Here is a 113,075-nt window from a genome sequence, read left to right on the forward strand (position 1 = left end):
GAAAGCAATTTTTATCGCTCACAAGTTTATGAGCCAGAGCGGCGCCTAGGCGCGGAGTCGGCAGCATACAAAGTTTAGGGGACTAGGCCCAGTTTTAGTGCACACGCGACTGCGCCCCACAGCGCAGAGATCCACAGCGCAGAGAGGCCCTAGTCGGGAGGGCGGCTCTTCTGCCTACTTATCTCCGCGCCTCTCTTCACTGTAGATATAAGGCTGCCGGGACATCTACCCGCTCCAGACCCGCTGGGGCCCTGGGGAGAGAGGGTGGGGGCGCAGAAGGAGGGGCACCTGGCTGAAGCTGAAGCCCTGCGCCGGGGGCGGGTCCGAGTCAGGGGGCCCGGATTGGGAGCCAGTGCTGGGGCCCTGGTGACTGCCGAGCCAAGCGCAGCTGGTGGCGGGACCACCATAACCCAGAGGGCCATGAACTCCGAACGCCAGCCCCGAATACCCTTCAGCATCGCAGACATTCTAGGCCCTCGCATGGTCCCCCGAGCACCCACTGCGCCACAGCTTCCAGAATCCTGCCCGGATCCGACGTCGCCGCTGTGCGCCCTGGAGGAGCTGACCAGTAAAACTTTCCGCGGACTTGACGGGCGCGCTTCACAGCCCTTTGAAGGTATAACGCGGGCAAGGTCTTGGACCCCAACTTGGCTGTCTCTTCATTTCTCTTTTCCTGGTTCTTGGTTTCAAACCTTCGTCTCATCCCGGCCGGGTCACCCTAATCGGCGCTTGCCCTCAGTCCGTGCGTCAGGATTCGAATCCCCGGCTTCCGCCTCTCCTCCGTTAGTTCCCCAGACTTTGTGGCTGCTCCAGGAAGCCACCAGCAAAAGGCCAGGCTTCCAGAATTGAGCGACCCGTTGGTCGGTTCGCAGTAGGCGGGGTAATCTCGACAGAGAAAGGCCGGAGAGTAGGAGACAAAAGGCTCGAGTCGCAGGCTGTAAACTAATGAGCCAGGGCTTGGACGAGGCAGAAGCGCGGGGAGGCGACACTTGGGTCTCTCCAGGAGACCAAGCTCTGCTCCAAGTCACTCTCTTCATGAGGGGGAGCAAAGAGCCAAAGGTCTTTGGCTTGGCGTTGGGGGCGGGACACCGCACTCCGACTTTCCTCGCTTTCTGTACGCCCATTATCAAACTTTGGGGCTCTCATAGAAGGCGTTGGTATCACTGAAAAAGTAAGTGTAAGCTGAGTGCCCTACACGACTCAGAAGTCTAAGGAAGGGCACTATCTAGGTCCTGTTACCTTCACCAGCCCGGGACAGGCACCACTGCTCTGACCTACCTCTGGTGTCACCCCAAATCTGCTAGCCCGCACAACCAGGGGCTACAAAAGGCCTCCAAGCTGTACTTCAGGCGGCCTGATCCTACACCAGAATTTCTCGGGCCTGTCCCACCCTCCTTCCAGCCCCCTTCCTCCCTCACAAGCCCTCAGTGTTCAGCCTCTGGTAACTCCAGTGGCATGCTGCGCTATGCTCCCCACACCCCTCCTCAACCTGACCTCCGCAGTTTTTGGTAAGTACCGCGGTACTGGTCCCCATCTTTCCTGGCTCCCTCTCTTTCGCCCACCTACTGGACTGATCTCACTCCCAGCTTTTCCTCCAAGGATACAACCTAATTCCCGCCGGCCTGAGACTGATCCCCGCCCTATCCCTGCAGGCAGGGCCGCTCCAGACGCCTTGGGCCCAGCCCCTGCCGGCCGCAGACGACGCAAGTCACGGACAGCCTTCACTACGCAGCAGGTGCTGGAGCTGGAGAGGCGGTTCGTCTTCCAAAAGTATTTGGCACCTTCAGAGCGCGACGGACTGGCTGCGCGACTCGGCCTGGCCAACGCACAGGTTGTTACTTGGTTTCAAAACCGCCGTGCCAAGCTTAAGCGCGATGTGGAGGAGATGCGCGCCGACGTGGCCTCGCTACGCACATTGTCCCCAGGAGTCTTGTGCAGCCTGGCGCTGCCTCACGATTCTCAAAGCCCTGGCCCCAACTCCAGCCCCTACCCTGTTGGGCCTAACTCCGGGTCCCACCTATCAGACGAAGAAATACAGGTGGATGATTAAAGGCAAACCGGATAACAGCCCTGAACTCTGGAGCCCCGGACTCCTCCCTTCCGCACTCTTTGTCCTGTCTGGGTTCCCGGGTGGAGGCAGGAGGTCCACCTGGGCCTGTCTGGCCCACAATCCAGGCGCCCATCTTTCCCATTGTTGAGAATAAAGTCGAGGCTTTGCTGCAAGATGCCTCAGTCCCGGCGCCCAGAGCCAATAACAGCAAAATCTGCTGGTTATTGGGGAAATATGGTGCGGACTCCGTGTATAGCGCTTGAAACTTGATGTTTCCTTTAACTCAGGTGGCAACCCTATCGGGTAGGTGTGTGATTAGGCCCATTTTACAAAAGAAGAATCCTGAGGTCAGGATTCGCTCTTCAGAGCTGATGCTTGTCATTCTGCCTAGGAGACACTGGGTGGGAAGAAGAAAGTGGGTAGGACTTGGGCTGTGGCTTGGGCCAGCACACTCCCCACCATGCTCCTGCAGGCTACCTTTGGTGGTAGGACTCTAGGAGGCCTCTCTGTTCTGCAGAGGGAGGCTGGCACCTCCTGTGCCAGAAATGTTCTTAGCACCACCAGGTCTCAAGAGGGTGGCAAAGCCTGGCCCCAGGCAGAACTTGGAGTAGCCAGGCTTGCAGGGTGGGAAATCCAGTCTAGCTGCAATACTGACATTGTGTGTGTGTGTGTATATATATAGTTGAGATTATTTATTTATATGTAGTGCTGAGGATGGAACCCAGTGCCTCACACATGCTAGGCGAGTGCTCCCTGGGTTACAATCCCAGCCCACTGCTGACATTGGTGTGCTGGGGATTGAACCCAGGGCCTTGTGCATGTGAGGCAAGTACTCTACCAATTGAACTATATCCCCAGCCCCCAATGCTGACATTTTTGACACTCATTTATTCTGTTGGCTATTAAGCACTATTAAGCAGGATGATGGGGGAAGGGAGGAGAAAACTCTATTAGCTGCAGGGTTTCCCCACCCTTGGCCATCCCAGCCAAACTTCAGGAGACCATGCTTAGGCTCTTTCCAGCTTTCCCTCTTTTCCTCAGTCGACTGGACCTCCTCAGATCCTCCCTGTGCTTAACGGAGGTAGCCAGGGTGTTAGGCCTCAGTTGCAGGTGGAAGGCCAACAAGTTTTTCCAGGAAGGGTAAATAGGCTGGAAGGCAGGAGGAGACCTGGCATTTTCAGAAATAACTATCCCTCATTGAGCCATTCCAAGTGCTTTGCGTGGATTAATCCTCACAATGACCTCAGGGACAGAGGTTTTTGTTTTCATTTTAAGGATAAAGAGACTGAACCACAGAAGCTTAAGGAAGCTTGGCCAGGTCATGCAGTTTGTAAATGATCAGGTGGAGCTAACTAACCTTTGTGCTTGTCTGACTCAGGAGCACATGCTTTCAGCAACTACAGCTACTGTCCCTGTAAAGAGGACAAGGTCTAATGGGAAGAAGCAAAGAACTTACAAAAACAGGAGAGGAGAAAGGGCCAAAGTTGGGAATGTAGGCATTGTACCTTAGAACATGGTTCCAGGAGGTTCTAGAGAGACCCGAGAGCAATGTTTAGGGTAGGCTAATATGGCTATATGTGTATGATGGATCAGACTGATAGAGACTGGAAGAAAGCAGTACATCTCTGGCCACTGCAGAAGGTAAGAAGATAGAGAATTCAGGGCTAGACTTATGGGCTAGGATGAGGAGGTGGTCACAGAAGAGGAATCAGTATGATTGCCCCAGTGACCAAGGACCGTAGGAGTTAGTGACAACCTTACAAACCTGTACAACTGGGGGGGGGGATGGCATCAAGGACAGAAAAAATGACCACTGCTATATTGCTAAGAAACATTCTCTGCAGCTGTGTCGTCCCCTCAATATATACACAACACACATACCACCCCTGGTTCCCCTTCCTCCCTTATTCCTTTCATCACTTTCTAAAGACTGTCCCTCTGGAAACTTTCTAGCCCATGACCAACCCTTCTTGGTTTGCCCAGCACTTTCCCAGTCTTCACACTGCAAGACCCATACCCAGAAAAACCAGCATGGTTGGTTATCCACTTTCCAGTCCTGACTACTTTGGAATTTAGGCTGCTGAGTCAGAACACTATCAATCAGGAGTGGTGTGTATAGGGCACAGTGGGGAAATGTGTCAGGGTCCTGTGGCTCTTGGCTTAAAGATTCAAGTCTTTAAAAGGTTAAGAGAGCTGGGAAGAAACATTTGCAAACAAAAGCAAGAAGCTAGCCCAGTTTAAAGGTTAAAATCCCACACAGTAGTGGGTGACCATGCTTTGAGGGGCTGGGAATCTTAGAAGTACCTAGATCTCCCTTCCCAACCCAAAACAGGAAAGCTAGATGGACAGACTTCTTAAGGCATCACTGCAATATAATTACCCTTTAAACAAAAACAACTACCCTTCCCCACACCCCACCACCACCTGCCAACTCCTGAGGGAAAAGCCAAGGAATCCCAAGGCAAATAAGGTTTCTTAATTCCAGCAATGCCAGTGCTGCCACCTCTTCTACTCAAGCCTTGGATAACAAAACTCAGACCTGTCCCACCAAAATGGCCTCTGGATGGATGTCTGCTCTCTAAGCCCTAGAACAGTGTGCATCACAATCATCTGGCAGGCATATTGAATCACAAATTGCTGGCCCCCACTCCTATGGTTTCCAGTTTGATTTGGAAGGCCTAGCTTGGGGTCTGCAAATTTGTATTTGCCACAAGTTCTTGAATAATACTGATGCTGCTGGTCCAAAGACCACACTTGGAGACCCACAGTCCTAGGAACTCTGGGTTTTATGAATTTAGGCAGTGATTCACTTCTACTCCTCCCTTTTCACTGTAGGAATCACAAATATATAGGATAGTTATAAGCAAAAATAGTTTATTTAGCATCCTGTATATACTAGGCACTTTGTGGTATTTTCTTATTCTCTGTTAATCCTCACAGCAGCCCTGTGAGGTAGGAATTGCCTGTTTTATAGATGAGGGAACTGAGGCTTAACTATTTGGAGATTTGCCCAAAGTGACCCACATAGTAATGGTAGACTTCAACCTGCTACACAGTATTTAAGGGGCTTAAATCACAAACAAAAAATTTTAGGAAGTCTTGTATAAGAGTGAAATTTCAATACCTCCTATCTCCAAGTTGAACAAGACTAAATGATTCCTCTGGGGAAGACATTTGGAAAAGAGGGCTAAAAGTGACCCCCCCATCCCACTGCAGATCCACACCTAAATGAGCTAAGTGTCCTAGGCAGGGTCAGTACGGAATCAGCCAAAGGAATCTGCCAGGATCTTAGAGAAGCCAAAAGAAAATCATATTTCTTACACAGGAAGTAGAGAATTATAGCCATCTTTGGGGCAGGGACCTTTGATGGGGAAACTCTCGGGGAAAGGCTAATTGCAATGCCTAGTGCTGGGTGGAAAAAGTGCCCAAGGTAGCAGCAGCCTGGGAACCATGTAATAGGAGAGTCGGCAGTAGGGAATGTGGAGATGTGTGGGCCCCGCAAGTTCCAGAAATCAGACAGTAAGGGACATTTTGAATGCAAACCTTAAAGAATAGGAGTAGGAGGATGTGGGTTTAAGACCATCAGACAAAGCAGAGGTCAGAGTGTGCATAGCAATGTAGACAGGAAATGACACAAGGGACTGAAGTAAACTGGGTGTTGTAGCTAAAAAGATAGGGCAAGAGCTGGGGTGAGGAGGACGTAAATGTCATTAAGCTAAACTGTGGGACTCAAATCTTATTCATTACTCTGACCTCATTCCTGAGCACAAAGTTCTAGCTGGTGAATGAAGCCAAGAAGCAGAGCAAGCCCCAGATGCATCCTTATTGACTCTTATGTAGTCTAAAGACCGGAACTTCTATATAGTTCCTATCTTGGGCAATGGTGGATTTTGTTTTTCCTACCACCCCTAGAAGAAGCCATCTGCTTAAGAACCAAAGAAAGGATGTTTCAGTTGATATGGGACTCCCTTCTCTCATTGGAAGGTCTTCAGTGGCAAGAACAACTGCCAGCATTGTCCTCAACTACAGCTTTTGAGTACAGCATCTCAAAACATGCAGTGAATTGTCCCCACAGTATCCCCAATCCCTTGGGATGTCCACATGGCCTTGCCATATGAGGGACAGGTCTTCTTTCATCTAGCCTGAGGCAGATGCTGGGACCAAAATCCCAGGATGTCCCAGTTCTTTGAAGGGTCCTGGAGATGAAGAGAGTGGGGTCTTCTACTCTGAGTCTGAGGGAAAGGCCAATTGGAGTGGCTCAGGTGATATGGAGGATAATGCAAGGGTGGAGCCAGACCAGGGGACCTTGGAACAGTGCTTGGAGGATGACTGAGGGAGAGTAGGCCTGAGGCTCCTGGCTCAGAATGGGCAGATTGCTGGGGGGCCCTGGTCAATCCAGGTGGCACACAAATTCTCCCTTGCTGATGATCCTGCTGAGAAGGAAGAGAGAGAGGAATATAACCCCACCATCCTGTGTCCCTTGCCCTATGAGATGCAAGGTAGCACTGCTTGGTGCTGTGGTCCCAACCAGTTATACCTGGCCTGAGAGTGAGCCTACCTCCCTTACCAGAGCGAGCTGCAGAAGGCAAGAGCGTAGTTCCTGGGCTGCATCCAACTGAGAACCCCCTCTCAGAGTCTCCTGGAACACAGCAGCAGCCTCCCTAAAGCGCTTTGGTCCCAGAGAGATTAGAAAAGGCAAAATTTAGGTGTCAGGGGTCCCAAGAATTTAAAACTGATTCCGTCCTCAAGCTGTCCCCACCTCCTAGTATTGCAACCAGAAGCTTCTCCAGAAAAGGTCAATATAAACTTATTCCCTACCTCATCCCACCCAAATCTCTCCTTTGTTTCCAGCCTCAGTTCTATTACCTGTAGTCCCATCAAGGCCTTGCCCAGGCGGAAGAGGCCCCGGGGCCATCCAGGCTGCAGGGTAAGGGCCACCTGGGCATCAGCCAGGGCCCACACTGGCTGACCCAGCCGCTCATGGCAGAAGGAGCGATTTCCAAATAACCTGATAAACAGAAAAAGTGGACAAAGGTCCAGGTCCTCAACACCCTTCCTTACCCTGATGTCCCAGCACAGTGGCCAAGCTCCTACCTACCGGTGGTCCCGGGGATTGAGCTTTAAGGCCTGGGTGAAGAGGTCCACAGCCTCATGGTAGAAACCACTTTGAGCAAAGCTGGTACCCAACTCTAGGGAAGAGAGAAAGTAGGAAGGTTCCAATGGGGGTACCACCAGAGGTTGGGGTAAGAAGAAAGAGAAAAGATCTTACTTGCCAATTCCTGGCTCTGCTGTAAGGCAGCTGCCACCAGTCCTGTAGATGCCTAGGGATGGGAAGCAAAGTAAAGCAAACTTCAATGCCTCAGTCTCCCAAATCTTTCTCCTCTATTAAGTTATACTATAATCAGCATGTAATAAAAGTACCAGTCCTATTTTCCTACAGAGTAAACTACCCAGGGTCAGAGTGACAGTGATAAAGACTGACCCCAGGTCTCTTGGCCCTAAAGCCAGAGAACTCCTAGTGGATAGTCCCTTCAACCCTGAGATCTTGTGCCTTTCCAGAACATTTTGGTTCCCCTGCCCACCTCACCTGCACTTTACAACTCTGTCTGGGCCTCTCCTCTTTTGAAGGGTTCCTTTCCTCTTGGCTCATCTTCTCCTGGGTGCCCTGGCCCCTGATACGGAACTCCTGGCTCACTCCCTTCTCTCGGTGAGCACTGGGGGCCCAATCCCCAACCTTGCGCAAAGCCAGAGACACAAAAGTGCTAGATAGATCCAGTGGGTCCTGTGGGCAAAAGGAAAAGTTAGGGGCACAAAAAAAGACAAATAATGTATATAGAAGCTAAAGAGTTGATCTCATAGAAGTAGAGAATACAATAATGGTTACTAGAGCCTGTGAAGGGTGTTCAGGAAAGGGGATGGAAAGAAGATGGTTAATAGGAACAGGGTACAGCTGGAGAGCAGGAATAACTTCTAATGCTCTATACAGCACAGTAAGATAACTGTGGTTGATAACAATTAATAGAATATTTCCAAACAGCTAATAGAGAGGATTTTGAATGTCCCCAACACAAAGAAATGATAAATATCCAAGGCAATAGATATGCCAATCATGCTGATCTGATCATTATATATCACATACCTTTACTGAAATGTCACTATACCCCAAAAATATATACAATGAATATGTGTCAATTAAAAATAAAAATATTCTTAAAAATAAATTTTTAAATTTTTAAAAGGAAAGTTAAGGACAGGGTGAGGATGAAGTAAATCCTGGAATAGCGGAGAAGAGGGTGAGAAGAGTTTAAGAGGATAGAAAGGGGCCCTCACCTCTTCCTCACCACACTGTCCTTGAGCCGGTTTCCCGGGGCTGGCTGAGGGGCTCTCATCCCTGTCTGAGGTAGCCTTCACCTGGATGAAAGGTGTGCAAGTTCAGAGTTGGGATCATCTTGCGTCTCCTGCCTTCTCAGCCCCCAGCTTCCTGGCCCTTGCTGCTCTGTGCAACTGCCTGCAGAACTCACCTTGGACTCCCCACCATCCTGCTCCAACCGCTCCTGTCGTTTCCGTTCCTTTTGACGCTGTAATGATGATGATGATGATGTACCTTTACCGTACATCACACACTAGACTAAGCTTTGCATATACTATCTCATTTAATCCTTGCAACTCTATGAGGTATTATTATTATCCTCATTTTATAGGTTAAAAGAAGACAAAAGAGTCACTAGCCAGAGACGTCACTGTAAGGAGGAGGTAGATTCCACTAGGGCAGTACTGTGCCATTCGAATTGCTTTGCCAGATGGCCTCCAGGAGACCTTCCAGTCCCTGGGCCCCTTAGGTCCACCTGATGAAGGAATCCACTGCAGGACACCTTAAGCTCCTTCCTATTCTCACAAAGTTTGCTTCTTTCCCTTCCCTAATTCCCTCCGGGTTCCCTTTTTCCACCCTGCAGACACCTTCTTCTTGCGTCGTTTCTTCTCTGCTTTTTGTTTCATGCGCTCCTCCTCAGCCACCAGCTCCTCGGCCAGGCGGTTGGCTTCCTGAAGGAGGAAGGGCAAGTGACAAAAAAAGAGAAAGAAACAGGGAAAATGAGAGAGAATGCGAAAGGGAGGCAAGCTGTGTGGAAAGGCCTTAAAAGGTACAAATTAGGGGAGCATCCAGGGGTGGAAATACATGTATTGAAAGGACCATAAAGCCCCTTCTTGACAATCTCACCTCTTCCGTCACCTGGAGTTTCTGGGGCAGGGCCACCTGAAGCAGGCTATCTGAGTCACTGGGGAAGGATGCAGAGGCAGAGGGACTTTGAGAACAGGGTTCAGCCCCTTGCGGAGGGTATAGGAAGGACTTTTGGAAACCACAGTAGGTGCCCAGTCCCTCAGCCCCCTTGCCCCTGACACTCTGTCCAGTCGTGTTTCCTTCATCACAGAAATGGTCCAAGGGGTAATCTGTTAGCAAGGAAAAAGAGACAGGAAAGAAAGAGGAACATGAGAGAGGGGCACACCCGAGGGCCAGCCCACCCCAGGGTTCCAGCCTTGATCCCAGGTCTGGGCCTGCACTCCCCACCATGATGCCATTGCTGCAACTGCCTGCTGCTCCCATCCACATGGATCCGGTGCAGGCCCTGGGGATCACTCTCCACAAGCTGGCGAAGAAAATCCACTACGTCCTGGGAGGGGGAGGGGAGGGGAGGCTGGTGTTGGGGGAAGTTCTGGGAGAGAGCAAAGGGTTGGCTGGCTTGAACTCTACTGTGGCAGCCACAAACCAACCACCCAACATAAAGAATCCTTTTGGCTCTGACCTCTCTCCCATTCACACCTGGAAAATGTGCTGCTCCTGGCTCTCATGATGCATCACCTCGCCTTGCTATTCTCCTGCATTCCCTGGGGCTGAGCGTGGCCTTCAGCCCAACCTTCTTCACCATCCAGTGTCTTCTTCCTCTGACCTGCCACTATGCCAGCTACACTAATGTCCCTGGAATTGAGCCTGTTTACCTGTCTTCCCTCTGTGTCCCATCATACCCTTGAATGTGAATAGCTATCAGGACACCCAACCCAAAACTACCTCATGCCAAAACATATATGCATGGCAGCTCCCAGCTGGCCTCTCCTGCTTCTCATCTGCTTCTCTCCAAAACAAAGCTCTCAGAGATATCTCTCCTGCTCCAAAACTTCCAGTATCCCACATTGTCAGGACCGTAGGAAGGACTGAATCTAGGGCCTTGGTCTAGGATTTGGAGCCTTCCAAAGCTTGCTGGCTGAGCTTTCCAACCTTCCCTTGCAATCTTCCCTGCTTAGCTGCCATCCTCCCTTGGCCACCAGGCTCCCTCTATCCTTAGGGCCTCCAGTCCTTGCTGGCTCTGATCTTCTTGTCACATCTTGTCTCATCTTGAAGGGGCAGTTCAAATTCCATCTCCCCTCAAAGCCTTTTCAGATCCTTTCATCTTCAATTTTTCTGCCCTCTCTCAACCAAATTGTACCCACATAGTCTTTTATACAATTTAGAACCTTATTTTTCATTGATTTATATTGCAAGTTGGTGTGGCAGCACATAACTGGAAAAACAGCTATGCTAGAGCGGAGCTACTTGCATTGCATTATTGATTCTGTCACTGCCTGGATATTTCATTTTGTAGAATTCATTTGAGTTTATTGTACTCTTTTTCATTGACGAAATGAGGAAACACTCTTTGAGGCTTGACCCACACACTTTTTTTTTTTTAAATTGATGCTGAGGATTAAACCCAGGATCTCACTTGTTCTACCACTGAGTTCAGTGCTCCCATCCATGATTATGATAACAGTTTGATACCCCCAGTCCCCACCCCCTATGATTCTGATAATAGTCACTCCCTTAGTGATTGTAAGCTTCAGAGGATAGGAATTATCATATTACTAAGTAGCCTATGGCCACACATGATCTGGCCCCCTAGTATCTTTATAAATTTCCTACTTTTTGGACACCCTCCTCCAGTCACAGTAATATCCTTTGAAGTTCCTACAACACACCAACTGATATCCCATCTCAGTGCTTTTGGATTTGTTATTTCCTCAGTCTGGAATGGTCTTTCCCCAGTGAATGGCTCACTCCTTTGTTCCCTTTCCATCTCTGCTTAAATGTCACCTTCTTAGGAAGGCTTCTGATGGCTCCTTGTAAAAACAGACATCTCTTTTCTCCACTCAGTGCTCCCCATCCTTCTTCTTGCTGTTTTGCCCCACTTCTTATATGTGACATACTATGCTATTTATTTATTGACTGGCTACCTCTACTAGACACTTCTTTTTAAAAACTTTTTTAGTTGTTGAGGGACCTTTATTTATTTATATGCAGTGCTGAGAACTGAACCCAGTACCTCACACATGCTAGGCAAGCGCTCTACTAGATACGTCTAACTCAATCAATGAATAGAAAATTTTTTTGTCTGCTTGGTTTACTGCTGTCTTCCCATCACCTACCACACTGTTTGGTGCATAACTGGTGGTCAGTGAGTGTGTGCTGAGTAAGCAAAGAGATCACTGAGTAGGCTATTCCAATGGAGAAAATCCAGTGACTATGTCAGAAAAGCCTTGTGTGACCCAGTGGTGAATCTGGGCTTTATCTTGTCAGTAATGGGAATGGACCTGATCTGGGCAGTGAACTGTTCACAGAGCTGAAGAAGAAGATGGATCTAAGGGTGTAATGTTTATTTAGCAGGCCATTACAACTGCCCAGGCCAGACAGAATGAGCCCTTGAAACTAAAAATTGAAAAAAATTTCAATTTTCCTGCAGTGGGAGCAGGAATGTAAATGAGGCGAGGGTTTGTTTCAAAAGACATTTCAGAAGTAGATTTTAGTGACTGCCTAAATGTGAGGTAAAGGAAAGTGGGAGTACAAAACTATTCTCAGATTTCTGGATTAAGCAACGGAGTCAGAAGCTCCTGTTATGAACCAAAATTGGGGTTAGAGAAAAGCAAACAGCAGGGGCAAGGTGGCATAGTAATCCCAGTGACTGCAGAGGCTGAGGCAGGAGGATTGCCAGTTCAAGGTCAGCCTCAGCAATTTACAGAGACCCTCAACAACTTAGCAAGACCCTGTCTGAAAATAAAATAAATAAATAAAAAGGTCTGGGGATGTAGTTCCAACACCGTTGAGTTCAATTCCCAGTAGCTACAACCCCCCCCCCCGCAAAGAAAAAAAAAAAAGAAAAGAAAAAAACTGATCCTATCCTTCTCTTAGTAACCTACTTAAGGACATCCAAACCTTTGGCCTTTCCACTCACTCTTTGCTGTATCTCCAACCGTCCACTACGATCTGACCTTAGTGACGTTCTCTCAGCTTTTCCTTGCTTTAGTGTCTTTGCTCGCACTGTCCTGTCTGTCTACAGTATCTTTCTCAGGCACTCATATCCAAGCCTCAACTCAGGAACCCTGGTCTTCTCAGTTCTGCCAACTTCGATCATTCATTACAGTAGGATTATCCGCCCCATTCCTGCCCAAGATCCTCAAGAGCAGCGTTGGAAGCTACTCCTCCCCAAAGCTCCCAGAGCCGGGTGCAGCGCCAGCACAGAGTGGGTGTAAGCACAGCTGATTGAAAGTAGGCGTAAACTAGAGGACCTACGCGCGTTCGCGTGCGCGCGCGCTCAGGCATAGGGGCAGGTGGCAGTATTTTTTACCTCTTTTCCGCTGTCCTCTGGTACGAATTCCTTGTAGAGTTTGGGGACTGCAGCGACCCCCAGCGGGCATCCAGGACGCACAGGGCAGTCTACAGGAAAGGAAGGCAGTGCCGCTTCAAGGGAGCTCGGGATTGTTGGACCAGCGTCCTCCACCCTCCTCCTGAAGCATAAAATCCTACCAAAGCCGTCCAGACCACAATAGATTCAAGTGGGGCTGCCTCTGCGCTCCTGGGCCCCCTGTGGTCGTGTCACACCCCACTCACCTAGCTTGATCCGCCCCACAGTCTTTGGAATCGGCGCCATCTCCCGTCAACAGTGACACGAAAGTGAAACACAGTCTAGAATTTGATACCGGGCAAAGGGCGGGGTAAGATAGAATAGGCGCCATCTTTATTAGGGGCAGAGGCCGTCGATTACGGAGCGCGAGAGAGTACAGTCTCCGCGGGTCCGGGATGAGAGTTGGTTCATGGTAGGAGGCGGAGTCCGAACACCGCGGACGTTGGGCGGAGCTCGGAAGTGAGAAACGTTAGATTCGTTTCCGACTCGCAGCCCATGGCTCAGGCTTCTCGCTCGGATGGCCTTCTGCCTCCGCTAGCTACTTTGCCCCAGCTGTGGGCGCAACCCGCGGACTCTGGGGAGAAGCTATGGGAGGGGAATCGGGCTGGCGCCAGCCGCGGGGAGGATCATGGCAGGCAAGGGCTACCCGTTCCCGGGAGCATTCCCTGTCTGGATGCACGGCCCGGCGGAACTCCGGGAGGGCAGCAGTCCTGGCTGGCCTCGGCCGACTCGGATGAGGAGCACGAGGCTGGCGCTGCGGACTGGAGGCGGGAGCCTGCAGCTGGCGGCCCGATACCGCTGGCGCTGCAGCGTCTCCGGGCTGTGTTGTTGCGGTTGCACCGCGAGCGAGAGCAACTCCTCCTGGCCCGGGATTGCGCCCGCCACCTACAGGCGGCCGTGCACCTCTTAAAGACCCTGAGTCCCCGCACGCACGACAGCGGAATCCGCCCCTTCCCGGAGCTGTGTCGTAACTTTCATCTACACCCACCTCGAGAGGCGGTTCAGAGAATCGGCCTACGGGACATTCCTGAGCCGCTACTCCTAGCACGCCCCATCGGACTAGCGGCCCGCTGCCTGGATGCTGCCATTGAGATGCAGCTTCGTTCCCTGGGTCGGGCGCCCGCCAGCCTAAGCCTGACGTCCCAACTCGCTGAACTGTTGTTGGAGCTTCCTGTCTATCACAAACTGCAGAGAAAATCCATGGGCCACCTCCCAAGGGCAGCGTGCCCTTTCTCCCCTACCCGTGTGCTCCATCTCCTGACCTGGGAGCGGGGTTGCCAGGTGGCAGGTCGGCTGGATGAGGCATTCTGGGGATTGGACTTCCGGGACCAGCTCCGAGAGCGATGCCATGAGGAGCGTGAGCTGTTGCCAGGGCTGCTGGGCCTCATAGGGAGTTCAGCCAACAGTGAACTGGGGCTTGGAGGGGCTGGAGCCCTGTGGAGCCAATATTGGACCCTGCTGTGGGCAGCCTGTGCTCAGAGTTTGGACCTAAATCTGGGACCCTGGAGGGACCCCAGGATAGCAGCACAACAGCTGAGTCAGGCACTGGGTCAGGGTGAGTGATGGGCCTGGACCATGTTTTGGGAGAGCTGGGGTATCTTCTCCCTACTCTGCTCATTCATCTACTGGTCTGACAACAGAAGCAGGCAGTTTAGAATGAAACCCCCAGGGTTCTAACTATGGCTTCAGGGCTTTCAAGGCAAAGTCTTGCTTTTCACTCCTCTTGAGTCTTGGAGAATCCATCATTGAGTGGGTAGGGTTGTGGGATGGGTGGCCTTGTTTTCAGGCTCTAGAGTAATTTCTCCCACTAGCATCCCTGCCTCAGGAGTGTGAGAAGGAACTGGCTTCTTTGTGTCACAGCCTACTTCATCAGTCTCTTATCTGGAGCTGGGACCAAGGTGAGAAAAGAGGGATACTGGGGCAACTCAAGTCCCAGGTTGCCACTCCCCCATCAGACTATATCTTCTTTTCCTCAGGTTTTTGCCAGGCCTTGGGATCAACCCTTAGGGATCAGAACAGCCCTGCCTCACTCTCTCATACTACTCAACTGTTGCAGCAGCTCTTTCCACCACTCTTGGATGCTCTCCAAGAACTGAGGTCAGGATTGATCCATTGCCGCCTTCCAGGTGAGAGGAAGGCCTGGAGACAGGGAAACAGAACAGTTGAGGATATCCTTTTTCCTTCAGTCTGTTCTGAAGTCTGTCTTATCCCAAAGATGCTCCATGTCCCCTAAGATACTCTGCTGCTCCCTTTCTAGGTCCTGCACCTGCCGCCCTGGGACTCTGTACCTTACAGACTACCTTGCTCTGGTTCTTGAACAGAGCTCAGCAGAACCTGGCAGCTTGGATCCCAGGTTCCTTCCTGCTCCTGATCCAAAAGGACCTACCTGTGAGTGTTTAGGGAGTGGGGAGGGGAGCAGCCTGGGCTGGGCTGTGCTCTCACTCCCTGTTTTCTATCCAAAGCCTCTTTTGCATGAGGCAGAAGCTCTGTCCAGCCTGGCCTTAGAGGAAAGCTTAGCCCTGGAGGTAGAGCAGCAGCTGGGCTTGGAGATACAGAAGCTCACTACACAGATGCAGGTGAGGAGAACAGGGTCCCTGACAGTAGAAGTTTAAGAGCCTATTCTGTAACATCTTGGGGGGTACAGTGGACAGAATGGGCAGAGTGGATCATTTCAGTAACTTGGAATATCTACTAAACTAACCTGTTATTGATTTATTGATTATTTTAGTTTTCTCTTACTATGGAAAATTTAAACATATACAAATATAGAGAGAAGAGTATAATGGATCTCCCATGTTTCTACCACCAATAAGGGCTTTAACAATGATCAACTCATGGTCAATTTTATTTCATTTATATACCTCCCACCCTCTCTAATTATGTCAGACTCTCATTTTTTGATGTTAACAGCCACTGACCATCATTGCCTAAACTCATTATTTCATTAGAGGTTGCAAAGGGGTGCTATTCCAATTTTATTTATTTATTCATTCATTTCTTCCTCATTTATTAGATCACTTTTATAAAGACAAACATGTCCTCATTAATGATTTGGTTACCCTGAAGGATGTGTATGTGTGTATGTGTGTGCGTGTGTGTGTGTGTTTTTCTGTTTGTTTGTTTTAGTATTGGGGGGTTGAATCCAGGGGTACTTTACCACTGAGCTGTATCCCCTGCTTTTTTTTTTTTTAATATTTATTTTTTAGTTTTAGGTGAACACAGTATCTTTATTTTATTTTTTTGTGGTATTGAGAATCGAACCCAGTGCCTCACACATGCTAGGCGAGCATGCTACCACTTGAGCCACATCCCCAGCCCCTATCCCCTGCTTTTTAAATTTTTCATTTATTTATTTATTTTTGGTATCAGGGATTAAACCTTGGGGCACTTAACCACTGAGCCACATCCTAATCCTTTTTAATATTTTTTTAAATATTTTTTTTTAGTTGTAGACAGACATATGCTATTATTTTATTTATTTATTTTTATGTGATGCTAAGGATCAAACCCAGTGGCTCACATGTGCAGGCAAGTGCTCTACCATTAAGCCACCACCCCAGTCCCCCTTTTAATATTTTAGAGACAGGGCCTCACTAAGTTGCTGAAGCTGGCTTTAAATTCACAATCTTCCTGCCTCAGCCTTCTGAGCTACTGGGAGTATAGGCCACCATGCCCAGCCCACTCTTTTTATTTTTGAGACAGGGTTTCACTAAGTTGCTTAGGTTCTTATTAAGTTGCTGAGGCTGGCCTCAAACTTGGAATCCTGCCTGAGCCTCCCCAAACACTGGGATTATAGGCATGTGCCACTATACCCACTGAGATATAATTTGCAGAGAAAAATCAGGATAAATGATTGTACCTTTCCCCTTTGTTACCAGTGTTCAATACAATGTTTCTTCTTTCTTTAAAAGCTTAATTTGTATTTTTATTAAAGTAATGCACATCCATAGTATTAAAAAAGTGAAATAGGGCTAGGGATATAGCTTAGTGGTTGAGTGCTTGCCTAGCATGTGTGAGGTCCTGAGTTTAATCCCCAGCACCAAAAAGAAAAAAAAGTGAAAAATGAAATAGAATATTTTTAAAAATATTTTTTTGGTTGTTGATGGACCTTTAATTAATTAATTAATTTATATGTGGTGCTTAGAATGGAACCCAGTGCCTCACACATACTAGGTGAGCACTCTACCACTGAGCCACAACCCCAGCCCATAGAATATTGTATAAGGCTTCTCATGAAAAAAATAATGCGTTATTTGTCCTCATCATTGATTCCTACTTCAGAATGGTAACCTTTGTCCATGCTTAACTGTTTCTTCTAGGATTTCTTTTATATTAATCAATAAAACCATTGTTCTTCTATTTTATTTTTGCCCCATTCTATATATTATCTATTCCTACTGTGGAAGATGTCTGTCTTTTGTTTTCTCTTTCTGCTCAATTTTCTCCTCTTTGCCTTGAATAGGGGCATGGCTGTGGACAGAGTTCATATTAACCCTCTACTCCTTTCTTCTGCATTTCTGCTTACCTAGTGTCTTGGTGCTATAAACTCCCATAGTTCTTCTGGCTCTTAAGAGTTCTAGTCCATCTGAGCATGGTGGCAAATGCCTGTAATCCCAAAGGCCTCAGGAGGCTGCAGCAGTAGAATTATACGTTCAAAGCCAGGCTTAGCAATTTAGCAAGGCTATAAGCAACCTAGTGAGACCTTGTGAGTCCTTGTCTCAAAATTAAAAATAAAAAGGACTGGGGATGTGGCTCAGTGGTTAAGAGCCCTTGGGTTCAATACCTGGTACCAAAAGAAAAAAAAAAAAAAGAGTTCTAGTCCAATATCTGCATTTGCATTTCTATCTAAAATACCGCTGTCTCCTTAAACTCATTATGTCCCAGAGCAGGCTCATTATGAGTAGGGCAGATAGTGATAGTCATGGGAGGCCTGAGGAAGGAAGACCATGGTGGGCATGTGTTTTATAGAAAGTTCCATGGGCCTATGACACAAGTTGGTGGCTGAGCAGTCTCAGAAAAGCAGCAGGGGTTACTGGAGGAAACAGTTCATAGATCCTTGGCAGTAGTAGAGTTGGTCTGACCAGAGCAGAGGCTGTGTGTGCTATGTGTATGCAAGTGTGCATGCGTGCACACATGTGTAAGCCTGCTGTATATACATGTTATGTGTTGGGGAGCGGGTGTGGGGCTGGAGGAGTAAGCAGGTTAGCATCAAATTATGTGGAGGGCACTGAATGAATCTAAGGTTTATCTCATGAGTGATGGGGAGCCACTGTAACAGGAGAAGAGGAACAGTGAAAATGATGAAAGAAGTTTGTTCTAGCCATAGTGGCTGCATAGAAGGGAGGTGGGGAGACATGATATGATATGAGAAAGGTTCAGCTCTTGGATGAGGTTAAGAACAGAGCAAAAGGAACAAGAGACAATGTGTTCACCATGTGGACCAAACACTGCAGAGCACTGTATGCCTCACTTCTCTGCCTGGTGACTATACTGCTAGGCATCTCCTCTGGGTGCCCCAGCATATACAGCGCTGGGATGACAGAGAATCAGGTGTTATGAGTTTTCTCCTTAGATGAACTGTAATGTCCCAAAAGGGGCAAGGGTGATCTCATACTGTGTATCTTGTATCTCTTCAGAATTTTGAGTGTGGAGGTTTCTAACAAATGTCCAGTGATGACAGGACAATTACCTTGATATTCAAGAGAAGGGGAAATCTAGTTTGTTGGAGAAGAAAGAAAGAGTTTAGAGTTGTACAGATTATTGTCAGATGTGCCTGGAAATCTGACAATAATGTCCAACTCTAAACTCTTTCTTTGGGTCACATTGGCCCTTCCCCATCCCCTATTACTTTCTTCTCTTTAGGTTCCCTGGCATCTGCATTATTTTTACAGAGAAACTGCCATATACTGCATTTTTTGGGATACCTGTCTTCCAAAATGGGCTATAAAACAGAGACCTTCTTTATTGCTATCTTCTCTTCCTCCAAAACTACAACCTACCAAACAAGCCACAAAAACAAAACAAAAAAACAGTACATAAGTCATTTCTTGTTTTGTGGGCTATGTTACTCTGGAGAAATGGTATCAAAAATACTGATCATGGGCTAGGGATAGCTCAGTTGGTAGAGTTCTTGCCTTGCATGTACAAGGCCATGGGTTCAATCCCCAGCACCAAAAAAAAAAAAAAAGAAAGAAAGAAAGAGATCCCTCTCTCTGGCATGTGCTTGCAAACACTGGTGGTAATAAGGTGTCTTCTCTTTTTTTCCCCTAGAGTTACTACAGAATAAAATTAACTTCAAAGACTTTCTATTCACTGAATAAAGCTGAAAGCAGAGTATTCCTAGGGCAGTTGTTCATAATTTGTGTCATGGACTCCTGGAAAACTTAATGAAAGCTATAGATCTTTCCTTGGAAATGCCACAATCATGCATACAATCTTAGGAGTTTATGGACACCAAGTTGAATACCTCAGATTGATTGACTAAATTGCAGTACTGGGATTGAACCAAGATGGGCTTTACCACTGAGCTGTATCCTCAGCCCTTTTAATTTTGAGACAGGGTCTCAGTAAATTGCCCAGGCTGGTCTTGAACTAGCAATTCTTTTGCCTCAGCATCCTGAATAGCTGGGATGATAGGCATGCAACACCACAGCCAGTTAACACCTCAGATTTAAAGAAACATCATAATTTGAGAAGTCCCTAACAGATAAGCCTCTTTTACTTTTTTTTTTTTTAATCTGTGCAGCTCCTGCCTGAAGAGTCACTAAGTCTCTTTTTCCAAGAATGTCATAAACAAGCCACACAGGGCTTCAAGCTCTACATGCCACGTGGTCGGTACTGGAGGCTTCGTCTCTGTCCTGGTAACTTTTTATCCCAGCTTCTATTTCTAGGGTCCCTGGGGGTAACAGTATCCCAACCTCTCCAAATACTGTTTCCACACCACTACCTCCATCCTTGTCTTGACTTTCTATGCCCTCCTTCCTGAAATCCTACATTTTTTCACAAACATTCCACAGTCTCATATCCTGTCCTTTCTCTTCTCTCACTCCAGAACTTCCCCATGTTCCTAGTGAGTATGCTGGTTTGGTAGTCCGAACTGTACTGGAGCCTGTATTGCAAGGATTGCAGGGATTATCACCCCAAGCCCAGGCCCTTGCCTTGGGTCAGGCACTGACAGCCATCCTAGGTGCTTGGCTCGACCACATCCTCACCCATGGGATCCGGTTCAGGTGGGGAGAAAAAACTGTGGTAGGAGGAATGGAACTGGGAAAAGGGAGGGCTTAGGAGGCATAGAGCAGTTTGGAGAGGCACAAAGGTCAGGTGGTCACATTGTACCTGGACATTTAGCCTGCAGGGAGCACTGCAGCTCAGACAAGACTTTGGAGTGGTCAGGGAGTTGCTTGAAGAAGAGCAGTGGGGCCTGTCCCTGGAGCTTCGGCAGACTCTGTTCATGCTCAGCATCTTCCAGCAGCTAGATGGAGCCCTGCTGTGTCTACTACAGCAGCCCCTGCCCAAGACTAGAGTCCACTGGAGGCCTCCCTGTTGCTGTGAGTCACTCCCCACCCCCAACCAGAGGTTCTCTTAGCCCCTCCCTAACTGTTTTAAGTGACCCACAGCCCAGACTCACCATTGATCTGCTTTAGTATCTTTTTACAAGCCACCTGCCTTCCACTTCTTTCTTGCCAGGTGTTTGTAATGAAGTCCAGGCCACAGAATGGCCCAGCAGCACCCTCAACAACCTGGAGAGCTTGGAGCCTCCTCTTCGGTCTGGAGCACCCCCAGCCCAGACCAATCAGCTGCTAAGCACCCTAAGGGGAGGAGGACCTAGCCCTGAGGCTTACCTGGTGGGAAATCAGCAGGCTTGGCTTGCCCTAAGGCTGAACCAGCACCCCCGTTGGCAACTGCCCTTTCTTTCGTGCCTGGGGACCAGTCCTGAAATCTAAGGACCAGGAGCTCCCCATCTCTGATTAGAAAAGCCCAGATATTTGGAACTGCATATTAAAGAAGCCTAGAATTGGGAACTTGGGAGAGAGCATACATTAAGCTACACAGAGCTTGGAATCAGAAGCTATGAATCCAAGATCACTCCAGTGCCCGCAATCAAGAGTGAAGGGCAAAACCAGAAGCTGAAACCTGAAGGTCAGCACCCTTGGAAGGGTCAGGCCTAGTTCCCCCTCAGTGAAGACATTGTAGGGCTGGAAGTGGGAGGAGGATTAGGGGTTGAATCTCAGAGTACAAGGAAAGGGAAAGCAATAGAAAACATGCTAGAAGCTGTGCCCTCTTAAATCCCAGAAACACGAATAAAACAGTTTATTCATGGGGAATCTCAAAGGTGGAATACGTATTTCTACCTATGGATCAATCCCAAGGATGGTTTTATCCTGTACTATATTTATTTTCAGTCATTTAAGAATACTGGGTTGTAGGGCTTTCCTATTTAAAGCTTTGGTTATTCAGTTACCTGAAGTGGGTAACCTCCGGTAAGTAGATAATCCCTGCAGTGGTAGAGTCCTCTCCTTGGAAGGAGACAGAATATAAAATGGTGTCAATCTAGATCTTGTACATAAGGATACGGAAGGGGAAATGCTGCAAAAGACAGATGTATTTTTGTACAAAGGGGTTTTGCACTATTGTCTTCACTGTGGAACAAAAGGACTATTAACGATAGGTAGTAATTAGTGGCCGCTTGCTTTGGGTCCCTCGGTACTCGGTGCCGAAGCCATCCCCACCACCTCCCTGCCTTACTCTCTGGCCGCGGAGCTGGGGCAGCAGTTTGGAGCCTGAACTGGCTGCAGGCGATCAGAAATCAACTTTGCTGAGACTGCGGACCACGCAACCTTTCAGCGGCATCACTTCCGCCAGAGCGAGTCCTTCCGGGGCGAAGGTCACCATGGCGGCGGCCTTGGCTCGGCTCGGGCTGAGATCCGTCAAGCAGGTTCGGGTTCAGTTTTGCCCCTTCGAGAAAAACGTGGAGTCGACGAGGTGAGAAGAATGTTGGTGGGGAGGGGATGCTTCTTCTTCCCGCCACTAGCCCTCTCCGCCCGGCACTCATGCCGTTTTTCCCACCGTAGGACCTTTCTCCAAGCGGTGAGCAGCGAGAAGGTCCGCGCCACCAATCTCAACTGCACGGTTATTGCAGACGTGAGGCATGACGGCTCCGAGCCCTGCGTGGACGTGCTGTTCGGTGGGCTTCGTGTGGGAGACAGGCTAGAGGGGGAGGCAGGAAATCCTCAGCCCCACACTGCGTTGCCCAGTGCCTGACTCGTTTGTTTGAATCCTCCCCAGGAGACGGGCATCGCCTGATAATGCGTGGCGCTCAACTCACCGCTCAGGAAATGTTCATCGCTTTCGCTTCCCACGTTCGGGCCAGGAACCCAGCGGGGAGCCGGGACAAACCTGGCGCTGGTACTGAACGGTGACATCGCGAAAGAAACCAACAAGCAGATTTTGACTTGGGACAAGGACACTTAAGCGCGACTTCATCATTCAAATCACTATCTGGAGGGCCACGGAGCAGGGTGGGATGGGAGAGCTTTGCCACTACAATGGTTGGGGGGGCAAGAGAAGATAGGGGTGAGAAGAGGTTTAAATGAACTTGAATTTTTTTCTTTCTTACCCTCACTCACAGCTTAACCCTTTTTAATATGGCTTCTTACATCACTCAAAATACCGTTTGTTCTTGTTTACCAAACGTGCTATTTCCTCAATCTTCAGCTCTCTATCTCATTAGCTTTTGTCACTCTTAATTCACCTTCTCGTGGTACCCCTGCCCCTCTTGGATTTTTCTTGCTTCTTAAACATAAAGGCATACTGCCCTCATCTTTTTTTTCTTCTTTGTGTTCTTCCTAGGGCAACCCATCCCCTGTCATAACTTGAACTATCCTCTCTGGAGTAAAACCCTACGTTTCTGTTTCATTCAAATCCCAATTACTGCACTTTATTCAGGTTACTTACTACCAGCTTCTTCCAATTGCCATCAACATTCTTTGTCTAAAACAGTATTAATTCCAGGAGGTGGAACAGACCTGTAACCCCAGTGATTCTGGAGGCTGAGGCAGGAGGATCACAAGTTCTAGGCCAGCCTCAGCAATTTAGTGAGACCCTTCTCAAAAAAAAAAATACAAAGGACTAGGATGCAGCTTAATGGTAGAGTGCCCCTGGGTTCAATCTCTAGTACCAGAAATAAATAATTAAAAAGTTCTTGATGGTTGGGGTTGTGGCTCAGTGGTAGAGGGCTAGCCTAGCATGTGTGAGGCACTGGGTTCAATCCTCAGTACCACATACAAATAAAAGTCATTGTGTCCATATACAACTAAAAAATATTTTTTAAAAAAGCTCTTGAGGGGCTGGGGTTGTGGCTCAGTGGTAGAACACTCGCCTAGCATATGTGAAATAAATAAAACAAAGGTATTGTGTCCAGCTACAACTAAAAAATATTAAAGAAAAAAGGTCTTGTATCACTATTGCATTCTCCTGCCTGGTCTATATTAATCACTTTTGTGGCTAATTTGATTCTCCCAAAGCACATGACTGCTTAGTGCTCACCACTACCTTCAGTAAAGAGTACCTGAAGTAGTTTTTCATACTGGATTAACCCCCATTAGTGTGCATAATGAAATCAATTTAGGGAATTACATCAGTCTTTTTTTTTTTTTAAAGTGGAATAAAATTTTTAAATGTATGTCACATAGATTGGGAAGTTTTCTTTTAGGAAATTTTAGTTTTAAGCATATAATCATATATGATGTGTGTCTGTGAATGTGTGTGTGTTTGCATGTACTAGGTTGCAATATAGATGATTTGGGTGAGGGGGGGTCTCTCTTTGTTTATTTTTTGGTACCAGGGAATGAACCCAGGGACTCTTAACCCCTGAGCCACAGCCTCAGCTCCCTGCCCACACTTTTTTCCTCAGTCCCCCCCCCCTTTTTTTTTTTTTCTGGAGACAGAATCCTGCTAAGTTATTTAGGGCCTTGCTAAATTGCTGAGGCTGGCCTGGAACTTCTGATCCTCATGCCTCAGCCTCCTGACTTGATGGGATTACAGGCATGTGCCACCATGCCAGCTTGGGTGCAGTGTGGATGATTTCTTACTGTGGTTGTAGGGGGGAAAAAACTGGAAGCCCCTGTCCTAGAGAAGAACTTCAGAATGCTCAGCTAGGCAATCAAAGATCTTAAGACATTGGCTTCTATGTAATTTGTCATATGCATTTCACATAAGCCTCCTTCAATGTTACCATAGCTTTTCCCTGTCTAAAAAAGTGTCTCCCCACTCTCCACCCCATTTAAAAAAGAAAACCACCTGGAAGCAGTATAGTGTATAACCAGATTGCCTGGGGTTGAAATATCACTTCTGCTTTAAGTAGCTGTGTGGCTTGAGACAAATTATTTAATCCATCAGTGCCTGTTTCCTCTTGTCAAATAAGGATAATAGTAGATGGCTCTACTATTGTAATACATAATAAATGGCTCTCCATGGGTTCTGTACACTTGAATTCAGCCACACTCAGACTGAAAAAATTACAGAAAAAAAGACTGCATTTGTACTGAACATGTGCAGACTTTCCCCCTTGTTATTCCCTAAGTAATACAGCATAACAGTTATCTATATATAGCATTTACATTGTATAGGTATCAATGAGCTAGAGATTGATTTAAACTATACAGGAGGGTATATGTAGATTATATGCAAATATCTTGACATTTTATGTAAGGGATTTGAGCAGGGGCCTTTTTGTATAAGGGACTTTCAGGGGTCCTGGAATCAGTCAACTGATAGGATGAATGTCTGCCTCAGACAACTGACAGCATTAAGTGAGTTAACATCTGTAAAGTGCCTACAAGGTTGATGGGAGAATAATAAGTGCTATTATCTAAGAACTTATTCTAAAGTGGAAATCACACTGACAACCTGATTTGGTTCCCCAGCTCCATGATTAATTGTTAACATCTACCTTGCACTTATAAAGGTGATCAGTTCTGGGATACAAAATGAATAAATGAAATTTAGATATGTAATACGTACTACAATAGAGACAAGGACCAAGTACAATGGGGTAGTGCAAACAGGGCTGAGCATTAAGTTTGGTTAGAGGGTGATTGTTGAGTAAGAAATCTACCAATAGGGAGTGGGGCCAGAAGTCAGATTATAGTGAAATATAAGTGAGCATGTTACATAAAGCATAAAGTTTTATGCAATAAGTTTCTGTGGAAAGTATGATAATAGGTAGAGAGAGCATAAGAATATAGAATAGTCTGGGTGTAGCAGAGTGGAACAGGATGTGCATAGTATGGAAAATCCCCAGCACACACCCCTCACCCCCCTGCCCCTCGCCTGCAAAAAAAAAAAAAAAAAAGAATAGGGCTTTCATTTAAAATGGGGTGGACTTATGTATGAAAATAGCTTTTATGTTGCACTATTGGTGAGAAGCAAATTACTGAATCCAAGTTGCATTTCTGAGCTAGTTGACTCTAAGTTGCATTTCTGCACTACCATAAAAGGTAATGCTGATGCTTCTAGGTCAACCTGAGGTGCAGATACTACCTCCTTCCTGCAGCCTTTGCTGACATAGACCAAAGCCACCCTCTCCCTAAGCTTCTCTGCTTCCAGGATTGTTCCAAAGAAAGTGCCTTCTGTAAATACAGGTACCACTATTGTGGTCTTTCTAGGGCTCATCTAAATAAAATAGTAATAGATTATTGGGCTGGAGATGTAGTTCAGTGGTAGAGCACTTGCCTAGTGCATGTACCAGATCTTGGATTCAATTCCCAGCACCAGTGGGGAGATGGGGTGGGAGGTAAGTGCGGACTAGAATTATAGGCCGAGTATACAGGATCTCTTACATATACATATGTCTCTTAAATATACATATGTCTGGTTCCAGACCTAGCTGGACCCAGATCCCAGGCTTCCTCTTGAGTCCACTTTCTCCACTCCTCGAGGACAGAAGGTACTGGCTGTGGGTCAGGTGATCCAGCTTGATTCAAGTACACCTACCTGGGTCCAAAGCTAGCCACTTCCCAGCTCTGTGGCCTAGGCCAAGCTGTAAAGTTGTATTTCCTAGGCCGTGGCTTTCCGTCACCTGATTGGGGCGGGGCAGTTATCAGTAAAACACTCAGGCTGGCTTCTCTGGTTAATATATAACAACTTAAAAAAGGGGTGGGGGGCTCAAAGTAAGATTGGTTTTCTCTACTAAAACCGCTTACTCCGTGAGCGCTCCGCGTAAGCGCAGACCCAGTGAGCCGTCCCTTCCCAGTGCCGACCGGGTTGATCCACCCCTTCGCCAGGCTGGCGACAGCGGTTCCGGGCTTAGGGGGGATTTGACCTGACGTGGCGGGGCGGGACTTCCGGCGCGAGAAGGACCCGAAGCCAGAGGCGCGGGCCCACTGGTGCTGACAGGACCACAGTTGCTGGGGCGCCAGGCGAGAGCCGGAGCAGGAGAGGCAGGACCCGGGCGCCACTGCAGCCTGTCTGCTCTCGGGCAACGTCCTCGGTACTAGGATGGCTCGAGGCGAGCGGCGACGTCGCGCAGCGCCCGCTGAAGGAGCCCGGGCAGTAGAGAGGGAAGCTCGGGTCGGCTCGGGGCGACGGGACGGCCGGGGCGGCAGGGCCCGTGGCGCCGCCGGGGGAGCGGCCCTAGCTGTGGTGGTTCTGGCTCTGGCTCTCGCCCTGTCGGGGCGCTGGGTGCTGGCGTGGTACCGTGCACAGCGGGCGGTCACGCTACACTCTGCACCCCCAGCGCTGTCCTCCGACTCCTCCAGCCCAGCGGTGGCCCCTGACCTCTTCTGGGGTACCTACCGTCCTCACGTCTACTTCGGCATGAAGACTCGCAGCCCGAAACCCCTCCTCACCGGTAACTGGGCCCCGGGGTGGGCAGACAGGCACACTCTTAATCTGGGTGTCCCAGCTTCCCGCCAGAGCAAGGGTGGGGCGGAGTGGAGCAGGAGTTAAGAAGGAGGATGACCCTCAAGTTCTCAGAAACCCACAGGAACAGGTCCTCCCGCTCTCTCTTTGACTTACTTGGCCATTCTACCCCCAGGACTGATGTGGGCGCAGCAGGGCGCCACCCCAGGGACCCCTAAGCTCAGGCACACGTGTGAGCAGGGAGACGGCGTGGGTCCCTATGGCTGGGAGTTCCACGACGGCCTCTCCTTCGGGCGGCAACACATCCAGGATGGGGCCTTAAGGCTCACTACTGAGTTCGTCAAGAGGCCTGGGGGTCAACACGGAGGGGACTGGAGCTGGAGAGTGACTGTAGAGCCTCAGGTCAGGGCCTCAGGATACCCTTTCCTCAGCCCAGACTCCCTCAGTCCTTCCCTTGCTGCCAGCAAATGCAGTCTGAAGTGGGGGTTAATAGCCATGAGTCTGGCTTACTGGTTCGAAATCTGTCTTAAATTCGAACTTCTCTGTATGACTGTGTATCACCCCAAAGCCTTGTTGGTAAAGCAAAGATAATAGTAACACGGAACTCACAAGATTGTAAGAATTAAAATAATCTGTGTAGAGTTCTTAGCAGAGGACACAGCACAAGTATTCCATTATTTCCCAGAGAACTCTGTAAGGCTCTTTAGATCATCCCACTGGGTATATCTATTTAGCCTCAGTGACTCAGCATTGCCAAACACATATTGTTTACCATGTTACTCCTGCCTAAAATGCCTTTCCCTCTCTAAGGCTGATTCTCAAGAAAAACTGCCAATTTAATGCTATTTTTCCCCCCTGTTCTTGGTCACCCAGGCTTTAGGTACCTCTGCCCTCCCTTTGGTCTCCCTTTTCTTCTATGTGGTAACAGATGGCCAGGAAGTCCTACTCCCAGAGGTTGGGGCAAAGGGGCAGTTGAAGTTCATCAGTGGGCACACCAGTGAACTTGGTGACTTCCGCTTTACACTTTTGCCACCAACCAATCCAGGGGACACTGCCCCCAAGTATGGCAGGTAATTCAGGGAAGAGTGTGGAGTGGTTGTAGGGGTGGTTTGGATGCTAACTTAACCTGATTCGCTTCTCTCTACTTTCCTTCCACTAGTTACTTCTAGTCTCACCAATGTCCATATTCCCTGCATTAAAACCTCTTATCGTGATTCCTGATCACCTCATATTTCCCTTTATAATTTTCACCACCTCTTCCTAAATACTATTTTTTTAATATTTTTATTAGTTACTGATGAACCTTTTATTTATTTGTGTGTGTGTGTTTTTTTTTTTTAATATGTGGTGCTGGGAATCGCACCCATTGCTTTTCACACATGCTAGGCAAGCACTCCACCACAGAGCCACAACCCCAGCCCCCTGAATATATTTTCTATTTCTCTTCTTGTCTTCAAGCTACAATGTCTTCTGGTCCTCCAACCCAGGACTGCCGCTGCTGACAGAGATGGTGAAGAGTCGCTTAAATAGCTGGTTTCAGCATCAGCCCCCAGGGGATTCTCCTGAACGCTATCTCGGCTTGCCAAGATCTCTGAAGTGGGAGGACAGAGGCCCAAATGGGCAAAGGCAGGGACAAGGGCAGTTCTTGATACAGCAGGTGACACTGAAAATCCCCTTTTCCATGGATTTGGTGTTTGAATCTAGCAGTGCCCAGGCAGGAGGAAACCAAGCCCTGGGACAGCTGGCAGGCAGCCTACTGACCCAGGCCCTAGAGAGCCATGCTGAAGCCTTTCAAGAGCGTTTTGAGAAGACTTTTCACCTAAAAGAGAAGGGCCTGAGTCCTGAGGAGCAGACTTTGGGTCAGGTTGCCCTCAGCAGCCTCCTTGGTGGGATTGGCTACTTCTATGGACAAGGTCTGGTATTGCCAGACATGGGGGTGGAAGGGTCTGAGCAGAAGGTGGACCCAGCCCTCTTTCCACCTCTCCCTCTTTTCTCAGGGGTACCCTCCAGGTCATTCTTCCCACGTGGCTTCCTTTGGGATGAGGGCTTTCACCAGCTAGTGGTCCATCGGTGGGATCCCCACCTCACCAGAGAGGTCCTAGGCCATTGGCTGGGGTTGCTGAATGCTGATGGCTGGATTGGGCGGGAGCAGATACTGGGGGATGAGGCCCGAGCCCGGGTACCCTCAGAATTCTTGGTGCAAAGGGCAGCCCATGCCAACCCCCCAACCCTCCTTTTACCTGTTGCCCACATGTTAAAAGGTGGTGACCCTGCTGACTTGAATTTCTTGCGCAGGGCCTTCCCCCGCCTTCATGCCTGGTTTTCCTGGCTCCATCAGAGCCAAGCAGGGCCAGTGCCACTCTCTTACCGCTGGCGAGGCAGGGACCCAGCCTTGCCTACCCTACTGAACCCTAAGACACTGCCATCAGGGCTGGATGACTATCCCCGGGCTTCACATCCTTCAGCAACTGAGCGGCACCTTGACCTGCGATGCTGGGTGGCACTGGGTGCCCGTGTGCTGTCTCAGCTTGCAGAGAAGCTAGGGGAAACTGAGGCAGCTGCTGAGCTGGGCCCACTGGCTGCCTCACTGGAGGCAGAGGAGAGCCTGGATGAGCTACACTGGGCTCCAGATCTAGGAGTCTTTGCAGACTTTGGGAACCACACAAAAGCTGTACAGCTGAAGCCTAGGCCCCCTCAGGGGCTGGTTCGAGTGGTGGGCCGGCCTCAACCCCGCTTGCAATATGTGGATGCCCTGGGTTACATTACTCTTTTTCCCTTCCTATTGCGGCTTCTGGACCCCAACTCACCCCACCTCGGACCCCTGCTGGATGTTCTAGCTGACAGCCGCCATCTCTGGAGCCCCTTTGGTTTGCGCTCCCTTGCAGCCTCCAGCCCCTTTTATGGCCAGCGCAATTCAGAGCATGATCCCCCCTACTGGCGGGGTGCTGTGTGGCTGAATATCAATTACCTGGCTCTGGGAGCACTCCACCACTATGGGCACCTAGAAGGTCCACATCAGACCCAGGCTGCCAAGCTCCACAGTGAGCTCCGTGCCAATGTGATAGGCAATGTGTGGAGGCAGTACCAGGCTACAGGGTTTCTGTGGGAACAGTACAGTGACCAGGATGGGCATGGCATGGGCTGCCGCCCTTTCCATGGCTGGACCACCCTAGTCTTACTGATCATGTCTGAAGACTACTGAACAGGGGGATGGGAGAAAAGCCAAGCCACTCAGAGTCTGGAGGTACAAGGTCTCCTGCTGCCCAGCTTCTCAATTACCAGTAATTCAAACCTTCCTCGGTTCATCTCAGGTGTCTACTATGTCGCCCCACACAGCCTGGGGTGAATGTGAACTCAGAGTCTATTTTTCTAAATAAATTGGAAAAAACAAACCAAACTATTGCTTTTGCCAGCTTTGCTTCACCAAGTCTTAGTTCAGGCTTCAGGGATACCTACTATCTTAAGAGAATGTGATATAAATGGCTATAACTTATCTCCTTCAAAGCCAGGTATATCAAATGCAATGCAGCAAGTTGAGTTCTAGTCCACTCAAATCCACAAGCAGCTGGTTCACATCTCTTTAATGAGATCAAAGGCTCCTGTGGATGTCTTTGGGGAGGGCAAAACTAGCACAGTCCCCCAATACTGCCCCTCTCCTCAGGGCTCCAGCCCCTTCAGGCAGATTCTAGGAGGGCAGGGAGGAACCAAGGAGGAATTTGAGGCCAGGGCTGTTTGTGAAAAGCCAGTGGTCCACCCACCCTCCCAAAACTACTTATGGGATGTCCCCTTCACTGGAAGCCAGCCCCATGGGAGAGACCTGTGGCAAGGGGTCTGGGGGCAGTGTACAAGGGGACTGGTCCTCCAGATCTGGTGGGATGGCACTAGCCCTCACCTCCTTGATTGGGTCAACCTCACTGGAATCAGGACAAGGGCAGAGCTCAATACCCGAGTCACCAGTCAGGCGACGATAGCGGCAAGAGGGAGGTGTGTGGGCTGGGCTGACCCTTGCCCTAGGCTCACTCTCCTGATGAGGGGAGGCACTCTCGTGGGAGGAAACACCTTCCACGTTTGTCCCCTCGCAGTGGGCAGGGCAGTTGGGTGCAGAGGAACAGCGGGTGCATTCACTGGAAGCAGTTAAGGGGTGGCCAGGGGCCATAGTATAAGGAGGTGGTGGTGTGCCTGGGCGGTGAACCACATCCTCATAGGCAGGGGGTTTGAAGGCGCTGAGGAGGCCTGCAGGGAAGAGAATAGCATGGTTGAAGGCAACCAAGCATGAAGAAGTGATCTGACACTTGAGAAAAGGGTTCTTTGAAATGTGTGCAAAAGGGAATGTGGGATGATTCAGGGTCCTGGTTTGGGAAGGGTCACTGGTAGCGGACTCAGAGCCTCAAGTCACTCACGAAGGTCAAGCAGTGAACCGGCAGGGACAGGGCCAGCCCCGTGGCATGCCCCATGGTAGGCCAACAAGTTGATCTCACGTTGCCGCTGCTGTTGTTGCAGCCGAAGTTTAGCTCGACGGTGGCGGAAGGCGCAACAGCAGCTAAAGAGGATGAGGACAGTCCAGAGCAGCCAGAACCCTGCAGGAGGCAAGGAAGGAGTATCTTAAATATCTCCCATTCAGAGAAGGGTCCTGAAAACTGGAGTTTCAGGGTCCAAAGGAGGATGGGCAGAGGGACCTGAGAATAGCCCTCATGGAGACTCACACCAGAGTTCATAGTAGTAGGTACAGCAGCCAGTCTCCCCGCAGCAATGACCACTCTCACAGAGGTAGGGCTGGTTGTTCACTCCTGGGCACAGCTCTCGAAGCTGGGAGCAAGGAGGCACTTGAACTAAGGAAGATTCTAGCTCCAAGCATTGCCCACCCGCACCTCCTTCATGCACATAATACACAATTCTACTCATGAGCCAAGTTCAGCTTGGAAAGATGAAGGGATGCTGGGGGAATTGTTCAAATATTTGAAAGGCTATCAATGTGAAAGAGAATTTGGAACAGCAAGAATTTGGTGCAGTCTAGAAAACAAACATAAAAGTGTTCACAACAAAGAGGAAGATAGATTCCAGTTCTGCATAACGGAGACTTCTCTCATACTGAAGCCTGGCCCTGCAGGGTGCTTTCTGTTAAGGGAGTGTTTTGGCAGAAGTGAGAAGCCAGTCTGAGCTATCTGTCTGAGAAATGAGTAAGAATTTAAGGTCATTTCCAAAGCTAAAATAATTCCATCATCTCCCACAGCCTGCTACCCCCCACCCCCAAGCTGAATCTTTCCACTTCTGGGACTCAGTCTCTCTAGGGTAGAGGAGGGGCAGTGTGAGACCCAGAGCAGTGCTCCCAACCAGATGGGATTGCTGTGGATGATAAAGGATGGCATCCAGGGCGCGAGTCTGGGTTCCAGCTCTTCTCCAGATTGCTCCCTCAAGAGAAGACGCTGCTGGACTCTGTTGTGACAATAGGCACACACAAAAACAAAAAATAACAAATAACTGTTTCAAGACAAAGGGAGTCTCCCTGGGACCTCACTATGCCTCTGGTCACTGGAGAGCTACTGCAAGCTTCCACTGCAGCCAAGGGATGGGGTCTATGAGGCTGCAGTTTAAGTCAACTGCGTCTACATTACAAAGTTTAGACAAAGAGTGAGACATGTTTAGGAACTTCACAGTACCTTTGGCTCGGTGAGTTCCTCCCCCACCACCCACCCCCCCTCACCAACAGGAAGGGTCAGGAAGGGGAAAGAGAAATAAATGGCTGTCGTGATAGGCTTTTGGAGCTGTTGGGATACCTGCTGTTGCGGCGCTTGAAGTGCCCCCCAGGCCTCCTCGCTGCCGTTCCCGCTGCTGGCCCGAGCCATGCCTCCACCTACAGCCCCCTGAACACCACAGCCTCCTCTACCGCCAGCTGCCCCGCCCCTGCCACCTCTGCTGGCACCGCCATGGTCCCTGCCCGGCCCATGTTCGCGGCCGCCACCATCACTCCGCAGCCGGAGCTTCCATCCGGGGAGAGCTCGGCCAACTAGGACCCAGGTTGGCCTATCCAGCCAATCAGCATCTTCCTTCGACGGATTGGCCAATTGGAGCACATTAGCGACTTCTCCCAGTAACCAATCCCCAGAAGTAATTCCACTGCTTTCCCAGACAACAAGAGCTTGCACAGACAAAGAGTGGGGGAAGGTTCGACCAGAGCCCTGACTGACAGCGACAATAGCCAATATGGACAACAGAACAGGCTTTGACTTATCAACCAATGAATGCCGTCCAGAAGAGCAAAGTTCCTACTGATTGGCCTAAATCAGGTTTTCCGGATGACGCTCAATGCCGAACCACCACAGGTAATCCCGCTGGAAGAGGCAAGGTTCTGAGAGTCGGCCCGAGTCCAAGGGTGCACCCGCTGGCCTTCTTGCAGTGGTTTCCAAACCCACGTAGGGCAAGATGTGTGTACCAGAGATTGGTCTGCCCATATACCACTCCCCCAAGTCCGTACAAGCTGAGACACTGGATGAAATTTAATAGGGTAGGGAAGACACTGAAAACCAGGCATGGGAAGAGAGCGCTGAGTCCAGGTTTGGTAACGGCATTAAGTAGCCAAAAGGGGGGACCCTGGGCCCTCGGGTCCCCCAAGCCGCATCTGCAGGTTGATACGATAACACTGAAGGCTGCACAGCGCCTGGCCCGTGCGGGAGCAGGCGTACCGGCGCGGGTGAGGGCAGCCAGGGACAGAGCAGCGCGGAGGAGGGCCTGTTGGAGCTGGACGCTGAGAGACAGCAGCGGGGGAGGGGACGCCAGGTGGGAAGGAAAGAGTGGAACCCTGTGCCCCACTGCTGTAGCGCACCATGGGGGCCGGGGCTGCGGCCCGCCCTCCCCGCCGCTCGCCTCGCGCAGCCCCCCGACCTCCCCGCCCGCTAGGAGCCGCAGTCTTGGTGAGGCGCTCGATTGTCTGGTTCTTGTGCTCCTCCGCTCGCCGCGCGGCCTGCAGTCGCCGCTTGCGGGCTCGCTCCTCGCGTTTCAGCAGCATCTCCTCCGTGAGGGCAGGGGCCGGGCAGCCCCCAGCGACAGGCAGCGGCATCATCGGGGAAGGCTGACTCCGTGCCTTCTGGAGCAGAGCTCGCTGGGGAAAGAGAAAGAGTAGCATCTGAAAATGGAGCAAGAGGGAATTGGAAGGCCCGCCAGGTCCAGGGAAGGGACAGAGGGGACGTGGAACGAACATATAGGATCTTGAGGAATGCAGACCTGGGGAGAAGGGGAATTAATGAGCACCCTCTTCTGGGGTCCTTAATACTGCCTCCTCCCAGGTCTCTCCTGATATTCAGGTTTAGATTCTCAACTCTCGAAGGGAAAAAAAAAATAGTAATATTACCAGCCTGCCCTATGTACCAAAACTCTGCCACTCTTCTGGAGGTTTTTGTTGTTTTTAATCTTTTTATCTCAATAGATAGCATCAACTGGATAACTGCTCAAGCCAAAAATTCAGGGTTACCCATGATTCCATTTTTCATCAAATATCTATTTCCAAAATATATCCAGCATTCATCTGATTTCTCCATTTCCACTTTAAACTTGATTCCAATCATCACCATCTCTTAGCTTCCTAATTGGACTCCCCATTTCTATCACTTAAGACTCATTCTCCACATAGAAGCTAAAGTAATCTATTGAAACGCAAACCCAATGTTATTTCTCTGCACACAACCCACCAGTGGCTTAGCCACAATTTTTCTTCTCCTTTACCTTGCTAGGTAAGTTCCAGTCTCAGGGCTTTGCATCTATTGGTCCTTTTGCCTGAAGAACTCCTCTGATATTGGAACTATTACCGCTTCAAAAAGGCCTTCCCTGAAGTGTACACCTAATGTCTCTTTGCCACTTTCTATTTTCATTATACAACCTTTTTCTTGTCATAAACTGTAGAGCATCTTGCAATTATTTGCTTATCCCCCCTCCCAACACACACACACACACACACACCCTAGACTATCAGCTCCATGAAAACAGAAAGTTTGTCTTTTCTCCCCATTGATGCCTCATTGCCTAGCAAAGTGCTTGGGACACTGCAAGTTCCAAATACACATTTGATGAGTAAATAAAGAATGAAATTAACTTACTTGTCGAGCTGTGAGCAACCGTTCATTGATCTCCTTCTTGAGGTCTCCATTGTCATCCAGTTCCCCCTTCTCCAGGGCATCCAGCCACCTCTGTTCCTCCTCTTCTTCCTGGCCCCCTAACCCCCCTGACAGGTCCCGAATTGGAGAGGGGGACAGATTACTGTCTTCATCTGGGAAGGAAAATTGGAGAGATATGAGTAGAATTGTTTAGATGAGGGCCCCTGTTTGGCCAAGTTAATTCTAGGACATTAAAATTTCTCACCTACTTCAGAACCAACCCCCTTCCTTACTCAGGTATAACAAAAAAACAAACAAACAAAAAAAAAAACACCAGTTTCCCCACCTCCAGGTCCTTCTCACCCAGCCAGGCTCGGTATTGCTCCAAGGGAACTCCTTCCATAGGTTCCTCTTCATTATCCACAACCATGAGAGGAGAGGGTGAACGAGGACCCTCAGGGATCACAGTGAAGGTAGGAACACTGCAGAGAGAAAACACTACTCTATAAAGTGACCAAGTGTTTCCTGCTTGGTATATACATCACAGCCTTCCCTACACCATTGGGTTTTGGCTGCCTAAACCTGGGACCTAAATTCACAGTGCCTTCTCTGTCTTCTAGAAAGCCCAGCCAGTTTCTACTTTCGCCTGCTCCTAAAGTTCCCCAGGGAAACTCTAGAACCTCTTGGCCTCACCTCTTGGTGCCTAAGACCTGCCCGCCCAGCTTGATTTTGAGTTTGAGCTGGGGCTTGGCGGGAGATGGCTGTGTGGGACCGGCCTCTTCTTCCTGATGGTGTTTCTTCTTGTGCTTTTTCTTGTGCTTCTTGTGCTTTTTCTTGTGCACTCCGTGGCCATGGGCACCCGCGAGGCTCAACTCCAGCGCTTCCCCTGCGGAAGGAGAGCCTGTCAGCGGCGTTCGGCCAAACCGTGGCAGAGGAAACCCTGAATAATCTAACACTCATAAAGGGGACCCCCTCTTCCTGCGGTACTAGCTGTTGCCATAACGACAGCACCGCCTTTCTTCCTCCCACCTGTGGCAAGGTACTCAGGACGCTCCAAGAAGCATAAAGAACTCCTTTTCAAAGAAGGCCTAAGTTGGATAGGCAAATGCTTACCCGGCTCAGGAGCCTCCATAGCCCCTGAGGTGCTCCCGCGCCGCCACAGCTTACTCATGGGGTCCTCTAAGGGAAAAGGTCTGGAAATGGTCGGGAAACATGCAGACATGCCTTTTCCGCCCCGCGGAAGAACTAATCCCGCAAAATAAACCTCTACTTCCGGTGCATGGCAACCATGCTTGTGCGGGGCACGCTTTGCAGCCAAAACCCCCCCCCGAGAAACAACGATCCTTTCAACGAAAGTTCCGGGCTCTTTGAGCCAGAACGGCCCAAATAGGGCATGGCTTTCTCCTCGCTCCGCCTCTCCACACTAGATTCCAGAACTCCACCGGGACGAGCCAATTATTACACTCAAGCTTGGTAAACTTATACCCCAGACCAAATGTGGGAGCTAGGTTAAGAGAATACAAAGGTGAAAATGAACACTAACTCTTCTCTAGAGGAGCTCACATTTCGGTAGAAGAATGCGTGAGAAAGTACATTGCCAGCAAGATGCTTAACAGCGTAAGTGCCTCAAGAGCCCAGTAGGTGGAATTTAAGCCTAAAATCTCATCGGTGGGGAAATGGACAATTAACGGTGTATCTATACAATTTGGAACACCACGTTGCTGAGAAAAGTTGAGCAATGTAAAAATTGACACAGAATTTAGATACCTGTGATTTGTAACACTTTGGAAACAATCCAAGGATCCTGATAGACATCAAAAATTAGTTTGGGGGATTTTTCCCCCCCAGAAGTGGCTGCCACACTATCGCATTTTGTGCTTCTGACATGAAGGAAGCAGAATCTTTACCTGGTAGATTTATTTTTGTGGGCATCTATCCACCGCTGGGTCTGGGACATCACTTAAGTGAAGGTCGGTGGAGTCGCAGAGCTGTCGAAAAGCTGTGCTGAAGAAAACAAAACATATCAGTGACAAATAGCCCAGGGTATCACAGATGGTCTTGCTATGGCTTCCTTGACTGACCTCAAACTCTTGGGCTCAGATGATCCTCCTGCCTCAGACTTCTGAGTAGCTGGATCTACAGAATAAGACTGATTTTGTGGGGAAATGAAGCTATGTATTCCAGTTTTAGAAGACCTGAATCTGCTGTGTTGAAAATCTCCTTTTCTTGTCCCTTTAGGAATGACAGAAATAAAAGCAAATGAGTCGTTTTAACAGGTGTTGGTATTAAGATGGTTTACTGTAATAATAATGGCTTCTGCTTGCTTCACAACTGAATGAAGGGAGATAAGGACAGGTACTGGTAGTAGCAGAATCTGAAAGAAGGGAGATAAGGACAGGTACTGGTAATAGCAGAAATGATGAACAATGAAGACAAAACCACCAGTTTGAAGAGATTATGAGTATCATTTAAATTATATATAGTCATATATAAATTATATATACTTATATAATATACATCGTAATAAATATATATAAATATTATATAATAAATTAAATTTATTATTACATAATTGAACCCTCTGAGATTTTTTCTTTCACATATTATAGATGTAAAACCTGAGATCATATTTCACTAAGAGCCTACTTCCTAGACTTGGTTTGTGTTTTTGTAATGTAGAAGAGGTGCTATGAAATCTTGAATATTACAACTTTGAAATCAGAATAGCTGGCTCCAAAGCCAATATGTGATTGGATTTTTTAAATATTTAATTTTTAGTTGGACACAATAGGTGGACACAATATCTTTATTTTATATTTATGTAGGATTGAATTGAACCCAGTGCCTCACGCACACTAGGCAAGAATTCTACCACTAAACCACAACCCCAGCCCCTATGATTGGAATTTTTTAAATAGCAAATGCATTCTTTTTTCTAGAATTATGAGGCTTTTTAAAAATATCACCACCTAGGTTTATTGACTCTGTTGTCACTATTTTAAAGCTTGTTACATTGTATTTTACTTTAAAAAATATTTTTTAGTTGCAGATGGACACAATACCTTGATTTTACTTATTTAGTTTTATGTGGTGCTAAGGACTGAGCCCACGTGCTAGGCAAGCACTCTACCACTGAGCCACAACCTCAGCCCTGTATTCTACTTTTTAATATAAATCACTCAGGTTTTCGTAAGCTTTTTTTTTTTTTTTAAGTTTTGAAATACTGCTCTTCTTATCTTGTTAAAAGAATTGTTATGATAAACCTGAAAAAGTGAAACATCTTTCCCAAAGAAACAACAGATTACAAATGAGCCAGCTTCATGGATCATATATGGAAGTAATTAACTATAAAGTTTGCAGGGCCAAGGGCACAGTTCAATGATAGAGCATGCTGATGCTCAAGCTGTGTCTGCAGGACCACATGAGGAGGAAGGAACAATGACAACAGCAAAAGTCATGACATTAGGTTTACAAATACTAGTCTGAGGAAATAGACAAATCCTATCAGGTACAAAGGCAACTGAAGTGGACTCTTTAAAATATGCAGGGGTATGGAATCTAAAGGGAGATCTTTGTAGTCAAAGATTTTATTTTAGTGAATTAATTGCATCCTACACAGACAAACCTAAGCAAACCTGGAAAAAAACACATTTTAAATAGGAAAAATGTTTTTATATATGTTCATGAAGTTTATAGTTTTGGTAAACAGATCATCAGAAGAGAAACAGGCTACAGCAAAGATGAAGAGCAGGAGTTGGCAAATTCTTTTAGTAAAGGGTCAAATAGTAAGTAGACTTTATTAAAAAGTAGACATAGACTGAATATGCCTGTATTCCAGTAAAATTTACTTAAGAAAGTAGGTGGGGGGCCATAGTTTTCAAATCCCGGAAAAAAAGTTGGGGGCTGGAAATACAATTCAGAGGTAGAGTGCCTGCCTAGAATACATGAGGGTTCCATCTCCTGAACAAGTCATGGTGGCACACTTTTGTAATCCCAGCAACTGGGGAGTCTGTGGCTGGAGGATCCTAAATTCAGGGTCAGTATTTTAGCAAGAACAGAAAGGACAGAGAAGTTGCTTAACTTTAGATTACCCCTGGGTTCAGTTCCCAATACCAGGGGATAAAAAGAAACAAAACAAGGTATATCTGTATGTGTTGATAATTTTTTATTTGTTTTAATTAGTTACACATGACAGTACAATGATCTTGACATATCATACATTTGAATCAGATTGTGTTGATAAATTTTAAAATTTTTCAAGATAATGTGGTTCCATTTTTAAAGGTATAATCCACTAGCTGGCATGGTGGATTCATGACTATAATTAGTCCCACTGACTTGTGAGGCTGAGTCAGGAGGATATCAAGCTCAAGACCAGTCTTAGCAACTTAGCAAGACTTGTCTAATAAATAAATAAATAAGGACTGGGGATGAACTCAGCGGTACAGTACCCCTGGGATAAATCCCTAGTGCATAAAAAAGAAGAATTGGGGGTTTAGGCACTTTTATTATCTAGGTCTGTAATGCACTTTCTTACAATGTACATTACATTTGCAATTTAGGAATAAACAACACCCATATATACATATTTATATATATATATGAGTGTACAATGCAAAGAAAAAGGAAATAACTTATTTGAGAGACATTTCAATGATAAAAATGATCAAGTATCAATATGTAGTTATGTATGGGAATTGAGTAAGAAGTCAATGTAGTAGAGTGATTAAGAGATTGGACTTTGGAGTTATACAAGTCTATTATCAGATCCAAGTTCCAACATTTATTATCTGTGCAACCTTGGACTCAAAGTTATTTAAGCTTTCTGAATCTCAGATTTTAGCTTTGTAAAATGGAATAAAGTAGGATCAACTTTATAGGGTTTTTTTGAAGGAATAAAGCAAATCAAGAAAGCAAAATATCTAGGGTAGTATTGGCACATAAGAGGTTTCTAGCAAATAGTAATAGTTATAATAATAATTAATGACTTTCATGTTTCTAGGTAAAGTATATAGAGGGAATGTTTCTTTTAAAAAAAAATTTATATAAAGAACCCAGGCACTTTGCACATTTTAGGCAAGTACTCTATTACTGACCTACATTCCCTGCCTTTTTAAAAATCTTATTTTGAGGCAGGGTCTCCCTGGACAGGCAGTCAGCTGTTCATTGGGTTCTTTTTCTGGTCCTTTTCCTCTTCATCTTCTTGCACTTTTTGGACTCTTATTTGCCTCCATCCCTTGAGGACTCCATTATTATACTGATGTCATCCCCATTCACACTGTCAATGTTCGGTAAGGTTGAGAAAAGGAGGAATAAACAACACCCATATATACATATTTATATATATCTCTGTGTGTGTGTATATATATATATATATATACACACACACACACACACACACACACACACACACACTGCACTGAAGCTGTGACCAGCTTTGTGCAGTCCTGTAGGGGGCAGGTGGAACTCTGAGGAGAGGATGCATTTTAGAAAGCTTTGAAGGTGATATTCCCATGTCACTGGGAGTTAAAGTGAAGAATCACTCATAATAAACAGTTGGAGAAGACCTAAGAGTTTATAACTTGTTTTCATGTGGTTTCTCTCTTTCTTTCTTTTTTTTATTTTTTATTTTTTGGTGGCACTGGAGGTTAAACCCAGGGATGCTTTACCACTGAGTCACATTCCCAGCACTTTTTGTGTTTTTCATTTAGAGACAAAGTGTTGCTAAGTTGCTTAGGGCTTTACTAATTTGCTGAGGCTGGCCTCAAACTTGCAGTCCTCTTGCCTCAGCCTCCCAAATTGCTGGGATTAAGACATGTACAACCAGGCCCCACTCGTGGCCTTTTTCTACCCTAACCCTCATGATAACTCCCGAAGGGAGTTGTTCCCATCTTACATGAGGAAACTAGGGCTGGGGTTGTGGCTCCGTGGTAGAGCGCTCACCTAACATGTTCAAGGCCCTGGGTTCCATCCTCAGCATCACATATAAATAAACAAAATAAAGGTATTGTGTCCAACTACAACTAAAAATAAATATTAAAAAAATGAGGAAACTACAACAATAATTGTTGATGAGGATGTGGGGAAAAAGGTATACTCACATTGCAAATTGGTGCAACCATTATGGAAAGAGGTTTGGAGTTTCCTCAGAAAACTTGGAAAGGAACCACCATTTGATCCAGCTATTCCACTTCTCGGTTTATACCTAAAGGACTTAAAATCAGCATATTACAGTGATGTAGCCACATCAAAGTTTATAGCAGCTCAATGAACCAACCTTCAACAGACGATAAAAAAGTGATATATTTATACAGTAGAATATTACTCAGCCTTAAAGAAGGATGAAATTATGGCATTTGCTGGTAAATGGATGGAGCTAGAGAATATCATGGTAAGCAAAATAAACCAACCCCCCAAAACGAAAAGCCAAATGTTTTCTCTGATATTCAGATGCTAATTCACAATGGGGGGATGATAGGGAAGAACAGAGTTACTTTAGATTAGGTAGAGGGGGGTGAAGGGAGGGGAGGGGGTATGGGGGTACGAAGGATAGTAGAATGAATCAGACATTATTACCCCATGTACATGTAACTATATGACCAGTGTGATTCTACATAATGTCCAACCAGAAGAATGAGAAATTATACTCCATTACATATGAAAAAAAATGAGGAAACTGAGGCTCAGAGAGATGAAATGTCTTGGCAAAAGTCACACAGTTAGGGAATAACAGAGCCAGTCTCACACAGAGACTTCCTGAAACTGGCCTGGTTCCTGGCCACGTTTCAGCTACATCCTGATGTCCAGCAGGGAGGAAGTAGCCACAGTAAGTGATGACTGACTTCATTATTTTGTTTTTAGGGTCTTTTTTGTTTGTTTGTTTATAGTAGGAGGGATTTAAACATGTTTAGGGGCTGAGAATTCCTTCTGAAAGAGTTCTTAGCCCTTTCTTTTTTCCTCTTACTCCTCCTCCTCTGCCTCCTTTTGTTGTGTGTGGGGGTACTAGGTATGAACCCATGGCTTTTCTGGTGCTAGGCAAGTGCTCTATTACTTAGCTACACCCCTCTCCCTATCCCTTTTTATTTTTTTTTAATATTTTATTTTTTAGTTATAGTTGGACACAATACCTTTATTTTATTTATTTATTTTTATGTGGTGCTGAGGATCGAACCCACGGCCTTGCACGTGCTAGATGAGCGCTCTACTGCTGAGCCACAACCCCAGCCCCATTATTTTTTATTTTGAAACAGGATCTTGCTACACTGCAGAGGCTGGCCTAGAACTTGTGATCCTCCTGCCTCAGCCTCCCAAGATTGCAGGTGTGCACCACTGCACCTGGCTCTTGCCTTTATTTTTAAAAATTAATTTATTTTGAAATATTTCCAATTTATAGAAAAAATGTAAGAAGAATACAGAGAACTCTTATCTTCTTATGCCAGATTCTGCAATTATTAATATTTACCTATGCTCGTATTGGTTCTCATTTTTTTCCTGATCAATTTGAGAGAAAATCTCAAACATGATGCTATTTCATTCCTAATTATTTCAGAATGTATTTCCTCCAAACAAGTACAATATTCTATAATTTTCATGCAACCTTACCAACCAGGAAATTAATCTTGAAACAACACCACCATCCAATTCACAGATTCCATTCAAACTTCACAAATGTGCAATATCTCCTTTTCCTTTCCACTCCAAGTCCAAACTCAGGATCATCTATTACATTTATTTATCACATCTCTTTAATCAGTTTCAATACAGAACACTTCTTTATTCCTATCATGTCTTTCATGACCATTATAATTTTAGAGTATGGTGTTTTATTTTGTAGGATGTTCCTCAGCCTGGGTCTGTCTGGTGTGCCCTTGGGTCCAGACTTATAAATTTGTAGCAGAAATACCATGCACACAAAAATTATGCTGTGGTCTTCTCAGCGTCTTATATCAGGAGACATATGATGTCAACCCATCCTACCATAGATGATAACCTTGGTCAAGATAGTGTCTGCCAGCTTCTTCCACTATAAGTCACCCTTTTTATCTTTGTAAATAACAAGTATTCTCAGGGGAAACATTCTGAAACTACCTTAGTATCCTATTCTCCATTGAACCTCTATCCATTGGTACATTATTATGTGCTGTAATAATTGCCAAATGGTGACCTATATTTATTATTGTATTTATATCTATCTATTAGTTGGCATTCAACTTTAAAGAAGAGATATGTCCTTATATTTATTTACATATATTTATTTATACCTGTATAGATTCCTGTTTCTTTCAATCAATGGGTTGAATCCATTGATTTTGTGTGTGTGTGTGTGTGTGTGCGCGTGCACATGTGCAAGTGTGCAATACAGGGGATTGAACTTGAGTGAGCTCTACCACTGAATTACACCCCCAGCCCTTTTTATTTTTATAAAATAAGTTGCCCTCTCTGGCCTCAAACTTACCATCCCTTTGCCTCAGCCTCCCAGTAGCTGGGATTATAGGCATGCTCCACTGCTCTGGGCTTTTGCTATCATTTTGATGCTCCTGTGTGTCCCATATTTGATCAGTTGGCATTCCTTTGGGCTTGCTTCTGTTTCCTCTTGATATATCTCTATCATTTTCTGAGTTGTTTTTTTTTTTTTTAACTTTCAGACACTACAAAATGTTTGGGCTCATCTTGTACTTTTCCCAGATAAGCAGTGAGAACCAAGGCAGGCTAGAAAACAGGAACATTTGACTGAGGTTATGCCAAGGCCACCCTGAATTCATGCCACAGGAACTTGTTGGTGAGGATTTCCTGCTGGTACCACCACCCTCTCCTCAGGGGCTGCAGGCACAGTGAACATATCACGAACTAGGTCTCGTCTGTACTCCAAGATTCAAAGTCCAGTTGGGAACATTCCAGTTGTTTGACTTAGGCCAAGTGCTTACCCCTGGACGGTGAAGAGGTAAGAGGGAACGTCAATGTTTCCCTAATCCTTCCAGTATTGTCCTGTGGGAGACTGTAGAAATAGGAAGATGATTTTTATCCTTTGTGGCTCAAAATACCTTCCTCAAATATCTACTTCCTAGTCAGGGACATATACTTACAGGCATAAAAAAGGGGACAGTTGGCAAGGCTATGCACCAGGGGCATGCTGGTAAATGTTTAACAAAGCTCCCCAGAACAAAACAGCACTGATTTGTAATGTTCACCTATTTCCGTTGTGTGCTATTCCCAGCAATGGAGTTTCAAATGTGACATCACTGAACACAGTTGGGAAGAGATGTGCACCTCAATAGATAGCATTTTCACCGTACAGATCCTATACATGAAAATGGCCTCAAGAGATAAAAGCAAAATATACTAAAATGATCAGGAAGTGATGAGTTTTTAGTATTTATCACCTTTGCCTTAATATAATTTATTTAGTTGTAAATTTATGTCATTGAATTTTTAATTAAAGCAGTGTTAACTGACATGCACAATTCTGAAAAATTCAGCCACTGTCTCTTATAAACAAGTATATTTTGAAACATTACTGAATCAAACTCACTCAGTGATTTCCTCAGGGAATGGATTAGGAAGAGAGGAAGATATAATCTTATTTATTTATTTCTGCTTTCTAGTATTTAAAAAATAGCATTAGTTTTTAAAAAATATGTATACATATTTTCAAATATTTTTCAAATAAAACTTAATTTAAAAATTAACCCACAGAAGGGCTGGGGATGCAGCTTAGTGGTAAAACACTTGCCTATCCTGGCGAGGCCCTAGTTTCAATCCCTAATCCTGCAAAAAATAAAGATAAAATTGGGTGCAGTGGACACCTGTAATCACTCCTGTAATCCCAGCAACTTGGGAGGCTGAGGCAGGAAGATTACAAGTTTGAAGATGGCCTCAACAACTCAATGAAACCATGTCTCAAAATCAAAAATAGAAAGGATTGAGGTAAACTCAGTAGTAAAGCACTTGTCTAGCATGCACAGGCTCTGGGTTTAATTCTCAGTACCACGAAAATAGATAAATAAATCTAAAGACATTTTGGTCCTTCCTTCTCCTCTCTTGGTAGAGAGTAATGTCAGCTGGCTTCACTGTTGCAACTCCTCCAACTGCTTTAGCAAAAGGCTGTCAAGTTATGATCTCTAAAATATAATTCTGTGTCTCTCCTTTTCAAAATCTTCAGCCCAATGAGTACAAACTCAGGCAAGATTTCAACTCAACCTTCTTTCTAAATATTTTTTATTTTACCTTTTGCCTGGATCTTTTATATATATATATATATATATATATATATATATATATATAATTTTTCAGTGGATCTTTATTTTATTCATTTATTTATATGAGATGCCGAGAATTGAACCCAGTGCCTTACACATGCTAGGCAAGCACTCTACCACTGAGCCACAACCCCAGCCCTTGCTGGGGTCTTAAACCAGGAATTTTCAGTTTGCGGGCTTGGAGGGATTGTTTTGTTTCATTTTAATTTGTTTTAATTCCTCCCCCCAACACCCTATACTGGGGATTGAACCAGGGATGCTCTACCATTCGGCTATGTCCCTAGCCTTTTTTATTTTTTATTTTGAGACAGGGTCTTGCTGAGTTGCAGAGGCTGGACTCAAATTTGTGATTCTCCTGCCTCAGCCTCCTGAGTTGCTAGGATTACAGGCATGTATTACCACACCTGGCTTTTTAAAGATGGAGTCCTGATAAATTGCCCAGGTTGGCCTGGATCTCCATCTTCCTCCTTCAGTCTCGGGAGTAGCTGGGATTCTAGTGCATGCTGTTGCTGTGCCTGGTAGACCAGGGTCACAGTACCATGCTCCCTAATGGAAGGGGGCTGCCAAGGGCCTGTGGAGAGCACATGGTGTGAGCCTTCAGCTAGTGCTTCCACAAGTGGCACTGATTCAAATCAATCTCACATATTCTGGGTAAGATTTCATTTGGGGAGAAAAAATCTCTTTTGCTGAAAAACAAACATTTGAAAATAATTGTTTTAATCCAACAAAATACCTCTTAGTCAAACATTCTCAAATCTGCTTGCTTCTTTTATTTATTTCAACAGATGTTTATTGAGCACTTGCTGTGTGCCAGGCACTGGGGATAAAACTGGACAACAGACTGTCCTTCCCTGCTGAGCTTACAGCTTAAAGGAGTGATAGTTGATATATGAAGAAATTAAGAAAAAATGTTTTCTTCTTTCCCTTCACTCATCCTTTGAGGTTTATCTCAGGTGCCATGGACTTTTTAAAAACATACTTTAAAAAAATCTCTTTTCCTTCCCAGCACAGCGGTGCATGCCTGTGATCCCAGCAAGTCAGGAGGCTGAGGCAGGAGGATTGTAAGTTCAAAGCCAGCCTCAGCAACTTAGCAAGGCCCTAATCAACTCAGCAAGACACTGTCTCTAACAAAATATAAAATATAAAAAAAGGGATGGGATGGGACTTGGTGGTTAAGTTTCCCAGGGTTCAATCACTCAAACAAACAAACAAACAAAAAAGATTTATTTTTCTACTTACTAGAAGTCCATTCTTCATGTAAATTTTTATGCATAGAGGATGTTTGTTGATGTCCATCATCCTTTCCCTCACCTTTTGGTAATAGTATCTGGAACATTCTTTCGGGATTAAACTCTTCCTCTCCTTCTCTCACACTCCCAGTTTACTGGGTTCCAACTAGGAGGTGCCGAGAATTGAATCCAGGATTGCACAAGTGAATCAGGATTGGCAGACTGAAACACAGAACACTCTTAGCTACAACAATTGGCTCAGGTTCAGTCAACCCTCTGGCTACAGTGATTGGTTTGGGGTGGATAAATGATTCCAAATGGCTCACTGTGAATCCCAAATATGTGTCGGAGTCTTGTGAAACAGATGTCATCTTTTCAACTAAATTTAAGCCTGATGCAGACCCAAACTTTTTGGTAGCAATTTGGTTATCCTGTGGAGTGTAAGGCCAACATGAAGGAAGTTGGAAGAACCAAGTGATGAAGAGAGACTGCATCCTTGTGACACCCAGTGCCTGGATGGAGCCACACCTAAAGCCCCTGAACAATTAAGTTCCATAAGCCAGTAATTTTCCTTCTTTGCTAAGTAATTTTAAGTCTGACTTTCCAAAAGAATATTGAGTAATTTGCTATAGCACAGACTCCCTAAGAGCTAAAGACTGGTATGGCTCTGGTTCCAGCCCATCAGCCATGAAGGAGTCTTACCTTCTCTCAATTCTCCCCAGTAAGTCCCAAAGCCTCCAGGAGACACTTCATATGTGATCTGAAAGTTAATACTCTGCCATTTCCTTCTATGTATTTGGGCTTTCTGAGGGAAAGAAGGGAACCCTGTTTCTGCAGAAGCAGGGACTGGTAACCCTGTCTCAGCACCCAGCAAAGCTACATGGTCAATACTGAAGTCATGGAAGTCCTCACGCTCTCAAACAACATAAGTCTGGAATCAGTATGCTGAGGCTAGTAGGGCACATCCAGGGGCATAAAGGTGTTACACTTGTTCCTTCGTCTTCGTAGCTCTACTTTTGGGTTACTTGCCTTGTGCCAGGCATTATGCTGGGCATTTAACACTCGTTCTCATATATAATCCTCACAGCAACTTGCCAGAGTAGGGATAATTATAATCCCCATTGAATAGACGAGAAAACTTAACTTCAGAAAGTTCAATGATTGGACCAAGTATCCCTGGCTAGTTAGTGAAGAAACTGGAGTTCTAAGGCATATATAAGCACCCCTTTGTGAATGAATGGTGGCCCCTGGGAATGGACGGATAGCTGTGGAGGGAAGCCTAAGGGTTGAGGAAGACAAGGGATATTTGGGACTGTAGAAAGTTGAAATGGCTGCTTGGGGTGAGATTGGGCGGACCCCGCCCCGGCTTCAGCGGAGTGTGCAGTGTGCACACGGAGTGTTCAACAAGACGAACCATGTGACCACGGGATTTTCCGCGCTTAAAGGTTCGGGCTTGACAGGTGGGAGCGGATGGGGGCGGGGCTTCTTTGGGTCCTCCCATTCCCAGGTGAGGCGCCTGAGACCCGGGCCGGAAGGAGGATGCGCCCACGCGGTGCTCGTGAAGTGTAGGGTGTCCTTGTTTGTGGGGCTGTCTGGCCAGGCTCGCCTGGCACCCGTACTGGCCCGACGGGCCAAGCCTTTGGCGGGGGTGGGAGAGTAGGGTGCCGCGCCCAGCCCGGCCCAGGTGTCGTCTCCGGGGCGGGGTTTGGGAACCAGGCAGCTGGAGATTCCCGGTCTGACGGGCGCGCCGGCGTCGAGGGACAGAAGCAGACGAGAGCGGGAGAGCGCAGGGAGCACACTGGGCAGGCAAAGGCGCGGAGCTACCAGCATGTTTACCCGAAACCACCGGAGCCGGGTCACAGTGGCCAGGGGCTCCGCCCTGGAGATGGAGTTCAAACGCGGCCGCTTCCGACTTAGCCTCTTCAGCGACCAGCCTGAGGTGAGAAACAGAGTCCCTTCCTTGCCCTTCCCGGGCACCAGCACGCAGCCCTGGGCGCCTCTGCCTCCCGCCCTCGCCCTTGCATGCGGAGGGGCGGAGACGCCGCGGTCCGGGTCCAAGCTGGCGGGAACTGCTGACTTACAAAGTAAGATGCGGACCATCTGCGCAGTGGTCGGTCGGATCCATACTGCCCTACTCATTCCCTGGCCTGGTTTGGGACGATTTGCCTTTGCCTGGAAAAACTTCGATTGACCTCAATTAGAAGGACCCCAGGCTCGATTCCCAAGATGTGCCTGGCATCTCTGGGCCAAGGGCGGTGGGCAGCCAAGTGGACCCCAAACTCTCGGTCTTTTGGCTGTCGGTGTTCCCCCGATCGCCAGCCCATCCCAAACCCCGTCTCAACCCTCTGGGCCAGCTTCTGTCAACAGTCCAGGTCTACCGCTTAGCTGGAGTCCTCCCCAAACGGCTTCTATGTGGCCCTGCCAGAGAGCTTGTGGGAAGGTGTCTTTTTTAACTCTTTGGGATTATTTGCCACACCCAACTTTCCGCCTTCTTTCCTGGGGCCTAAGAGTAGATCTGCCTGTAGGTTGAGAGTGTCTACCTACCCCAGGGCCACTGGTCTAAACATTGCGGGCTTCTGCGTGCCACCTGCAATTCCCCCAAAGAACCTGGGGAGGGGCTGGAGGAGTGAGGCTGAACCAGGACTGAGAGGGCGCGCAGCCAACTCCAAGACACTTTTGTCCTCAAGGTCAACCTCACTTGCCCAAGGAGAGCCCAATTCCAAGCTGTCTTTTCCTCCCGGGCTTGGAAAGGGTTAAGTGAGGTGGGCCTTCCTCCGGGCCCCCTCTCCCTCCCGACTGGGATTCCAGGCCTGGCTTCTGCCCTTTCCCTCTAGGCTGCCCAGAACAAAGGCCCTTTCACACCGGTGTCCCGGTGTCCCAGGCCTTCTCGGAGTCAGAAGCTAGTGGAATGGGGGAGAGGGCTTTTGTCGCCCCCCCCCTCCGCCCCCGCAGCAACTCTGCTTAAGGAACCCGCGTGGAGCCGGCGTGGGGGAGTAAGGGGCGAGGCCCGGGACCAGGAGGAGGGGCCTGTGCGCCGGCAGTCCCTGGGTTCGCCCGGCCTTCGGGGGCCAGCGCCGAGCAGCCGGGGCGGAGCCACAGGGCCAGGCTGGCCGCCCAGGAGAGTGTAACTCCGTGGGCCAGGGGTGGAGGGGTGGGGACAGTACTGCAGCTGGCTGGGACTCGGGGCTGGTTTCCTGTCTGGAAGGGAAGGGGCCCGCAGAGGGGAGCGGGGGCAGCAGCAGACAGGCACACCCCAGCTTTTCTCCCTTTCTTTCCTCCCTTCTGCTGGAAAAGCGAGGTAATTGTGAGCCCAGGGTGGGGCGGGCTGGATGGGGGCCCGAGTTGGAAAGGGTGGCCCTGGGATCTGGGCCGCATTACCGACTCACCGCTTAGTCCCAGTCCCTCTGTTCATCTCCCCTCAAGTACCCACTTTGCTTGCTGTTTCTCCTAACTTTGTCAAACTAAGTCAGAAGCCCTCTGTGAGAGCTCCAACCTCCTGACAAACCCCAGGACTCTGTGGAACCTGCAGGAGGCGTCCCCTCCCTACCCCCGTTCCAGCTGTGCCTGCCCCTCATTGCCCTCTCCACACATAGATTCTCTGTCCACCAGGCCAGGGATGTGGGCGGGGGCTGGGGAGGGGCCATAATGGGAATGAAAGGGCCTTTTTCTTCCACAGCTGGGAGAACAGCTGCCACCAAAGCAAGACTGGACACTCTGTGCCCAGAGCCCACTCTGCAGCTGGCTTCCACTCCCAGGACCCTGCTAATCCTCACCTCACTTTCCTTTCCTCCCCTTCCTGGCTCCCACCAGGGTTTTGAAACAGGAGTAGGTGAGGAAAATTTGTCACTGAAGCCAGAGGGGGTCTAACAGTGCAGAAGGACAGGGGAAGCTTCTGCCCTCTGTCCAAGAGCTGGCCACCTTTCTCAAGACCAGGGAGCAGTGGGAGGACTGGGGGACTGGTGCCTACCTGCCCCACCCCCCACCGAGGGGCTGACAAGGGAAAGGCTCAGGGGGGCACAGAGATGCAGGACAGATTGCACATCCTGGAGGACCTCAATATGCTCTACATTCGGCAGATGGCACTCAGCCTGGAGGTAATGCCCCTACTCCTGAAGAACATATTTTCTCTGCTTGCATCCCAGACCCTCTCTGCCTTGCTCATTCCTGCTGGGGCTGAGTGGGGGAGGGCATGGCCTGCTTTTTAAGTGGGGAGAGGAACAGGTGATTCTTTTTGCCCTTTGTTGGGTGCAGTGTGTGGGCCCAGACCGACTTCTGCTGACAGAACATCCTGTTGACAGTGGGGGTCTTCACACCTATTTTTGGAAGCTCTGTGGATTGGTGTAGGTGGCTGTTATGGGGGGCAAGGCCTCCTTTCATGTATGGAATGGAGAGAGTTCAACTGAGAGCGGTTTGCAGAAAAGATGTAGCTCAGTAGAGAAGAAAATAGAGATACTGGGCCAGGATGAAGATTCTGCTGGCCCTGGAGATGGTAGGGAGTTATTTATTCATTCTTTTAATATTTTATGTTTTAGTTGTAGATGGATACAATATCTTTATTTTATTTTTATGTGGTGCTGAGAATCGAACCCAGGGCCCCGCATGTGCTAGGCGAGCGCTCCATCGCTGAGCCACAACCCCAGCCCTATTTATTCATTCTTAAACACATTTATTAAACATATACAGTGTGTCAAGCTCCTTTCTAGACCAAGGACAAACAAGACAGGAAAGGTCCATTCTAGTGGAAGAACAGATAATAATCATGCAAACACACAGATAATATCATAGTGACAATATGCTGAAGACAAGAGAGCGAAATCAAAATCAGATGGGGGAGGTAGCATTAAGTGTGGAGGTGTGGGAGGATTTGAAGAGGTGAAGATTGGAGGAAGGTTTTTCCAAAGGGTATAGCAAGGGCAAAGGCTCTTAGACAAGGATGAGGGTAATAAGTTTGTAGGAAAGAAAGCAATTCAGTGTACCTGGAATATAGTAGTTGAAGTGAAGCTAATGGGAAAGAGCTAGATCATGCAAGACTTGAGGGCTATGACAAGGCACTTAGATTGTACTCTAGGTATGATGTTGGTCTATGGAAGGATTTAAAGCAGAGGAAGGACTCATCTCACCACCCCCCATACTGGGAAGTGAACCCAGGAGTGCTCTACCACTAAATTCTTTTTTATTTTTTTCATTTTGAGACAGGGTCTTGCTAAGTTGCCCAAACTGGCCTCGAACTTGGGATGCTCCTGCCTCAGCCTACCCCTAACCTCAGTTGCTGGGATTAATTGCAGGCATGCAACATAGCCAGCCTCATCTGCTGTGAATCACTGTTGTAGATAATAAACTGGGTGGTGGTGGGTGGGGGGAGGTCTGGTGAGGAGGGTTGAAAAGAGAGGTGGCAAAAGACTACCAAGTAGATGTTCACATTGCTGTCAGAGGGGGATGAGCCTGCTGGTGTAGATTAACGTGCTCATGGTAGAAAAAGGAGGAAGGAGGTGGTAGATCTAACAGGGCTTGCTGATGATTGTATAAGAGGAGTAAGACAGAATGCCCAGAATGATTCCCAGGTGTGTGGCTAAGCAACTGGGTATGGTGGCCTTTCTCTGAGATAGGGCAGGTGGAGAAAGTTGTGGAAGTGACTGCCTGGACCAGGCAGGGAGTTGCTGCTGAGGAAGATTAGAGGCAGGAGTGTAGAGTCTCCATCAAGAATGTCAACTTATTGCATATACGCTGCTAGTCAGCCTGCATCCATACTCCCTGGATCATAGTGGACATTTCTAGTCAATCATGGCACTCTTTACTAATGATTCCAGTCGTGACTTCAGAATCTTCCTTTTCCTTAGTACAGACTTGGCATAAATTGTGCAGACTGTGTCTTTCACACGTGCCAGCCAGAGGCAGAATTCCTGGTCTGGTTTCAGCTGCATCAGGAGGAGACACTTTTATTTGTTTGCCTGGAGAGAGTCACCTTTCTTTGTTTTGAGGAAAGTGCCAAATGAACCCTTTGGGATTCTAACATTACCTAATTGGTCCTGTGTTGGCAAGTGAGATAAAATCTTTTTGTCAGTTGGGTGTAGTAACACACACCTGAAATCTCAGCAACCAGGGAGGCTGATGCAGGAGGATCACAAGTTTGAGACCAGCCTCTGCAACTGAGTGAGACCCTATCTCAAAATCAAAATAAAAAGGTCTGGGGATGTAGCTCAGTGGTAAAGTGCCCCTGGATCATTCCCTAGTACCCAAAATAAGAATTTTAAAAATTAAATAAAAATAAAAAGGGCTTGGTGGTAGAGCCCCCTGAGTACAATCTCCAGTTCTAATAAAAAATAAAAGCTTTTTGCCATTCTTAGTCCTCTGCATTGTTCATGCCACAACATATAGATGGATATTTCAATCTTAATTTTAGTTAATTAACATAAAATGTTTAGTTTCTCAGTTGTTCTAGCCACATTTCAAGTGCTAGATGGCTATTGAACATTTCCAGCATCACAAGTTTTATTGAACAGAGTTGTCGTGCACCCCTTCCCATAACCATGTCATTTTTCTCTTTGGGAGACATGGGACACAGGAAGGGCTTAATTTTCACTTTGGTCAACTCTCCTTGAGCCATAAACTGAGCTTGCTATTTTCTTTGTCCCCCAAGTTAAGTGGGTTCCCAAAAGACAGAAACAACACCCATTGATATTTCAGGGAATGGCAAGAAAGATAGTCCTGGAAGACTAAGTCCAAGAAGGCTTTCTGGAGGAGGTGGCTTAAGCTGCAAGTACAGGAGAGGTGAGCATGAGAGAAAGCTTATTTTTAAATATATTCTAGGCTGAGCTAGCAGTTAGACTTTCCCATTTAATCCTCAAATAATTGTGGAGGAGGTGGAACACTCCCCCCAGTCTATGAACAGAGACCCATTCCTATAATCCTAGTGACATGGAAAGCTGAGGCAGGAGGATCATGAGTTCAAAGCCAGCCTCAGGAAAAGCCAGGTGCTAAGCAACTCAGTGAGACCCTGTCTATAAATAAATTACAAAATAGGGTTGGGGATATGGCTCAGGGGTCAAATGCCTCTGAGTTCAATTCCTGGTGCCCCAAAAAATAAAAATTAAAAATAAAAGGGGTTGTAGGGGTAGCTCAGTGGTAGATTGCCCCTGAGTTTAATCCCTGGTACAGCAAATAAATAAATAATAAAAAAATAATGAGATTCCAGATATTAAATGCTCAAAGCTTGTCAAGTTCCTCAACCAGTATTTGAACTGGAGGCCCTGGTGGGGATTTTGAAAGGAACAAAAGGTGGTAAGAAGCAGAGCAGGAAGTCAGGGGCAGAAGACAGCAGGAGGGGTGGGAAGGGATGTTCACAGAAGGCCTAATGTGTACTGGGGCTTCTGCCGGTGACTCATCCTCCTTCAGCCCCCTGGGATCTGACCCAGGTCCATACTGACACTCAACTCTGGGCTCTTTCCCAGGACAGTGTGGGGAAAATACTGCCTACTTGGGGACAGAGTGTGTGTGGGTGGGGATGGAGCACAGTATAAGGATGCTGTACCCAAAAACCTGGCATGGGGAGATGGGGGCACAGTCTAAGGATGCTCTACCCAAAAAACCTGCGAGCCAGTTTTCAAAGGCACTCTTGGCTGCAGCCCTGGGAGAGTGATTTGGGGCTGGAAGGTGGTTGGGCATATAGGGGAGGTGTCTAGGTCCCCAGCCCTGTTTATCCATGCAGGGCCTAGGGAACTCTCTAGGACCCAGTTTCCCCACTTTATACACCACCGGCTACACTTCCCTCAGGAAATGGCTACACAACCCTGGGAGGGGCCTCCCAAAGGGCCTAGAGGCCTTTCTGGAGCAATAAGGGTAACCTTGAGGTTCCGTTGCAGCAGGGTGTCCGAGGTTGCAATGCCCAGACCTAGACCCGGAGGGATGGCCTGTGCCTGGCGCCCCACAGCGGCTCTCGCGGCAATTGGGAGCTGATGTCACCGGCGCCCCAAGCGCAGCAGGCACGAGCTCAGCTGCGCCGGCGCCTGGGCCCCACGGATTCCTTGCATCCCTCAGCCCTGCGGGCTCCCAGAGCTGGTGCTGCTCCCTGACCCCGCTGCCCACGCTGCACATGCAATGGACAGGGCTAGGGAAGGATCTGTGAGTGCCGGGACCCGGACAACAAGGAGACTAGCCAGGAGAGGGCTGGACAACATCACTGCGTCCCCCTCCCCCTCTGCTTTTACCCATTTGGGGAATTTGTGACTGAAGCTGGGTGGAGTGGGGTAGGGGATGGCAAGCAGTGACACTTAGCAGAGATAGGACCCTGGTGAAGACAGATACAGCTAGGCTGGGAAGTGCTATGTAGTCTGGGAGGGCTTCCTGGTGGAGGGGGCTTTGGGACTGGGTCAGCCTATTTTGGAAAGGAAACAAATAGATGGTACCAGGGTGAAGTGATGAAAGTCTGGCCTAGTACAGTGGTTCAGAAAATAGATAACGGAGGAATTTGCAGGCAAAGTCGACAAGACATTTGCAAGAAGGAATTTAGGGGGGTCTTGGATGCTTGAAGGCTGGAACCAGAAGCAAGGGTACAAGGTGCGGAAGAGAGCTGGTATGAGGGAGAAGACAGGTTTGGGGAAGGCACATCCATTCCCCTTTTCCAACCCGGTGCCTCCACTTGTGTATTGAAACCTTACATACTATGACCGGGTTAGTCTTTTATCTCCTCTATGGAGCCTTTCTGATTACCTTAAGCCAGAAGCAAATGAAGTCTGTTTCCTTGTGTTATGTTATGACATGGCATTTATAGAACAGCCATTAATGTCTGAATCTCTCATCTCTCAACTGGGTTTTATGTGTTGAACCTTGGACAGCACAGGGATGCCCCAGTATTCATTGGGTGAATACCACTGCTGCCAAAGTAGCATCACTGTTAAAACAAGCATCCTTGCCATCTACATGTACTGTGTGCTGGGCATTGTGTTAAGTGCTTTAGGTCCTTTCCCACTGAATCCTCAAACCCTAGGATGTAGGAACTATTTTAATCCTCATTTTACCATGGTTTAGAGAGGCTGAATAAATTGTCTAGTGCTTATTAAGTACCAGAAGCACTACTTTTGGAGGGAATGTTCCTGGAAATCCTGGTTCCTCTCCCAGAACCTCCCCTCTGGCCCTTAGGCACAGCCCCTCATTCCTGGAACACCCATACCCCCATTCCCATTCCTTGCTGCTGACCTTACCTCCCAAGCTCAGGGCCAGATGGTGTTGGGTGCTCTAATTTGACATGTGTATGGGGTTCTCTGCAGCATGGGTGGAATGCTTCTTCCCTAATGATGCCATGTCTCTTTCCATTCCTGGATAATATTTTATGTATAAATATGCATGTCAATGTATATATAAATATGTATATATACCATGCACAAATGGTAGTATAATATTGTCCTGGTTTCTCTTCTCACAATATATTTTCTGGAGATTATTTTGTATCTGTACACATATGTCTACTTACTCTTTAATGTCTGCAAATATCACATGGTATAGATGTGCCATAACTTATCAAACTAATGCTGTATTGAAGGGCCTCCAATTTTGACATTTATTTATTTTATTTTTTTTTTTTAAAGAGAATTTTTAATGTTTATTTTTCAGTTTTTCGGCGGACACAACATCTTTGTTTGTATGTGGTGCTGAGGATCGAACCCGGGCCGCACGCATACCAGGCGAGCGTGCTACCACTTGAGCCATATCCCCAGCCCCCAATTTTGACATTTAAAACGATGCTGAAGCTGGCATGATAGCTCACACCGACAATCCCATGATTCAGGAGACTGAGGCAGGAGTACTACAAGTTTGAAGCCAGCCTCAGCAACTTAGCAAGACTCTGTTTTTTTTTTTTTTTTTTTTTTTTTAAAGCAGGGGGATTGGGGATGTAGCTCGGGGTAAAGTGCCACAATCAACCAATTAAATAAATAAAACAATGCTAAATGAATATTTTGGTACATATGGCTTGCCTAGTATTATATGTGTAACTGTATCTGTAGGGTAAAGGAATAGATGTTGGTTAGATAAAAAGATGCATGGATTGGTAGATTTCATAGATTTTTACAAATTGCATTCAAAAGAAGCAGAAGGGATCTATACTCCCACCCATCAAAGCATGAGAACATCTGTTGTTTTGTTTTTGTGGTATGGGGATTGGACCCAGGGGCACTCTACTACTGAGTTATATCCCCAACCCTTTTTGTTTTTATTTTGAGACAGGGTCTTGCTAAGTTGCCCTCACAAGCCTCAAACTTGAGATCAGTCTCCTCAGCTTCTCAAGTTGTTAGGATTATGTGTATGCCACTGCACCCCAATCATCTGTATTTTTACAAAGCTTTTCTAGTTCTTCTTGGGCACCTGAGGCTAAGCTCCATTGCTTGCTCTTATATGCTTTAAAAAATTAGTTTCTTGATAGTTTTTCCTGGGCCACAGCTCTCTTGGGGACAAGGGGATGTTTCAGCCTGTTCCCTGACATTTCCTTTTCACCTTTCCCCTGACCCTGACTAGGACACAGAGTTGCAGAGGAAGCTAGATCATGAGATCCGGATGAGGGAAGGGGCCTGCAAGCTGCTGGCAGCCTGCTCCCAGCGAGAGCAGGCTCTGGAGGCCACCAAGAGCCTGCTGGTGTGTAACAGCCGCATCCTCAGCTACATGGGAGAACTGCAGCGGCGCAAGGAGGCCCAGGTGCTGGGGAAGACTGGCAGGCGGTGAGCAAGGGGGAGCTGAGGCCTCCCTGGGAGCAGGTGGCTATATGGGTGGTGGTTTTTCAGCCTGTGCCCGTATATAGTATGGACAGCTCTGCAGATGACTTCCTCATGAAGGCCTGACAGGGGCCAAGAACACACCTTGGGATTTTACCACTGCCATGTATTGCCCAGAGTAGTAGGGCTAGAATCAGAAAGCTGATGTGTCTGGTGGAAGTGGACAATCTGAGGAATTGGGCAAGCAATGCAAAAGCACTAATGTGCTAAGCCCTGCCTGTGATCTTATAAGTCTGACTGGCTGGCTTCTGGAAAACTAATTTTCTTAAAGTCAGTTCACTAAGTAGCCAATTTGTTGAATGGCCAGTTTACCACAAATTGACAATAATTTGTTGTACCTGGGCTTCACCACTAGAGGCAGGAATTGGGAAAGCACATAAAAAAAAATCACTTAAATGAAAGCCTACCCATTTTACGTAAATTAGATTGTGCATTCTCAAAGGGCACAAGCTACACTGACACTAGATGCTGCTGATTTGACAGATATAAATGAAATGACTCAGGTGATGCCATGGTTAGGGAAAATGTTTGGCAAGTTGATAATTTTTGAGATTTGGTCATTTTGGTATATTGGTCATTTGGAGAATTGGCTTCTGGCAAAGTGGCCTGCTTGCCTCACCTGGGAAGAGTGGGGAGATGGTCTCAGCCCTCACTGGCATTATGCCAATCATAGCCACGAGGGCACTCACAAAGGGAGGTTGCCATGAGCTCACCCATGAAGCCAACAGAAGGTATTAACCCATTCCACAGCTGCCCCTCACAGCCAGAGGATGGGCAAGTAGGCCAGGAAACTAAGAGTGCCCTGCCTTCTGGGAGGAGGCTATCCAGGCTGCCCTGCCCAAGTCACCACATAGTCCAAAGTGTAATGTGAGGTACATCCAAGTCCCTGGCAGCTAATCATCATCAGTGTCACATCATTTAGCTGAATGAAGATCCTAAGTCAAAAATTATATTTAGTGCTATTATAAGTAAGTGTAGACAAACTGACATCACTTTAGGAGAGAAACACACATTCACTGAATCCCAGTGATGATGGGGGAGGGGAGGATGCTGCATGTGTGAGGCCTTATAGTGGGGGATTGAGGAACTTGGGGCATTGGGAAGGAGCAGTGTATCTGGGAGGGGGATAAAGGGCCATCAAAGCTCGGGGAGGGGTGGTGGAGGTTTCTCTGGTGAATGGAACACAAATATTTCCTACTTGTGTTTTTAACCTTTCATCAAACACTGGTCAAATTAGATTTTGACTGATCTAGTGCCCTCTTACATCAAAAAAATGATGAGATGCTAGAAAGGATCCCTATCGTTAGAAAAGCCTGCAAACTTCTCTTACCCACGGTCTAATGGAGAAGAATCCCTATAGGTACCAGTCTTCTCACAGTCCCATTTGTCCATGGCAGGAGTCTGGAGACATGGTCCAAGAGGGTGTTTGGAGGAGGAAGAACCCTTAGCTTGTACACTGCACGTATGAGTTAATATGGCTGCAATGGCCATAGTGTCCCAAAACCAAGTAAAACTCTGGGTGCAGTAAGTAACTGTCCTTCACAGTTCTCAGCTGGCCATATCAGCCTGGGCCCTGGGGACTAGGCCCCTGGGACCAGGATCTCCTAAAACCTTTGGGAATCAGAGAAAGGGGAAAGAGTGTGTAAAGACCAGGCCAGGACATTGTGATCTACCAACAGGCCTTCTGACACCGGGCCACCCAGTGAGCGCTCCCCCTGCCGTGGCAGGGTCTGCATCTCTGGTAAGAAGTACAGCTGCCCCAGATGCTGGCACCCCTTGCCTGGCCATAGGATCACCCGCCCCATATCAACACCTATTCTTATCTCTCTGTCCCCTAGACCTCCGGATCCCACTCATGTGGAAGGACACAGAATATTTCAAGAACAAGGGTGGTGAGTTTTATACCCTGGACAAATTCAGGGGATAGTCCAGGAGATTAGAGGCTCCTGTGGGGCATTTTTTTTTTTTTAACCAGTTTTGCCCTTTATCCCAAGATCTGCACCGCTGGGCTGTGTTCCTGCTGTTGCAGCTAGGGGAAGAAATTCAGGACACAGAGATGATCCTGGTGGATAGAACCCTCACGGACATCTCCTTTCAGAACAATGTACTCTTGTGAGTACCTCACTCCCATGGCTCCTTCCTTTCTCCACTCTGCTTTAATCTCTGACGTAGGGGAGGAGGCGGGAGATGGGCACCTGGCCTTCCCTGTGGAGCTGTCCTGTATGTGCTCTCTAGTCCCCACCTAGTTCTGTCTCCCACAGAACACAATGCGACCACCCTCCTCTTCCTTCTGTAGCACTGAGGCAGGGCCAGACTTTGAACTTCGGCTGGAGCTGTATGGAGCCTGTCTGGAAGAAGAAGGGGCCCTGGCTGGTGCCCCCAAGAGACTTGCTACCAAACTTAGCAGCTCTCTGGGCCGTTCCTCAGGGAGGCGTGTCCGGGCATCGATGGACAGTGCTGGGGGCTCCGGAAGCAGTCCCATCTTGCTCCCCACCCCAGCTGTGGGGTAAGGCCCATAGCCCCTTTCCCCTGCTGCCCTCAGCTGCTGTGTCCACCCCACGGGTCATCTTTGAACCTTAAGAATTCAGGACCTACTTTGCACTGCCACCAGGATGTGCAGATGGACATGAATAAGCAGTGGCCACACAGCTGGGAGGCATTCTGGTCTAAACCAGTCCACAAGGCCATAGGAAGCAGGGAGAGTTAGGTTCTGGGGTCTTGATTTTTTAGCAGCTGCAAAAACATCTTCTAGATGTGGATAAACAGCTCCTTGGTTGAAGCAAGGCAGCCTGGGCTTTGTGGTGTGACCTACACACACCTGGAAGTACCTTGTAGAATTTATGACGCTGAGGAGCCATAAATTATGGGCGAGTTTCTCAAATTCTAAGCCTAATGCTATCTATTGATTGAAGAATGCCACCAACCTCACAGGCTGTCAAGCAAATACAATGGGATAACATACCTAAAGAGTAGGTCCTGCTACTTAGCAAGAGGTCAGTGAATGTTCATTCCTAACCCCTGGCAGGGAGGGAAGCTAGGATTCTATCGGGTAGCCAAACAACAGGGCAGGACTGCTCAGTCCTGCTCCTGCTGTTGAGCACACGCTTTACTAGGCTGATGCCCACTCCTCTCTCCTCCAGGGGTCCTCGTTACCACCTCTTGGCTCACACCACGCTCACCTTGGCAGCAGTGCAAGATGGGTTCCGCACACATGATCTCACCCTTGCCAGTCACGGTATGTGTGTGTGTTGGGGACACTGGCAAGAGGGGCTGTGGGATAGTCTCCTTCTTATTCCCACCTCACCCTGCACTTCCTCCTCCCTCAGAAGAGAACCCTGCTTGGCTGCCCCTTTATGGTAGCGTGTGTTGCCGCCTGGCAGCTCAGCCTCTCTGCATGTCTCAGCCCACTGCAAGTGGTACCCTCAGGGTGCAGGTGAGAGGGCCCTGAGGAGTGGGAGGAAGCAGAAGAGACCTGGATCACTTGGGAATAACAGGACTACTGGCAAATGAAGATTTGGGTGAAGGAAGGGGGTATGGCAAGATGAAGGGAGTAACAGACAGGAGGTGGGGCAAAGAGGGCTGGTTGTCAGTGGGGGACTGGGAAGAAGAGTGCTGGGGGTGTGACTCCCCCAGGAAACATTAAGTCATTTATGCAGCAAGCAGGGGAGCTACGGAACGGGACACAAGTGCATGGTATCCTGAAAGGCACAAACCTCTTCTGTTACCGGCGACCTGAAGACGCAGACACTGGGGAAGAGCCACTATTTACTATTGTGATCAACAAGGTGATGGGTCCCTGGTGGTGAGGCCACTAGGTGCCTGGGCCCAGGCACCTCTCTTTCAGGCCCCAGATCTCAGAAACAGGGAGGTTGGCCTCTTGCTCCTAATAGTACCATATCCTGCTTCAGAGCCAGGGATGCTAAGGGGACCATTTTCTCCCCAACCACAGATAGCATCACTGGAAAAGCTGTCCTCTCCATTCACCATCCTCATCCCTATCAAGTCCCAGAGAGAGTTCCACTGCCAGTTTAGGGCTTTTGTTCTTTTCCTTCACGCACCTGAGATTCCAATTAGTATCTATCACTTATTCCTTATCTCTCCCTACCTAGGTCAATTGCTCTTTGCTGCTCTCTAACCCTTTGGTTGCCTTTCCTTTGTGTTTTTGCAGTGCTAGGGATAAAATCCAGAGTCTGTGCATGCTGGGCAAAGTGCTCTACCATTGAGCTACATCCCCAACCCTCTGCCTACATTCTGAAAGTTTTGAGGGACCCTGGGCCTTAGCACTCTTGCCCACCTTGGTGCCTTTCCTGCTTTGCTTAGATTCTTTCCACCTTACTCTTCTTCCCTGACTCAGCACTGACCAGGTCATCTCTAGTCCTTTCTTACCATTCCTTCCCACTCTGGTCAAGAGGCAAATGAGGGTTCAGCAAAAATCCCACAAACATTCCTTCTAGGCCACCTGGCATCACTGCTGTGTTCTACAGCCATGGTGGAGGTGGAAGCAGCTCTCTTCTTTCTCCTGCAGGATACTCGAGTCAGGGCAGGAGAGCTGGACCAGGCCCCAGGACGGCCCTTCACCCTTAGCATCAGCAACCAGTATGGGGATGACGAGGTGACGCACACCCTTCAGACTGAGAGCCGGGAAGCCTTGCAGAGCTGGAAGGAGGCTCTGTGGCAGCTATTCTTTGACATGAGTAAGAGAGAAGGCAGCTGGGTTGAACCTTTGGGAGGGCCTGAGATTTCTTATTTTTAACCAGATGGAGTGGATGGAAGGGAATGTCGTGGAGAGAGGGCAATCTGGCCTTCTCTTCCACTCAGTGCTCTTCCTGCAGGCCAGTGGAAGCAGTGCTGTGATGAAATCATGAAAATTGAAACTCCTGCTCCCCGCAAACCACCCCAAGCACTGGCCAAGCAGGGGTCCTTATACCATGAAATGGGTGAGTGAGAGGAAAGTCCTCCTGGGGAACCTGATGGGAAGTGGGGCTGGGGGCCTCAAGGAAGCCCAGATCATGGAGACAGAGAGAAAGTACACTTTGGGCTAAGGCAGATCTCTGGGGATCCATATTCCACCCAGTCCCACTGTACTTCTTTCTCCTCTCCAATTCTTCTTAGAACCACCTCCACCAAAGTTCAAAACAAAACCCCAAAGAACCAGATTCACTTCATGGATTTCTTTCCTAATTTCTTCTTTTCTGTTTCCCTTTCTGCATGCGGATTCCTGTCTCCTTCTCTGACCCCTCACCTGCCTGGCACTGTTTTTATTTTTCTCCTCTTTCTTGGTTCCTCCACGCACTTCTGCTACCCTGTCTTCCCACCACCCTGCATCCTGTATTCTACAGTCTTATCGGAGCCTGTGGCCCCAGGGGGCCCAGGTGAGGGGCTGCTTCTACAGGACAATGCAATCTCGGCTGAGATCCAGGCTTTGCTTTCTTCCTATTACAGTGACAGGTGATGGTCAGGGTTGGGTAGATCTGGGGCCTACGCTCTGACAAGTCCCCTCCCCCTCAACCCCTTCCTGGTGCCACAGCTATTGAGCCAATAGATGACATCGCAGCAGTGACAGACATCCTGGCCCAGCGGGAGGGCACAAGGCTGGAGACACCCCCACCCTGGCTAGCAGTGTTTACAGACCAGCCTGCCCTGCATAGCCCCTGCCCGCCTGCATCAGTATCCCCAGCTTGGACACACCCCCTTCCCTGGGGGCGACCCCGAACCTTTTCCCTGGATGCTGTTCCCCCAGACCATTCCCCTGGGGCTTCTCGCTTGGTTGCCCCGCTCCCGCCACAGCGATCCCCACGATCTAGAGGCCTCTGCAGCAAAGGCCCACTCCGTACTTGGCTCCAGTCACCAGTGTGAGAGAAAGGTGCTGGCAACAGGACCTGGCCAGAATAAAGAAAGACCCACATGCAGTTGGGCTCTGAGGACAGCACTGTGTGTAGCAAGTTGGCCAGCATGGCCTCCTCTTCCTCTACTGGATTGGGGGTAGTTGGGGGAGGGGGAACAGAAGCCCCTCTTAGGTGTGGTTGTCATGGTACTGAGGGGTTCGCTCCCAGCCCTGGCTGGGACCCCCTAAACCCTTCCTGGGAGAAAACTGGAACACCTTGCCCTACCTCCCTGCACTAATCAGCTTTGAGGATGGCACTGAAGAGCCCTGGGAGGAATGCACTTCCACTGTCACTTCTACATCAACCATTAAAGTTATTTAACAGCAGCCTTCACATGGTTTTTTTCTTTTTCTTTTTCTTTTTTGTTTGCTTGTTTTTGGTACTGGGGCCTGAACCCAGGTACACTCTACCAGTGAGCCACAATCCCAGCCCTTTTTTACTTTTTATTTTGAGACAGGGTCTTGCTTAGTAGCTGAGGCTGGTCTTGAACTTGCAAACTTCTTGCCTCGGCCTCCTGAGTTACTGGAATTACAGGCCTAAAACTGCACCTGGTTTCACTTGGTACTTGAGGACAGGTTGACTCTGCATGGTCTGGACCTATACACTCCCTCCTCCCTGGAGCTTACGTCACCGTTGCAAAGTATGACTGTGATACTGAGTGATCAGACAAGGGCTAGATGGAGGGGACACTTTATAAATACCATAGGGAGAAGGGAAGTCTGCTCTTCTCTCACACACTGCTGTATCTCAGGATCTCAGCGAGGTCATAGCCAGTCACAGCAAAGGAGCTGCCTGAGGGATCACAGAATCGAGCACCACACACTTGGATGTCAGATACACACTCACCATGACAGTGTTCCACCTGGTGGGGGAAGAGGGTTGATCAGGGCCTATTGCCCTGTGCTTGGGCCGCCATTCCACCCTTCCCATGACACACACCTCAATGTAGCCACTCTCTGGGCTTCTTCTTAGCTTCCAGATGTGTACAAAGGTGTCCTCAGCTGCAGAGAGTAGCTATATTTAAAAAAAAAAAAAATGGAGAAAGAGTGAAAATCAGAATTTCCTGACAGGATGGTTGCAGACTGGAACACCTGCTCAGGTACCCTGGGGAAGGGGGTCCCTGAGTACAGACCAAGCCTAGGTGCTCAGAGGAGAAAGAGTTTAGGCAGGTAGGAGTAGACTGACCTTGCCCACCTCAGGAGCGAGGTCCAGGGCACAGATGGCCCGTGCGTGGGCATTGATCTGGACATGTAGAGTTCCTGTAGTGGCCTCATATAGACGTATTTGGCCGTTCCCATAGCCTGCTGCTATGATCCCCTGCCATAGCTGCACAGAGGGGCATGGTATCCTGCAAAGGTGACATTTAACTTTGGTTTCTCCAGACTCACTCCCACTCCCCACCCTGAAATACATCAGGAAGGCCACAGCTCCCTTTTGCCTCACCTACCCGAATCCTGGAATGCGGGTCAGTAATGTGAATTCAGACCCTGATCGCCAGACACACAACAAGCCTGAATCATCAGCTGTCACCATGTCAGCCACGCTATCCTGAGGGGAAAGGTGGGATCAGCTCTTCCCTTTCTTCCCTGCTATGGTCCTGAGTATAGGGCAGGAGGGGAAGGGAGGCCATATTTGCATCTTTGCCTCTCCAAGGAAAGGACAAGATGTGGACCCCTCATCGAGTGGACCCACTAGAAATCCTCTTCAGGATTTCCTCAAGCAGACTGCTTCCCTTGCATTTTCTTATAGGATTAAAAGTACCGCATCTCCACCCTGGCATCTGTATTAGAAGGGAATAAGTAACTGTCCTTGTTGAATGGATGATGAAATTGAAGTGATAGTGTCATGACTTTTTGGAGGTCTTACAATGAATCATGAGTGACTCTGGGCCTCTTGATCTCCAACACCAGACAGCCTTGGACAAGGTGCCATGGACAATACAAATCAGAAAATACACACCCTATTCTCAAGAGGTTTGCAATTCAGTTGGGGAGACGAGTTGTCTTTGAGGGCAGTTTAGCTAAACCAATTCAGGGTTTAGCTAAAAGAGATTAGTGGGAGCTGAAATATGCTCCAGGAGAGGTGGCCTCTGGAGTTGGGCCTAAATAAGTAGTACTTGCTCAAGTCCACAGAAGGAAGCTATGTGTATTAGAGCTGGACAGCATCATAGAAACCATTTTTTTTTCCAATTCCTCAATCCATACCAGTATCAAAGGGCTTAATGAACTATAAAATGCCACCTAAAGTACCTCTAGTTTTATCACTGAAGCTGAAGTTGTTGAAGTCTAGGAAGGAACAGATTTGCCCAAAGCCATCCAGCTGCTTCGTGGTAGAACCAAGACTCAAACCCAGGTCTGTTGCCTCCCAGGGTGGGTAAGGTTTCTAGGCTCACCAAGATGGATAAGAGAAGTCTACTCACCTGTCCCTGGGCAGGCTCCGTTGCAATATCTGTGACTGCTGTCTGGTGTCCAGCAAGCTCCTCACTCAGTACAATGTTGGGACCCTTTGCTGGGATGTCAAACACCAGCACCTGTCCTGTCCATGTTCCTGCAGCCAGAACCAGCACCCCCTGGATGACTTCTTGACCCTCCTAGGTTTTTAACCACCACACTCAGCACTCTTTCCATACTCTACCTTAGTAACAAACCCATTATTCCAACAACCTGGCTCCTCTACTCACTGCCTTCATCCTACCCCATCCTTTCTATCCCTTTCTCTTTCACCCTCCTATCTAACCCTTCATAATTTCCTCAGTCCCTCAACATTCTCCTGGCTGAAACCCACACCCCTATCTCCATTTCCCTAATGCCCTCCCTGCCCCTGGCCCCCTCACCCACACAGATGAAGTGGCCACTGGCAGCAATTCCTCGAGCAAACACAGCCTGTACTGAGTGTGAAAAGGGAAAACTATCAGAAATAGCACCTTCCCCAGCCTTGGTAAACACTTCTTATGCCTACCCACCCCACTTTGTCCTGCAGGTACCTGAAGAGGTATCTCCAGAATCCAGTGCATGCCAGTAGACCATGATGGAACCATCAGACTCATACATCTGGAACAGAGGGGCAAGGATAGGCCATGGTCCAGCTGATCTTTGCTGAGTCTTGTACAGAGTTCTTCACATATCCATGTTAACTTTAGTCCATTTAATCCTTAAAACCATTCTGGGAGACAGACACTATTTTTTCAGAGGAGGATAACTAGGGTAGGCCTAAGGTTATACAGGTAGTAAAGAGGCTGATGGTGATGACAAGGAGGCACTTGGGAACTAGAGAAAATGGAAGATGAGAAATAGAGGAAGAGCAGGCTACAAATGTAAAAAGTTTGGAAGAGACTGCAGGAAAGTGCAGAAAGGTCTAAGGGAGGTCTAAAGGAGGGGAGTTGACTGGTGGGAGTCTTCTTACCTGTATCCCTCGATGTGAGGTGAGTACCAGCAGTACTCGGAAGGGGAGGACACACCAGTGGACCTGGAGGTAGGTGGATCAGAATAAGGAGAAAATCAGAGTAGGGGATATGAGGCATCAGAAGAGTGGAAATTCAGAGAATTAGGGGAAGGCCTATTTCTTGAGGTTTGAAAAGGATGGGGGTGGGGAAGGTCTGAGTTCACCAACACCTCACCCAACTCTGTGCCTCACCTGAGTGATAAGTGGGGGGCTCACTCCAGCGCCCTCTTTGGCGTGAAGCTGGCGCTGGGCCAATGGTACACCCTCAGGGGCAGCGCTGAGAAGCTGGGCGCTTGGTCCGTGGACCACAGCAAAATGCATGAGGTTGCGGGCGGGCAGCTGCAGCACACTGAGGTTGTTACACAGGGCGGCGGCTGAGCCTCGAAGGGGGACGGAGCGCTCCCGGCGGAACATCCTGGGGGAAGAAACACCCCAATCCCAGGGCGCAAAGGGAAAAGATCACAGTAGAGATTCCTGGGGGTGGGAGGAGCAATCATGAGGCACTGAGGGAGACCCCTGAGACTGGGTGATGTGATGAAGTGCCCCGAGAACATGATAGGTAAGGGTCTCACGGCGGGAGGAAGGTCTCCTACACCAGAAGAGGGGAGTCCCAGGGCTGAGTCACAGGACGATGGGGAATCCCAGAGGAGGAATGGTGATGACACAGGAGCCGGTGGCCCCAGGTGCCCAAGCCAAAAGGGCGGGATGAGGCCCCCAGGCCCTTCCTCTCTGGACTTGGTTCCCTATAATAGCATCCTGTCAGGGTCTTAGATCACACCCGCAGCCCCACATCTCCTTGCCTGACTGCTGGATCCTTCGGTCTCTCCGAATCCGCCGCCACCATAGAGACGACGCACCCACGCAGGCTATTGGGAGGAGCGAACGGTCGGAACGTGCTGAGCGCGGCGCGGTTGCCGGGGAAACTGTGGGCGGGGCGAGCAATCCAACGCGCTCCGTGGTCTCCGAGGCGACCGTTAGGCGGCGGCAGCGTCCGCAGCAGAGACGCGTCAAGGAATCAGCCGGGACACCCGGGTTGGAGCGATTGCCGGGGCGATGGCGCATGATGGCTCGGTGAGCTTCAGCTCAAGGGGGGGTGCGTCGGCCAGTAAGGTCGGTGGCAGAAAGAGTGGGCCATTCTGCGCGGCCTGGGCGTTCAAGATGACCGAGGAAGCCATATCCGTACTTGGGCAGAAAGCCTACATCTGCACTCATTTGCACTTTGCCCCCTCGCGCTCTGTCACTCTGGGACCTCTCAGGAAAGAGTCAATGAATGATTTGGGGCTCGAGAATAAAAAGTGAATTTGGAAACAGCTAACACATATTATAAATTTCTTTCACCGAGCTTGCCATTTCAATGGATAAACCAGAATTGGTCAGGCAGCTGGGGGGAGGTGTTGATGGATAAATCCTCTATTTCGAGAATTTCAGAAGGAACAAATGGATTAAACAACTATGAGGTTGCACTTGAAAGTCAAATTGTTCCAAAGCCAAGAAATTTTAAAATAAAGAAAACATATCTGAAGAGCCTTTGTGCACAAGTATCCTATCTCTCACCCACCACCCCTCAAATCAGGCCAGGTCTAGGCACCATCGCAGGGGTCAGATGAAAGACTGGGAGAGGTCTAAGGAACCAAATGTTATCCTAGTGCTTCCTGTTCTTGCTGGTGGAAAGGCGAAAAGAGGTGTAAGGGATTTGGGGTTCAGTGTGAGGTTTAGGAAACATCAGATTTGAGGGAGAATGAATTTTAGGGAATATCAAGTATGAGTTTAGAAGGTTGGAGGGCAGTAGATAAAAGTTTGGGAAGATTGCTTTTGGAAGTCAATTTTGGAAGGAACCAGGTTCAGAGAGACTGTTGTAGGGAAGTGAGAAGTCTCCCAAGAGAGTAAGTTACCATGTCTCTAAAGTGAGTTTTGAGGACTAGTCTTCTTTTTAAGTACATTAATTACAAAAGGATACAAACTCATTGTAGAGAACTTATAAAATAGAGAAAAACAGAAAATAAACATACCTTCTGTAATTGTTTTGATGTTTTATTTTTCCTTAATACATATTTGTCTATATATCTGATGTAATTGACAAGCAACTTTGTATCTTGTTTCTTTTACTTAACATTATATCATGAACATTTTCTTATGCCATTGGGAATTCTTCCTAAAAATTATTTTTTAATCATTGCCTAACATTCTATTATACAGATACAGCATAATTATCACCTTTTTTTCTTGGATATGTTTCAGTATTCTAGTGTATAGCATCACAGAGAATATATATCAGAAAATATATTTTAATCTTTATTTCAGAATATGCCTTTTGAATGCCTTTATAGAATTGAAATGTCAGGGTCAAAGGTCAAAAACATTTCTTTCTCTCTCTCTCTCTCTCTCTCTCTCTCTCTCTCTCTCTCTCTCTTGTACCAGGAATTGAATCTAGAGGTGCTTATCCACTGAACAGTTCCCAGCCCTTTTTATTTTTTATTTTAAGACAAGATCTCACTAAGTTGTTGAGAGCCTCACTAAGTTGCTGAGACTGGCCTCAAATTTGTTATCCTCCTGCCTCAGCCTCACCAGTCACTGGGATTATAGATATATGCCACGGTGACAGATTCCTCCTTCTTTTTTTGAGATGGTGTCTTGCTATGTTGTCCAGGCTGGCCTGAACTACTGGGCTCAAGTGATCCTCCTGCCTTAGCCTTCAGAGTAATCACTAGTACAAGCATCTGTCATTACACTTGTCTTAAAAATATTTTTAATGTTCTTGATACATACCACTGAATGGCTTTCCAAAAATATTTTTCCACTTAATATTCCCATCAGCATGGTGTCACATTATGTACTTTGCTGGCATGAGTATTCTTATGTTAAAATAATTTTTTGAAGTACTGGGGATTGGACCCTGAGCTACCTCCCTACCACTTTTTTTTTTTTTTTTTTTTTGAGATAGGATCTCTCTAAGTTGCTGAAGCTGGCCTCAAACTGGAGATTCTCCTACCTCAGCCTTCTGAGTTATCAGCCTCCTGAGTTTCTGGGATTCCAGAGATGCATCACCACACCTGGCTTTAAAAATAATTTATTTTCTTTTTTGGTACCAGGGATTGAACTCAGGGGCACTAGACCACTGAGCCACATCCCTAGCCCTATTTTGTATTTTATTAGAGACCAGGTGTCACTGAGTTGCTTAATACCTCGATAAATTGCTGAGGTTGGCTTTGAACTTGCGATCCTCCTGCCTCTGCCTCCCAAACCACTGCGATTACAGGCATGCTCCACTGTGCCAGGCCAAAAATAATTTCTCTTAAGATGACCTAAAAGTGAGAATATAAATTAAATGTATATCTTTTGATAAAATTGAGGATTAGACATCTTTTCAAATATGTATTAAATCATCTACAGTTTCTCTTTTATGAAATGTTGTTTTATCTTTGGTATCTTAAATGGCTTTTCCCTTTTATATGAGTTTTTAATGTATTTGGAGATATATATCCTTTTTGTATGTGTTTCAAATATTTTTAATTTGAGAGATAGGATAAAATCAGGTTCTGAAATTAGACAAACTGACAGAAATTCTGACTATTTTCTAGTTGTGTGATCCTAGGCAAATCACATAAAATAGGGATAAAAATGGTAGTTAACAATATAGAAGACATACAAAATAGCACCAGTAATTCCAGCTTGCTTATTTTCTCATTCTTCTCAAGTTCTTTGAACTCTCAATGACTTTGGACACTTTGCACTCCTGCAATTAGCAAGGACCATGGGGTTAGAGCTTTATGTAAGCTTCATCTAAAACTCTGTGCTTCCAAGCAAATTATGGCTAACTTCTGCCAAGCTTCAGTTTCTTTGTCTGTAAAACAACCTTAGTGGACTTATGAAAATTAAAGCAATTAGCAACATGATAGTCTCTTAGTAAATTGTCCCCTTCCCTTTCTACTAAATAATTTCTGTAAGCTTCCTTCAGTCGCACTTCTCTGTTACCTGCCCTGAGTGCCGTTTCATTCCCACAGAGGCAGGAAAGACAGGAGAGGCAGGCCCGAGACCGAGGGATGACCCGATCCAAGGCTGAGAAGGCGCGACCGCCCACCGTGACGGTGCCACAGGTGGAGATCGTGCCTGGGCGGCTTAATGAGGCCGAGTGGATCGCGTTAACCGCTATCGAGGAGGGCGAGGACATAGTGGGGGACATCCTGGCGGATCTGCTGGCTCGAGTCATGGATTCCGCCTTCCAAGTCTACCTGACCCAGCAGGTGGGTCTGGATCCTGGTCTTCCAGACTCAATTTCTCCCGACCCACCATTCCTTGCGGGACTGAGATGCTTCCTCACTTTCGCAGTGCATTCCATTTACCATCAGTCAGGCCCGGGAGGCCATGCTGCAGATCATTGAGTGGCGCTTCCTGGCTCGGGACGAGGGAGAATCAGCAGTGGCTGAGGACCCCACATGGGGCGAGGATGAAGAGCCCCTGGCGTGCACGACCGATGCTTGGGCTCAGGGCTCTGTACCCGTGCTGCACACACCTGCCTCGGAGGTTCTGGAGGAGAATTGCCAAGTTGAAGTAAGCCTCCTTCCTAGCCCAGCGTCCCGCCGCGTCTTTGATCTACTTAGGGGCCTTTCAGGACTCCTGTCCTTAATTCTTCTCTCCCTTTCTGACCTCTCACCATCCCGGTGCATTTCCGCAGGACCTGGAGAACCTGGACCGGATCCCTTTAAGAAGATCGGGGCCGGGAAGAGCCTCCCAAGAACTGACGGAATCTCGGGAGCGTTCTCTGAGTGTCACCTTGGGTCCCCAGCCCAATCCGGAGCTGTTTCTGGAGGCAGAGCTCGGGGATACTCTGGAGGAACCTGATCGTGGGGCAAGAAGCCACTCTTCCTTGGTTGGGTTCTTGAATGGGAGTGTACAACCGTCATTGGAAGTGGAACTTGCAGAGAGTCCTCGTCCTTTCCCGGAGCTGTCCCGGGTAGCCCTTCCCCGGGCCTCTGTGGAGAGCCAGAGCCCACAGCACCTCAGGGGCCCCCTGTCGCTGGAGGACTTCTACTCTTGCGTTCCCCAACCAGACGCGGCTGGGGACCAGTTGAAGCGCAAGACCCAGGCGATGTCCCCCAATGCCTCAGGCATGTTAGTACCCTTCTCCTCCAAGGGCGACACCAGTGCTCTCAGTGCAACAGTGTCCTCCCAGTCGCAGCAGCCTGTGTACTTGGATTCGCGGCGTGGCACGCTTCAGTCCAGGGTGGATCGCAAGGCAGCCGAGGTGCGCTTGGACCCTGCGCGGCTTCCCCGCCACTGGGTGCGCCCCCTGGCTGAGGTCTTGGTTCCAGACTCCAAGGTTCACCCCTTGGAAGCCTACCGTAAGCGCCAGCAGGGAAAGATCCAGGCCCAGGTTGGACTCCAAACCCCTGGCCCCCAAGTCCCTGCATCCCTGGCTGCGTTCTTCCCTCTACAACCTGACATTCCTTTCCGTGCTGTGGGCCCAGAACCCAGACTCCAATTACCCACTTTAAACTTAGGCCCACCATCACTATCCTTTGGGTCGAAGCTACCTTTCCCAAGCCCTGGGATTCATTTCCTTGGCACACACCCGGCAGTTGTTGAAGCTGCTCACAGGTCCAGCCCCAGTGTGTGGCCCAGAGCCAAGTGGCCCAGTGGCTGGGAGAGGGAGGCTGAGCTGCTGAGCAACCTGTGGGCTGGCCGCACCCGTGTGCCCCCACAGGGCCTGGGGCTTGCTGAAAAGGATGGCCAGGCTTCTGGATGGCCCCAAACAATGCCTCAGGTCCTTGAGGCCACATCCCAGGTATTCTGGAGGCCAGTGTTGGTGCCAGAAGCAGTGAAGTTGGCTCCTGGTGTGAGCATGTGGAACCGTAGCACCCAGGTGCTGCTTAAGTCTGCTGTGTCCCAAGAGGAAGACAAAGAAGAAGGAGGCACCTCTCCTGCAGCTGAGCAGCGCCCCATCCAGAAAGGTGTGTCCAAACCTCATGTGACAGCAGAACAGCTAACAAAGAGTGCAACTCCCAAAGTGTGGCTGCTCCCCTCAAAGCCCATGCCCCATTCCGGTTCTTGAACCTCTGGCAGTGGGAATTTCACCTACCCTGTGCCTGCCTGTCAGAAATAAAACACCTGAATTGCTCTAGGAATTGGCTTGATGTTACTTCCAAGGGTGTCTATTCTCTCACTGAATGCCAGGGGGAGCAGTTGTCCTGCAGGCCTAAAAAGAAGATGGAACAAGGGCTCCAGGGGATAGCCCCATCACCATCCTTAGGAGACCCTGCTTTAGGGACTAGGCTGTTCCCCAGCAGAGGCATTCTGCAAAGGAGTGTATATAAAGTCTGCAAAAAGAGCTCTAGTTCATAGAGGAGAAATTTCTGTTTTATTAGGCATGGAAGGGGATGGTCCTGCCTAAGCACAAAATAACTAAAGATAAGAGGAACTTGATTTGCACCCCTGGTTCTTGGAGCTTAGTCTGTTCATCTTAGACTGCAAATCCAAGTTTTACTTTTGGGTAGAGGTTTGCCATAAACTCCACACCTGCCTCATCGCTAGTCCCCAAGATGCAATGTGTTCTAGCCCCCACCCCTCCAAGCACTTCCCAGTGGCCAGGTGGCAGTCTCTGCTATGTTGCTGTGAGTTTCACTCAGCACCCTGGGCTGAAGCCCTGGATTTTTCTTATGTTTCTGGGTTCACCTGCTTGCTCAATATGGGCAGCTCTGGCAGGAGTCTCAGGCCTGTTACACAGAAGTAACTGGGCAGACAGCAATAATGACTGGGCTGAGCACTTCTCCTACCCTGTCACATCACTAGACCTCAGTCCTCAATAATCCCAGGACAAGAGGGGATCATTCTCCACTCTTAACACCCTTGCCTTTCCCCTTATTCCAATGCCTTCTAGTCTCCACCTAGACTGTTCTACTCTGAAGGTGCCCTGCCATGGGCATTGGGAAAATTGTGGCCTGGTAGCTGGCTTTTCATGGGCCCCATGTAGTTCCTACCTCCAGAGCTGGAGAAGCCAAGCCCTCATCTGAAATGGTGGAGTGGTGGCCCTGGGTGGTCTGGAGTGTGGAAGGCAAGTACAGGCCTCAATTACAAGGAGCCCACTTATGCCAACACAGGCCTGTGGCATAGTGAGCCATGCTGAGGCAAACCAGGGCTCACTGAATTGTCCCATTGGTGGCCCAGCCCTAGATGATGAGCAGTAAGAGGTAGGGCAGACCTAATGGGATTGCAGGGCTAACCAATAGCATTGATACTTTCCAAGGCCTGATTAGCATAAATTTGGACCAATAATGTTGATTCAAGAGCTATATAAACCCCTAGACTAGCACATTCAAGTGGTCACCCCTAGTGGGCTCCCTCTCACCCCAGAGAGATCTGTATTTGCTACTCACTTGAATAAATCCTACCTTTAAAAAAATTTAGTTATAGATGAACACAATACCTTTATTTAATTAATTTATTTTTATGTGGTGCTGAGAATCGAACCCAGTGCCTCATACATACTAAGCAAGCACGCTACCACTGAGCCACAACCCCAACCCCTAAATCCTACTCTTTTACACTTATTCTTTCTATGTGTGGATTTTATTCTTCAAATTCAGGAGAAAAGAAACCAGAAAGAAGAAATTGGTGGAGAGCTGCTGGGGTCTGCTGCAACACTGGAGGGCATAGACCACTTATTAAGAGCTGCAACATGCCACTGGATAGTAGTGGAGAAGAATCAGCTTTGCCAGCTGTGACATTTGGAGCTGGCACCTGCCATAATTAGTTTCTAATACCAAAATAGGTTTTCTTGGCTTCAGAGGCCTACAACTTACACAGACTCCCCCCACAAGCAGAAATGAAGAATTAAGTTTCATCTCAAACTCTGGTGTCACTAGAAGCATGGATCCATGCAGTTTCCTGCTTGGCAAGAAGGACATCAGATTTGTGGCTTCCATTTGGATTTTTGCCCAGTGGCATTTGCAGAAGTGTCCTGAGATATACCTGCTGGTAAACAGTGCTGGAATCAGTGATATGTACCATGACTTTCTTCTCCACAAACATTCCAGGATCTCTTTCCTAACTCAGGAACTCCAAAACAGGCATCTCCAAAGCCTAACGTACATTCTGCTGAATCCATGTATTGCATCTATACACTCCCCTAAAAATCCTACCTTGAGTCAGAGGGAAAACTTCATTGCCTCCATCTTTGCCTATACATTGTGACATTTCTACTGAGCCCCAATATATCTCCCTAAACTGTTATCCTTCCATCACCTATATTCTCATCTCTTCCCAGGATATTCCAAGACACTTACCCCCAAGAGCCTAGATTTCACCTTTACCACTAACTATGTTGAGTCCTTTCTGCTTTCAGATCCACTCTGAGGTAATGAAGGATGGATGCTAACCTTCTGTGATGCCTACTCTTCTTTATACCCCAGCATTCTGGTTATTTACTGGCTTTCATGGTTGCCTTCCATGAGAATCCCCCATAACACACACACACACACACACACACACACACACTTCTTGGAATCCAGTCACTTGCTGAGGATGACCCAGCACACTTGTGTCACTTAGCAGGAGCACCCAGTTGGTACAAATCAGGTTTAGGAAGCTGCTGGCAGAATTAGTCAGCTCCAAATACAACCAGCAAGGGGATATGAGAGCCCATCCTTCTTCCTCATCTGTTAGTTCTAGACAGACAAAGAGTTAGTCATTGCAACAGATTTTTTTTTTTTTAAACCAGGTATTGAACCTAAGGGCACTTAACCATTAAGCCACATCCCCAGTCCTTTTATTTTTCTTTCTCTTTTTTGGAGGGTGTGGGGTTGGTGGGTACCAGGGATTAAACCCAGGGGCACTGAACTTTGAACTTGTGATCTTCCTGCCTCAGTTTCCCACACTGTTGGGATTCCAGGTGTGCACCACTGTGCCCAGCAGGTGGGTAACATCTTAGAGTGTAGTAGAATTGCTTTCCTGTTTTGAAATTCTCTCTCTCTGAAAGAATACATTCTGTCTCTGTTCTTTAGTGTTTACTCCAGATTTTCAAATCTGCATATTTAACAGTTTTTTCTTTGTTTGTTTTTGCAGTACTGAGGGCTGAATTGAGAGGGGCACTCTATCACTGAGCTACATCTCTAGCCCTTTCTGTTATGTGAGACAGGGTCTCACCAAGTTGCCCAGGCTGGATTGTAACTTGTGATCCTCCTGCCTCCGTCTCTTGAGTCTCTAGGATTACAAGCAAGTACCACTGAGCCCTGCTGGAATGTATTTTTTTATTTTAAATTTTATGAAATCGAAATCTAAACTATATGAAGTATTTTCAGGGCTAGGGAGTGACTCAGTGGGAGAGGTCTTGCCTAGTATGCTTGGGAGCCTGTGTTTGATACTTAGTACTGAAAAAAATTCTGTTGTGAACATAACATCTTAATAAATGTGTGCCATAAATGCAAATACACACTGAATTTCAAAGACTTAGTAAAAAAAAAAAAAAGCTATCCCAACATTTACCATGTGTGTGTGTGTGTGTGTGTGTGTGTGTGTGTGTGTTATGGGGGATTGAACACAGAGAGATTCTTCCACTGAGCTATATCCCCAGCCTCTTTATTTTTTGAGACAGGGTCTTGCTAGATTACCCAAGCTGGCCTCCAACTTGGGATCCTTCTACCTCAGCTTCCCAAGTCATTGGGATTACAGGTGTGTGCCACTATGCCCAACTTCAATAGTATTTTTATATTGATGATTATTGCACATTGAAATGGTAATATTTTGGAAATATTAGTAAAAATATTGGGTAAAAATATATTGTTGTCAGGGTTGGTGGCAAAAATCTGTAATCCTTGTGATTTGGGAGGCTGAGCCAGGAGGATTTTAAGTTCATAGTCAGCCTCAGCTATTTAGCAAGGCCTTAAGTAACTAAGCAAGATCCTGCCTCAAAATTAAAAATAAAAAGGGCTGGAGATATAGCTCAGTGGTACAGTGCCCCAGGATTCAATCCTTGGTACCCCTCATATATATATATATAATATATATATATAATTAATAATATATATATTAATATATAATTAATATATATATATTATATATATAATTAACTTCACTTGTTTCTTTTTACTTTTTAGAATTGTGTCTTTAGAAATTATACATGTGGCTGACATGTGAAATTTAATTTTAATAATTTTCTCCCAAAATTTCTTTAAATTTATTAGTTTGTATATCAATTAAAGACAATTTCAAAATTTCATATGTCTACTAGATGGTGTTGGTATATCTAGATACTTCTTTTTTTTAAATATTATTTTTAGTTGTCAATGGACCTTTATTTTTATTTATTTTTATGTGGTGCTGAGAATCAAACCCAGTGTCTTACACATGCCAGGCAAGTGCTCTACCACTGTGCTATGACTCCAGCCCTAATCTAGATACTTCTCGCCCCTATATCTATCATCTTCCACATTTGGCTTTGTTACCATTGATTTGCCCTCTTCCTTCATCCATCACTTCTCCAAGCTTTGAAGCCTAAAAATCCGCCTCATTCTGGAAAATAGTATTCCTTCCTGAGAGGGGTTTCTCCCCCTTGATGCTTTCCCATGTCATCTAATGCCTAGAATTTCACCCCCAAGAGAACAGCTGTTCTTCGGTGTTCTGCATTATAGGTTGGGGGAATGGGCTGTAGCCACACAGCAGTTTGGGAGTCCTTGGGGTGTCATTCAGGCTCCTCATCAGAGGGGACCAAAGACTGGCTGGGTCCCTTAAAACAGCATTTATTAAGAAACAATAAAAAGGACAAAGACAGTATAATTTCCCTTGCAGGCCACTTAACCTAATGCAATATATTAACAAACAAACAATCACCCCCATAGTTCTTTTTTATTTTTTTAAATATTTTTTAGTTGTCAATGGATCTTTTATTTATTTAATTTATTTATTTACATGTGGTGCTGAGGAGTGAACCCAGAGCTTCACACATGCCAGGTAAGCACTCTACCACTGACCCACAACTCCAGCACCCCCCCCCCAATAGTTCTCTTATAAGCATGACCTGTCCTTTATTTTATTTTTTACAATTATTTGTTTTTTTAGAAGTAGTTGAACACAATACTTTGTTTATTTTTATGTGGTGCTGAGGATCAAACCCAGGGCCTCGCATGTGTTAGACGAGTGTTCTACTGCTGAGCCACAACCCCAGCCCATGACCTGTCCTTTAGATTCAGTGGGTCTTCCCTTTCATGCTGCTGAACAGCATTTGAATTTTTTCTGCGTTCCACCTCCATCCAAGGCCTGGTAGCTTCACATCCCAAACTCAGCACATCTGTTAAAGGTTGTTCCAGTCATAAACATATACATATGTGTGTATATATCCATATACACACACACACACACACACATACACATACATGCCAAGATATAAAGATATATATCCCCATATAGAACAAGGCATGATAATCTCAATGTAATAACAGGATGACCTTTAAACCTCCAAGACATATTATCCAGATTGTTCAGTAGGGATAAAAGCAAGGTTCAGTACAGTGTTCACAGGGAGCTGTTATTTGCATTTAAAATGCATAAGTTTCCAAAGTCTTACTCTGGGACAACACACACAAACACACACATAGACACACAACAACAACCAAGCATTAATAGTTGCTTTGAGAAGGAATCTGGGGAATGGGGTGAGTGGGATATGTATGTTTGTTTTTAAAATGTGCATATTTATAATAGCCAAAAGGTGGAAACAACCCAAATACCTCTCGAGGGAAAAATGGATAAAAAAATTGGTATATTTATATGTTGGAATATTAATCCATCCTTAAAAAGGAATGAGATTCTGACACATGTTACAATTGGGATTAGCTTTGAAGACATTTGCTAAGTGAAATATACCAGGCATCAAAGAAAAAATATTGTATGATTCTACTACTTATATGAGGTGCTTAGAATAATCAAATTCATCAAGACAAAGAATGATAATTATTGGAGGTTGGGAAAGGGAAGAATGGGGAGTTAGTGTTTGTTTGGTACATTTTTTATTTATTTATTTTAATTTTGAGACAGAGTCTCGCTAAGTTGCTTAGGGTCTTGCTAAATTGCCAAGACTGGCTTTGAACTTGCCTCTTCCTCCTGAGCCTCTGGGATTACAGGGGTACACCACTGTGTCTGGCCTTATTTGGTACAGTTTTAGTGTGGAAAGATGAAAATGTTCTGCAGATGAATGGAAGTAATAATTGTACAAAAATGTTAATGCTACTGCACTGTATACTTTATAAAATAGTTAAATTAGCAAAGCGTATGTATATTTTACCAAAATAACAAATATGTATATGTAGTGGTCTCCCCTTTTAAAACTTATTTATTTATTTTGGTATTGGAGATTGAACCCAGGAGCACTTAACCACTGAGCTATCTCTAGCCCTTTTACATTTTTTGTGACAGGGTCTGGTCAATTTACTGAGCCTGGTCTTAACTTGCAATCCTTCTGCCTCAGACTCCAGATTGCTGCATTTTACAAGCATGCATCACTGCACCTGGTTGTAGTGCCTTTAAAATTTTTTCAATTTATATTTTATACTATTTCTTTCTCTCCCTTCCCTTCCCTTGCCTCCCCCACCCCACACCCCCAGGGGAGCTTCACCACTGATCTACATTCCCTGTCCCAGTCTTTTTTTTTTTTTTGAGACAGGGTCTCAATAAATTGCTGAGGTTGGTTTCTAACTTCTATTTTGCAATCCTGGGTCTCCATCTCCAAAGTCACTGGGATTACAGGCATGTACCTCTGGGCGCTGAGTTTATATCACTTCTCTTTCATTGAAGGAGATGGAGGTCATTTCTTCTAAAATTATAAATGCATTTATTATTTGACCAAGATGTATCTTACAGGTAAGCTTGATTACACATGCAATGTGTATGGACACAGAGTTTCATTACAACTTTGTTTGTAACAGCAAAAGACTAGAAACAAAGTATCCAACTAGAGGAAGCTGGTTAATAAATTAAGTGTGTCCATACAATAGAGCTGGGAAAATGAATGAGGAAGACCTCTAATGTACTGATTTAGCTTCAGGATATATTGTTAAGTGAAGAAAACAAAGTACAAGTAAACATAGTGTATTACCTTTTGCACACACAAAAAAGAAGGAAGCCTGGTGGGGTTGGAGCATGTCTGTAATCTTAGCAATTGGGGAGGCTGAGGCAGGAGGATTGCAAATTTGAAGCCAGCCTCACCAACTTAGTGAAACCCTTTCTCAAAATTAAAACAACAAGGTTTGGGGATAGAGGATATAGCTCTGTGGTAAAGTACCCCTGGGATCAATCCCCAGTACCAAGAAAAAAAAAAAGGAAGAAAGGAGACAATATATTTGTGCTCATATTTAAATAAACTACTGAGGATATGAATAAGACACTACCAATAAGAGTCACCTACCAAGAATGATGGAGCAGGTTTGAAGAAGGGTTGAAGGTTGTTTTCTAAGTACATACTTTTGAATCTTACTATTTTTTAATATTATTTTTAAATTTTTTAAATTCTAATTTGTTATATATGACAGCAGAATGCATTACAGTTCATATTACACATATAGAGCACACTTTTTCATATCTCTGGTTGTATACAAAGTATATTCACACCATTTGTGTCTTCATACATGTACTTAGGGAAATGATGTCCATCTCATTCCACCATCTTTTTTACACCCCTTGCCCCCCCCCCTTCCCTTTGCCCTATCTAGGGTTCCTCTAATCTTCACATGCTTCCCCTCCCAACCCCAATATAAATAAGATAAAATATCCAGCATTTGTTTTTTTGGGATTGGCTAACAACTCCACTTAGCATTATATTCTCCAACTTCATCCATTTACCTGCAAATGCTATGATTTTATTCTCTTTTAATGCTGAAAAATGTTCCATTGTGTATTGAATCTTATTTTGATGATGATAGGATGATGATGATTTTTTGGTACCAGGGATTGAATCCAGACACACATTCCCAGCCCTTTTTATGTTTTGAGTCAAGGTCTCTCTGAGTTGCTTAAGGCCTCTCTAAATTGCTGAGGCTCGTTTTGAATTTGGAATCCTCCTGCCTCAGCCTCCCAAGTCACTGGGATTACAGGCATAGGCCACCAGGCCCATTTATTTTGATTTTTGAACCATATGGAAATATTATTCATTCAGAATAATTTTAAAAATGTAGAAAGTGAAATGGGGGGGGGAGGATGAGTAGTAGAGGGGTGAACAATTCATCCCTTCTATCATTACCTCTCACTCCCACTCACCATCAATTTTATGTATATTTTGGGTTGTTTTGAACTTGAGATTACTGAGACAAACATATCTTTGTAATAGTTATATTTCAAACTCAGATTCACTCCATTCTCCTAACAATCAGGTGAAATTGATACTATTATCAGATCCTCAAAAGAGGATCATTAACATCCTCCTTTACAAATTGAGGAAACAGAGGCATGGAGAAGTTAGGTAATTGGCCCAAGATCTCACCTAGCTAGTAAATTGCAGTTAGAATTCGAGCCCATGTCCGTGAAATCCTGGCTCTCCCAACATCTTTATACAAACATTTTTGCAAACTTACTTGGTTATTTATTTAGGTTACATTATTAGAAGTGGGCACACTGAGTCAAGAAGTTTAATTTTTTAGAATATAAAAGCTCCAAATGCCATTATGAAACTTTGAATTATTTTACATTACCATCAAAAAGGCATGAGAATGTTTCCATCCACATATGATGGCTGACACTGAGTAGCAGCAAAATTTATGTTTTTCTCCAGCCTAGCCAACAAAATATGGTTTATTGCTACTGTTTTAGCTGGCAGTTTACCACTCAAAAGCTTGTAAAAGGTTCTCCAAATCTTCTACACAGTCTTCCCTTTGCCGACGGAGGGCGCTGGCCACCACGCACCTCTCAACGAAGGTCCTTATCAGCTTCCCAGGCTCATTGCGCATGCGCTTATCACGCCCTAGTTGTCCAGCTGTGTGCCTGATCGATGTTTTTTCCGCCAAGCTTGGCTACCACTTCTAAGCCAGGCGGGTACTGCGGAAAAGAGTAGTGTTTTCTGTAAATTCAGAGCGCCCCTGGGTTTCTGGGACGAGGGGTTCTGAAGTGAGTCTGGGGGGTCGGGCGGCGCGTCGGGAAGCCCACGAGGGCGGGGCGGCGGGGCGGGGCTCGCCGGGTCTTGGGCGTCGGTCGCCGGTGGGGCCCGAAGAGGGCGCGGAGCCCCTGACAGGACAGGTACGAAGGCGGTAATTCTGCCTGCTGTCTGCTGTCCGCCCTCCACATGTTCGTGAGGTTCTCGCATTGGGCTGTGGGTTCGGCGCTGGCCTAGCGCGCTGCACAGAGCCGGGTGTGTGACGGGGGCAGGCAAGGTTGGGCCGCGGCAGGGGTGGGTGCCCGCCGTGGTCTGGATGTTTGAACCCAGGCTCGACCTACCCCCCTGAGCTCTTCAGCCTGGTGTTCGACCTGGGTCAAAGTGCCTGTGCTTCAGAGTTCCTCCAGAACTGCAGGGGTCCTCCTCTTTTCTCGGGAGCGTCTGAGGCATCCCTGAACCCATACCAAGCCACAGGTTTCCTGTGGGCACATGGTTGAGAAATTTGTCTCAAACGGGGGGAAAAATTAGAGGACTCAAGCATCAGGGTCTACATATGGGTTTGGTGTGTGTGTACCCCCTCTACAGGGGTCCGCCTTATCTGTTGGCGTGATGACTCTTGAAAAGTCATCTTGCACGTCTCTCGATTTCAGGCAGAACCACAGGTAAATCACACAGACGAGGAACTGCTGTTTTTAAAGACACAGAGATTTAGAAACTTACCCTCATTTATTGCAGTGAAGACAGCAGCAAGCCTTTACTGACCGTTTGCTATGAGGTAGAGGTTGACATTCTTTGCCTGGTATATTGCCAGAGCCTGAGCTGCGGGGATGTTAAAAGAGAAAATAACTTCATTACTACTATTATTTTTTAAATCCATTTTTGCTCAAATGTGTTAAGAAAATTCCTGGTTAAAGTTTTCTCTACTTCAAACTATTTCAGAACCTTCAGGATGCTAATGATATTTACTGTGAATTTCCATCTGGGGGTATGTATGGAGAGTTTCCCAGAGTTTACTGGGAAATACTATTTTTATTGGGTTATACCTCTGTTTAACGTTTGGTACAGTTTGGGAAATGCAGTTTCTGAATTAGAAATTCACTGGAAGGGGCAGTGCAGGCCAGTGCTTTTCTAACTTTTATGATGCAGCCATTTAATGGGGTCTTGTTAAAATACAGATTCCTATGGGTTCTGCATTTCTAAAAAGTTTCCAGGTAATGCTAATGCTACTATTTTGTGGACCACACTCTGAGAAGCAAGGGTGTGAATTACTGGATTAAAAGTTAGAGATCATTTTCTGCTTCCTTTCCTTAAGAACAAACTGCTGCCTTGGGTGAGTCACTTCATCGGTCCAGGCCTTAAAATAGGAGTCTGAACCCGGAGATCGCTAAGGCTCCTTTCAGATCTAACATGCTGTTACTCCAGTTCTACTTGTGATAGCGAATTCCGTATAAAGTATTGTCAGTTTACCAAATTTTGTAATTTGGTTTAAACATTTCTAATAGGAATTAACTAGATAGAAAGCTTCCGATTTTATTATTGGGATAGCACAATAAAATTTTTCTTCAGGTTACTAAAACACATCTCTGCAACTTCCATCCTATTGATTTTAGGTTATCTCTTAGAATAATAATAATAAAAAAGTAATCCCTCTAAAAAGCTGACTCAAAAAATAACAGTGACAGCTATTTCTATCTCTTTTTCTTGGGGAGGAGTTACAGGGGATTGAATTCAGGGGCACTTGGCCACTGAGCCATATCCCTAGCCTTATTTTGTATTTTATTTAGAGACAGGGTCTCACTGAATTGCTTAGTGTCTTGCTTTTGCTGAGGCTGGCTTTGAACTCACGATCCTCCTGCCTCAGCCTCCTGAGCTGCTGCAATTACAGGTGGCGCACTGTGCCCAGCAATTTCTACCTTTTTTTTTTTAATTCAAAATGAACTGTCTTTATTTTTTCCATCATGTTTAAGAACTTTCTTTTGTAAATTTCTCCTTATTCTGCATGTATTGGGGCTTTAGCCTGACTTTGAAGGATGGGTGTGGCTTGCAAGACCAGAGGAATCATTCTAAACTGACAGTGGTGCAGAGATGAGACTGCATACATCAAATTCAGGATTGTTTGATTAATGGGAAAGAAATGGGATGGCAGTGAAAGATGTTGAGAAGATGAATATGTGGACAGAGCAGTCTTTTAGAGGATATATTTGTCTTACTGTTGTATATAAAGTAGTTGGAAATGAGAAAGGAAAGAAGAGGAGTCAGGCTTCACATTATCAATAATAGGGGACTTAGATTGATGATTACAATGATGCTTTTTTATGTATAACAGATTACAGAATTTTTCATGGGCAAGATCTCATTTGATTGAAGAATCCTTTGAATTAGGCAGAGCAACAGATGAGGCACCAAAAAAAATAAATTATTTGCCTTAATTTTCAAAACTACTAAATAGCAGACCAAAGTTATCACAGTAATAATGAAGGAGAAAGGAAGGATGCAGGAGGTAATACTAAGGAAGAATTGATAAGTTAGGCTTGACTGGATGTAGGGTACAAAGAAGTTTCTAGGGAGGAGTCAAAATAGTTGGGAGAATCATAATAACATTGATGGCTGCCACTTGAGGTTTTGCTCTGCCAGCTCTGTCATTGCTAGTGGCTTTCTGGAGTTACAAGTTGGGTGAGATTATAGTAGATAATTCCAGGTTGCTTGCTACCTATCTGTAGTTACTAGGTGTTTCTGGGGGTAACTTGGGATATTTGTCCCATATGAATGAAAATGGAAACTGGGTCCTCATTGTCCCTGAAGAGGTAAGACTGAGAGATTACCTGATTCAAATGTATCTTCACGTCTTTGCCATCTTAGAGATTCTTAGAAATTCTGACTTAATATCATTTTCCTTTGAAAGTTTAGGCTGGTACTGGTTGAGCTTGGATGATGGACAGTTTAGGTGTACAGTGTGACCTCCCCAAGCTCCTTTATATCTTCTAGGGGCTTCACTGCAGAAGAGCAAGAGCCCTTGCTGCCCTTAGTGCCTAATTTCCCAGAATCTGTACATCATCTAGATCCCTCTTTATGGTTCTTTTACCCTGGAAGCATACAAGATTGAGTTAGTGTCATGATCAAATTCCATAGGACCTGGGGCTATCAGTGCAGTTTTAGCTTATTAGGCTCCTATCTAGAGAGGAAAGAGCTGTACCTACTGTGGTGGTGGTGATGGTGTGTGTATATGTGTGTGTTAGAGACAGAGACACAGATATCTCCCCTTCCCTCCATGGTTGTCTTTTAGGGTAGTGTTACTCTCTGGGAAAACTAGAGCCAATTTATTTATCTAGAGCCTGGTGTTGGTATGAGCTTCTATTCTACAGTGAGTGCCTTCTCTGTGCAAAGCACTGTGTTCAGTGCTTAGATCCTGGGATGGGTAAAATTCTGTGTCTTGGAGGAATTCATAATAGGATAAAGCACATAATATTTTAAATAAAATTTGGTATATCCAAGGTGCTGTTGTGAGGGCAGAGGAGGAAATGACTAACTACATGGAGAAGGTAGGAGAGTCTTCAGGAATGAGATGATTACCAAGTTGAGTCTTGAAGGATAAGGAGGGAGAATGGTTCTGGTAATATTTTTAATTTTGCAGAGGTGTAAGGGAAAAGTTAAGTAGATTCAAGTGACTGGAACTTAAGAGCATTTGGGGATCAAAGGAGAGGTGATTGGTTTGACTGGATTCATGATGAAGCCAGATTTTTATTAGTCTATAGTGCTGTGCTAAAAAGATTCAATTTTGTGGGCAGGGAAGCCACTGAAGGTTTTTAGACAGGGAGTGACATGTTTGCATTTTGGGAAGCCATCTGTGGAAATCGAATGAAGGGTGGAAATCAGGATCAGGGATATTGGGAGGCTCTTGTAATAACATGGATGTGATATAGGACTAAACTCAGGATTAAGTCAGTGGAACTGGAGAGAAAGGGGACAAATCTGAGGGAAACAGCAGAGACAGAATTAACTGAGTTAACTGAGTAATGAATGACTAATTGGTTGTTGAGAACAAGAAAGAGTTGTTGAGGATGACACAGTTTTCTATATTTGGTGGATAGTGGTGCCAGTAGCGAAGAGGGAATATAGAAGAGGAACCTTCTTTGAGGTGGAAGATATCAAGCCTGTTTTGGGTCATGTTGAACTTGAATGGTGTTTGGTATTTAGCTGACAGGTAGTGATATGGGTCTGAGGTTCATCAGAGAATTTCTGCCTCGGAGTGGTGGTGGGTGTAGGTGGAAGTTGAAGTTGTGGGGATGGGTGAACTCTCCCAGCCACATTTATGGAAGGATGGAAAGGACAAAGATGAGAGGGATTGGTGTTCAAGGTAAGAAAGAATATTGCCCAGGAAGCTAGGAAAGGAGAAAATTCCAGAGAAGTGATTAGCAGTTTTGGCTGCTTCAGAGAGGTCAAGGAGGATGTGCTTAGGAAATTAACTTTGAGTTTAAGTAGTTAGGAGATTGTAGCCACTAGAACTCTTTTAAGTGTGAACAACATCAGTAGAGTGGTAGGGTTGGAGCCAGATTGCAGTGGATTGTGGTGTAGATGAGAACTGAGAATAGGGAGTACATACATACTCACTTTCAGTAGTCCTTCAGGCAGGGAAGGGAAGAATAGAGATGGTGGTGGCTTGCACAGGAGGTGACAAGGATTAGATTCAGTTTTTCCTAGAATAGTATTGCCTAAACTAGAAGAACATGGTCTTCTGATGATGTGTTAGAGCTAGTAGAAGGAATGTTACTGAAGGCACTAGAGGAGATGATTGTTAAATCAGGTCCTTAGAGTGGAGGGGTTGCCTGGAAAAGAGAGGTACATGATTTCCATTGAAGAGAAATGATGGAAGAAAAGATAGAATTTACATTGAAAGAGGCAATGATGAATGCAGATATATCTAATTTGCAAAGGAATTCTTACCTAGTAGGCTCAGTTTTCTTTCTCAACAAGTTTATTTGCTAAGGGATAAGGACACTTGTATGAGATCCATCAGGAATAGGGACTTGAAAGTGGAAGAAGTAGCTTGAAAGAATTGTTCAGAGGAAAGAGAAAGAAAATAGAATTGAGATAAGCTCCAATAGTGCAGAATACCCTTTGGACTGAAATTCCACATTTATAGGCCTCTCCTCCTCTTTCCTCATAATAAAGGCTATCATATATTGAGTGTATTATATATCAGGCACTTTTTTAAGTGCTTCTCAGGCACTCTCATTTGCTTTTTACAATGATACCCTAGAAAAAGGTATTATTTGTTATAACCCTATATTACAGAAAGGGAAATTGAGGCATGGAAGATTACTTAGACTTGGCAGTACTTCTGCAGACCTTTCTCTGCAGAAATGAAATTTCTTCTTTGAGGCATCCAAGGCAGAAATTTAATTCCAATTCCTGATTTTCTGGACCTTGAGGCTGCTAAGAGCCAGTCTCTGAGCATGATAGAGGCATGAATGGGCAGGGCATTGGGGTCAGTGTTGCTGCCAGCTTTTTGTAAGTATGTAGGGGAACTCTGAAATCCCCGAGTTATTTCAGCAGCATTCTGATTAGAAAGACAAGTGACTGACAGTGATTTGTCAAGTATTGCAGGCTGATACTGACACCTGAGACAGTAAATAAGAAGAGAGAACTTATTCCCATCCTATCACCCAGAAAAAGATTTTTTTCCTACCATTCACTTATGGAACTAGGCAGACCTATAACATTATATAATAACATAATGATTATTAACTCACCTTATGTGTTTTCCTAGTTAGTGTGATAGATAGGATTTGCAAGTAATATACACACCTGACTTGAGTGAAAGGGGAGAATGGTGGACTAGCATGGATAGAAGAGAAATGGACTTACCTTTTTCTGCTGCAGCCACTGGAGCATCATCTCTGTGTCCTTCCTCTGGAGGTTGCCATGGATACGCCTTTGCATGGTGATTTGAGATTGATTTCTATTACGATCAGATGATGACGTGGGTTTAAAAAGGGAAAGACCGAGTGATCTGCTTCTGGGGAGTGGCCGATGAGCTGCTCAAACAGTAGAGCCCAGCACATCCAGTAGAGCCCAGCACAGCTGAGGTGGCTGTGGCTTTGTTGGCTGCTTTGGCTTTTGCTGAAGTTGTGAAATGGTGCATCTCTCTCTTTAGAGCGCAGGCTCAGGGTTCCCTGTCTGCAGGGTCCTAGTGCCAGGAACCTGCTACTTGATTCAGGGGGAGGAACCATCAGGAGCTTCAAAACTGGCTAAGTTCTGCTCTCACTGGGGGGGGGGGGGGGTTACTGTCTTTGAGCATAGGGCTGAAAATCTCTTGCTTTTCTGCAGAGCTTCTATATTGAAATTTAATGAGGTGTACTGTGTAGCTTCCCTTCCTGACTCTTGGAGGTAAGCCTGAAAATCCTTGGACCTTTCTCAGGGAAAGGAATACTTTGGGAATGGGATAGCTACATTCAGATTAGGAGTGGGCTTCAGGAATTTCCGGGGATAATAAAGAACTGAAAAGGCAGGGAAGTCCATTTAGGAAAGTCCTCTATTGTATGAGATCTATAAGGTAGATAAAGGAGTGGGACTGAGTAACAAAAGGCTCTGAAAGCTTATTGTCCTGGGTTCTTGTGGGTTTCTAGAATCCAATTTTAGTCCCCCACCCTCTATTCTCCTCATAGTAAGCAGACCCTTTCCCATCCTGACTTCCGAGGGGCTAACATCCACACTTATTTTTTTGTTACTAGTGCTTTTAGATGTATACAGTTTTGCCCTGCTATCAGACTGCCTGGGTTTCAAGCCAGCTCCTCCAGGATTGGGATCAAAGAAAGTAGATAGTGAATTAGTCCAGGATCAAGTGAGACAAGAGTAGATCAAGGTAACAAGGGATGCTGGGGTGCCAGTAAAAGCAAGGTAGAAATTATTCAGGCCAGTTAGAAATGGGCAAGTTGTTCACTTCAGAGCTTCAGTTCTATCACCTATAGAGTGGAGATAATGGAGTCTGTTTGGGCTTTTGGTTTGATTGTTTTGAGATAATGAATACATTGACATGTAGTTGTAAGAAACTACAGAGAGATTGCACATACCCTTGTTAGTTTCTCCTGATGGTTAACATCTTTCAAAACTGTAGTACAGCATCACAGCCAGGCCATTGACATTAACACCAAATTCTGAAGTGTCACCACTACAAGGGTCCCTCAGGCTATCTTTTTATAATCTCACCCTACCCTGCATTCTACTAACCTTAGTCTGTAACTACTAGCAATCTCACAGTTCATATTTGAAGGAGGTAGTGAAATATGTTAGTGTACATATTTAAATTTGCCTAGAGAAAGCCTGAGAACAAGACTTATTTTCTCTCATCTAATATGCTCAGTTTCCTTTCCCATTTCCCCAGTTCTGTTAATATTGTGGTCTTAATTGCTATGTTTTTACTCAAGCTTGAAAACTCCCAATTTCTTTATTCATTTACTAGTTTTTACATTCATCCATCTATCCATTTTTTCCTTGCAACATCTGAGTTTCTATCATGTGTAAGTCATCATTATTGCAACACATACAGTTGCAATAATGAAGATAATATCTACAATTTATTGAGCACATATTTTGTGCTAAATTCTTTAATTAAGTCTTATTCCATACAACATTGCTATGAGGTAGCATTATTTCCTCCTTTTTGCAAGTCAGATAACTGGGACTCAGAAAATTAAATAGCTTGCCCAGGTGAGGAAATACGGGAATCAAAGCTGTATCCAGGTCTGTCTCCAGAGCTCAGGCCTGTTGTCTCTTTCCTTGTGTCTGATCCATCACAGAGCCTTTGGTACTATATTTCAATTGGCCCCTTCTTCTCTCTTATAATATTTATTCAGATCCCACCAACAAGGTTCATTATTGCAACAGCCTCCTTACTGTAATCCTCTCTTTGCCAAGTTGCTTCTGTCTCCACTATATCCTGCATAAGCCATCGGTTTGATTTTTCCTTAAATAGTTTCACTATGCCACTCTACTGCTCAGGAGTAAGACCAGCTTCCTGTTGTTATTGGATCCAATCCATCTATCTCTGCCTGATGTTAAACTCCCTGCCTATCTATACTTACCTCCTGGTACATCTCTGTATTTATGTATTCAATAAATATTTGACTGTAGGAGCTAAGGATCATCGTATCATAAAAAAAAGAAGTTGTAGGCTCTGCTTCAGAAGGCTAATTGTTTGATAGACTCATCTAGAATTCTTCACTTCAGCTAAGCTAGTCTTCTTTTAATATTTCAAGCAGAATTATTTCAGTCTCTACTCATGCTTTGTTCACAGCTTACAGTGCTTTGTAGGCCTTTCCTTTCCACATAGCCAGCCCCTTTTCCACACACACACACACACACACACAAAGTACTCCCCAAATCTCATATGTACCTCTTTTCTTTCTAGTTCACTTTTATCTGCAGTTTCTTATAATATTTATTATTTGTGCATTTAATTTTAAGGTTTATATACCATCTAGTATCCTGCCAGGTAATAATTCTTCATACTACTACAGTTTTGGTACTTTTTACAAAATACTTTTGTGCACTTAATCTTTTTTTTTTAATATTTATTTTTTACTTATAGGTGGACACAGTGTCTTTATTTTACTTTATGTGGTGCTAAGAACCGAACCCAATGCCTCACACATGCTAGACGAGTGCTCCATCTCTAAGCCACAACCCCAACCCATGGCACTTAATTTCAATCCATATAACACTAATGTAGGTATGGCAGATATTTCCATTTTATAATAGAATAAAAGCTCCCAATAAGTTAGTGACTATATATAGATGTGTTATGAGGCTGTTCTTAGATCTGGGTGCTTCCAACTTTAAAAAAAATATATATTTTTTATTTAGTTGTCAGTGGACCTTTATTTATTTATATGTGATGCTGAGAATTGAACCCAGTGCCTCACACATGCTAGGCAAGCACTCTACCACTGAACTACAACTCCAGCCCCTGCTTCCAACTTTTTGAAGGCAGCATGGTCTGAAGAATGTACATGGCCTTGGAAGCCTAGATATGTATATGGGAACAGTGAAAGGCAGTAGAAAGCACAGAGGGCTCTGGGTCAGATTTTGGTTCCACTCCTGATCTTCTGTTTAACTTCAGGGAATTTGCTTAATTTTCTAAATCTGTTTCCTTATCAGTATCATCCCTGGTCTACCTATCTGTGGGGTCATTGCCATGTCCAACTATGATGATGATAATGTTCTTAACTAACTTTATTATTATTTTTTTGGGGGGGTACCAGGGATTGAACTGGGGGGCACTGAACCACTGAACCACATCTCAACCCTATTTTGTATTTTATTTAGAGATAGGGTCTCACTAAGTTGCTTAGCATCTCAGTTTTGCTGAGGCTGGTTTTGAACTGGTGATCCTCCTGCCTCAGCTTTCCGAGCTGCTGGGATTTCAGGTGTGCGCCACTGCCCCCAGCCCTTAACTAACTTTTATTGATCACTTATTAAATACCAGCCACTGTCCTAAAAATTTTTTTTTTTTTTTTTTTAATTTTAATATTTATTTTTTTAGTTATCGGCGGACACAACATCTTTGTTTGTATGTGGTGCTGAGGATTGAACCCGGGCCGCACGCATGCCAGGCTAGCGCGCTACCACTTGAGCCACATCCCCAGCCCCCTAAAAATTTTATGTGGATTTTCTCAGCTAATCCTCACAATACCTCTCTGAAATATATTCTTTGATTGTTTCCACTTGACAGATGCAGAAATCGAGGCACAAAGATGCTAAATAACTAGACCAAACTTGGTATGGTGCATACCTGTAATCCCAGTAACTTTGGAGCTCGAGGCAGGACAATTCTGGAGGCCAGCCTGGGTAACTGTCTCGAAATAAAAAGAAAGGGGCTGTGGATGTAACTCAGTGGTAGAGTGCTCCTGGGTTCAATCCCCAGTACTATTAAAAAAAATTAAAGTAACTACACCAAGCTTATGATATAACCAGGAAAGCAACCTGAGTCCAAAAACAGTATACTTAACCATGTATCTATAAAATGTTTGAAGGTGCTCTGTAGACATAAGTACTGTAAACATGTGTGGTCCATGCTGTTGGGGCCTGCCTGGCTTTCCCCACCTGTGTAATAGTGACTGAAGGAAGGTGGTAACATGGAGATTTTTCAAGGAAGGAGAGAGATGGTTTCCTAGGGGTCTGGTCAGGATTGAAGATATGGAGAGGTGTTTGAGGGACCTGTTTCTTTCTCTTAGCTATCATTCTGTTGTTGAGCTATCTGGTCTATCTTTGAGAGTGGCGTAGGGGAAGTTACTGTTCTGCCAGTGAAGGAAGATAAGTATCCCTAAGCCCAGGGTATCTAGGTCCATATTGCAGCCAGGGGAGCCATAGATTAGATGAGAGACTCTTATTTTGTCTGTGTGGAGGCTTTAGGTAGCTGACTATTTTAAAATGTTACTTGATGCTTGTGAGCCTGCTGAGGTCTCATAGCCCAGGGGCAGGAGGGAAAGTGATAGTGAAGGGGATACAGGCTAGGAGGAATTGTCAAGACTGCTTCCAATTCTAAGACAGTATATTCTAGAGGTGAATGCTGAGAGTCTGTGGGTGAGCCTGTCTTTGGTTCCTTGCCCCTCTTGTCTGGCCTAGGTGAAGCAGGGGAGCACTAGGACCCAGAGGCTTGCACTGTTCCTGACAAGTCTAGAGCAGCACTAGCGCAGAGTGAGACTCATCAGCTGGCAAGCAGGATTCGGTATCTCTGGGTTCAGGAATCCTCAGGCAGCAGAGGGGACTTGTTCCTCAGCCCCCATCACTGCCCCCACCCCTACCCCAGTAGGTGGTAGGCAGCTGAGTGAGGCCCATGGACTGGGGAGGGCTGTGCTTGACGGTTCCTGTGTCGGTCCATGAGGGCCCAGCGCCCTGACCCTCCTGCCTAGGTTTCTGCTTTTTTTCTCTGTCTTTGGCCAGCTGGGGGAGGGAGTAGAGGCCTGGTGAGCAGCATGGCCCAGAGCAAGAGGCATGTGTATAACCGGGTAAGTGGCCCTAATCTGGGATGGGCCCTGGGAGGGCTGCTGGAAAAGGCCTGGGTGTCTATGGACATCATTGCTGTGGGGGCTGGGAGATAGGCTGGAACTCAGCTGGAGGCACCCACAGACTGTTTCTAAGGAGCCCTTGAAGCCTGATGGTGGCAGACTGCACAGGCTTACCTAGAGTGGGGCCCTAATGGTTACTGGCAAGGCCTAACCTCTGACTCTACCTAGTACCCAGGTTAGGGGTTCCTGAGGGGGACCAGACTACCTTGGAGACTCAGAATGTGGTTGATGGGTCAGAAAGGCCTTAAAGTGAGGCCCTTCTTTAGAACTGCTTTGTTGTTTGTCACTTGCTTTCTCTTTCTTCTGTCTCAGATTGAATCTGTACCCACTGTTGTGTCCTCCTGATTCTGAGAGGCTTGTTGGGAGGTGCGGGGAGTCTCTGAGTTTGAGTCTGCCTTGATGTCACTGGCAGTTTCCTTTGTTATGAGATACACCTTGTTGTCCTAGGTGTAAGTTGGGGTCCTGAATCCCTTGGGAGCTCTGTCCCTGTCTTCCTGGATAAGCTCTCTGGGGAAGGGAGTTAGAGAGTGACAGGCTGGGAAGTATCCTGATTCTTCTTGGATTCTGGCAGGGCTGTGTTCTGAAGCCAAGTGGTGGGTATCAGAAGAGAGCCCTGTGGAATCTTCAGGACTTTGGTGTAATTTCTTGCCTCGTGATATCGTTTGTTACAAGGCACCTGGTTCATGGAGCTGCTATTGCTAAAAATGGCTTAGGTGTGATTTTCTTCTAAACCATAGGCCAATTTGGGACCTAATTTAATGTTGTGTCTTGTCATCACGGGTATGTCAGAAGCTGAGAGCTTCCCAAGGACAGTATTTTAGTCTATTTCTTTGCTTTGCCCATCTGTGCCCATAAATCCATTTGAACCACTAGGCAGAGTCTGAACACAGAATGAGGGACAAATTTGAGGTACATTATTTACTTTGCCTATATTTTTCTTTTCATAACAAGATAGCATGGGGAAAGGATCTCCAGAGCTTGGGGTAGAGAGTAGACAACAGGATGCAGGCCATGAAGAAGGAAGTTGGATGGTTGAATGGGTTGCAGGTGAGGCATCAGAAGTTTCATAGTGGGTATGTGGATGGGAGTGAGAGGAATTAGATCAGGAAGAAGTGGTGATGACCTGGGGTCCTGAAAAGAGACACAGTTATGTGCCTCTGAAGGGGAGAGACCTGAGAGAGCCATTTGAATTCCAGAAGTGATGGAAGTGGAGAGGCAAGCAGGCTTCTATAGGGTCACCCACTCAACTCGGGCTCCTGAGTCAGGGCATTGGTTATAGGGAGCCTGGTCTAAACTGAGTGATTTGCTTGAGCTTAATTCCACTGTGCAGGGGCAGTGCTCTTGAGAAAGTAATCATGTGGTGACATTCACAGATCTATCAATGAATTCTGATTTTATAAATTTTAAATATAAACTAAAAATTCTAGCAGATTCCAGAAGAATTTGGCTAACTCTTAGACATATCACTGACATTTTCAGAAGGGAAGTTTGGGGGCTAACCTCACCCCGAGAATGGAGCTCAAGAAAAAATTGTTTGTTGTTTGTTTGTTTTTAGTCCAGGATCTTGGCTGGGGCATTTCTTTTTTTTTTTTTTTTTTTCCTTTTTTATATATTTTTTTTATTGTTGGCTGTTCAAAACATTACATAGTTCTTGATATATCATATTTCACACTTTGATTCAAGTGGGGCATTTCTTATGCATTAGGATGCCACCTTGGTCTGAGGCCTCTAACTCTGTGTGTGCCTTTTTTTTCAGACGCCCAGTGGCAGCAGGATGAGTGCAGAGGCAAGTGCCCGGCCTCTGCGGGTAGGATCCCGTGTGGAGGTGATTGGAAAAGGCCACAGAGGCACTGTGGCCTATGTTGGAGCCACACTCTTTGCCACTGGCAAATGGGTAGGCGTTATCCTGGATGAAGCAAAGGGCAAAAATGATGGAACTGTCCAAGGAAGGAAGTATTTCACTTGTGATGAAGGACATGGCATTTTTGTGCGGCAATCCCAGGTACTCCATCTGTGTGTGTGTGTGTGTGTGTGTGTGTGCGCAACATATATCTGTTGCATGTGCACTTGGTGTGGGCATAAGCCTCTGTTGGGAGAATGGGAGGTAACAGTGGAGGGAAGATTGGTGATCCGTCCTTAGGAAACTTGCCCTATACTATGGCTTGTTTGGGGACTGGGGAGGGGCCCATATTACAGTCATTCTTGGTCTGACTGTATTGAGTCTTCTGTGGTTTCAGATCCAGGTATTTGAAGATGGAGCAGATACTACTTCCCCAGAGACTCCTGATTCTTCTGCATCAAAAGTCCTCAAAAGAGGTAACAACCACCCACTTTAGCTGCCTCCTCATATCCAGAAGTCCCAGCTCTTTTCCTCTTTAACAAGGGACCATAGTGAATACTGAAATTTTTCCATCACTACCATATTTCCTTGTTATATCTCCCCCTACCCCACCATGATATTCTCTGACCCAGCTCTATATACAAACACATGCTTTGTTTCTGTTTGCTTTCTACAGAGGGAGCTGAGACAGCTGCAAAGACTAGCAAACTGGTGAGTGGTTTGGGAGTGTGAGTAGAGAGTAGTACAGAGAAAGAGGGAGGGAGGGAGACCCAATCCCAGGCAGGTAGAAGCAATAGGTGAATTAGAATTGCAGCTTTCTAGTCTCTTCAACCTCCCTGGGAAGGAAGCTTTGTGGGTATGGGTTGCTACATTTGAGCTAGAGTAAAAGTGATAGCAGGGGAAAACTATTAGGTTCCAGAAGTACAGAGTCAAATGGAATTGAGCTAGTGGCGATAGAAAGGACAGATCTGACCTGTAGTGTAGCTAATTTTCTACCTTTTGGTACCCAGAGATGCCAAGATCTAAAGCATTTCAGAGTAGGATAAGATAGAAGATAGAGGGAGAAGGAGTTGTCCTATTTATAAGAGGTAGTGAAGTGCCAGGTCCTCTGCCATTTACTTTCAGCTATGGACAGAAGGGTCATTCCTAGCTCCCCTCTGCCATTCTGCAGAGTGTTGTGGGTCCACCCACCTCTCTATGGAGTGGAACTCTAGCTTCTCTAGGACAGGTGTGCATATCCTGGAAGCTGATCCTTGAGGGAACCCCTCTTCTCACCTAAGGCTTGATGTTGATCTGAGTCCACCTACCCCTTGCCTGTGTGTGCCTGATTGGTATTAATGCCTATTCCCAGAATGTCTGGCCAGCTAGCACAATGTGATGTCTATTCTCTAACTTTGCCCTTTCCTACTCCTCATGCAGCGGGGACTGAAGCCTAAGAAGGTGGTGTGTTTACTGTTTGTGCCTGAGTGGGTGGGGGCCATGAGCCCACTCTCCTGCTGTCCTGCATGTCCTTGGGCTGCTGCATGCATGTGTGTGTAACCTTGAGGCTGGGATGGCCAGAGGAAATGGCAGCCTTGGCTTCCAGAGTTCCTTTGAGGGGTGCAAGGACATCAGGCTCAGCATCTGGGCCCAAGCAAACATTCATTAGGGATGATTTCTCACTGCCCCAGAGTCCTAGTTAGAAATTCTGAGCATTTGACTTTAAATAATAGCAGCATGAAATAGTTTATTGGCTTACAGTAGGTTCTTAGCCAAATTCAGGGGTGGTAGGAGGATAGATTGGAAGAATAGGGCTGGGAAAAGTACCAGATAAATAGTTGTGCAAGGGAATGGGATTGTAGAGAATAGAGCACAGGAAGAGCAGTTGGAAAGCCTAGTCTTTATGGGCCTTCCCTCTCATGTGTTGTGCCATGAATACCAACCCCAATCTGCCCCATCAATCTTTCTCTGTCTCTTCCTTCCTCTGGGGTGTGCCTAAAGCCCCACCCCTTGCAGGAGCTGAACTGTGTAACTTCTTTCCCCTCCACCATTTTTTTTTTTTTCCCCTCCACCAATTTTTAAACACTTAAATTGATGCCATGACCTCTTCCTCACACCAGCTCCTGCCTTGGGCCTGTGCCCAAGCTATGACCTGCACGTGCCTGAGCTGTATATACTGTGCTGGATATAAAATGCTGTGATTTCCTTGTCACCAAACTGCCTCAGGCCTTTCTGATATTGCATGGAGCACTACTAGATCAAGGCAGTGGGAAAGGAAAGGAAAACATCTCCTTTCTGACTCCTGGTGGGTGATGGGTCTTCGCTTTGGAGTCTTGCTATGGTAGAGACCACATACTGGTACTTGTTTTGGGTCCTGGGTCCTGACTTCAGGTGGAAATGGGGATATAAGGAAAATAATGTTTTAAAGGATGCTGGACCCATACTAGGATCAGAGAGACTTGGCTTTGTCCCTTGGTTATTGTCTCCTGATTGGGGGACCATTTTACCTCAGTCCCCTAAATAGAGAAGGGCATGAAACTGAGATCTAAGGAAGATTCTGGCTGTAACCTAACATGACCCTGGCAAGGGGCTAAGCATTGCCAAATCCTGGGAAGATGTGGCAAAGCCTTACCTAGACAGCTTGTACTAGGCTATAGTACCTTCTTTCCTCATAGTGGAAGGTATCAATCAAATAGTTGTGTGCCTCTTCTGTCTCCCACCCCACTCCCAGTCATCAGCCTCAGTGGTTCTCTCAAGGCAGGTTACTTAGTCAGGGTCCTTGCTTTCACTGCATGTGAAAGAACTAGAGATAGAACAAAAAAGTGCTTTAAGCGGGAGGAGAGAGGAGAACACAGATGCTTTCACAAAATATCTAACCTTTCTGGAAAGCCCTTCAGAGAAAGGCTTTAACCTGACTACAACCAAGGGACCATTGGAAAGGAGCCCAACACTGTCATTAGAGCTACTGCTGCCCATATGGAATGTCACCTAGAGCTCTTTAATCATTCTATGTGCTCCTCAGAGCTTAAGACCAGTTCTGGAGGAGTGCTCTAGGTGTGTGTTCCTGGGAAACAAGGGTGTTGCCAGTGTGTATAAGAGAAGTAGACTTAATGGAGTAGTCAGGGGAGCAGAGTGCAATTTTGAGAGACTCATGGAGAAGGGAGGACCTCTGTCCCTGCCCACTGATGCCCTGGCTCCATAAAGTGCCATTTCTGGTATGGCCTCTGGCTTAGCGTTTTGGAGTAAGCCCTCTGGGGTGGAAGAGGGAGGGAAGGGCGGAGCCAGAACCTGTTCTTTGGGAGAAGCAGCAAGGCAGGCTCTGCGCAGGACTGTGTCCAGTCATGAGGAGAAGGCGGAGCCTGCAGGGCCCCGGGTGGTTGCTAGGTGACGGTGAAAAAGTGGCTCCACCCCCATGGAGCAGAGGAGGGTGGGTGCATGACGTCAGGTGGAGCTGGTGCTGCGGCCACTGAGGCTGCCATCAGCCTAAGCTGGCGAACTGGGCCAGGCGCTGCTCTGGTGCCTGCTGGAGCCTGGTTGTCCTACTGCGCACCTTCAGGGGCCTCTGTGTCTCAGCAGCAGCCATTTGGAGGCTAGGAAGCTGCCGGCTGGGGAAGCTAAGGCTGCATTGTTGGGATTTGATGCACTAATCTCCTGTCTCCACCGCCTTTCCCTCTGTTCGGTCTCTTTCCCTCCCTCCCTCCCTCCCTTCGTCTGTCCTTCCTCCCTGTGTTTGTCTATCCTCCTCTGTCCCTCCTTCTCTTTCCTCTCCTTGCTTTCTTTGGTTTTCTGCAATGATGAGACAGGCACCGACAGCCCGAAAGGTACTCTTGCTTGCTCTGGTCCTGCTACCGGGTTGCCAGGGTGATGATGGCAGCAGGCAGCTGGGGTGGGGGTGGCGGCTGATTGACTTCATCTGTCTACCTGGTTGGGGGAGGAGGGTGAAGAAGAGGGAGGCAGAGGTGAGGTGTGTGTCACCACCGGGCCCCACCCCTGGGCATTTGCTTCTTACCCTGCCTGCTTTGGGCACTGACAGTCTGTGTTCCAGGCCTTGTACCCAGTGGCCTCACAGGCTTGGGCTTCATGTAGCCTCTACTACAAACAAGCTTTGGGAGAGTTTCCTGTGGTAGAAGCTAGAGAAGCAGACCCAGGTGTCTTGGTGCCTACTTACCTTCTCAGCCTTTGCTAGAATGACTCTTGGTTATTCTCCCAGTATCTCCTCTCCCGCAGGGTTTGTTTCAGGGGGCTTTAACAGGGCAGAATGGGGGCCTAGAATAGTTTTTGACCCACAGCTTTGGAAGCTTAGTCCAGGGTAAGAGGGGTAGGGATAGGTTCCTTGGGTTCAGAGTCTCTTGGAAACAGGGCCCAAGCCAAATGTTACCTTCTTTGCCACAGCAATGAGACGCTGAGCAGCAAGAATACCCATTGGTGTTAATCACCCATTTACAACTTTGCAATAGCCCAAAGGATTTCTGGATTTGGTTTAGGACAATAGTTTCCCTGTGCTGCTGCCTACCCCCACCTTTCTCTGTGCAGCTGGGTGGGGTTACTTTGCTGAGCTCTGGGCTTCTGCTAATGCAATATTCATAGTCCTGACACCTGAGTCCTCTGCCTTAGGGACATGGACTGCTGCAGGGTCTGGTCCTGGGGAGAGGGGGAGGGAAGACAGCAATGTTGTTCAGCCTTAGAGATCTGATCTCTTACTTTTGAGATTATATCACTCTTGTCATAGTGTGTGTATGGCGGTTGGGTTCCTAGGGAGTCCTCTACAGAGTCTATCAGTTGAAGAAAGAGCCTGACCTGGGAAAGTCCTTGCAGTAATATTTGGGCGGGGCTTCTGACTCTGGGCTGGAGTGGGAGAGATTGTGCACAGAAGGACTAGTCTCTGGAGACCTTCTCACCAGCTACTGCCTTTGGTCTCCTGTGGCTCAGCCTAGGACACAGGGACCTCTGGGATTTCCAGGGTGTCTGAAGGGGTGAGGCCTGCAAGGGTTGGGCAAAACTGGGAGCAGGAACCAAGAGGAATAGGAATTTTGGGTTTCTGGAATTTCTATGATTCACTGGAGGGAGAAGGGGATGGGATGGGGGTGGTGGCTAACTGTAGCCCCATTCCTGTTACTTTTCTGCTCTCATTGCTGTCACTTTGCTGTCTGTCTTTCTGCCATTATCCTTTCTTTCCTGACCACTTCTCTGGCTCCTGTTGCCTGTCCAGACCACAACTCGGCGGCCCAAGGTGAGAACAAATAGGCCTCCATGCAAGCCAATGCTGAGTGTGCACAAATGTTTCAGGCATGTGCATGTTTGTGGGCATGTGTACTAGCAAGTGAATTTTGATCACAATGTATCATGGGTTCTCTTTGAGGGGGGAGAAGGGCCTGGGGTTGGTGATAGGCCTCCCCTGGGAAAATGACTTCCAGCTCTTAGAAGGTACTCTGAGCCAGAAAATTGAGTACAAAGGAGAAGTGAAGGGGTTGTGGTTAATCAGAACAGGCTTTCTTTAATAAGGTAACTTTGGCCAGTTTTGAGGGGAGGGATCAGAAGAGAAGTGAAGAACTTGACAGTATAAAATGTCGGAGGAAGGAGATGTGTCTCTGAAAGCCTTTGATCGGGAGTGTTCGTGGTAGCATGTGGTTTCTGAGTATCATCCCACCAAGTTTGGGGAGAGTACTGGGAAGGCTTGTCTGTTTCTCGGCTTGGGGCTTCAGGATGGCTCCTGAGTTTTCTGCCCTTACAGGGACTTGGGTAATGTTATCTGATCAGAACCCATTTGTCTTAGAGGATTACAGAAGGGTTAGCTTATGTACTTTATTTCAAGGAGGAATCTAGGGCTATAATTTTCACCTTGGTTCTTTTACTTGTAGGCTATCCTGGCATAGACCAAGGGAGTGCAATTTAGCTTGACTTCTAAAGAGTTGGGAGGTCCTAAGAAGGGTAGAGAGCCTGAAACCCCCACTTTTAGCCCAGCCCTCTCTGGGAACATGAATATCAGAACAAATTCTAATCTGTTCTTTCTCTCTGGGAATGACATTGAGGCACCCCCACCTTGGGGAAATTGGGCACAGACCCAGAACAAGGATGGGACTGGGAGTATTCAGAAATTGCTAGAATGATCCCAAGTGGGTCACAGAGGAGAGTTCTAGGGAGTAAGAGCTACTGCTATAAAGGATAGTGCCAGAGCTGGGAGGAATGTGGGGTTAGTGCCAAAGGAGGAACCTTATAATCTCATGTTTTCCCCCATCCTTTCCTCCCTCCTTCCTCCCTCTGTCCATTGTCAATGTTGCTTTCTGACTGTGTCGTTTTCCCTCTCCCCTTCACTGTGTCTCTGTTCTCATTGTGCTTTCATACTCTGTCTTTTCCCTTCTTTGTCTCCAAACCTTGCCATATTCTCACATGCTGTCTCTCTCCCTTTCACTGCCCCCATCCTCTGTTCTCTTTCTGGCCTGCCACTGCTCTCTCTGAATAGCCCACTCGCCCAGCCAGTACTGGGGTGGCTGGGGCCAGTAGCTCTTTGGGCCCCTCTGGCTCAGCATCAGCAGGTGAGCTGAGCAGCAGTGAGCCCAGCACCCCGGCTCAGACTCCACTGGCAGCACCCATCATCCCCACACCAGCCCTCACCTCTCCTGGAGCAGCTCCCCCACTTCCTTCCCCATCCAAGGTAAGGACTAGCATTGGGGTAAAGGAGAATCAAGATACCAAGGGGTCTGTGATTCCTGGCTGGGTCTTAGAAATTTCCTGGGGTTGGGGAAGACCTAGCTTGGATCAGAAAGAGTGGGAACATAGTGTATGAGGTATCTTGTTATTGCCAAGAAGCTATCTTTTCCTTTCTTTTCGATTTTCTTTCTTTCCTTTTTTTTTGGGGGGGGGGGAGGCAGGAATTGAAATTGAACACAGGTCCTTGTACATATAAGGCAAGCAGTCTATCACAGAAGTATATCCCATCCTCCTGCCCTTTCTTCACACTTTTCTGGTATGTATAGTACCATGGTTTTCTGTCCAATGCTTGTATGCCACTTGCTTTTGACTCTGGGATTAGGGTTATGTTTGCACACATTTTCATCTTCTCTGTTCCAGCTCAGTCTCAGGGGAGGCAGGGTGGGCTGTGTATAGATAGCAGTACCTTTTCTTGGCAGGAGGAAGAGGGATTGAGGGCCCAGGTACGGGACCTGGAGGAGAAACTGGAGACCCTGCGGCTAAAGCGGGCAGAAGACAAGGCAAAGCTGAAAGAACTGGAGAAACATAAGATCCAGCTGGAGCAGGTGCAGGAATGGAAGAGCAAAATGCAGGAGCAGCAGGCAGACTTGCAGCGGCGCCTCAAGGAGGCACGGAAGGTGGGAATCAGGATGGAGGGGATGGCTGGGGAGGCTGAGGGACCCAAGGAGGTGAATTAGAAACAGGACTGGAACTACCACCTGGAGTACCTTGTGAGAAAGAACAACATAGGGCATTTGTTTCCTCCTGCCCCCACCTCCCTTTCCCCCTCCTTAGGAAGCCAAGGAGGCACTAGAGGCAAAGGAACGCTATATGGAGGAAATGGCCGACACTGCTGATGCCATTGAGATGGCCACTCTGGACAAGGAAATGGCTGAAGAACGGGCTGAGTCCCTGCAGCAGGAGGTTGAAGCACTGAAGGAACGTGTGGATGAGCTCACCACGGACTTGGAGATACTAAAGGCTGAGATTGAAGAAAAGGGTAAGGAGATACTAAAGGCTGAGATTGAAGAAAAAGGGTAAGGTGCCAGGAGCTGCGGGGCCCAAGTAGTGGGGTGAGACTGGGCCTGAACATATTAATGATCTTCCCCAGGCTCAGATGGGGCTGCATCCAGTTACCAGCTCAAACAGCTTGAGGAACAAAATGCCCGCCTAAAGGATGCCCTGGTGAGGTAGGCTTCTCAATTCTTGGCTCTGGCCTTCACTCTCCTGCCTCTGACTGTGTTAAAGCACCTCTTGCAGGTCACTCTGACACATGTTCTCCTCTCTTTCCTACAGGATGCGGGATCTTTCTTCCTCAGAGAAGCAGGAACATGTGAAGCTCCAGAAGCTCATGGAAAAGAAAAACCAAGAGCTGGAGATTGTGCGGCAACAGCGAGAGCGCCTGCAGGAGGAGCTGAGCCAGGCAGAGAGCACCATTGATGAGCTCAAGGAGCAGGTCTGTGAAACCCAGCCCTTGCCCAGAATCCCCTTACCTTATTCTTCTGTTGCCAATTCCCCTTTCTAGTCACCTTCCAATAGTGATTTTCCTGGCCCCTTCCCCATAACACAGGTGGATGCTGCTCTGGGTGCTGAGGAGATGGTGGAGATGCTGACTGATCGGAACCTGAATCTGGAAGAGAAAGTGCGGGAGTTGAGGGAGACTGTAGGGGACTTGGTAAGAGAAGAGCAGATTCCTGACCCTGATGGAGGGTATTTGTAAGGGACTTGCTGAGAGAGAGATTGACACATGACCCCTGACCTTTGAACAGGGTGTCTTTGGTAAGATGACCTGTCCTGGACCTTCTACTCTAACCCTGTTTTTGCTTTCCCCCAACTACTTATTGTATTCCAGGAAGCAATGAATGAGATGAATGATGAGCTCCAGGAGAATGCACGAGAGACAGAACTAGAGCTGCGGGAGCAGCTGGACATGGCAGGTGCCCGGGTTCGTGAGGCCCAGAAGCGTGTAGAGGCAGCCCAGGAAACAGTTGCAGACTACCAACAAACCATCAAAAAATATCGCCAACTGACTGCTCACCTACAGGTGCCTGCCTAAGTCTTGTTCTCCTACCATCACCCTAGGTTACCTTGACCCCACTGTCCCTCACTCTTTCTGCTCCTAGGATGTGAATCGGGAACTGACAAACCAGCAGGAAGCATCTGTAGAGAGACAGCAGCAGCCACCTCCTGAGACTTTTGACTTCAAAATCAAGTTTGCTGAGACTAAAGCCCATGCCAAGGTCAGGAAAGTGGGTGGCTTGAGAGCCAGGTGTTAGGGAGCCCAGCCTAGGCATGACTGTGGGCTAGCCTGGTTTGGGCTTTGTGCTTCAGAATCCTGGGGGATCGGGGTTCCTTGTGTGGTTGTTTAAAAGACTACTGGCTTGGGCTTAACTTAAATAAGCAAGGGACCTGGTAAAGCAAGGTTTAATGATTTTTAGACTCTAGATGAGAGTCCAACTCCCTGTCTATTTCACAGGCAATTGAAATGGAGTTGAGACAGATGGAGGTCGCCCAGGCTAATCGGCACATGTCTCTGCTGACAGCCTTCATGCCTGACAGCTTCCTTCGGCCAGGTGGGGACCATGACTGCGTTCTGGTGCTGCTGCTCATGCCTCGTCTCATTTGTAAGGTATGGCCAGTTAGTCATATGTACAATAAAAATCTTTTGGACTTGCTAAGAGCCAAGCATTGAGGATGCCAAGTTCAGATAGCAAAAATGTAACACAGACAACAAAGTCACAGGTGAACATATACAGTTGATCTCCTTATCTTTAGATTCCGCATCTGTGAACTCAAACAACTGCAGATAAAAAATATTTGGGAAAAAAATTGCATCTGTACTGTACATGTACAGACTTTTTTTCTTCTCATTATTCCCTGAAAAATACAATATAAAAACTATTTACATAGAATTGACATTGCATTACGTGTTGTAAATAATCTAGAGATGATTTGAAGTATAGAGGAGGATGCACATAGATTAGATGCAAATACTGTCCCATTTGATGAGAGAGATTTAAGCATCCGTGGATTATTGTATTTGTGGGGAGTTTTAAAGCCAATCCCCTATAGATACAAAGGATGGATATATTATAGATTCTCTGTTATGAAGGAGAGGTATGGTATTTGAGAAAGCACAGTTGAGGATCTGATTTAGATGAGGCAGGTTGTGACTGAGGGGATAACATTTAAGCTGAGAGCCAGAGGTGGCTAGGAGCTAAAGAGGGGGATAATTGGCAGGATAGCATTTTAGGTGGAAAGAGATCAGGAGCAGCAGCTTTAAGTCAGCTTGGTCCCACTGCCCGTTAATTCTTATATCCTAAAATCCTCACAAGCACCAATATTCACATCATTACCCTCTCCCCAGTGAGACTTCCAGCCTATTTAAGAACTAGTTCTGCTTTCCTATGTGTGTCCATGCTCCCCACATAGTTCTTAAGCTGTATCCTGTATTCCTGAGTGTGTGTTCTCCATCCCCTGCTCTGAGTTCCAGGTCCTTGGTCTTCTTCCCATAGGCAGAGCTGATCCGGAAGCAGGCCCAGGAGAAGTTTGAACTAAGTGAGAATTGTTCAGAGAGGCCTGGGCTTCGAGGAGCTGCAGGTGAGCAGCTCAGCTTTGCTGCTGGACTGGTATATTCGCTGAGTCTGCTGCAGGCTACACTACACAGATATGAACAGTAAGTGGCTCCTGATTCCTGTTCCAGGACCATGGGTCCAGGAATGGCAGGAACTGAGATTGCTTGGAAGACTTTGGCCTCACAGAGCCCTTCTCTGGTCTCTAGTGCCCTCTCTCAGTGCAACGTGGATGTGTATAAGAAGGTGGGCAGCCTCTATCCTGAGATGAGTGCCCATGAGCGCTCCTTAGATTTCCTCATTGAACTGCTGCACAAGGATCAGCTGGATGAGACTGTCAATGTGGAGCCTCTCACAAAGGCCATCAAGTACTACCAGGTCTGTAGAAAATATGCAGGCTTGGGGCAGGAGGGAGGGAAGCTTTCTCTGGATGGGAACCCTTGCCAGTGTATTCAGGGTTATATGTCCCAGGCTGGCTGCTTAGGGTTCAATTTGCTCTTAGTTGAACTTGCTTTATGATGCAGCTGCCTGAGAGTTTTGAATTCTCCTACCTCTTGAGACTTCTATAATGACCAGGGCTCAAATAATAGTTTGGGAAGAACTTCCCCCACTTTCACTTGTTAAAGGCTATCTCTGTCATCTTTCCCTAGCACCTGTACAGCATCCATCTTGCCGAACAGCCCGAGGAAAGTACCATGCAGCTGGCCGACCACATTAAGGTGAAATGTGTGGGTCAGTGGTTGAGCCTTCTATAGGGCTCAGAAGTGGAGAATCAGATCAAGAGATCAGGCCCCAGTGGGTGTCAAATAAGATTGGGGCAAGGTCACCAAAGCCAGATCAGGGAAGACAGAGGACTCACTTATGTATGGGGGTCATTAGAGGATGGGGGCTTCCTAGAGATGATGATGGGGCAAAGAACTCCTGTTAAAGCTGATAACCACCTGTTTCTCTCCTCACAGTTTACGCAGAGTGCCCTGGACTGTATGAGCGTGGAGGTGGGGAGGCTGCGTGCCTTCTTGCAGGTGAGGACACATCTAGATCTGTGTGAGCTCTAGTTCTTAGTCCCTACTGCTTCACCTCTAGTCCTAAGGCTTACCTGGTTTTCCATCCGTTTCCTGTTTTCCATGTAGTGTGGACAGGAGGCTACAGATATTGCCCTTTTGCTCCGGGACCTGGAAACATCATGCAGTGATATCCGCCAATTCTGCAAGAAGATCCGAAGGCGTATGCCAGGGACGGATGCTCCTGGGATCCCCGCAGCACTGGCCTTTGGACCACAGGTTTAGGGCTGCAAGTGGGGAAGGGAAAGAAACTGAAAAAAAAACATGTTAAGATTGACCTGGTTAGGGCACAGAACTGAGGTAGCTAGAAACTGATGCTGGACTTAGGGTGGGCTCTTGACTCTAACTTTTCACACAGGTATCTGACACACTCCTAGACTGCAGAAAACACTTGACATGGGTGGTGGCTGTACTGCAAGAGGTGGCAGCTGCTGCCGCCCAGCTCATTGCCCCACTGGCAGAAAATGAGGGGCTGCCCGTGGCTGCACTGGAGGAGTTGGCTTTCAAAGCAAGCGAGCAGGTTGGCCTGGATGGCGGGGCAGAAGGGGATGGGGAGTTAGTGGCCAGTGTGGGGCTTTCACTCCTGCCCTTGGCTCCTGCAGATCTATGGGAGCCCCTCCAGCAGCCCCTATGAGTGTCTGCGCCAGTCGTGTAACATCCTCATCAGCACCATGAACAAGCTGGCCACAGCCATGCAGGAGGGGGAGTATGATGCAGAGCGGCCCCCCAGCAAGGTGAGTGGAGGTTTCTTTGGAGGAGCTGCAGTGCAGAGGAGCACAACTTGCAGAGCTGCCGCTGGTTGTGGGAGGGCAGGGAGGTAGGAGAAGCATCTGAAGAACAATATCCTGCCTAGAAGGCAAGAAGATTTCCCCTGTGACTGGATCACTCTGAAAGAAGCATACTGGTGCCTTCCTCTCAGTGCTCTACCCTCTGACCCACCCAATCCTTTAGCCTCCTCCAGTTGAACTGCGTGCTGCAGCTCTTCGTGCTGAGATCACAGATGCTGAAGGCCTGGGTTTGAAGCTTGAAGATCGAGAGACAGTTATCAAGGAATTGAAGAAATCACTCAAGATTAAGGTGAGGGTAGAGTATGCTCAGAGTTTTGGGGCTAGGAAGTATAATGGCACTGAAGGCAACTGCAAATATTGAGACTGAGATCAGGACTGAGAAGGCTTGGAAGTTATGGGGGAGAAATGGGGGCTTGCGGTCAGGTAGCCATCAGGGAGCTTTCTGTCTCATGGTCTAATCTGGGTGCCAGGGCCGTGGGGTGCATGTTAGGGAACTTGAACCTCTCTGATTTTCCAGGGAGAGGAGCTGAGTGAAGCCAATGTGCGGCTGAGCCTCCTGGAGAAGAAGTTGGACAGTGCTGCCAAGGATGCAGACGAGCGCATTGAAAAAGTTCAGACTCGGCTGGAGGAGACTCAGGCACTCCTGCGGAAGAAGGAGAAGTCAGGCACCTTCCCTGGGGTCCTATTTCCTCCAACCTTTCCTTCTGCTTGAGACTCTGTCCCTCACCCTTTCCTCTTTCCCTCCTAATGAGACTTTACCCATTTTCCTTCTCCACTCCATCTCCATCATATCACTCCAACCTAAACCTGTGCTTGCCTGTGCCTCCTTTTCCCTGGCTCCTCACTAGCAGGGCTACCCCAAGGACTTTTCAGGACTGAAAAATCATGTGGGGACATGGGGAAGGGACACTACCCAAACCCAGATTCTCTTTCACAGAGAGTTTGAGGAAACGATGGATGCACTCCAGGCTGACATCGACCAGCTGGAGGCAGAGAAGGCAGAGCTAAAGCAACGGCTGAATAGCCAGTCTAAGCGCACAATTGAGGGGCTCCGGGGGCCCCCTCCTTCAGGCATTGCTACCCTGGTCTCTGGCATTGCTGGCGGTAAGTACAGTGGGATAGGCAGAAATCACACAGAGGAAACTGACTGTCCTCTCTCTTATCTTTGGCCTCCATTTGACACGTGTCCCCTTTCTCCTGAGTGTTCATCCAGGAATGTGCTTGCCTAGTTAGAAACTAAGTTTTTTCTTTTCTTAAAGATACCTGCAAAGTGTCTGTGATCAAAGTAGGACATTAGCAAGTGACATTCAGAATAATAAAAACAGTTGGACTCTAGTATCTGTCCCTTTTGGATATACTGTTTGGTATTTCTGTCCCAGCCCTATATTCAAGAAGCTGCACTCTTCCCTCCTAGGGCATCTGCCCTTGCCTGATGCTTGCTTTTTATTTTCTCTGTTTGGGTGCTGTTTCCCCACTGAGCTCATGTGGTTTCATTTTATGTTGGTTATCTCTTCCATTGTGTATTTCTCCAAAGTTTGCTTATACTTTTGTTCTGACTTTTGTCTACCCACTCAGTAATGTCAGGGGTCCCTATCTGGAGGTTTTTCTGGCTTCTAGGCCTAGTCTTCTCAGTTTCCTAGGTAGGGAGGTGACTGCTGCCATCTTGGTTCTCACCTAACCTATTGTTATTTTCATTCCCCCTTCAGTTTCTTTCTTTTCTTTTTTTTTTGTTTTTAATTTTCTATTTTATTTATTTATTTGCAGTGCTGGGAGTCTAACCCAGGTCCTCATGCATGCTAGGCAACAGCAATTTAGGAATAATTTTAACAAAGGAGTATAAAGCATTGTTAAAAGATATTAGAGAAGATATAAATAATAACCCAAGTTCGTGGATCAAAAGACTTAATATTGTTAAGGTGGAAATGCCCTCCAAATTGGTTAATAGACTGAATATAATCTATATCAAAAATATAGGTGTATTGACAAAATTATCTTGAAATTTAAATGGTACATGTATTCATATGACAATACACAGGGCCTTTATGATATTTTATTTCTTCAACTGGATAGCAGGTATATAGGTGTTTGTATTTGCAGTTTCTTACTTACCTTTTTCACCTAGAGAGGGCAATCTTCTTGTCTTGGAATTAAACCATCAGGTCTTCTAAACTTTTCCTGTTCTCCTATCTTGTCAGCTGACCTCACCTAGGGTCTTGATCTTATCAAAGTCCTTGTCACTGATGCCTCATGATTTTGGTAGATGACCAAGTACCTTGTGACATTAGACTCCTGTGATACAGATAGTTCCATGTTCTTTGTGGGGAGTCTTCAGAATTATCACCTTGTATTATTTTGGCATAGGCTCTTTAAGCAAACACTGGTTCAGAATTAGTGAAATTTACCAACAAAAAAAATGGAATTTTTGCCTCAGAGCAATAGGGAAACCTGAGGTGCAAGGGAATGTACTCACAACCTTAATCTAAGCTTTGCTGCTGGAGATCACTAAGGATGCAGAGCTTTGGGGTCTCTGGAGCATTTCCCATGCTGTTTTTGGAGATGGATTATGGAGCAGGGAGGCAAGAACAGTTTCATGCCCCATGTGTTTTCTCCTGGACATTCACTTTTCCATTCTTCTCACACATTGCACCCTCACTGATGGCCTCGGGCCCCTGAGCTTTCTTTTACACATATCTACTCTTACTCCAAGAAGAGGGGCAGGGTCTTATATAGAAAGTAAGGTCATCAGGAAAAGGGTTTTCCTGCAGGTCATGTCCAGGATTCCTCTGGTATGTCCTCTAAGCCCCCAAATTACCTAATTCTTCTCTCCTCTTTTCCTGCTCCCCCATGGGCTATCCTGAACACAGAAGAACAGCAGCGAGGTAGAACCTACTGTGGCTGGCGGGAATTGGGGCTGGTGGGAACTGGGTAAGGCTTCCCCTTGTAGACAGCCAGGACTGGAGGTGGGAAGGAATGAGGAAAGGGGAAGAGCAGGGATGGGGCCCAGTTTTTAGCCCTTTCTACTTGGGGCTGAGAACATTTGTTATGGTATCCACAGGGGTCGTTCCTGGACAAGCTCCAGGGTCCTTGCCAGGCCCGGGGCTGGTGAAGGACTCACCCCTACTACTTCAGCAGATCTCTGCCATGAGGCTGCACATCTCTCAGCTCCAGCATGAGAACAGTATCCTCAAGGTGAGAAACACAGGGAGGACTATGGTAGATAGTGGACCATACCCTCCCATTGTTGATGGATGGCAGAGGCTTTTCTGGCACCTCTCAACACTGCCACTGTTTTTGTCCCCACAGGGAGCCCAGATGAAGGCATCCTTGGCAGCCTTACCCCCTCTGCATGTTGCAAAGCTTTCCCTTCCCCCCCATGAGGGCCCTGGCGGTGAGATAGCAGCTGGTGCATTGTACCGTAAGACCAGCCAGCTGCTGGAGACCTTAAATCAGCTGAGCACGCGCACTCATGTAGTAGATATCACTCGCACCAGCCCTGGTATGTACTACTGACCCCTCAGATGAATAACATGCCCGTCTCCTTATCCCCAGGGATTTAGCCCTAGCCGAGGCAGTCCCTGAACAGTAGAGGGTCTTCCATCTGTGACCTTTGGCTTTAGTGTTCAGTTTTCCTGATTCACCCATTTTAAGTGCCAGTTCCATGAAAGGGTCCAGTACCTACACTCCTGACCCTTAATCCAGACCACTTGCCTGTCTGATTCTAGGTGGGCTTAACTAGCTTTCCCTTCCTATAGCTGCCAAGAGCCCATCAGCCCAGCTTATGGAACAAGTGGCTCAGCTCAAGTCCTTGAGTGACACCATTGAAAAACTCAAGGTCAGTTCATACCCTGCCCTTCTCTACCCTATGGCACTCATTCAGAGCTTTCATTGGTAGAGCCAGGTGCTTCTGGAGTTCCTCTTGGCCCAGCCTTGCATTAGATGGCACATTGGGAAGAACGTAGAAGGGAATACAGTTTCTTGCCTTGAAACTGTCAGAAGATAAATATTCCTTCCTTCCTTCCTTCCTCCATCCCCCCCCCCCCCCGGGGCCTTGTGCATGCAAGGCAAGCACTGTACCAACTGAGCTATATCCCCAGCCCCAGAAGATTTATCAACAGAATGCACAAGTTAGGATCATTTTTAGGGTGTGTGACTCTGTCTGCAGTTTCAGTCAGAACTGAGATCATTGTAGGGTACATTGGTTGGGCATGGCTTCTCAGAGGCAGTGGAAACTGAATTGGGTCTTAAAAGACGAGCATCTATAAAGGAAGGAGAGATGTTGGAGTGGGGATAGGGTTGGAGGTGAAAGCCGAAGTATTGTGATAGAGAGGACTGGACTTCTGCTCCCCTGGTGTTGGTGTCTCAGAAACCAGGAAGTCTTAAGTAATCCTGTGGAGGGTCCCCTAAATAAACCCTTGTTTTCCCTCCCCCAGGATGAGGTCCTCAAGGAAACAGTATCTCAGCGTCCTGGAGCCACAGTCCCCACTGACTTTGCCACCTTCCCTTCAACAGCTTTCCTCAGGGTAAGGGGGGAGCAAGGGATGGAGGGTGGCATAGTGTGGAGAGCTCAAGAATCTGAAGAGACCTAGAGTCTTAGGTCCAACACCATGTTTTATCTGGCAAGTCCAAATCTTACTTGTAAGAGACAAAAATGCTTGCAGTACTTCCAAAAATTCTAATGTTTTAGATGCAGATATCGCCTCCCTTGATTTTTTTGGTGGAGGGGAATTGGGTATTGATCCCAGGGGCACTCAACAACTGAGCCACATCCCCAGCCCTATTTTGTATTATATTTAGAGACAGGGTCTCGCTAAATTGCTGAGGCTGGCTTTGAATTTGTGATCGTCCTGCCTCAGCCTCTTGAGCCACTGGGATTATATAGGCATGCACCACCAGCCCTCCCTTGACTTTTTTTTTTTTTAAATCTTTTTTTATAGTAGTAGATGGATAGCATGCCTTTATTTAATTTTAATTTTTTAAAATGTGGTGCTGAGGATCGAATCCAGTGCCTCACACATGCTAGGCAAGTGCTCTGCCACTGAGCTGCAGCCCCAGCCCTCTCCCTTCACTTTTGATAACAGTAGGAACTCAAAACCCCCTTGTCAGACTATGTACCCCCATTCTAATTTGAAAATTTTGGTCACCATGGCCTAAAAGCTCAAGGCTTCAGTCTCCCAAGGGTTGTATTGGTGTCAATACTCAGGGACCCCTTCAGGGACCCATAGTTTAAGTGAACCCCTGATCTTGGGTCCTATTCCTCTCACCAAGGCCAAGGAAGAACAGCAAGATGACACAGTCTACATGGGCAAAGTGACCTTCTCGTGTGCAGCTGGCCTCGGACAGCGACACCGGCTGGTGCTGACCCAGGAGCAGCTGCACCAGCTTCACAGTCGCCTCATCTCCTAAGCACTTCTTCCCCTGCCCCCCTCAACCTTCAACCCTCCTGGTACCGCTCTGCCCAATGCACAGCCACCTCAGCCAACCCCCAGGTAGAACTATGTGGGTTCAGCTCTTCCTGCCCCCTTCAGCTTCGCTCCCATCATGTCAACGCCCTGCTCTTGCTCCTTAACCTGGGTTTCCCCATTCCCATCCCTGGTCTTTTCCATAATTTGCTGTTCAGCTGCTCCCTCTTTCCTGAGGGGCCTCAGGGCATGTGGGGGGTAGGCTGAGACCCCACCACCAAAGGTTGAGTGAGGTCCCCCTGATTGAGGACTTCACCCCTTGATTAAAGCAACTTGTGCTTCATTGATTTCTGTGTGGTGTTGAGAGTGGGACTTGGGCTATTTGGCTCAAAGTAGGAATGAAGGAGAGGAATGCTGAAGAAGCTTCAACTGTGTCACATTTGAGGGCCCTTTTCTGTGGTGATCAGTAGAATGCTGTGTCCCTCAAATGCATGTGCAGTAAATTACTTTGAGCAAGATGAAAGAGTTAAATTTAGGGCTAGGCACTTAAGTTCATTTAGAGTTTTTTAAATTGTGGTTATGTAACTCTGCTAGCTCTGCTCTGCTTCTTGGAGCTTCTACTGCTATTCAGTCCAATTTCTGGACTGGAATATGATGTGATCACCACCCTAGCCAACTTTCTCATAGGGAACATTTATATACTAAATAAGGGGCAACTAAAGCAACAGACCAGTAAGAAAGGATGGACATTCAAAAGGTACTGCCAAACCCTATTACAAATTAGTATCAGTTAGGAAGCTGCTTTAAAATTTTTACCAGATTTTTGGGTCTTGACTCAGACTTGCTAAAATACCTCAACGGTTGGGACCCATTGGGCCTGTGAGTAGCACTCCAGTGTTTTAGAGCTTAGTCTTGGTGTAGTTAGCTGGCTGATTGCTTGATACTCCTTTTTTTTTTTAATATTTATTTTTAGTTGTCAATACTTTTTATTTATTTATTTTTATGTGGTGCTGAGGATCAAACCCAGGGCCTTGCACGTGCTAGGTGAGTGCTCTACTGCTGAGCCACAACCCCAGTCCTGCTAGATACTCTTGTATCATGTAGAAAAAAGGAATCTAACCCAGGCACCCAAAGGAAGATGGAGAAAGAGACCTTTGCTTCATTGGAGCAGTCCAGCTGGGCCAGGCTCTCCACTGTGCTGCTCCTCTTGAGGGCACCAGGTATACTGGAGGAGGGGCCCTTCATGGTGAGAGCCCAGGAGCTCATTCTCAAATAGAGCATATGGGAAAGTCAGTGGTTGTGGCATTTGAATACCTGCTCTGTGCCTCTAGCCTTTCGTAATGAT

General features: G+C 46.9%; 11 protein-coding genes and 1 long non-coding RNA gene across 43 annotated transcripts; 7 read left to right on the top strand and 5 right to left on the bottom strand.

Moving 5' to 3' along the window:
- Window positions 1-275: 275 nt before the first annotated feature.
- Lbx2 (ladybird homeobox 2) lies at window positions 276-2,223 on the top strand. Its single transcript, XM_046432427.2, has 2 exons — window positions 276-616; window positions 1,653-2,223. Exons 1-2 carry the CDS (start codon window positions 421-423, stop codon window positions 2,048-2,050), a joined length of 594 nt encoding a protein of 197 aa, XP_046288383.1. The 5' UTR covers window positions 276-420; the 3' UTR covers window positions 2,051-2,223.
- Window positions 2,224-4,907: 2,684 nt separating this feature from the next.
- On the bottom strand, window positions 4,908-13,102 carry Ttc31 (tetratricopeptide repeat domain 31). 7 transcript variants are annotated; one of them, XM_046432253.2, is made up of 13 exons: window positions 12,963-13,100; window positions 12,700-12,788; window positions 9,615-9,717; window positions 9,267-9,496; window positions 9,008-9,091; window positions 8,572-8,628; window positions 8,381-8,461; window positions 7,638-7,832; window positions 7,320-7,371; window positions 7,149-7,239; window positions 6,917-7,058; window positions 6,618-6,719; window positions 4,908-6,480 (listed from the first exon to the last, which is right to left on the bottom strand). In XM_046432253.2, the coding sequence occupies exons 1-13, from the start codon at window positions 13,000-13,002 to the stop codon at window positions 6,184-6,186; spliced, it is 1,563 nt and encodes a 520-aa protein (XP_046288209.1). In that variant the 5' UTR covers window positions 13,003-13,100; the 3' UTR covers window positions 4,908-6,183. The 7 variants fall into 7 exon arrangements, with proteins under 7 accessions (XP_046288209.1, XP_058431094.1, XP_046288206.1 ...); XM_058575111.1 differs by having other exon boundaries at window positions 4,908-6,483; window positions 6,609-6,719; XM_046432250.2 differs by having other exon boundaries at window positions 9,615-9,759.
- A 67-nt stretch (window positions 13,103-13,169) lies between these two features.
- Ccdc142 (coiled-coil domain containing 142) lies at window positions 13,170-21,080 on the top strand. 3 transcript variants are annotated; one of them, XM_046432244.2, is made up of 9 exons: window positions 13,171-14,311; window positions 14,568-14,654; window positions 14,733-14,882; window positions 15,014-15,144; window positions 15,219-15,332; window positions 19,502-19,616; window positions 19,808-19,985; window positions 20,104-20,303; window positions 20,443-21,080. In XM_046432244.2, exons 1-9 carry the CDS (start codon window positions 13,252-13,254, stop codon window positions 20,697-20,699), a joined length of 2,292 nt encoding a protein of 763 aa, XP_046288200.1. In that variant the 5' UTR covers window positions 13,171-13,251; the 3' UTR covers window positions 20,700-21,080. The 3 variants fall into 3 exon arrangements, with proteins under 3 accessions (XP_046288203.1, XP_046288200.1, XP_046288201.1); XM_046432245.2 differs by lacking the exon at window positions 14,568-14,654; XM_046432247.2 differs by lacking the exons at window positions 19,808-19,985; window positions 20,104-20,303 and having other exon boundaries at window positions 13,170-14,311.
- A 153-nt stretch (window positions 21,081-21,233) lies between these two features.
- Mrpl53 (mitochondrial ribosomal protein L53) lies at window positions 21,234-23,219 on the top strand. The gene is made up of 3 exons (XM_046432256.2): window positions 21,234-21,738; window positions 21,828-21,940; window positions 22,042-23,219. The coding sequence occupies exons 1-3, from the start codon at window positions 21,647-21,649 to the stop codon at window positions 22,173-22,175; spliced, it is 339 nt and encodes a 112-aa protein (XP_046288212.1). The 5' UTR covers window positions 21,234-21,646; the 3' UTR covers window positions 22,176-23,219.
- Window positions 23,220-26,017: 2,798 nt separating this feature from the next.
- Mogs (mannosyl-oligosaccharide glucosidase) lies at window positions 26,018-30,013 on the top strand. The gene is made up of 4 exons (XM_046432257.2): window positions 26,018-26,605; window positions 26,792-27,018; window positions 27,490-27,686; window positions 28,075-30,013. The coding sequence occupies exons 1-4, from the start codon at window positions 26,254-26,256 to the stop codon at window positions 29,816-29,818; spliced, it is 2,520 nt and encodes an 839-aa protein (XP_046288213.1). The 5' UTR covers window positions 26,018-26,253; the 3' UTR covers window positions 29,819-30,013.
- Window positions 30,014-30,182: 169 nt separating this feature from the next.
- On the bottom strand, window positions 30,183-32,660 carry Wbp1 (WW domain binding protein 1). 2 transcript variants are annotated; one of them, XM_046432260.2, is made up of 5 exons: window positions 32,391-32,660; window positions 31,948-32,049; window positions 31,320-31,422; window positions 31,017-31,193; window positions 30,183-30,849 (listed from the first exon to the last, which is right to left on the bottom strand). In XM_046432260.2, exons 1-5 carry the CDS (start codon window positions 32,457-32,459, stop codon window positions 30,389-30,391), a joined length of 912 nt encoding a protein of 303 aa, XP_046288216.1. In that variant the 5' UTR covers window positions 32,460-32,660; the 3' UTR covers window positions 30,183-30,388. The 2 variants fall into 2 exon arrangements, with proteins under 2 accessions (XP_046288216.1, XP_046288218.1); XM_046432262.2 differs by lacking the exon at window positions 31,948-32,049 and having other exon boundaries at window positions 32,391-32,652.
- A 432-nt stretch (window positions 32,661-33,092) lies between these two features.
- Window positions 33,093-46,345, bottom strand: Ino80b (INO80 complex subunit B). Of its 4 annotated transcripts, none has more exons than XM_046432259.2 (9): window positions 46,196-46,343; window positions 40,802-40,913; window positions 36,782-36,932; window positions 36,608-36,699; window positions 35,814-35,893; window positions 35,394-35,586; window positions 35,064-35,182; window positions 34,704-34,873; window positions 33,093-33,712 (listed from the first exon to the last, which is right to left on the bottom strand). In XM_046432259.2, exons 4-9 carry the CDS (start codon window positions 36,655-36,657, stop codon window positions 33,182-33,184), a joined length of 1,143 nt encoding a protein of 380 aa, XP_046288215.1. In that variant the 5' UTR covers window positions 36,658-36,699; window positions 36,782-36,932; window positions 40,802-40,913; window positions 46,196-46,343; the 3' UTR covers window positions 33,093-33,181. The 4 variants fall into 4 exon arrangements, with proteins under 4 accessions (XP_046288215.1, XP_046288214.1, XP_058431103.1 ...); XM_046432258.2 differs by having other exon boundaries at window positions 36,608-36,704; XM_058575120.1 differs by lacking the exon at window positions 35,814-35,893 and having other exon boundaries at window positions 46,196-46,345.
- A 1,364-nt stretch (window positions 46,346-47,709) lies between these two features.
- Rtkn (rhotekin) lies at window positions 47,710-63,163 on the top strand. 9 transcript variants are annotated; one of them, XM_046432267.2, is made up of 13 exons: window positions 49,391-49,483; window positions 49,996-50,279; window positions 56,692-56,891; window positions 58,625-58,686; window positions 58,784-58,837; window positions 58,940-59,057; window positions 59,242-59,451; window positions 60,086-60,180; window positions 60,272-60,378; window positions 60,602-60,730; window positions 61,471-61,639; window positions 61,778-61,882; window positions 62,473-63,163. In XM_046432267.2, the coding sequence occupies exons 2-13, from the start codon at window positions 50,208-50,210 to the stop codon at window positions 62,799-62,801; spliced, it is 1,650 nt and encodes a 549-aa protein (XP_046288223.1). In that variant the 5' UTR covers window positions 49,391-49,483; window positions 49,996-50,207; the 3' UTR covers window positions 62,802-63,163. The 9 variants fall into 9 exon arrangements, with proteins under 9 accessions (XP_058431099.1, XP_046288220.1, XP_046288223.1 ...); XM_046432266.2 differs by having other exon boundaries at window positions 49,407-49,483; window positions 49,862-50,279; XM_058575116.1 differs by lacking the exons at window positions 49,391-49,483; window positions 49,996-50,279; window positions 62,473-63,163 and adding exons at window positions 47,710-48,124; window positions 62,285-62,461.
- A 341-nt stretch (window positions 63,164-63,504) lies between these two features.
- Wdr54 (WD repeat domain 54) lies at window positions 63,505-67,203 on the bottom strand. Its single transcript, XM_046432271.2, has 10 exons — window positions 67,072-67,203; window positions 66,464-66,686; window positions 66,233-66,295; window positions 65,814-65,880; window positions 65,664-65,717; window positions 65,250-65,377; window positions 64,278-64,378; window positions 64,016-64,178; window positions 63,770-63,844; window positions 63,505-63,692 (listed from the first exon to the last, which is right to left on the bottom strand). Exons 1-10 carry the CDS (start codon window positions 67,113-67,115, stop codon window positions 63,561-63,563), a joined length of 1,050 nt encoding a protein of 349 aa, XP_046288227.1. The 5' UTR covers window positions 67,116-67,203; the 3' UTR covers window positions 63,505-63,560.
- CUNH2orf81 (chromosome unknown C2orf81 homolog) lies at window positions 66,684-72,393 on the top strand. Its single transcript, XM_046432263.2, has 4 exons — window positions 66,684-67,342; window positions 70,273-70,512; window positions 70,598-70,819; window positions 70,944-72,393. Exons 1-4 carry the CDS (start codon window positions 67,325-67,327, stop codon window positions 72,318-72,320), a joined length of 1,857 nt encoding a protein of 618 aa, XP_046288219.1. The 5' UTR covers window positions 66,684-67,324; the 3' UTR covers window positions 72,321-72,393.
- A 7,546-nt stretch (window positions 72,394-79,939) lies between these two features.
- Window positions 79,940-87,504, bottom strand: LOC131423736 (uncharacterized). The gene is made up of 3 exons (XR_009225674.1): window positions 87,204-87,504; window positions 82,059-82,157; window positions 79,940-81,283 (listed from the first exon to the last, which is right to left on the bottom strand). It is a non-coding gene; the product is annotated as an uncharacterized LOC131423736 (long non-coding RNA).
- Dctn1 (dynactin subunit 1) lies at window positions 81,221-112,077 on the top strand. 12 transcript variants are annotated; one of them, XM_058575087.1, is made up of 32 exons: window positions 81,221-81,352; window positions 94,161-94,406; window positions 94,642-94,720; window positions 94,921-94,955; window positions 95,664-95,684; window positions 98,027-98,044; window positions 99,433-99,453; window positions 100,684-100,875; window positions 101,351-101,548; window positions 101,706-101,910; window positions 102,022-102,100; window positions 102,207-102,366; window positions 102,481-102,585; window positions 102,763-102,954; window positions 103,034-103,150; window positions 103,387-103,539; window positions 104,426-104,586; window positions 104,692-104,860; window positions 105,133-105,201; window positions 105,442-105,504; window positions 105,613-105,762; window positions 105,902-106,063; window positions 106,146-106,277; window positions 106,495-106,620; window positions 106,849-106,991; window positions 107,269-107,435; window positions 109,196-109,210; window positions 109,387-109,520; window positions 109,635-109,827; window positions 110,084-110,163; window positions 110,762-110,851; window positions 111,597-112,077. In XM_058575087.1, the coding sequence occupies exons 2-32, from the start codon at window positions 94,179-94,181 to the stop codon at window positions 111,732-111,734; spliced, it is 3,795 nt and encodes a 1,264-aa protein (XP_058431070.1). In that variant the 5' UTR covers window positions 81,221-81,352; window positions 94,161-94,178; the 3' UTR covers window positions 111,735-112,077. The 12 variants fall into 12 exon arrangements, with proteins under 12 accessions (XP_058431070.1, XP_058431068.1, XP_058431069.1 ...); XM_058575085.1 differs by lacking the exon at window positions 81,221-81,352 and adding an exon at window positions 81,404-81,481; XM_058575086.1 differs by lacking the exon at window positions 81,221-81,352 and adding an exon at window positions 81,456-81,593.
- Window positions 112,078-113,075: the final 998 nt, after the last annotated feature.

This window comes from Marmota monax, unplaced genomic scaffold (assembly GCF_021218885.2).
Source record: "Marmota monax isolate L192 unplaced genomic scaffold, Marmota_monax_Labrador192_F-V1.1 WCK01_AAM20220418_F8-fsc00106, whole genome shotgun sequence".
Classification (NCBI taxonomy): Eukaryota; Metazoa; Chordata; class Mammalia; order Rodentia; family Sciuridae; genus Marmota; species Marmota monax.

Excerpts from the sequence above, each read along its gene's own strand:
- Lbx2 (XM_046432427.2), top strand. The coding sequence starts at position 421 with ATGAACTCCGAACGCCAGCCCCGAATACCCTTCAGCATCGCAGACATT. Across the intron at positions 617-1,652 it reads CGCTTCACAGCCCTTTGAAG|GCAGGGCCGCTCCAGACGCC; the intron begins GTATAACGCGGG and ends CTATCCCTGCAG.
- Ttc31 (XM_058575109.1), bottom strand. The coding sequence starts at position 13,002 with ATGGCGCCGATTCCAAAGACTGTGGGGCGGATCAAGCTAG. Across the intron at positions 9,760-12,699 it reads CAGAGGACAGCGGAAAAGAG|AACTTCCCCCAACACCAGCC; the intron begins GTAAAAAATACT and ends GCTCTCTCCCAG. Across the intron at positions 9,497-9,614 it reads GTTGCAGCAATGGCATCATG|ATTACCCCTTGGACCATTTC; the intron begins GTGGGGAGTGCA and ends CCTTGCTAACAG.
- Ccdc142 (XM_046432244.2), top strand. The coding sequence starts at position 13,252 with ATGGCTCAGGCTTCTCGCTCGGATGGCCTTCTGCCTCCGCTAGCTACT. Across the intron at positions 14,655-14,732 it reads TATCTGGAGCTGGGACCAAG|GTTTTTGCCAGGCCTTGGGA; the intron begins GTGAGAAAAGAG and ends TCTTTTCCTCAG. Across the intron at positions 20,304-20,442 it reads CTGGAGGCCTCCCTGTTGCT|GTGTTTGTAATGAAGTCCAG; the intron begins GTGAGTCACTCC and ends CTTTCTTGCCAG.
- Mrpl53 (XM_046432256.2), top strand. The coding sequence starts at position 21,647 with ATGGCGGCGGCCTTGGCTCGGCTCGGGCTGAGATCCGTCAAGCAGGTT. Across the intron at positions 21,739-21,827 it reads AAAAACGTGGAGTCGACGAG|GACCTTTCTCCAAGCGGTGA; the intron begins GTGAGAAGAATG and ends TTCCCACCGTAG. Across the intron at positions 21,941-22,041 it reads CTGCGTGGACGTGCTGTTCG|GAGACGGGCATCGCCTGATA; the intron begins GTGGGCTTCGTG and ends AATCCTCCCCAG.
- Mogs (XM_046432257.2), top strand. The coding sequence starts at position 26,254 with ATGGCTCGAGGCGAGCGGCGACGTCGCGCAGCGCCCGCTGAAGGAGCC. Across the intron at positions 27,019-27,489 it reads GAGTGACTGTAGAGCCTCAG|GCTTTAGGTACCTCTGCCCT; the intron begins GTCAGGGCCTCA and ends TTGGTCACCCAG. Across the intron at positions 27,687-28,074 it reads ACTGCCCCCAAGTATGGCAG|CTACAATGTCTTCTGGTCCT; the intron begins GTAATTCAGGGA and ends CTTGTCTTCAAG.
- Wbp1 (XM_046432260.2), bottom strand. The coding sequence starts at position 32,459 with ATGGCTCGGGCCAGCAGCGGGAACGGCAGCGAGGAGGCCTGGGGGGCA. Across the intron at positions 32,050-32,390 it reads TTCAAGCGCCGCAACAGCAG|AGTCCAGCAGCGTCTTCTCT; the intron begins GTATCCCAACAG and ends TTGTCACAACAG. Across the intron at positions 31,194-31,319 it reads CTACTACTATGAACTCTGGT|GGTTCTGGCTGCTCTGGACT; the intron begins GTGAGTCTCCAT and ends TGCCTCCTGCAG.
- Ino80b (XM_046432259.2), bottom strand. The coding sequence starts at position 36,657 with ATGTCCCAGACCCAGCGGTGGATAGATGCCCACAAAAATAAATCTACC. Across the intron at positions 35,587-35,813 it reads TATGGAGGCTCCTGAGCCGG|GGGAAGCGCTGGAGTTGAGC; the intron begins GTAAGCATTTGC and ends CTCCTTCCGCAG. Across the intron at positions 34,874-35,063 it reads GCAATACCGAGCCTGGCTGG|ATGAAGACAGTAATCTGTCC; the intron begins GTGAGAAGGACC and ends TTTCCTTCCCAG.
- Rtkn (XM_046432264.2), top strand. The coding sequence starts at position 48,014 with ATGTTTACCCGAAACCACCGGAGCCGGGTCACAGTGGCCAGGGGCTCC. Across the intron at positions 56,892-58,624 it reads CTGGGGAAGACTGGCAGGCG|GCCTTCTGACACCGGGCCAC; the intron begins GTGAGCAAGGGG and ends ATCTACCAACAG. Across the intron at positions 59,058-59,241 it reads TTTCAGAACAATGTACTCTT|CACTGAGGCAGGGCCAGACT; the intron begins GTGAGTACCTCA and ends TTCCTTCTGTAG.
- Wdr54 (XM_046432271.2), bottom strand. The coding sequence starts at position 67,115 with ATGGTGGCGGCGGATTCGGAGAGACCGAAGGATCCAGCAGTCAG. Across the intron at positions 65,718-65,813 it reads TTCTGGAGATACCTCTTCAG|TACAGGCTGTGTTTGCTCGA; the intron begins GTACCTGCAGGA and ends TTTCACACTCAG. Across the intron at positions 64,379-65,249 it reads CGGAGCCTGCCCAGGGACAG|GATAGCGTGGCTGACATGGT; the intron begins GTGAGTAGACTT and ends CTTTCCCCTCAG.
- CUNH2orf81 (XM_046432263.2), top strand. Across the intron at positions 70,513-70,597 it reads AAGTCTACCTGACCCAGCAG|TGCATTCCATTTACCATCAG; the intron begins GTGGGTCTGGAT and ends TCACTTTCGCAG. Across the intron at positions 70,820-70,943 it reads AGGAGAATTGCCAAGTTGAA|GACCTGGAGAACCTGGACCG; the intron begins GTAAGCCTCCTT and ends GCATTTCCGCAG.
- Dctn1 (XM_058575080.1), top strand. The coding sequence starts at position 92,312 with ATGGCCCAGAGCAAGAGGCATGTGTATAACCGG. Across the intron at positions 106,621-106,848 it reads AGAAATCACTCAAGATTAAG|GGAGAGGAGCTGAGTGAAGC; the intron begins GTGAGGGTAGAG and ends CTGATTTTCCAG. Across the intron at positions 109,521-109,634 it reads ATGAGAACAGTATCCTCAAG|GGAGCCCAGATGAAGGCATC; the intron begins GTGAGAAACACA and ends TTGTCCCCACAG.